This window comes from Rhinolophus ferrumequinum, chromosome 2 (genome assembly GCF_004115265.2).
Source record: "Rhinolophus ferrumequinum isolate MPI-CBG mRhiFer1 chromosome 2, mRhiFer1_v1.p, whole genome shotgun sequence".
Taxonomy (NCBI): domain Eukaryota; kingdom Metazoa; phylum Chordata; class Mammalia; order Chiroptera; family Rhinolophidae; genus Rhinolophus; species Rhinolophus ferrumequinum.
The window spans coordinates 47,566,527-47,710,296 of NC_046285.1; the positions used below are offsets into that span (position 1 = coordinate 47,566,527).

The 143,770-nt window shown below is 49.3% G+C and overlaps 1 protein-coding gene across 2 annotated transcripts; it reads right to left on the reverse strand.

The window, feature by feature from the left end:
• Window positions 1-5,103: 5,103 nt before the first annotated feature.
• On the reverse strand, window positions 5,104-120,967 carry SEMA5B (semaphorin 5B). Of its 2 annotated transcripts, none has more exons than XM_033121407.1 (22): window positions 120,706-120,967; window positions 43,701-43,903; window positions 38,569-38,668; window positions 33,826-33,871; window positions 23,474-23,536; window positions 23,006-23,104; window positions 22,264-22,477; window positions 21,280-21,565; window positions 18,850-18,985; window positions 17,477-17,684; window positions 17,160-17,367; window positions 11,004-11,121; window positions 10,682-10,863; window positions 9,390-9,533; window positions 9,051-9,198; window positions 8,682-8,907; window positions 8,306-8,524; window positions 7,678-7,848; window positions 7,426-7,575; window positions 7,047-7,091; window positions 6,436-6,641; window positions 5,104-6,206 (listed from the first exon to the last, which is right to left on the reverse strand). In XM_033121407.1, the coding sequence occupies exons 2-22, from the start codon at window positions 43,852-43,854 to the stop codon at window positions 6,048-6,050; spliced, it is 3,282 nt and encodes a 1,093-aa protein (XP_032977298.1). In that variant the 5' UTR covers window positions 43,855-43,903; window positions 120,706-120,967; the 3' UTR covers window positions 5,104-6,047. The 2 variants fall into 2 exon arrangements, with proteins under 2 accessions (XP_032977298.1, XP_032977289.1); XM_033121398.1 differs by lacking the exon at window positions 120,706-120,967 and adding an exon at window positions 120,022-120,103.
• Between the last annotated feature and the right edge of the window lie 22,803 nt (window positions 120,968-143,770).

Genomic DNA, 143,770 nt, shown 5'->3' on the forward strand with positions numbered 1-143,770 from the left:
CAAGCACATGGACTGCCTGAGTGAAAATTCTGGTTCCCTCATTCACGACTTGTGTGACTTTGGGCAATAAAATTTATTAAACCTCAGTTTCATCATCTGTAAACTGGGCATAATAATAGCCCCTTCTTCTTAGGATTGTAGTAAGAACTGAGTAAAGGATCAATTCACCGCGCCTGGCACAGTGCTTCCAGGGGATAGCACTTCTCAGTGTTAGTTGTTAGGATCAGTAATAATAAAATGAGAACACAGTACTGGTGGGATGTATTCCCAACAGCAAGAGACCTGGCCATAGATATTAAGAGGCTTGACTTCTGGGAATTTATCCTAAGGACATCGTCAGAGATATGGATACAAATGTCCCTAATAGCATTCTTTGGTAAAGAAAATTTTGAAACAAATGACAGTGTTTTAAATGAAGATAAATGTATGTAATAGAATGATACATTTATATAATAGAGTACAATCAATTTACGTTAATAGAATACATAAATCTGTGTAATAGAAATAGGATTTATATAATAGAATGTTTTAGGTCAGGATTTTTCAACCATTATGCAAACGTTTTCAGAGTAAATCTTCCTCCGTGGTGTAAGCAAATTAAATATATAAAAACTGAACTTTCTCTTGTTCACGTGGTAGGGATGGGCCATGTCGTTACCTGTGGAGTTCTACAAACAGGGCCAAGTCTCCCCTCCCCGACCCCCTCCTAGAACAGACACTGCAAGGGGTCCTGAGTCTCACAGAATTTTTAAGAATGTGGGGGAAATACTGATATAATGCTATGTGTCAAAAATCAGAATAAAAATCGTATACGTAGCATGTCTTAATTTTATAAAACACTCCCACACCCACACACAACCCTAGAACAATGCCTGGAAGAGAACATACTAAAATAATGATGATTGTCTCCTGGTTGAGCTTTAAGGCAGTTATAGTTTCTTTTTATAAGCTTTTTGTTTTAATTTTTCAAAATTTCTTACTGAACATGTACCATGGTTATAATCGGGAAAAAAATTATTTAAAAGAAGTTTTTATTCATTTCTTTCCCAATATTCACCCCAACATTCAGTTAGTACCAGAAATTCAAAGGTTTGTCCCTCCATAATAACAAATTGTAATATATCTGTATTACAAATTATGCTTAAGTCCACGTAGTGTTTTACTTATTACGATTACATAAATATGGTTGCCCAAAGTGGTAAACAATGATTACATTTCTTTTCCTGTATATTCTTTTGTTTCTCCTGGTGTTAATAATTATCTAATTTTTGGAGAAAGAGGGGATGGTGACAGAGATGAAACAGAACTTTTGTCAAAGTTTTATTTCTTGACCTGGGTGGTCATTACAAAAGTGTTTGCCCTATCTCTACTAAGCTACACTTTTGTGTTTTTTTTCTGTACCTGTGTTTTATTTAAAAGTTAAAAAAAAAAAAATCATGCAACAAGAACCCCCTGAAATACCTTTTCTTTTTTTGCTTAGTTTTCTTTGAACCCAAATTTAAGTCTTTCCACACACCTAACAGTTTTATAAATCTTCATACAATTTTCCATACAAACCTGCTAGATAATCTGCCAGTCCAGTTTTTCCTGGGTCCCTCTGGGTACCTGCTAGCCTCCGACACTAATCTGTATCATTGCTCTCTAGGTGTTTTCTGTCAGCCTGATATCTCTCCTCACCATCTTCCTCTGTTAGATCCCCCTTCTTTTGAATCCACATTTTCTATGTTTACTCTTGTTTTAGTGAAACAAGAAGAGCACATGTGAAATACATTTTTTGAGACTGCGTGTCTGAAAGTATCTTTATTCTACTATCATATCACTCATAGTTTGGCTGGGTATACAATTCATAACCAAACATTTTTACTTCAGAATTTTGAGGATAATTTCCACTGTATTCTAACTTTAAATCTTGTTAGGAAGAGTTTTATCCCATTCACACGCCTAATCTTTGTTGTCTGATGTTAGAATCTTCTCTTCAGGCTTGAAGTTTTCAAATGTCAGGTTTATGTGCCTCAGAGTAAATCTTGCTCATCGTGGTGCTAGGTACCACGGGTGGGCCCTTTGATTTGGAGACCTCTTGCTTTGGTTCTGGCAAGATTTCCCATATTCCTTCTCTGATAATTTCCTCCTCTGAGTTTTTTAATGTGCTGTTAGACTTCCTGGATTGATCCTCTAAATTTCTTATCTTTTCTCTCCTATTTTCCATCACTTTGACTTTTTGTTTGACTTTCTGGGAAATTTCCATTATCTTTAAACGCTTACACTAATTTTTTTCTGCTGTCGTATTTTTTAATTTCTAAGATCTTTGTCCTTTTTTTCTTTTTTTTAAGATTTTATAGGGGAAGGGGAACAGGATTTTATTGGGGAACAGTGTGTACTTCCAGGATTTTTTTCCAAGTCAAGTTGTCCTTTCAATCTTAGTGTGGAGGGTGCAGTTCAGCTTCAAGTTGTTGTCCTTTCAGTCTTAGTTGCAGGGGGCACAGCCCACCATTCCTTGCGGGACTCGAGGAGTTGAACTGGCAACCTTGTGGTTGAGAGCCCACTGGCCCATGTGGGAATTGAACCGGCAGCCTTCGGAGTTAGGAGCATGGAGCTCTAACCGCCTGAGCCACCGGGCCCCGATCTTTGTCTTTTTTATTGCATCCTGGGTTACTTCATGAATGCAGTATCTTCATTTACTCTGAAGAATTATGGTGACTTTGGAAGGTTCTTCTCTATATATGTACTGTCTCTATTTTCATTGAGTTCCTCTTTATCTATGTACTTGTTTTGGTCTTTCTTTCATGTTGGTGCTTTTTCTGATGTCCGTGCCCCTTCCTATTTAAGAGTGAAGCACTAAAAACTGACTACAAGCTCTGCTTATTAATGAGTGTACTTAGTTGTAGGATGATTAGCTGGCTTATTCTCTCACAATCCGTAGGCTTCATTTTTTCCCCTCAAATAATTGTCTTTCAATCTCCTGCCTAGAGTGGGAGAGGGAGAAAGCTGGGTGCCAGAGTCTTGGAGTTAGCTGGAAAAGGCAACTGCTAAATCCCCATCAATAATCATATAGTCCATTGAAAATCACAGTCCCCAGGTGTCCAAACAGGCTATCGCCACACACTCACCTCTGTGCCTGTTAGCCTCATGTCCAGGGCTCTCTGATTCAGTGTCTCAAGGGAACACACATATTGCTCCCTGTGCTGACAGAGAAATGGTGACCTAACTGTAAGAGTTGGAAGTGAAGACAACTTGAGCTGAACTTTACAGAGATTTCAACCAACCCCTCTTTTCACACTCCCACCTTCGCTGATACCTGGTTCCTCTAATCACTGATTCTTTCTGACATTGCTTGGGTGCTTTGGCTCGACCCACATCCACTCAATGAATGCAGTTCTTCCATCTGCTTTTTGTCTTCATGTATTATGACTTCAGATTACAGATACATCCTAGTTTTATTGAAAACAGTGACAGAGCTTTTGTTTCCTTTGCTTTTGGAGTGTTGTTGAGAGGAGGAAGAAATGTCTTCACACCACCTTTAAATTCCTAAGTCTCTGCCTTGCTTTTTAATATAACTGTGATTATATATATTTGGTTTCTCATGTTCTCTAAATTTTCTGCCATGAACATGTGTTACTTTAATAATAACAGACACACACACACACACACACACACACACACACACACACACACAGAGTTATTTAAAGATAAGAGGGCCCAAGAAGGCTTAGGACACCGAATCCTGCATCTTTTCCCCCCTCTTGCTTAGCCAGTTGGGCCCAGGAAGCCCCCTTATCTTTCACACCTCAGCTTCCTGACACCCCACAGCCATCTACGTGGCCTAAAGTACCAGCCAGAGAGCACCACACCCTCCCTGCCAAGGAGTACATCCCTGGCTTCCTCATCGCTTGGCCAGGGCTGCTTATGGAGTAGCCTTCGCCAACCATGCCAGCTAATTTGCATGCCGTGTGCCTCCCTTCATGCATTCTGAATGGTCATGCCTCCAAAACCACAAGTTTTTATAGAAAGAAAAGTGTGTGTGTGTGGTGTGTTTTGTCCTGGCACCTATGGTTTTCTTCCCACTGCTGCTATTCCAGTCAACAGGGGTGGGCATTACCTGGGAATTTCCCATGACTACTTCCTCACAGACCTGCCTAGTCCCTCCACTTGGACATATATGAGCGGCCCTTGTGAAGTAGGCACACTAGGCCCCCAAACACTCTTGAATGTCACTGGCTCCACCACGTCCAAGGGAATCCAAGACCCCAAGATCTAACACACCCCACAGACCCTCACAAGCTCTGGACTCACGGGGCTAACAGGAACCTAGTGAGAAATCCCAAAGCTGCAGAAATATTCCTATGAACCCTGAGCGCTCTCTGATTGGGCTCCACTCCACCTTGGCCCGAGGACATTGCCATTTCAATTGTCCCAGTAAGCCCAGGATTCCAGGACACAAGGTCCAGGAATACTCTTTTCTTCCTCCTCTACCACTAGGATCACAGGCTATAAAGCCTGACCTCCAAGTGGGTTTTGCTGGGAATCTTATGGGAATTGATCCAGCCAATTAAGTCAGGAGATTGCTCTCTAAATTTAACAAGTCCGCCATTCTCATCCAAAATCGTAGCATTCATTAGTGGGTCGAGGTTTTGAGGTTATTTTTATTGAATCCAACAACTGCATTGGACTTTTCCCACCTCACAGGTTTAACTCATTTTTCAGTCAATTTTGGTGTTATTTACTCAGCATTGTAAAAACACCTCATAAAATAACCCTTATCAACACTCCCCTGCTGGACTCACATATGTCCACTCTGGAGCTGTGGCCTGGAAGAGCAGCTGAGGGAACGGGCAAAAATCTCTCCTGTTGTGTTGCCTTTGGTGTATCTTGTGTTTCTACTTGTGGATTTTCTTGTCTCTAATCTCTTTTCCAAAAATAAAGGGGGGGATTTAGGGCAATGTGTGTGTATGAACATAGAATCACAAATGGAAAGAGATCCTCTATTAAGTCAGACTCTACTCGGGTCGTCGCCTCCACCCTGAGAGGACCATCTGTCACCCCAGGGCATTGCTCTGATGCCAAGACGAGCCCACGCGCATCTGCACAAAGACAAAGTTACATTCGGAGACTGGATATCATCTTTAATTAACAATGCCACAGACCAACATCCTTTTTGTTGCTATCGTAGGTTGTGATTCTGTGTGTGTGTCTGTGTGTGTGGGTGTTTGGGTGTGTGTTCCTGAACAGATGAGGTGCCAGCACAGGCTCCCAGGCAGGTGTCAGCCAACAGCTCTTTTGAGTAGCAACTGGAAGACAGTCTCCAGAGTGGCACGGACGCTGGGCTCCTGCCTTCCTTTCTCCTGGGCCACCTTTCGTGTATTCTGAGGGCAAGGCTGAGGCCTGTGCCCACTCAGATTAAAGGGCTTCTCAGCAAAGATAAGAGTTCAGGCCCCCAGCCCTCACTGTCTGACTAGAGGGATGCCCGTGGCAAGGGACACACTGCTAGGCACAGGTGGACAACCTGGGCCAGCCTCAGTCCTTCTGTCACACGGGGACAGCACCACAATGGCCCAGCCCTGGGCAGAGAATCCAGAGCTTCTGGGGCCATTTGATTAGTTCCTTGCACAGATAATCAGGATGTAGCCCAGACCCTTCCTGGGGCCAGCCAGAGAGGGGCAGTCTTGGCCCATGACCGCCACACAGCTGTCATTTCCAAACCAAACCTAAGAGCCTGCCCTCCTGCCATCTCCACTCTCCAATTCCTCACGTGCCCAGTAGGTCCAAAGCCCAGACATGGAAGGGGAGGCTTGCACGATGCTGAGTCAAAAGGAGACCATGAGAGACCTGGGCTGAGCTGGAGCTGCAGCCACGTGCCAGCCTGAAGCCAGCCCTCTCCCGCATGGACACCTCCAGCCAGAGCTCTCGGAAGCCAGATGGGACCCCACAAGGCGAGGCAGCAAGTTCTGGGCCTAGTACAGAAGGAGAAAACCCAACTGGCTCCACGGTCCCATCTCCACCTGCTCTGTGCCTTAGGGAGGCAAGGAGCCCAAGTCCCCAGGACAGTGGTATCAGCTGTTGGGGAAGCACCGTTGTCCAGGTGAGGCCTCGGGCCGGAAACTGTGTTTGTTCAGTGGGCTGGGGTAGTAGGTGGTTGTGTACACGTTGGTCTGCTGCAATGGGTAGAAGCTGGCTTTGTCATCGGGGATCAGGTTATTCTTGTTCAGAGTCTGTGGGAGAAGGAAAGAACCATAGAAGAAGTGGTGAAGGGAGAGAAGGGGAGAGGGGACAGACCAGGGCAAGATCAGGAGCCGGTCAATGAAAGAACATTCTAACTGCTGATACAGTGCTCTGTTCACGACCCCACTGCTCCCTCCCAAGTGCCCAGCCCAGGATGCTCGGCTCAGGGCAGAACCACTGCCCCCATCACCGTGCCCCATGCACCCATCATACTCCCACCTTGAACTCCATGGGTGTGTACTTCTCATTCTTGGGGGTGCCTCCACCCTTGTACTGCAGGTGGTTGGGGGTGGCAGGATGGACGAGTGTGGACTCCTGGGACTGGCGCTGGCAGTGCTGACAGGACAGGTACACTGCCAAGGTCAGCAGCCCCGAGCCCAGGAAGCAGGAGATGCCCGTGGCTACTAGGTGGATGAGACTGAACCCTGGGCGAGGGAGAGGCCAGTAGTAAGGAAAGGGTCACTGGGCAGAGGACAGCCACCCGACTGCCTCCCAAGGTGCTTTGAGACCACAGACAATGGAAGCAGGGAGGCTGGGCAGCCCGTCATCCGGGGCCTTTCTCACAGGACCAACTGTGGCTTAGATCAGAGGACATGAAGTTGAGTGGCTCTTCTTGAATACAGATTTGATGACGGCCTCCTGGTTGGAGGGCGTGGAGGGAACTGCCTAGACACCCCTCCATATGGTCTAAAGGATAGAGGATGTCGACAAGTTTTGTCTGTCTGGAGCAGGAGGTGGACAGACTCCCGATTTTAGAGCAGGGTGGGTCTCCTCCTTGAGGAGGAGGGGTAGAAGGACAGTGTCATGAAGGGAGGGCAGGTTCCTTTTACCTCCACAGCTGGTGGCCTCCTCTACACTGGAGGCAGGCAGGATCACTGCAGGGAGACAAGCAGAGCCGGTGTTGGCACAGGGAAGAGAGGAGATGGGTCCCTCTCGGGCTAGGTATGTCTCTGAGAGGACCCCTGGGTCAGCACTGAACTATGAGATGGGCCTGGGGACCGTCACTCCCCTCTGTCTCCACCCAGACTCCAACTCTAAGGAGGGTTGGCACACTTCTTAGATGAATCCTGGCAGAGGCCCAAAATGTGTGTGCCCCCCCCCCACCCTGGCGTTTCATCCTGCGTCCCACAGCTGCATGCTTCAGAAAGGCAAGGAACTGGGGGGGTCAGTGGGAAGGGCTGGTAAGAAGGTGCTGGCTTGAGGACCTACCCGGAATCTCGCTGTAGGGGCAGGGGCGGCTCTGGCTGCTATTTCCAACACAGGTGTTGGGCCCTGGGGCCAGTTCCTCACAGCGCCGGCTGCGTGTTTGGACTCCATCTTCGGTGCATGTACTCCACTCGGACCACGGTGACCAGCCTTCTATGGGTTGTGGGTTGGGACAAGGTTAACCACCCCGGGATCCTCCGGTGGAGCTAGGAGGGCTCCATGGTGCTCCCAGCCCCAGCCAGAGGTACTTAGTACCTGGGCAGGCCTGCGTGGCACACAGTGCCTCCTCCGTGTGCAGCCCCAGACAGATGTCCTCGCCTGGGGAGGGCGCGGGACTGGTGCAGGACCGAGTGCGTTGATAATGGCCACCACCGCAGGAGGCTGAGCATGGGGACCACGAGGTCCAGCAGGACCAGGCACCCCGTACTGCAAAGGGATGGAGTGCGTGAGGGACGCAGGGGCAGGCAGGACCCTACAGTCTTCTACTATGTCCCAGGCAAGGCCACTGTCCTGGGCCACATTGACCTCAACACCCTCCCACCCCACAGCTCACTGTGAGGGAGTGGCCCTTCCCACTCGGGGTGACAGTGGGAAATGCAGGCTGCAGAGGAGTCATCAAAAACCAGCTCAAAACAAGCTCCTTATCTGACTAACCACTAGAGGAGAGAAAACAGGGAGGGTGAGGAAAGGTTCTGCTCTATGGGAGTAGCTGCTGTGTGCATGTTCGGGGTAAGAAATTGCTTTGGGGCCCCTGGTACAGACTTGGCAGGGAGAAGAGGTCCCCTGAGCATGAGATGTAGCCAGGTTAGGCCTGGGAGTCTCTTAGATGGAGGTTTCCCTAGGCGGGGTTCCCCTGGGCCCAGACTCCTTGGCGCAGGGTTACCTGGACACGCCTGGGGATTGCAGTCCTGGTACTCGGCGGCGTTGCCCACGCAAGGTAGGCCCCCGTCGCGGGGCTCCGGGTTCGTGCACGTCCTCTTGCGGACTCGGAAGCCCAGCTCACAGTCCCGAGAGCAGGACGACCATGGGCCCCAGGGGGCCCAGCCCCCGCTCACCGTGTGTGGGGCGGTGCCCCCGCTGCGCAGGAGGTCCTCCACCAGGGCTGGGTGTGGGGACACGGGCCTCAGCGACAAGGGCTTCTTCCAAACCCGACCTCCCACTCGCAGCCACTCCCGCCCCTGCTCCATCTCTCTGAACCGGGGAGGGACGGTGGCGGGTGAGGTGAGGTGAAGGGGTGTGGGGAGGGCGCGGGGCTGTACCGTCGGTGTCGCAGGTTCCCGAGCCATCCGCGGGGCAGGTTCGGGTCTCAGTCCTCCTCCTGCCAAACTGCAGGCCGTGGGGGTCTGGCAGGGGCGCACGGCAAGTGAAACGGAACCGCTGCTCCTGTCGCGCCCCTCCCTGAGTCACGTTCACCGGCAGCCACGGCGTCCACGGTGTGTTGCGCCGCACCTCCGGGCAGCCCTCGGGGTTGCACGTCTTGAACTCCTTTGGGATGGGAGCGGAGCTGTTTCAGAGCCTCACAGCCTCCAGGCTTGCTCTGCGCTCCCTCCTCAGCCTACCCTCCCCTTGGCTACAGGTCCCAAGACCCGTGTCCCGATCCCGCAGGCCAGTCCGACCCTCGCCCTCACCACGCTGCAGCCCGGGCAGGAGTTGCCGTTCTCGCAGGTCCGATGCCGTGATTGCACGCCGCCCCCACAGTTGCTGCTGCACTTATTCCAGGAGCCCCAAGATGCCCAGAAAATGGGCACTGGGCAAGGCTTGTTTTCATTACAGAACCTGAGGGGTATGAAGGGAGGGGGCCATCACTCTAGGGAGAAGATACCCCCCTTCCTTAACAAGAGGTCACTGTGAGTGCAAACGGGGAAGTCCACTAGGTCACCCAGAAAATCCCGATCACTTTTTAGGGGCCCCAGAAAGTCAGGGCTAGCTTCTCTGTCTCAGAAACCCCCAATCACAGCCTAGCTCACCGCTCCTCCCGACTCTTGCCCACGCAGATGCGGCCCCCATGGCGGGGAGCGGGGTTGCTGCAACTTCGCTGGCGGACCTGGAATCCGATCCCACAGGTTGTGCTGCACAGAGCCCACGATGACCACGCAGTCCACGCCCCATTCCTGGCGGGGTCGGAGGGACAGACAGATGACCTCTGAGCCCTAGCTTCTCAGATCTAGTCTACATCTGGGCAGATGGAGTGTGTTGTTGTCAGGAAGTGCCAGTGACACAGAAAATATCAGCTCCTAACCAGGCCATCTCAGGCAGACATCTCACTCATTCATTCCTTCATTCATTTCTCAAACATATATTGAGAGCCTTCTTGCATATATCAGGCTGTGCCCAGGGCTAAAAGTACAGACATGGGGCATGGCCTCTACTCACGGGGTCCAAAGGACACATTCTCTAGAGAAAGCCCCAGTTGCCTTTCCAATCTGCAACCTTCCTTTCAACCTTCTTGATTGGCCGAATCTTGCACTCAGATCCTCCCCTGTTCTACCACTGCACATGCTTTGCTCCAACCTTAGACACCACTCACTCTTGTCTACTTTGACTCCAATGTTCAAATTCTGGCTCTATCACTGACTGGCTGTATAAGCCCAGGCAAGGCACTGAAATCTTCTGTTCCCCATCCTACTATTATCTTTAAAGTAAGGATAATGATTGTATTCCTACCCCCATGAGGCTGTTGTGACAGTTAAATGAATAAATGTATATAGAATTAAGTTATTTTAAGAGTGTCCTGAGTTGTGGGTTAGTTGTTATAACCACTTTATGGAGTCCCTAGGTACTAGGCAGTGTGCAGGCACTTTATATATAAATTATCTCAGGTAATCCTCTCAACAGTCCGCAAGAAAAACTCAGAGTTTCACTTAGAGAAACTCAGAGTGGTTAGGTTGCGTAGCCAAGGTCATACCTCCAGATAGTAGCCATCCAGGATTGGTACCAGGTCTGCCTGCCTTACCACCATCCCATGTTGCCCCTCATGTTTGGGACAGCAAGATTTATTGAGGCTAAAGTCTGTCTAGAGGCGACTCCCGTGCCTGTTCATCCTTCATCTTTGTATCAAGAGCCTCCACAAGACAGAACTTCTCTCACACTAAAGTAGAAACTCCCTCAGGGCTCATGTGTTCTCCCTCAGACCTTAGCTACCTATCCAGTCCCCTGCATAGCCCTGACGTAGTTTCTACCCCTTGGTGCAAACACCTGGCTGGGGATGCCCCACTCCAGTCCAAGGCAGCTGCTGTGTAAGGCCCATATCCTCACACACCTGGAGCAGTTGGCGATGTGGATGGCTGGCCCCAGGCAGTCACGGCCCCCACAGCGGGGTTGGGGCGAGTTGCAGGCTCGGGACCGACACAAGCAAGAGCCTGAGTTGTCCCCATCTAAGTGCTCACATGGTTGCCATGGTGACCACGGTCCAAAGCCTCCATCCCTAGTCATATTCCGCACCTGCAGACACACATCGGGCACAGGGCCCAGTCACACAAGGCCGGGATAAGGGAAGGCACGAGGTCCCGGGGGACGTAGGGATAGTGTGGGGAGTCACAGCCTGAATTGGCCGGAGACTTGGGGGTACAAAGGGGTCTCACAGGACACGCTGTGATGTTCTGGGTCCAGAGGCTCATGTTGGAGCTGTCCTCGAGTGTGCTGCAGCGTTGTTGCTTCCCGTCCCAGCCGCAGTACGGGTCCCGCGCGCCCAGGCATGCCCTGCCAGACAGAGGTCCTGAGATTCAAGCCCCCTGGCTTCCTGGCCACACTGGCATTCCCAAGAACACACCTGACCACTCCCCGCTGGGCCCCCTTGTCCATCCAATCGCTCTCCACAGTAAGGAGTTCATCACATACTTACTGCGTGCCCGGCATCATTTTAAGTGCTTCAGAAGCGTGAATACAACCCAATGAGGAAGGCACTGCTATTGTCCCCATGTGACATGGAGGAGACCCAGATCGCTGACCAAGGACTCCAACCCCTGCCCTCCAGAGCCCACACACAGAACCTTGCCTCCCCCAGACTGGGTGCCCCACACGCCTTATCTGGGGCTGCAGGAGAAGAAGTGGCAACCAGAAATCACCGTGATGACAGTCAGAAAACATTACGATGGAAAGGATCTTGGAGATGATTTGGCCCAGCAGTTCTCAACCGAGCTGCATATCAGAATCGTTGAGGAGCTTTTAAAAAATATGGATACCCAGGCCCCCCCCAGACAAGAATCTCTGGCTGGTGAGGTTTTAAAAGCTCCTGGGTGGTCCTAATGGGAGCCAGGTTGAGTATCACCAGGATTCACAATAGGACCACAGAAAAGGGAAGAGGAGTTTCCCCAAATCCCACAAACTGTACATGGCAGCACTGGCACTAGAACCCAGACTTCCTAACCATGCTTTTTCCCTCACACTCCTGCCTCCTGGCAGGAGGATGTGTCTGCCTTCACACACCGAGGAAACATGGGCCTAGACCTCAACACACAGGCGCAGGCTCAGGGGACACCTAAACATTGTCCTGGGTCACCTGGGGTATCCACGTGCTCGTGCTGGTGGCAGGAACCAGAGTCCAGAGTGTTAGCATCAGGATAATGAGCCCAGGCTGCCAGGAGAGGGCCCACATCTCAGGTCCCCCTTCCCTGGCCCTCCAGGCTGCTCTACCTGCCATGAACTAGGAAAGGTAATGCTTCCACACTGAAGCACGCCCCAGACGCTGCCCCTTCTCGGATTCTAGGGCTGCTCTCTTCCCTTCCTCCTCTGACTCATTCATTGGATCCTTTACAATTTGTAACAACAACAAGAAACAACTGAATCTCTACTAGTAAGATTTCAAGGAGGAGAAAAAGAGTATGGGAATTACGGAATTAGGATTGGCTGTCCATCGCTAAGTAAACAGAACATCAGATGCAGGAGCCTGAAGGAAGTGCCTCCAACAGCCAGAGAGCTCAGACAACCTCAGGGGATATAAACCCTGGGTCCCTTCTGCCTCCTTTTCCCACTTCCCTCCCCTGTGTAGGCCGGCTGCTCCACAGCAGTGGGCCTGCTGGAGAGGGTCTAGCGAGCATTGACAACCAGGGCAAACACTGGGGGTTAGAAAGCAGAAGAGGCTTTGGATAAAGGCGGTGCTGGACTGCGAAGATGGTGGGGGCCACATGCCATGCCATGACCCTGCAGAGGGATTTTCCACTGGCCAAAGGGGCCAAGGATGCTGAGGGCTGAAGGGATCCACAAAAGAACCAAAGGGTTGCCCCTTTTGGTGTCTCCGGGATAGAATCTTTCTTTTCTCTAGAAGCTTTAGGGAGAGTCACCTGTCAGGTGAATTCTTTATGGTCGGTGAGTTCAATAGACCATGTCTCCCGACCAGCCTCCAGAGAGAAAAGGGGTTTTATGAGAGACCTTATGGAGAAATGGGTGGGGCTTCCTCTTCTCACCAGCGGAAGTCAAAGAAGACAATGCTGTCCCTTGTTCGGGCAACCCATGACCTTGTATGAGGGGGCCAATGCTTGGGGCTTCAGTGGGTGAGGGCCTCGCTGGGGCCCAGTAAGCCCACCTGGGAATCCAGAACATTCATCTGTTGCTCAAGAATCTGTTTCTACTTTATTCACTCAAGGACAATTTGCGTAAATCGTACAGCATAAGTATTCTTCCTATTTTCTTCTGGGATCAATGGTTTGATTTGGGGGTGTTTCACCAGCAGAAATCATCAAACTAGACATCATAGGATTGAATACAATACATGTGCAACCATAGTCCAAGCAACATGAGGTTTTGAGATTCTGCTCACCGGCTGACATTTGGACCAAACTGGCTGCTAGCAAATTCAACCAATCAGAACGCAGTAAAGGCCACTCCTGAGTGTATTTCCCTCAGCTCTCAGAAAGGAGTGCTAACCTCTAGAAGCCCACTGATATTGTCCTTTATAAGCAACATAAATTAAAAAAGAACTAGCCACAACTAGTGATTAATAATAATAATAAGATCCTATCTATCAAAAACAAATGTCTGTCAGTATAGAAAATGCATATGAGCAGAAAATTTGAATCAGCTTACACAAGATAAAAAGCAGACGATTTTGGAAGAATGAAATTTGCCTCGTGCTACTTCTTTCATCCAGGGCTGAGCCAGTTCTAGAAGTATTGTTCCCAGTCTTGACTGCAAATTAGAATCTCCTGGGAATCTTTTAAAAAGCTTAAGCCAACAAAACAAAAACCCCTGTCTTTATCTGGGCCTTTGGACTGGAGTAGCCCAGACACTGGAATCTTTTAAGCACTCCCCAGGTGATTCTAATGAATAGCATGTTTGAGAACTGCTGTTTCAGGGTCACTTTTGTCAGGGTTCCCAGGGAAAGAGATGAAGTGCCTTGCCTCTCCAACCCATGACAGAGTAAGAAAAGAGGGAAGAAAAACTGCAGAGTACATGCGGACTCCAGGCCCCCACCCTCAGTCAGCCTCCCTCACCCTCTCAGCCTCTCCTATTTCAAGGACATGCCTGCCCTGGCCTGGCCCTGGCCACCTGAGGGGGCCTTCTATACTTCCCTGGGGCCAGTGCCTGAGCTCTCGTCCACATTTGCTGCTTTTACCAAAGGTGACCCCAAAGGTTACAGAGCAGAGAACATTCTTAAGAAAATTAAAGCGCCAAGCAAGGAAGAGTTAAAGTGTGTCTCGACTGTAGAATTGGGTGGCAGTTTAGTTTCTTTTATAAAAGCAGCCATCGGACCAATCACATATCACCAAGTCTTTTTTACTGCAATGTCCTGAGCAGCTATTATAGAAGGGAACAGGTTCATTCTATGGGCTCAGAGGCAGGACAGAGATGGATGGTGGAAGTTGCAAGCAAGCAGTTTCCAGCACCATGTAGCAAATCTCTAAATGGGAGCTGTCCAGGGTAGAAATGGTGTCCCAGGAGCTTGGGAGAAAGTGGCCATTAAGTACAATGTCAGCAAAGAGGGGCTAAGGCCCCCTGGCAGGGAGGGAGGTTGAGAGGAGATATGCTTGAGCCTTCCTCCCGAGTGAGCTGGTGTAGAGGGCGCCCCACTGCAGTGCGGCCTGAAAGGCATGCTGGAAGGAAGAAGGGGCCGTTCGTGCATAAAACACCAGCTTTACAGAGCCAGTGAGCATTCATTCCCTCTGTTCCTCCTCCTGTCTGTGCGCCTTGGTCTCTCTGGCCAGGCCAGGTCCTGGTCGTACCCCAAGGGGCTGAGACTCGCCTGAGTGAAAGGAGAGGGCTGGAGATGAGCCCCTGGGTTTTGAGCAGAGGAGGGGACCCAAAGGGGCTCTGCTTACCCACCCTCATCCTCCTGCCAGCTTTGGAAGGAATGAGGAACAAAGCATGAAATGCCTCTCCTAGGACACAATAAAACTCTGTGACACCCATCCCCACACACAATAGCACAAATTCTGATATAGTATGACAGGCAAGTTGGCTGCAAGGCTCTGGAGTGCATGGCTTGGTGGCTGCACGGATATACTCTGGTAATTTTATTAACTTTGCAGCAATGAGACCTCATATTTTACATTTTTACATCCACCTATTGCTTTATGGCACAGTCCTGGAGAGCAGGGGGTTTTCACTGTACACATCAAGGGCTCTTATCCCAAACTCAGGACGCCAAATGGGATGAAAGTTTCAGACGCCAACTGACCTCTTTCTACCTTACTGTTCCACCTCACCAAGCTATGCAACCTCCCTGCCCTCTCTCTGCAGCACCATGTGAGTGGGGACATGTCCTGGCGTCTTGCTTCCCCTCCTACCACTGCAGACCCCACACTTCATACCTGGCTAGAGCCACACTAGCTCATGCTGGTCGACCAGCTGCCCACCACTGTCGGCTTGATCTTCATAAAACACCTATTCATGCTGCCTGTCACTCCATTCCCCTCCCTGCTCAAAGGTCACTTCCGTGCCCACAGCCCAGGATTCAAATAAAAATCGTCCCTTGTCATTCTTCGCGGGCCTCAATCCACTTTCCAGTCCCATTCCTCACTCCTCTCCTAAACCAACCTCCTCTCAGGCCAAATCATCAATTAACTGAAGAAGGATCCATCATGAGTGGAAAGCCACTTTGTGCCTAGGGCTGCGTGTGGCCCCCTGGCGGAACATAACAAATACTGGGACACGGGGTTGTAAATCCCTTCAAGGATTTCACAAGGCACATGTGAAAAGGTTAATAATACAAGAGTTAAAGAACACAAGGTATGGGGGGAAAGCCGCCAGCAGATAAGCTGTGATTCATTGCCAAGCAGAGCTGTCTGTATTCAAGGCTGCGGAGTCTAGGCTCCAGACAGCCCAGAGGCTGAAGGGCCCCTAAATGCATTTGTGGAGATAAAAAAGGAATAAGGACTAGCTGCCACTTATGACTCACTGGACTAGGCACTTTATGAATGTTATTCCCAATTTTTACAACTCAGCCAAAATTAAATTTCATTTGCTGCATCACAATTTCCTCCTATTTTCCCAATGAGAAGCTGAAGCTCAAAAGGTTAAGTAACTTGCTCAAGATCATATACCTAGTAGATGATGGAGCTGAGATGAATCCCCAGGTGTGCCTAGTTCTAGCATGTGAGCCTCTCCCACTCCCCTCCCCCACCCCCGCCGCCCCCTGTCTCTCCCCACACATCAGATATAGGCCAGGGTTTCTCTCCCTGACCACATATCCAGACCTCTGAGGGAAATGACAGTGTTTTAGGCCATTTCACCTCGACTCCCTCGTCTCACACCGACAGCCCTGTACGCTCTGAGCACGCATCGACAGCGCTCTGAGCACGGTAGAGCTGAGTACATGTTTGGTATTTCATTGACGGAGCCATGTGTTGGGGCTGAGGGGAGCTTGAGTGTCTGCCCACCGTCCTCTCCACCCTCTCCAGCTGCCACATCAGGACTGGTCCCCCTCTTTCCCTGCCCTCCAGGCCTCTGCCCAGGTCCCAGCACACCTTACTGGGGCTGGAGAACAACCTTTGGCAGCAGGGGCATGACTTGTTTCCCAAATCTCGAGGATAGATGGGCACAGCCGGGAGGTCTCTGTGTTGCAAAGGCCCTAGGAGCCGTGTGGCTGTTGCTATGCCAGCTACAGGCAGCTTTCAATTAGCTCAAAAATAAGGAGGTGTAGCTCAGAGGAGGCTCACGTGGTCAGAGTCTGAGCTCCATTTCCATTTGGCTTTGGAATAAGCTTTCGCTTCACCCTTAAATGTTGTGAATCCACTTGAAGCTAAGGTATGGAGAGCTGATCTCGGAAGCAGCTGGGAAAGGAATGCATGTCCCCACATGGTTCCTCACCGCCACCCCACCCAAGCCAGGCCTCTCTGTGTCTTCTAAGGAAGAGAAACCAACGTGGGTGGCTGACTCAAAGCACTGTTTCCCTTCTGCACCCACGGCTGGAGCCACAAGTGCTGTGGTTCCAAAGAAAAGACCACGCTCTGAACAGAAGGCACAGAAGAAATTAAGTGGGCTAGAAGGGCCAGCTAACTATGGGGCTGACAACAGGGATCACAGCCACCATCATCTGCTAAAGGCATACTTCCCCCAGGCAGTGATAAGTGGTTTATGGAGATTATCCCAATCAACCTTCACAAAAACTTTGCAGAGATTTTCTGAGGAGGAAACCACGGTTCAGAGAGGTTAAATGACTTGGCCCAAGGCACACAGCTGGAGACTGGACCAGGATGCCACCCCAGGTCTACCTGACTCCAAAGTGCCCCCTCTTAAGCTCCACCTCCCGAGTGCGATTGGTGGGGATAAGCCTGGGAGGACCCGCCCTTGACACCACTTACCCCTGGCTGCGGTAGGCAGCGCACCTCTCCAGCGGGACACGCAGCACGCTGTCGCTCAACCCCACGAAGAGTGCGCGGGCACTGTGCAGGATCCGCAGGCTGCGCAGGGGCTCGCGGCGCCCGGGGGGCAGCACGTGCAGCTCCTCCAGGTAGCAGCCGCGGAGGCTGCGGCTCGCTGTGGATAGTGCCTTCAGGATGGTCCCAGACTCTGGAGGGACCAGGTGGGGGTAGTCTTGAAAGCCCTGGAACCTCACTGCCCAGTCCGCCGCCCCTTCACTTCCTCCCACTCCGAGCCCAGATGAGGTGGGGGACCTCACCTGTGCCAATGTAGAGCACGTGATAGAGCGTGTCTTTGGCCTGCACAAGGTCCACGACGAGATGGGAGAAGCGCACGCTGTCCTGAGTGACACAGGGCTCGGGTGTCACTGGCTGCACGGCCTCACTCATCAGGAACAGGCGCTGTGCATCCTGCAGGCTGCGCTCCGTCAGGTTCTCATTGGGGCCCATCTCGGACAGGGTGCCACACTGTGTGGGAAGACGGGTCACACGTGCCCAGCCACCCCAGCTGCCGTGATGCTCTATCCCCCACCTTCCTCACTGTTACCCTGATTCTCCAGTCCGCCTACCCCCAAGATTGGCTGGGTCCCCTGCACCATCTTCCAGGAAGAAATGCCTTTTCTTTGGGAACTAAGGAAACTGAGGCTGGGAAGATGGGGGAGGAGGGTCCAGCCAGGGCTGGGGAACAGAAGGGGGAGATGCAAAGGGGCCTGGATTATCTAAAAATGGACTATTTGAGTGTGGCTAACAAGTGTTCTGTGATCTAATGCTGTTGCTATGGGTGCCTTCTCCCTCATGTTAGGCCAAGCCCTGCTTTCTCCCTCCTGTGTCCCTACCAGCTCAAGTTCTAATGCCTTCCAAACCCAAACTGGAAAGCAACTACCATTTATGAAGTATCTACTATATTCCCGGATCCATATCAAGTGGTATCAACCCTCACACATATCTAGAGGTCAATGGAATTATTCCCACATGCCAGATAAAGAAAAAGAGATTTGAGAAGGTTGGGTGACTTGCCCAAGATCACACAGAGGGCGGGCTAGATCAGGGTCAGGATTGTTGGACCGCAAATCCTGAGGTCCTACCCTGCTCCAAACTGGCCTTGGGCCCAAAGTCAGATGGATATGAAAGTCTAACATCAGTAGCTTTCTTTGCCCTGTCTCTCTTTCCCCTTCTCCATCACAGCACTGGGGGTGCTCACATCACCCAGGGCACCCAGTGCCCTTACCACTCCTGATGCTCAGACACCCTCCAGGCATTAGTACCCATGCTGGGTAGACTGCAAACAAACTCCAGCTAAAGTCCCCACATTCTGGCCAGGCAGCTCGTGCGTGCTGCCCTGGTCCCCTCCATTGAATAGAGCTGAGATCCGCCCCCGCCCCCGGAGGTGGGGTCACATTTAGAGATGGCTCAGAGCATACTCCCTTGCTCCATGTCCCACCTACTCTCCCCTTCTTGTTCCACAGTCTTAGACATTACCACACTCGTAGGGGATCATTGCAGACCCCTCAGATGGTCATAGACCAGCAGAGACAAGTTTGGTGTTTGCACTAAGCAGTCGGGAATCAGCTTGTGGCTGGTAGTCTGGAGGAAGGCAGTGTGTGTGGAGAGGGCAACGAAGGAGAAGCTATACCTGGAAATTGGGGATGGGATTGGCGATGGGGAGCCACGCCGCCCTGGGGTTCTCCTGGTAGCGAAACGGGCCATTGAAAGCCTGGGAGATGGCACTGAGGTTGAAGGCGCAGACAGCAGAAGCGGCAATGCTGTTTCTGAAAGGCAAGAGATGGCAGATGCTGCCCCCTCCCCCACAGGCCTCAGCACCCTCCTGAAACCCCACAGCCAGCTGTCAAGGCACAGCCTGGCACAGCTCCAAGGCTGATTAAGCACCTTTGATGAGCCTGGTGCCTGGTGATAGAGGGGGTCACAGAAGGAGAAGATGCTCTGGAAACCCTCTGGGAAAGAAAGACCCACTGATAAGAAGCACCGTGGGTTCCTCTACACTACTTCCGCATTCCCTTCCCTTCTCCCTTGGGAGGATCAAATAAGGTCATTATTTTCAAACGTTTTATCCACGGCCACTGTAAGAAATATATGTAATATTACAACTCAGATTAACACATATATGCATACACCCACACACATCTGCAATGAATTTTCATGAAACAATACTTACTTTTACTAAATACATTATACTCTGATATTTTTATTCCAGTCTATTCTCTTTTATTTATTTTAGAAAGAGCCAGTTGCCAAACCACTGATATATGCCACAACCCCCGACACCCTGAGCCAGATGACCTCTAAGACTCCTTTCGGTCACAGAGTCTGACATTTCTATGAGTCTGATGTGAACAGTTCAGACACAATACCACTACACCACATGTTTCCGGTTCTGTTCTCTGCATTTAGTCCCTCTCCCAAACGTGTCCATTTCTCTCCCCCTCTGCCCGGTCTCAGCCCCCATCGCCTTCCCTGGCTGCTGCACTGTCCTACTGGCTGGTGTCCCCACAGCCTGCCTCGTCTCCTCTAATCTATTCTCCACACAGTAGCCAGAGCCAGCGTTTCAAAATGCACATCTGAGCTAGTTTCTGGCCTGCTTCAAGCCCTTCAATAACTTCTTGCTCTTAGGATAAAGATCAAAACACGTAAAGCAAGGCTTTCGGGATATAATGCTCCCAGTCCTCACTCTTCAGCCTCCTCTCCTGCCTGTCTTTCTCCTCCTCACTCCCCAGGCTGCTGCCACACTGGTCTGGTTCAGTTCCTCAAACATTTCTTCTGACCCTAAAGCTTTGCAAGCTCCCTCAGGCTGGACCAGTCCTTTCCCCTAGTTAATTCCTATTCATCCTGTAGGGGTGTCACTTCCTACAGGAAGCTCTCCCTGATCACCTCCCTTCCATACTGTTAGAGGTTTCCCTGCCCACTTCCTTTTCCCTTTATAGCATTAATCACAATGAAAATTGGGTGTGTAATAACCATCCTCCCTAAAATGTAAGCTCGACGGCAGAGCCAGGTCTGCTCTTGCTCTCTGGTACCCAGCCCCCACAACCCACCCACCACGCACCTGCTGTGGAGAAGGCACACAATGCAAAAACTATTTAACATCTATACTAATGTTGTCATTTCCCCTTAATGCCTCTCCAGTGGCTCCTGTCCTTTACTGACCTTCTGGTGCTGACTGCCAGGCTGGTCACTAAGCCCTAGCTGTCAGCTCCTGGCGTGTGTGGGCTGTGTTGATGTCTGTACCCCTGGCTTGGATGGCCTCTCTGCTCCTGCTTCCCAGATTTACTCTTACCCCTGTCCAGACTCTCAGACTATCCTCCCTATAGCTAGCCTGGCCCTCCAATGCCTGCTACCTGGGGCCCAAGCTAAGCAATCTCTATGACTCATGTGTTTCTGATGTTCTTACAAAGAACCCTGCACAGCTTCCTGAACAACAAATGCTTTCCTTGGTCTCTGCCGCCCATTCAGCATTCTCTATGTGAAAATCACTTGATTGGATCAGCCTTAATACAGAAGGAGGAAGGGGAGGAGGACTCATGGTCTCTGTGTGGGCTACCCTTCCTTACACCTAGGAAATAATAGGGCTCTAATTCCCAGTCCGTGCTTTCCACTGCACTCAGGATTGCCAGAAGACTGCTGGTGAGGTTTAGCAGGTTCGTGGAGTCCTGAGATTGGAAGGGACCGTAAGGAACCCCCTCAGAACCTTCCCAACAGGCTGCTGCCAGACCCTCCCAGGGCTGCCACCCCCTCATCCCAGGCAGGCGATTTCACTTTCATCACCAGCAACTTCTTCCTCATGGAGCTGCAATCCAGTGCCTCTTATTTCTTCCTATCTGGCCTAGGCCTGCCCTTCCAGCAACCCAGAATAAATGCTGATCACTGCGGAGACAGCAAGTCACAAAATCCTCAGACGACCCGGTGCAGAAGACACGACAAGCCCCATTAAACAGAAAGAGACACAAGGGCTCAGAGAGGGACTTGCCTGAGCCCACCAGGCTGCAAGGCCAGATCAGATCGCGTCCTTGGTATCACAGGGAAGGGGCGGCGGAGGGCAGGGACTCACACGTTGGTGGTGAAGACCCCATAGATGAGGTCCTGCTCAGGCAGGTGGAAGGCACTCTGCAGCTCGTTGTAGTAGAAGGGGACCTCGCCGGGGCGGGAGCAGTTCAGCCGGGCCTTCATGAATGTGGTCCACGTGTCCTCCAGCAGAAAGCGGCCTCCCACGTCGTTCTTGCACACGCGGGCCACGCGAGAGTACACCGTGCGCCCGCAGTCGTGCTCCACCGCGTTCTCCCGCAGGAAGAAGTATGCAAACAGCCCAATGTCGTAGGCTGCCACGAAGTTGGGCTCTGGGCAGCGGGTGGGGCGGGAGCGGGGCAGAAAAGGAACAAGGAGTTGGTCAGGCCAGCAGGGAGGAAGGGGGCAGGCATAGGAGTACTCGACTGCTTCCGTTTTTCCACATGGGCATCATGACACCCCTCCACCAGCGTGGTGACCTGGGGACCCTAACTAACCATGTTCCCACCTCCAATGCAAAGTGCAGTTATAACAACAATTAACGTGCATTACTGAGCACTTGCTGTGTACCAGACACTATTATGAGTACTTTAGATGGATCAGCCATTGGATCTTGTTAACCTATGAGGTAAGCACCCATATTACAGATGAGAACATCGTGGCACAGAAAGGTCAATAGTTGCCCAAGGCCACACAGGGATTCAGTGGAGAAGCAGGGATTCAACTCCAAGGGGCAGGAAACTCATACCACCCTGCCCCAATCTCTTCTTTCCTATAGCCCTTCATCCAAGTCCATTCCTAACTATCTCTCCTCACAGCCTGATCTCCATCTGTTCTGGGTACTCAGGACATCCGTGACTTCATCCAGAGTCCATCTCTGACTTGCTATGTCCTTGGGCAAACACATGCCTCATTCTGGGCCTCTTGATGAAGCGTGAGCCCTCTCAGAGGTTGGGCAGGAAGGAGGGGGTCTGCTATGCCAGTGGGTCAGAACCAGGAGAATGCCACCCTTGGGGCTGCGCCTCCGTACCATTGAGCCACTTGGAGTTGTACTGGGCAGTGCGAAGGGGTGGCCCGCTGCCTAGGCTTCGGTAGATGGCAGGGTCCCGACCTGAGAAGTCGATGACGGTGGCTGCATAGAGCTCCCCCTGGGAGGAGATGACGGCTGTGGAGTTGTGGCGAGGGTCGTAGGGGCAGCGGGCCACGCCATTGATCTTCTCCATAGTCCGGCTGAGGTTCCCCACCTGGGGGTGATGGGGAGATGGGGGCGCTTCCCTGAGACCCAGGGGCTGCCTGTTCGCCTCCCCGCCCAGAGTTTGTTTCCTCCTGGGCCCCTGGTCTCTGTGGGCCTCTCCCTCTCTCCAGCCTCCTCCTCACTGGCCACCCCGCCCAGTCCCTCTGAGACAGCAGCCATCATGGAGGGAAAGGTTGTGCCAGGAGTTCCACCTGCCTCTAGCCCCTGCCCCCCAGTCAGGACCCTCCAGAGTAAGGCTGATCAATAAAATACAGGAGGCCTAGTTAAGTCTGAATTTCAATGAACAATGGATAATTTTTCAGCATAAGTATGTCCCTCCCAAACTTGGCATGGGACATGCTTATGTTAAAATATCATTTGTTATTTATCTGAAATTAAATCTAACTGGGCATCCTTTCTTGTTTGGGGGTTTTTGTGGTTTGTTACATTTGGCAACGCCACTCCAAGACTGTGCCTGAGTGAGAGAACCTCTTGGTGTGTGTCCCTTCCGGCCGCCCCAGCCCACGCGTTCCCCCACCTGTCTGCTGGAACACACTGGGGAAAAGGCGTTGGTCCCACACATGAACACTTTCCGGCCAGCGACAATCAGGACCCGCACATAGTTCTGACACTCCTCCTGAAGCGAGAAGGGGAAGTAATAGAGGACAAGCTCTCGCGGCCGTGCTGGGTGTCTTTCCCTCATAGCACTGTACCACAGATATTGGAAAGCACTCCCGTGTCCCAGCTCCACCTGGCTCCCAAGTTCAGGTTGTATCCATGGACACCCCCTGCCCCCGCACCTCCCACCCAGGCTGTCTCACGGTGGCATCACTGCCCACTCAGACGCTCAGGGCTGATCCTCACCTGCACAGGAGCCCCTGGCTCATCCAGGCCGGCCAGGCCTCCGTGCAGGCAGCCTCAGGCCCACACCCAGCCCTCCCATCCCCGAAACCAGAAACCTCCTCCCCGCTCCGGGCCAGGTGCCCAGACCACTTAGGCCACGTACCTCAGTCTTTCCTTTGCTTTGGCAGGAGCGGCGTGTATCCTCGTTGGAGGCCCACTCTGTGGCCTGTGGGATGAGCACACAGACATCACACGGCTGTGCCACTCACTGCCAGGGCAGGCAGCTGCTGGGGTCTGGAGTGGACAGGAAGCTGGGAAAGGGTCAGGGACAGCTTGCAGGGTAAGTGCTCCTCTCACTACATCCAGGTGGACCCAGAGGACCGCCAGATCTCCTTACCCAGAGACCTTTAAGGAGTGGATATCCCCTCACCCAACACCCTCCCCACCGGCTTGGGTCAGGGAGGCAGGAATAACAGCTTCCTCATGCTTCATTCCCATGCAGCTCTGTCCTAGGCCCTCCCCAGCCCTTCCTTCCCTGGGTCAGCCAGGGAGCTAGAAGTGGCCAAGCAGAACCTTTAGGACCACCCCAGGCCTGAGTGGGGACAGGAAATGTGCCTCCACTATGCACCGGATGTCCCCCAAATGAGTGGAAGTCAGGGAGATAAGAAATGCTATATTTCGCAAACCTTAGGGATAGGAGATCTAGTTGATTTTCCCACTATAACCCTGCAAACGTGGTTTTTCGTGTTTTTTTTTCTTAGATAAACTCGGGTTCTGTGTTACTTGCCGCAAGTACATGGTAGAGCAGGGATTGGAACCCACATTCGTGATTCAAGGGCTCTGTGTGGTTTTCTTTCTCTGTCCAACCATCTCAAGGACCCAGGACTTCCACTTTCCTAATTGCTGCAGGGGAGGGCCCCCCAGCTCTGTGCTGTCTGCTTACTTTCTTGTTTCCCTTATAGCATCACTCATGTTCTGTCATGGGGTAATATGTTTAGGGACACAGCTTACACTCAGGGACCCGGAGGATATTACCATGTTCCCAAGTGCCCATGGCACCAGGAGAGGGCTGTTTCCCACCCAGGATCCTCCATTCTCCTTTACCTATTCTGTCTCCACTTTCTGACGGTCCCTCCCAACCTTTGAAAGAGCAGCTGGAGGGAGATGTGATATCCTTCAGGTCCAGGCAATGTCAATAGACCTGATGTGTGGCTCATTAGATATTTCTGGGTCACATGTATAAATATGAACTGTCTACCTGTCCTGGGAGAGGGAGCCCTGAGCAAGCAACTCTCCCGTCTGAATGGGGAAAATAAAAAACCTCACCTGCTTATAATTTCTAACAAAGCTCCTTCTAGCTGTGAAGTCATTGTCTGCAGAGTTCCAGGGTATGGGAGGGCAAGAAGGGTGCCAGGGAGGGAGGGCAGGGCTGCTGTCTGCTTTCCAGACTCAGTCCATCTATAGACCCAAGATGGTTGCTTTGTGGGGCAGAGAGGGAACTGACTTCTGCAGACTCTGTATTCAGGAGCTGGGTGACAAATTTGGTCGTGTCTCTGTCACACCTATGAGTATGCTGGGCTCATCCTGCCATGCCAGGCTTGGGGTTCAGGCCTCTGCTCCCAGACCCTGGAGAAGGGCAAATGACCTCTGATATCTAGCCCCATTGCTGTGGGGTTCATTTGGATAGAAACAATGGAGCCCCCTCAGCTCCCAAGCTAGCCTGATGTGAGAGGAAAAGAGGGACATAAACAAGAAACCTCAGGGCCTTTGGGGGCAGAAAAGAGCAATGCCCACAAACGCTGCAGATGTCCAGGCCTAAAGCTCCGGACAGTGGGTGGCTGGGGGGTGCTGTGTGGGCAAAGGGCCTCGCTGCAGCCTAGGGGTGGGGGGCAAAAGGCGTTAGATACAGTTATGCTGAGCTGAACCCCGGGACAAGTACTATGCATGGACTTCTCACACCTCTCTTTGATCCTCACCACAGCCAGTGAAACATGTAGCCTTTTGCTCATTTTACAGGTGAGGAAAATGAAGCTCAGAGAGGTTGAGCAATAGCCTCAAGGTTGAGAGGTTGAGGCAAGGTCACAAAGCTAGTAAGCAACAAACCCAAGACACAAACTCAAGATGCAAACCCAGACCACCTACACCAGAGCTCAGCTCTCCCTGCCATATCCTGCAGCCTCTCACAGCCAATAGATTTCTCAAACCAAAAGCTAGAACATATGGCCTGAAAAGAATATGTATAATGATAACAGCACAGAATGGGCTTGAGTCATTTTACTTAAAAAATTATTTTTATCAAAGTGATGCACAGAGTTGAAAAAGTTAAATAGTATGAAAAACTTATTTTAAATAAAACCCCAGCGACATACTCCTCCCAGCCTGTAACCCCCTTTTCTAAGGACAACTACTTTCAACATTTTTAGCTATTTCTCTGTGTCTGTGCTTTTTTATCGAATTTCTCAGAATTATGTATCACTCTCAGACTTCATCTTCTGACTTTCGGTTATGGAGGTGAAAATTTTTGCCACGTACCCACCTCCATTCTCCTCTACATTAAAACACACATACATTCCCCCTCTCCCCAGCTTCCCATTATAATTATGTAATACTAATTATTTAGTCTTTTAATATAATTAAAATTATAATAAAATTATAATTAAAAAGTTTTAAATTAGCTTAGTTTAAACTAATATTTTAAAGTAAAATCAATATTGTTATTTACATTATCACTATGTAAAAATTGTTCACTACTACCAACCAGTATCCCAAATTTCACTGAATGTAAGACACCATCGTTGTAATATGAACCACTAAAAATATATACATATATATATATATGCTGTGAAATTTTTATTACTTAAATTTTTAATGTAAACTTATTGAAAGTGTTATTTAGACATATTTTTTGTCATATATCAACCTTGTGCATATAAATAAGGAAAATGTAAGCAAAATTAAGTATCCTTAAACCTTCTTTGAATTCATAGTTCATCTTTTCTGAATCACTTTCCTATTCAGTTTTCGGTGCTCATTTTTTTGTTATTGTTGTTCTTTGTTTGCTTATTTTAGAGTGTCATTTTTTTAACCACCCCGGGTATCAGTAGTACAGCAATTCTTAAAGAGTATTCCACTCTGGTCTCCAGAATTTTCTCTTGCAAGTTTGAATGCTGGCACTTTGTCGATCTTACCAGAAGGTATCCACAGAAGGTTTTTTAAAAAATCAGTACTCCTATTCCCTCTTCATAGGATCCTTAAATTGTTTGTGGACTGACATGTTCATTGGTTGTTGTAGAATCAGAACACCAGGACAAATGACCAAGTTCAAGCAAAGGCACTGAGAACTCCATCAGGACTTCAGTCTGGCAGACAGAGACTGCACGATGCCTTCAACAGCCTGACTTCAGACTTATTAAAAATATGAAAACACGTGCATCTGAGAATCAAGGAAATATGCCTATTCTGAGGAGGTTTCCTTTCTTGACCAACATTTTGTTTTTCCTGAACTAATAAGTGTCTTGATTTTCTTCATTTGCTTATTTTGCAATTCAAATTACTAATTTTTCCCAAATGCCCAAAAGGTGTGTTACAAATCCCTCTCAATATCATTTGCTAACTGTACACACAGATGGTTCAGATAATCTATGAGTTCCCATCCTTTTCTTTCTTCCCCAGTAAGGACTGGTCGCCCTTGAGGCATTCTGGTTGGCAGTTAACCTGGGACTTACCTTCTCTCCTCTCCTGTTCGCTGAATCCCATGATTCCCTCTTTCTTGATCTACTTGCTTATTTTGGTGGAACACATCTTCAGTATCTTCCTAAGAAAAGGAACATGGTAGATCAATTTTTTTTTTTAAATTCTTGCATGTCTGATTCATTCTATCTTCATACTTGATTGACAGTTTTGATATAGAATTCTAGGCTGAAAATAATTTTCACTCAGAATTTTAAAGGCCTTTATTCAACTCCATTGTCTTCTAGATTCCAGTGTTGCTATTCAGAAGTCTGATGTAATTCTTTTCCCCATCTTTGGTAGTGACCATTTTCTTTCTTTTCTTTAGGCTCTAGAAGCTTTTAGGATCTTCTCTTTAGTAACAGTATTCTGAATTCACACTGATGTGCCTTAGTGCAGGTCTCTTTTGGAAACTCAGTCAGCTCTTTCAGTGTGAAGACTCATCCTCTGTATTGGCAAATTCTCTTATGTTATTTTGTCCTTAATTTCTTCCTCACCTTTTCCTCCGTTCTCTCTCTCTCTCTCTCTTTTTTTTTTTTTGTAACTCTTATTAATCCAGTCCACTCCTTGGCCCTTGTACATTGATCCTCTAGTTTTCTGTTATTTCTCTCCTGGTTTTCATTTCTTGTGTTTTGTTGTTCTAATTTTGGGGAGATTTTCTTCAACTTTATCTTCTAAATTCAAAATTTATTTCCCCAATCACATTTTTAATTTCCATATTTTCAATTTATTGTTTTATAAACAAAATGTATTTTATATGTCAGAAGAGTCTATTTTTTTCTAATTAACTTTTTAAGTGTTTTCATTTCTTCCACTGTCCCTGTTTCTCACAGCTTCCTTTATTCTTTTTGTTTTGATCTTTATCTTCCACTATAGAGGCTTTCCTCAAATGTCTGGTGATTTGTGGTTATTTATATTTGAAAACAAATCGCTAACCATTTCCCACTGAAAGAGCCCAAGACTTCTCAGAGAAATGGCTGATTCCAGGTCTGGGGTTAGGAAATGTACAAAGTGAGCCTGAAATATTTCCTTACATCAAATAGCAAGGATGCAATAAAAAAATGACTGAAATCATCATGTCAAAGGACTCAGGAGCCAACTTGAAGAGGCCCCTACTTGCAAAAGATGGGATAGTCATGAAAGATAACTGCAGTGGATAGATAACAACAATGTTTAAAGCCAGAAGTCTGCAGTAGTAGTACCGTGTTTCCCCGAAAGTAAGACCTCGCCGGACAATCAGCTCTGATGCATCTTTTGGAGCAAAAATTAATGTAAGACCCGGTGTTATATTACATTATATTATATTATATTATAAGACTCGGTCTTATATGATAGTAAAATAAGACCGGGTCTTATATTAATTTTTGCTCCAAAAGACACATTAGAGCTGATGGTCCGGCTGGGTCTTATTTTCGGGGACACACGGTGGTAATAATAATAATAGTAATAATAATAGAATAAAATTAATTGAGCACCATTGACAGATACTAACAAACCAGCTCAGTATTTGCAAGCTGGTAAATAAAGACAGAGTATCAAACATTTATCTTGCCTTTCCTACATGACGGTATCATTGGGTAACCAAACAGCGGATAAGGAGAAGTTTCTCTTTGCAGAAGTAGTCCAGCTAATACATTATAACACCTAAAGAATGAATGGATCTGGGAAACAGTCATCAATGGCTGCTAACATTAAACACACACACACACACACACACACACACACACACACACACACACACGGAGAAAATCAGATACTATGTACCTCCATAAAAAGTACACAATAACACCTATAAAGTAATCTTGCTGGAATCTAAATTGAATGAAATCTTTAGATCTAATTTACAGATGATACAGGGAATAGAAGAACATGTTAAGTTATACCACTTGGATTGCAATCAGCAAAAGCCAGACCGCGGGAAACTATAAGACAAACAACCAGATTTCTTCAGTCAATAAATTGTACAAAGAAAAAAAGAGGAAAAACATTTCTCTAGCACCATAGCCCATCAGTGTCCTCACCTTCCCTGTAGTCTCCAAATTTGGAGCCTCCCCATTTGGGTCTTTAGAGGAAGGGTCTTAGTCTTCCTTTGTTGGGAGAGGGGGTAAAATGGAGGAAGGGCTTGCTATTTGGGATGGGACAGGAGACCACTGAGAATTTAAATTAAACTGTCAATTTAAAGAACCATAACCATCTCCCCCCTTTAGTCTTGCACCTCATCCTCTATTCTGCAATACCCGACACACCAATTTCTGAGCAACCTGCGGGTCCGCTTGTTTCTCTGTCGTATCCCCCTCTGTAAATCAGTTAGTTATGTTCTGCTCTGACAGATCAGGTACGATGGCTCCACGCACACTCATCTCCCCAGAATGCATTTAATCTCAACTCCACTGACATCTCTTTGTCATAGGCAGTCGTACCTTTTAAAATTTTTCACTGTCCTTTCAGTGGGGCTTTGTGAAGGAGTAGAGATAGACATGTATGATCAATCTGCCACGCATAATGCTTTACACCAGGACTGAAATTCCAGGATGGCACTCTCTAGTCACAGAGTAATCGCATGGTGTTTTACTGTGGAAGAAAGCAGGTGAGACAGCCAAGAACTTGAGAATCTCCTTGCAGACTCATCAACAGCGCTGGACACCAAAGACAACGAATGGCTGAACATTAACACACCTTCTGAGCATTCATTCAGTCCACCACTCAGCAGAGTTTCAATTTCAGACAGCTCTAGAGCTGCTGGACTAGCTTAGAGAATGTGGAGATAACTAAAAGAGAGCTGAGAATCATCCTCACCGTCTGCCCAGGCCCAGACAAAGCCCCGTATGTGTTCTGACGCTATGTGCTCAAGAGTCCTCATTTCTGTACTGCAGGACATCTGATAGCCCAACATCATAAATACACTGCAATTAGGTCTCTAATCAAGCCATCCCCTGGTTGCTCGTCAGCTCCTAATTGCCAAATCCAAGGTGACTCATTATATAGCAGCCCCCTGACACCGTCGACCACTTGCCACCTTTTCTTTCCCAAAACCAGTTTATTAAGTTACACTGATAAATAACCATCACAGGTGAGCTGATTTGATTTCCCCTTCTCCCTCCCCTTCCCTTCTGTGTTCACCCCTCCGCCCGCCACACACACACCATCCCCCTGCTGCTACCTGCATCGCCCCTCCCTTCAGTGCTTGGAGAATTGAGCAGGACGCTGGGTATTTCTATTTTCCTTAAGAAACAGTCCGTAGTCTAAATAAATTGTTTAATGAGGGTTAAGTACTTAGAAATCCTTTTAATGGACACTGGTTTTCATAACTACTTGCGTTTAGATTTTTCTTGAAGGGATGTTAATTATTTAAACGATCAATAAAGCACTGAGTTTTAAGTTTGGTTAAATTGTACCCTGGGGCCACGAGGGAGGATCAGGGTCTGTCACTGAGAGTTACAACCTTGTGTGTCCCCAGGCAGTAGGGAGAGTAAGGGAGGCTGAGCTGGGGGGTGGGGGGAGGGCCTGGCTCTGCCTCCTCCTGAGGCGAAGTGGAGCAGCTCAGTTTCAGCATTTGTTGGTTGGGAGCCACTTGTGACAGCAGATGTTGAGGACTGAAAGGACCCGAAGCCCCAGATAAGGTGATAGAGGGGTGCTTGCTGAAGTCGGGCTTTTATGGTAAAAAGTCAGGACTTTCTCACCAGGCCTGACGACAGACCAGGCGACCAGAGGCTGAGGTCTGCTGCCAGCCTCGTTGAGGGAACACTGGACGGCCTACTCCATCTTCTCTCTCATTCTCTCCCTTCCTAGCCAGATAGTACTCCCTACGGGGTGGGGGTGGGGGGAGAATCCATGACCCCATGAAATGTATTTCTTTCTCTCCTTAATTCTGTCACAAACAATTCTGTCTGAGCTGCAGAGGTCAGGCCCCAAAGAGACACCCTGGGAAAATGGGAAAGTTAATTTCTTGTGCACTTGTGGCTGGTTTGTAGGGCCCCTTGGAGAACCCCCTGACACTGAGCTCCTGATGCAAGCATGAGTTCTGGGGCTTGCAAAAGATGTGCTCCCACGGCTGAGGCTGAGCCGAGGTCATCCTGGGGCTGATTGAACCAAACGCCAAGCTGATGAGCTAACATCTGAAAAGGCATGGACATGAGAGCCAACTGTCAAGGACACTTGGGGAAACCAAACCAGTCATGCAGCATCTATAAAAAAAGGGCTTTCTTGATATCCTACAGCAGCGGTTCCTAAATTTGGTTGCACTTTGGCAGCACCAGGGAGCTTTGAAAAACCCCAGTGCCCTGCTGGGCCCCAGACCAATTAAGTCAGAATCTCTGAGGATGGGACCCAGGCATCAGTGTTTTTTTTTTAAGCTCCCCTGATAATTCCAGCAGGCAGCCACGGGAGAAGCACTCCTAGAGTCAGATTAGCTCCATTTCCATCCTGATCTATGCTACCCAGCTGTGTCAGCCAGAAACCTGGGTAGCATCACTGCAATCCAAGCCTTCCTAAGCCCTCCAGGGCTGCCCCCTTCCCCAACGCCCGGGGTCACCTTCATGCAGAAAACAGTGTGCCTGGCGCTCCCTGGAGCTGTGTGGTGCTGGGGACCTGTGTGATTCTGCCATCCTAAAATCTCTTCCTCTCTTTTCTCTCCATCCCCACTCTGTTGCCTTAGTCCAACTCTCCCCATCACTAACCCAACTATTGCAGTTGTCTCCTAACTGGCTCCTCCACTAATCCATTCTCTGCGCTGGGCCAGGTGATCTATACGCCAAATTTGTTCATGCCACTTCTCTGCTTAAAACACTTGGAGGAGCCCCTACTGCCTTCAAAGTAAAGTATGGACCTCTCTGATCAGCAATGAAGACCCTCTGCGATGTGGTCTCTCTCTCTCCTCAGCTTCATCTCTCACCTTCATCCCACTCATACCCTGTGTTCCCTCCACGCTGGGCCCCTTGCTGCTCCATGCTATTTTAAACACCTGTGTTGCCACCTTAGCTGCCTAGCCAACCCCCGTCCTTTAAGCTCCAGCCCAAGGGCAGCTCTCTGGAAGGCCTTGGTGGATCCCGCTCAGTCCAATGGGCTCCTCGTGCTTCTGGGGCAGGTATGCACCCCTCCGTGGGTGCTTCCCATGGCACTGCCATTATTTCTGTGCATCTGTCTCTCTTTTTCTCCTTTGAAGGTCCCAGAAGACCTTCATTTGCAGACCATGGGAACCTGAGAAAAAGCCAGTTGCCTGAGCTCGGGCAGGAGCCCTGGATCCACTTCCTCCCACCCACTTTGAGTTGCCTCCGCACCGGCTTCTCCCCGACCCTGACCTGCTGGGTTTGGCATCTTGGCTTCATTTTCTGCAGATGCCAATAGAAAACTCTGGACGGGCTGCTTGTAACCGAGCTGGCAAGCCATGGGATGTTACCTCTGGGGACTTGCTCTGCTTTGCTTTAGTCCAGACCCTAGGAGCCCGCCATATGGGTCCCATTCAGGAAAGGGAATCAGTTGTGATCTCTTATATGGTTGCTCCTTGAAGCAAGGGACAGAGCCTGATACCCCTTTGGATCTCAAATGCCTGGTACCGTGCCTAGGACGATCTGGGCTTTAAGTACTCAGTAAGTGCTTATTAGGGGGTGGTTGGATGGATGGACGTATCGATGGATGGATGGGTTGGCTGGTAAGGGGATGGACAGAAGGATAGACAGATTGATAAATGGATGGGTGGCATTTCGTTTCAATTTGTTCTCGTTCCTTCTAACGGGCACACACCTTTTCTGCTTCCTTGAACCTCCCCTCTGGAAACCAGGCCCCTGGGGTGTAGACCCAGGTGAGGCTAGAAGAAACCAGACCAGAATGTCATACCAGCTTCCCCAATGGCCCTTTACAGTGAAACCCTACACCAAATAGCCCAGCACCTGACCAGCTCCTTGTACCACTCGCTAGTTAGTTGTATGTACCACTCATCAGCTCTTCCTGGCTATACTGTGAGCCCTGCAGGATGGACGCTCCGCTTGTCTCACAGCGCCTCCACCCCCAGCTCAGTTCGGGTATACAATAAGCGCTCAATGAACGCTTGATCACTGGGAGCCCAGCAAGCCTCCTAGACACAAGGACCGAGGGTCTTCGCCCATCGAAGAAAAAAAAGATGGCCTTCCTATTTCTAGAATGTTCAGCTTCTGCAGAGATGATTTGGCATCTGTTTCTCAATCTGGGGTAAATGTTCTGGATCAAGGAGTCCCATTAAAATGCCTCTCAGAGCTCTTAGGGAATTACGTTTGGGGAGTCCTTCTTGGCAGCAGATAATAAATCAATCAGAGCTCAGTGAAAATGCTAGGTTAGAAGGGGATTACTCAGGCCAGGTTAAGAAAAAAATCAGGGACACCCTGTCCTTTGAGGCCCAAACTCAGAGACCCTCCTGTGGATGTAGGTGCTGGACTTAGAATGACCAGCTATTCCACTTTGCCCAGTACTGTCCCGGTTTTAGCACTGAAACTTCTGCATCCTGAGTCCCAGGCAAACAGGGACAGTTGGTCCCCCTGACTCTGGCACTCTTCTCCTCCCCTCCTTGGCAGCGACTTTGCACAGTGCAAGAGCCCTGTATGTGCCTCCATGTTTTCGTGGCCACAGACCACTTCCAAATATCTTCCCACCAGTAACCTCGATAGCCAGTGAGAGTCCACAGTCAGTGAAAAGAGCTGGGGCTCCTGTTTTCGACCCTAGGGGCTGAATTCTGAATCTTGCTCCTTGTGCTACCATGGCTGGCTCCCAAACACCAGGGAAATTACAGGGAAGGGAAAGGAAGGGAAGCAAATGTACCTGAAGGAGGGAGACATTGGCAAGGCTGAGTCGGAAGAGGTAGTTCCTGCAAAAACAGAAATGAAAATCACAAGTCAAATTGGTTCTGCAGTCAGGTCCCCAGGAAGCAGTTTCCTGGCTCCTGCCTCACAGGGTACCAGGACTGGGTGCCGATGGTAGAGTCCCTACGGTGGGCTGACTCCGGGGAGAGCTTTACCTCCGTTGGCTCATTTAATCTTCACAGCAACCCCTAGAGAGAGAAAACTCCACTGCAGATGGGGAAACAGGTTGGGTAAATGGCACAAGTCACAGGGATGGTAAGTGACGGGATTAAAACTCAGACTTGTCTACTTCTGAAGCCCACACTGTCTCTGCTTCCCAGCCATCCTGGCAGGCCCGGGAAGGAACCCCCGCCAACCTTCCCAAGACTGGAACCCGTTTCTGTTCAACTTAAAGCCTCCTGGAGCTCTTGCAGACCCAGACAGGCCATCTTGCTCCTTCCCTCAGGTATCTCCCTGAACCACTCGCCTCCTCAAACAGGCCAGCCGTCTCTCCTGGCTCCACACCACGGGCCCCTGCACTCCTGTCTGCTTCCTCATGCCCTGCAGCCCTTCCTGTCATCAGTGACTCTGGAACACTCTCCACCTCCCTGGACCTCCTCTTGTCGCTCTTGCCCAAATTGTCCCCTCTGCTACCTCATGATTCTTCTTCCCCACAGTCTAGCCGGCATAGGGCTGCCAGACTCAAATGCTTCAAACACCATTTTCATCACATCAGCCTGCTGCTCAGAAACCTTAAATAAGGAAACTTATGTCCACTCAAAAACCTGCACATGGACGTCTATAACAGCTTTATGCATGATTGCCACAACTTGGAAGTACCAAATGTCCTTCAGTGGGTGAACAGATAAACTGTGGTACGTACAGATAATGGAATATTAGTCAGTGCTACAAAGAAATGAGCTATCAAGCCATGAAGAGACATAGATGGATCTTAAATGCATATTACTAAGTGAAAGAAGCCCATCTGAAAAGGCCACATACTGTATGATGCCAATTATATGACATTCTGGAAAAGGCACAACGATGGAGACAGTTAAAGGATCAGTGGTGGCCGGGGGTTGGTGGTAGGAGGGGACTGGGTGAGGAGGCAGAGCACAGAGGATTTTTAGGGCGGTGAAATACTCTTTAGGAAACCATACTAATGGGTGCATGTCATCATAAATTTGTCGAAAGCCAAAGAATGTACACCACCAAGCGTGAACCATAACATAAACTATGGACTTTGGGTGGTAATGTGTCCATGTAAGTTCAATTGTAACACATGTATCCCTCTGGTGGGAGACGTGAATGGCAGGGTAGATTGCACGTGCAGGGCAGGGGTATATGGGAATTCTTTGTGCCTCCCCCTCAATTTTGCTGTGAACCTAAAACTGCTCTAAAAAAATAAAATTAAACGAAGTCTCAATTTTATAAAAAACCTTAAATAATAACAATGCCAATGCTACTACCACTACTGCTATTACTATTACTATTACTACTACTATTACTATTACTACTATTACTACTGTTACTACCACCACCACCACCACCGGCCACCTACTGAGCACTCACAGCGTCAGGTACTGCTGAAATTGCTTTGCCTGGACTCTGGAGCCACAAGACCACAAGACCTCGAGTATGGACTCGAGGGTGGCAGAACCACTGGTCAGGGTGCCACATGAAAGTGACTGCAGGTCCACAGAGTGGACTCTGTGGCAGAGAAGGGAGAATTCCAGCTCAGCCATTTGGTAGGGGCCTTCGGAGCTGCACAGTGTCTGCATCTGTACAATGGATGTGCCTGTCTTTCTAATGCCTGGCTTCCTTCTTTCCCAGGACCGTGGAGACAGGGGAATGGTGTGATGCGTGTTAAAATGCTTTATTCATGTCAAAGCAGATGTAAAATTTTGGTTTTCCCTAAGAGTGTTCTTTCCTTCTTACATTTCCTTTGGTCATTCCTCTTTACGTTCCTGAAGGTTTTAAGAATAATTGTTTTAGAAAGTTCTGGCCTACCTTAGCTGTGCTAAGAAGAGAAATGAGGGGAAAGGTTGTGGTGGAGTAGGTCAGAAAAAGAAGGGGCCCTGCTGCATGAATCTAGGACTTGAAGGAGACACCTCAGGCTGGAGACTTCTCTTCTCCAGCTCTGGCTCCAGGCCCAGGCCACACTCAGCTTCCTTGCTCTCCTGGCGGGCCTGGCCTCACTGGATGACCTCGGCTCCAGGCCTCTGATGACTTTCCCCACCCCCACCCTCCTGGCCCAGGGACAGATGGGCTCCGCTTATGACTCTGCCCCAGCTGTCTGCTCAGGTAACACAGGCATCTGCTCATAGCTTTAAGAAATTAGGGGAAACACTGCATCACTTTATTCATTTTCATCCCATCAAAAATCATTCATCACAACATCATAGTCTGCTCTTCTGGGAGATGAGAACAGAGAGAAATCTCTGTAGCCTGACTCGCCCTAAATTTCTTATGAAACAAGGCAGCATATGAATGAGTAAAAATTGTCCCCTGACCTGAATTCTAGAGGCTCAGGGGGGCAGAAAGAAGGGGTAAATCTGGTAGAAGAGAAGGAGGAAGGAAAGTGACCTAGAAAAAGAGGGAGAAGAAAGCTGAGGACTCACTTCATTTGCTCCAAGGGGTGCAAAGGGCCAAGTCCAGGACTGAACTCCCCCCCTGTTCCCTGAGTGTATAGCTAGGTTCAAGGACCCAGGAAAAGGTATGTCTCCACCTATGAGGGGGAAGCCCCCCGACTGGGTCAGGAAGAGCAGTGTGACCACAGGCACGTGACATACCCTTCTGGGCATCAGTTTCCTGGTCCATACAGTGGACTTGGAGAACCCACATCCTGGGGATTATTGTGAAGATTAGATGATTTATTAAATGCTTGATTGACTACATGCTTTACTGCATATACGGCACATGTTATAAAACGGTGCCTGGCGCATGGCAGGTACAGAATGAATGGCAGCTTTCAAGATGCTTCCACAGGTTCAGAGGGAGGCATCAGGATTTTTTAAAGTACATAGGCAAAACGGGTGGAATCTGAACAAGGTAGAAGGACCTTATCAGTCAGCTTCCTGATTGTAGTGTTGGACTATTGTTATGCAAGGTGTTACCATAGGGGGGGAAACTGGGTGGAGGGTATACGGATGGGACCTCTCTGAGTTATTTCTTACAGCTGTGTGTACATCTAAGATTACCTCAAAATAAAAAGTAAAACAATTATTCTTTTAAAGAGCTGGGAAAAATTAAGTCCACACTCTTACATACTTGCATACGTACAGATGACCTCTGGCAGGACACACAAACTCACCACAGGCCGAGCCTCCAAGAAGAGGTCCGGCCTGGAGTATGGAGGGGTGGCCCTGCTTTTCACTGTCTACTCTTTTGTACCTTCTGAACGTTATACCAGAACCTGTATCGCTGATGCAGTAGAATTAGTTAATTTAAAAATAAAAATAAAATGCTTTCAGCCCAGTGTCACCACAAGCCTGTGATACTGGCAGCACAGAGACTGCAACCCAGACTCTACAGATGAGGAAACTGAGGTTCAAAGGTGACGATCACCCAGGACAAGCACGTAGCTCCTCTGGTCCCAGTCCAGGGCTCTGTCCTTGGCTTGCTTCCTTTTCATACCCCACATAAGGGGATGCAGACACTCAGGAAAGCCCAGAGGTCGAGCGTGGTCAGTTACCTCGTGTAGCTTGGAGGTGCCCAACCCCAGACCAGCAAATCATGAGTTAGAGAGAGTCTGAAAAACACCACTGCAGTGGGACGTGCTAACATGGACAGGCAGAACAAACTCTAGCCCTGGGCTTAGGAGACCTGGGTTCTGGGTCCTCATATCAGTTGTCACTTGGCTATATGATCTTAGGAAGGTCACCTTCACCTCTTCAGGCCTCTGCCTCTTCATGTTTAAATCAATGGCAGGTAGATTAGAACTGCGATTCTCAAACCTGAGTGTGCATCCGACTTGCCTGGAGGGGCTGCAGAAACGCAGGTTGCTGGGCCTACCCCCAGAATTTCTGATTCAGCAGGTCTGGGGCGGAGCCCAAGGACTTGCCTGTCTAACAAGTTCCCAGGTGTTACTGCTGCTCGTCCAGGGACCACTCTTTGAGACACACTGGAATCAGCCATCTCTAAGCTCTCTGCCTTACCAGAGTTGATGGTCTATGATTTTGTAAGAATTATCTCCTCCAACTTCACCCCATAAAGTCCCCAGAAGTCCTCACTAGAGCATATTATCCTTTGGATACTGGACCTGGGCAGTGGGGCTAAAGGAGGTCAGGCAACAGGGAAGTGAGGTCCTGCAACGAGGCCTGAGTCCTGCGTCCCAGCTGCAGGTGGCCAACTGGCCAGCAGGGGGCTCCTGGGTACCTTCTCTGCACGGAGCTCCCAGGGACATGCCAGCGAGGCTGGTTCAGGCAGTATGGCAGGGATGGGGGTAGGAGGTGGCCAGCAGGTGTTCCTGCTTTCAGTAACTGCCAGCCACTGAGGTATGTGGCTTGCTGAGATCTGGAGGTCTAAAGGTCACTTGTCCACTCCCAACCCCAAATGTTTCCTTCTGTGGAGGACAGACATACAGACACAGAGAAGGCCTGGCAGAAAGCAACAGGGGTCCAGGACACGGGAATGCCCATAGTAGGCTCATCCCAAATAATATTCCCTCTTCCCAATTCTAAGCACGCGCACTCCTGGCCCCAACCCTCCTGCACCTCATTACCTGGCTCCCACGATGAGCTGGTTCCTAGAGGGATCCAGAGCGAGCTGGGAGAAATCTTGGGCTCCAGGATAGGTGAAGTTAGAGACCCAGGGCTTCAGGTCTGAGGGAGGGAGAGGCAAACATTTGGTTACTGCTGGACCAGGGGCTCCCAGCTGTACCAGCATGGGGCCAGAGAATTTCAGGCAAGGGGTGCCAGGAGACCTATGAGCAACCAGCTGGCAGCTTGTATGTGTGCTGGGGGTTATCACTGTTCCTGCTATGTTCCCTCGCTCAGAGAAGGGCTCTACCTGTCCCTCAGCTGCCTAACGCAAGACCTGTAATCACCCATGACTCCCTCAGACCCTCACCAGCTACATGAAACACACTGGCAAATGCTGTCTGTTCTATCGCCAACTGTCTCTAAAATCCATCCATCTTGCCCTTTGCACTCAACCCCCATCCAAGCCACCAGCATCTCTTACCTGGACTGGTGCCAACAGCCTTCTAACTGGCCTGCCTTCCATTTCCTGGCCACCCAGTCCATTTCCCACAAGGCAACCAGAGTGATCTTTCTAAAATGCAAATCTGGTGGTGTCACTCTCTACCTTAGAGCCCTTTAAAAGCTCCCAGTTACCCCAAGAAAAAGTCCTAACTCCTGAAGGCCTTTGGGCTCTGGCCCCACGGTGCCCCCAAGTCAGATGCCTGGCATGTTGATTATTTAGTGATCCCTGGAAAGAATGATGCTTCATCACTTACACCCCCCCGAGACCCTCCACCTCAGACACACTAAACTAGAACACTGCACTTTTCCAGATCTATTCTACACTCAATTTTCACACTTCTGATCTCTTCAAAGGAACAGTTCCTATTCACCCTCATCCCCACACTGCCTCCTCCAAGAAACCTTCCCTGAGTCCCACAAGCCAGGGTGAGGGGCTCCCATAGACCTCTACTGCCATAAAAGCCCCTATCACATTGGGTGTCTCTACCAGTAGGTTGTCCTAGGGGACAGGGAAGATCTCGCTTCTTGGATCTCCAGGCCCCACCTAGCACCTGGCAGTGTTTGAATGACTCCCTTCTGTACGAAAAAAATCAAATGATCAGACAAGGGCCTTGTCTGGGTGAGTGATCAGTATCCATCCTTGTTTCCCAGGAAGGAGCTTCCCAGCCAAGGCCAAAGCCTTTCATGGGTGTCGGGTGGGCAGAGAGGAGACCTTGCAGCCCTCTGGAGGGACGGGCAGTGGTCTGCGGAGGGTACATCTAGGGAAAAGGACCCACCTGGCTTTCCTTCCTGCTGGAGACCACTTCTCCCACCTTGGAGCATAGCCCCTTGATAGCTCCCCCTTGCCCATCGTTCATGGACAGGAGGGGACTGACCAGTAATGAGAGCGCCTCAGATAGGGGAACGTTTGTGCCAATAGGGATAAAAATGAGGGTGGAATGTGAGGCTCTGGGCTTTCTCCCCACAGTGCATTAGCGGCTGCCTCACAGAAGGCCTAGAAGTGTGAGTGTGTGTGTGTGTGTGTGTGTGTGTGTGTGTGTGTGTCATCCAAAAGAAATAAATCATTGCTCATTATCCCTTGACTACAGAGTAAGAGAAGCCCTTCATATCTGCACGACAGGCAAACGCTTAATCGCTCACCGGAGAACTGGAGGTTTTGCGAGTTGGATATTTTTCAGAAAACTGTGATATGCACAATTTAAAAAAAAGAAGAACTTCTGCAGCAAAATGGAGCAAACCCCCGGGTCTGCCTCTGTCCCCAGCAGGTGTCTATGGGTTGGCAATAATTGTCACGTAGTTGCAATAACATTTGGGTAATAGCGATATAAGGAGTAGATCTGGAGTTGGATAGGCTAGGTTTTTAGCCGAACTCAGGGCCACTCTTTGAAATCCTGGTGGGATATTCTAATACCTTAGTGACTAAGCCAAGGATCCACTTCCTCCAGGAAGCCTTCTTGGATTCTACCTCTCCAAACGATCTTATTTTGTTCCACATTCTCTCTGCCCTTTCTGTTCCATTCACATTGTATGTTATTGTCACTCTCAATGTGCTCAAGTATATTTTCTATGGGGGTGAAGGTGGGGTGTGAGAAGCTTGCCTGTCCCCATCAGACTGGGTGCTCCCCAACAGTAGCAATAGGGTCACACTTTAATTCCCTTCTTCCCTTCTGAGAGAGGTATTCCAGATGTGGGCAGTTGAACAGGGGGAAAAAGGGCATGACTGGTCGGCAGCAAGCCAGGAGAAACTCAATCTGGGAACTTTTCAGGTCTGTCTTTGCTCTGGCCCTTCCTTGGGGAGAAGAGGAGAGGGAGAGGAAACTGGCAGTAGCAGAGATGACAGTAGGGAGGTAGGGGATGGGGAAATGAAGGGTGGAGGCCCCTTTTAGTTTCTGTCTCTCTCCCTTCGCACGGAAGGGACCAACATGGGCAAGGCAGAAAGGGAGAGAAGGAAGAGATGTGTAGCCCAGAGGTCCTGGGGGAACTGTCTTGGGAAGGGAGCCAGCTTCCTCTGATTAAACAGGCAAAGAGGACCAGAGGGGAGTCTGTTCTTTAAAACACCAAGCACGTTCTGAGCTCCATGTGCAGCGAAGGCTTTGGACGGTGTCTTTAAGAGAAAAATGACATTCTGCATGACGCGCCTGTGATTTTAATTATGTATAGTCAATTCAATTACCCGCTTTGTGGATTAACCACTGCCAGTGTTAACTCCATATTGGCTTTTCCCTGCTGCCTAGAAAGGCCATGCTGTGGCAGAAAGAATAACATGCAGGCCAAAGAGAAACACAGGAGGAGCTCCCTTAAAAGAAACCCATAGTAAAAAATCTAACCTAACAAAATAGGAAAATATCTGTCAGATTCTGCCACTGGCTGCTCCTCGGGGGTATTTAGAGGTTATCCACAGATGAGTCAGATGTTGGAGGAGAGGGAAATTCATAGTTACAGGGTTGGAAACTTACAGATCGGTCAGAAATAAGGTGTAACATATGACGGGATCCTGGAAGGTGGGGGTTGGTGCTGGGCTGGAACACAGAACATAGTCACTCAGCATGAATCGAGTCCATCCTGTGTGCTCACTGGTGCTAAAGAATGTGGGGAAACCAGAAGGCTAGCCTGGTCCAAGACCAGCTGTGCTGGGGGGCCAAAGGGGGTGACTGTTAAGAAACAACACAAGATGCCTGACTACTCAGAAGACACTCTTGCTCACTCTGAGGCCCCACAGTGTGGAGCTCTGTGCCTGGTATGAAGCAGGGCCCAATCAAAATGTAATGAATAAACAGGGAAATCCAAAGCTGTCAGAATGGGGAAGTAGGTAAGTTGGTGGAGGCCAGGAGGGCGGGGGAGGAAAAGCAGAGGTGACGCTACTCTCCAGGGCTGTCAGTCTAGGATGACAGACCTCCACTTGCTCAGGTCTACAGGGATTTCTTGGAGGCTCTGTGACAATCACCTATGTCAATCGGAGTCTCCTTCCTTCATTCTGAAAGAGGGTGGAGTGGCAAGTCAGTTTCATTTAAGTGATTTACACAGGAAGATAAAAAATTATGTCCAGGAAGCCGGGCACCAAAACAACACATCTCCCACCTCTCCATCCTTTCCCAGTTTGCTCCAGTACAGACCAGCCTAGCAGGGGATACTCCTGCTCTGCTTCCATTGTCCCTGTCCCCAGAAGCAGCCAGGCCAATAGCGCCCACTGTGAAGTCTCTGAGAGGACGTGTTTCATTAGGAGCTGCCAGAGTGGCCCCCAGTATGAGGAAGACAGCTCTCAGCCTTCAGAATCCAGCTCCCTCTGTCCTCCACGTGGTCTTTCCCTTCAGTGACAGCTCCCCTCAGAGCTTCAGGAGCCGTCAGAAGTCTGAGAGTGTGTACATGTTTTGTACGCTTAAAGATATTGCTAATTTACTTTAATCCACTTAAGCCTTCAAAGCCTCAATCCCTGCTCAAACGAGGCAGCACAGAGAAAATCACTGGAAACCCTCCTCCCCGAGACGGGAGACAGGAGCCAGCCCCCAGCTGGGATTTCCGCACTTCTAAACGCCCCAAGTCTCCCCCTTCACAGCCCCCAGCTCCAATTCATCCGCTCCCCCCACCCCACACCTCCCATATGCCATGCTCGCCTCAGACTCATGGGTTTATTTTTCCAATCTGGTTTCCACCTTGCCCGTCTTGACTAGCTGTGTAGAATCCCAGATGACAGGTTGTACGTCCTCCTGCCAGGGACACCTGAGGGTGGAGCCCCTGATCACTCTGCCATGCTGAGTGGGTCAGAAGGCTCTGGCAAGCCTCTCCAACCTTCTACACCTCAGCCCCGCTCTCATCTGTAAAAGGACGTGATCGCCTCGTCCTGCCTCCCTGCCAGAGTTATTGTGAAGGGGAAATAGGGAAGGTGTTTATCAGACTTAAGAGCCTGGGGACCCCTGAGACTACATCTGCAGGACCCAGTGGCAGCTGCCACAGAGGCAACGGATCCTGACGTGTCAGTGTGATCATAACACCACCAGCGACCCCCACTCTGGCTAACAGGTCATGGGAGAGCATCCAGGAAGCTCCAGTATTTGTGTCTTGTTTGTAGATTATCATCCAATGTATCTACTACTTTTAGAAAGTCTTATTGATAACTTATAAACCCCTCAGGATATGTCCAGCGATTCACAAATCCCAGCGATTCACAAATTCCTAGGACCCCAAAGATAGGCAGGCCTGCAGCAACTTAGAGCAGAAGGAAGCTTTCCAGAGATCACGAGGCAGTCTAGTGATCTCTTCATTCTAGGTAGTCCTCTCCATTCTTCCCCCAAGGGAAGCCAACAAATAGAGCTCATGCTTCCAGAAGAGCTAGAGCTGAGACGACCATCCAACCCTTGGCCAGCCTGCCCAGGGCATCCGTACCTTGGTCTCTAGCAAAGGAATCCCAGAGAAAGACTCTTCCTCCCCAGGTAAAAATAGAGGGAGGGCCTGAATACATTGTCTGGAAACTAAAATCAGCCCCTCCAGCCCATGGCTGCTGTCCTTACCTCTATCCCAGAGGAAGAGTCTCCAGACCGCACAGGAAATGACCATCCCAGGACTTCCAATGGCCAGAGCGACCCTGCTGAGCTCAGACCTAAGCCCTTCAGGACACCGTCACTGCACAAAGGGCTGAGCGGGACATGGCTCTCACCTGCAAAGGCCACGGTGGGGTGTTCCCTCAGGGCACACAGCTGCTGCTCACCGCTGGCTTCACGGGTGACATCCTGGGAGCTAGAGAGGTGGAACAGCAGCAGCGTGAGGCTGGGCGGCAGCAGGGCGGCAGCCAGGGTCCCCAGGATCACCATGGTGAGTCGCTCTGCAGTCCTAGCTCCTGGCGGCGGGCTGCGAGACGACCTGCAATGCAAGTACTCAGTCTCACTATGTGCTCCCGTGGCAACGCCAGCTTCTTCCAAGTTCCTCTTGGTGGTCAGCAGCCCCACGGGTGGTTTGTTTGTTTAAATAAATTTATATTTTATTTATGTTACTTAAGAGTTTATTATGCTCTAGTAATGCAAAGTTATAGATCATATCTTGAAAGCTAATTTCCCTTGGAATGGCTTTCTACACAAAACTGACAAATTATAGAGTTTTTTCTATTATGACCCCAAATGACTTAAAATTAGTTTTAATGATAAAGGTCATATCTTAAGGATTTTAATAAACAGAGCTAGGACAAGTACATAGCCATTTATAAAAAGATAAATTTGGATCCATAACTCACACCTTATACTAGGAAAAATTCCAACTGGATAAAAATTAAATGCTAAGAATAAAACCATCAAAATACTAGAAGAAAATGTGGGCAGAATTCTTTATAACCTTGGGGTGGAGAACCATGACTCAAAATCCAGAAGCAATTAAAGCAAAGATTGACAAATTTAACTACATAAAAATCACAAAATCCTGCATGCCTCCCTTTCCTCCTGCCCGCCCCCCACCCCGAAATCAAACATCAAACAAAACTAAAAAGCAAATGACAATGGGGGGGGGCAGAAAGAAACATTTGCAATTCGTATCACAGACAAAGGGCTAATATTCCTCATATGTAAGGAACTCCTGGGAATCAAGAAGAAAAAGATCAACAATCCAGTAGAAAAATGGGCAAGGAATATAAATGCAAACAGGCTTAAAAATATGAATGACACTTATTCTAACTCATAATAAGAGCAATGCAAATTAAAACTCAGACTGAGATACTGCTGATCACCTATCAGTTTAGCGAAAATCCAAGTTAGACACTCTTGGTGAGACCGTGGGACACGGGGGCACACTCATATACTGCTAATGGGTATGCGAAAATGGTACAACCCATGGAGAGGAATCTGATAATATCTGGCAAAACGACAGAGGCATTTACCCTTTGACCTAATTTCTGGGAGTCTAGACCAGTGCTATTCAAAGTATGGTCCATGGACTAGTGTGTGATCCACAAACTGATGACTTTGGGGCAAGATAAATGCAGAAACTCGAGAGTGAGTGTTTAAAAACAAATTATACTCATTTGACAGAGTAATTTTTATGTCTGTTGGATCTAATAACAAAATATGTGGGTTTGTATTTTGCATAGTTTTTTTTTTCAATTTGCTTCTCTAGTGAATCACTTTTATTAAATTTTACATAAGCATCCACCTGCGACAGACTATAAATTGAAAAGTAAAACCTGCTCCTTCACCAAGGATAATTGAGAAACAAAAATAGACGACAGAGGCACCTGCACATGTACAAAGTGATTTATGCACAAGATTATCCCGTGGCATCCTTTGAAATAACAGAAAATAGGAAACAAGCAAATATCTAGCAACCAGAGACTGCTTAAATAAGCTGTAGTATATATTTGGAATGGGATAGATACTATGGTGCTCTAGAAAAGAATGAGGGTTTTCTCGAGATTTCTATGTGGAGAACTCTCCAGGGATATTAAGTAAAAAAAGCAAGGTACAAAACAGAGTAATAGCATGCTACCTTCTGTGAAAAAAAGAGAGTAAAAATAAGTGTGTTTGTATTTGTTCATCTTAGCATTAACATACACTGGAAAAATAAACCAAACTAATAAAAAAAGAAAAGTTTACCTGTAAGTAGCAAAATGGTGATTCAGGCTTTTCAATATACACATTTTTATATTATTATTGTTTTTGAATATTAAATATATTTCATATGACCTAGTCCATAAAAAATGTTTAAATCTTTTTAAAAAAACTCGTTTTGGTTCTCTAAAACTTCTCATGTGGAACAGCCCCAAAGGTCCCCTGGAGGCCTGACGCACAGCTCGGGAATCAGCTCCTGCCCCTCTCCTTCCAAGGCCCACCCACTGTGTCACCAAGCCCTGTTGACCCCACTTCCCTCACAGGTCCCTAACCCACTGCATAACCTCCTCATTGTCACTTTCCTCATCTGTGAAGTGAAAGGAACTAGCTCAGGGATTCCCGGCTGGGGGAGGGGATGAATCAGAGTCACTTCTACTGGGGGAGGAGGCCTGGGGCCAGCAGAGTCATCCCCAAGGGGGTTCTGCCAAACTCCCAGAGGGTTAGAGGCCCCTGGGGTTCCATCCCCCTCTAAGACCCTTGGCTCCCAAACCCTCCTGTCTTCCCTTCCTACTGCACTGTCTTACCTCAGGTCTGGAAAATTGTAGTAGGATGCTTTTCTTCCTGCCTAAGTTCCCACTTATGAAAATGGGACAAATCCCATATGGTTCCCAAATCCCTCCCCACCGTTTTGTAAATAGTTTCTTTATTAAACTGCCCTCCCATTTCCCAATTTGAGTGTGCCATGTTTCCTTGGGGGGACCCTGGCTGATATAACACCTACTTGGTGATATTCAATACATATGCAAATATCTTTTTAGACCTTAGCTGGGCTTTTCCTCTACCAACTCAGGACATCTAAGTTGTAGGAAACTGCCCTCCCCTCATTATTCCCAATTCTCCCCCTCCCCCCACTCCCTTCCCAGCCTCCCTGCCTCCCCACCCCACACCCCTAGGCCTGACCCCTGTGTGGCCAGAGCCTGAACTCTGGGACCGGAACAAGGAGCACATCCTAGGCCTCCTCCTCTCCCCCAGACCTCAGGCCTTACAGCCCGTAATTTCCAAAGGAGTTCCACTCAATTATGGTTTTAATATAAATATGTCTTCCAAGTCCCTCCTGAGTCAGTAATTGCTAGATTAATATCACTCCCTCCACCTAGCTCCAACACAGCGTGTCTGCCGTTTGAGGAGAAAGGAAGGTAACACAGAGCATGAATGGGAGCCGGACATGACTGAGGGCAGGGCCTGGATTCCAGTTCTCCTCTATTCAGCTGAGGGAGGAGAAAAAGAAGACGAGAGCCAGAGCAGCAGATGGGTGAATGAGCCTACGGCACACCGACCACACCGACCGGAGAGCCCCCCAGACAGGGACGCTACTCAGGGAGGAGACAGGAGAAGCCTTTTTTCAGATGAGCATCCAATCCTTAGGAGTGCAAGGGCGGGTCGAGGGGCTGACTTCGGAATCCCACCGGGTCTCACACACAGGCCTGTTTTGCCATCACCTTCAAGGACCTCCTCTGTCCTTGGCAAGGAAGCCAGTAGACCCTAAGAGGGGGGCAAAGGAGGGACAGAAGGAGCAGGGCAGCGAGGAAAATGAGGTTGAAGTGTGGGGTGTTGATGGTCAGGGCAGGGCTCAGTGAGCCAGGGCTGACAGCTCTGCCAGTGCCAGCAGACAGGACGTGCCACACTGAAAAACAACGAGCAGTCAATTCCTACCACACCAAGGGGGTGACAGGGTCTGGCTTTTGGAGCAGACTTCTAGACACTTGGCAGGGGGTGGGGGAGTGACTTCCCAACTCCCAAGAATTCCTCATCTTTGGAAATTATCTCCCCTCCACCCAAGGGTCAAAGGGGGAGGCCCCTAGCAGCCTTATACACACACCTTATCCCCACTCCATCATATGTCGCTGCTTGTACCAAGGACAGTCATGTGGTCAAAACAGACCAATCAGATGATCTCTCATGGCAATTTAGGTTAATAACATCTCTCACTCCCAGGGCCACGTTAGTCTGTGTAGATGGACCTGGAACATGTAATGTGGGCCCCGTGGGATGGCCATCTCCCACCTGTCATGTGGGCTGAGGAGAGGAGCAGAGATAATCTGAAGACAGAGACCAGTGACAGGAGACACACAGCAGAAACTTTCTGGGATGCTCACAGCTCCAGCCCTTTCCCAAGGTCTGACTACATTCTACTTCCATGAGCCACCCCTCCTGGGTCCTTGTAATTAAATGTCCCCTGTTGTTGCTGAAGCCAGTCAGAGTTGTGTCAGACCAGGAGTTGCCTATGAAGTGTCGCCTCCTCACGTCCATTCCTCCCTCCTAAAGGAGCCTCTGCATCGGTGTGCTCAAAGCGTTCCTGGTCTTCTGTGCAGGGGTTGCCAGGGAAAGGCATGAGGAAGTCGTCGGCGGGGCTTGTGGGGACGTGCTCTAAGAAGGCTTTCCTTCATCCCTCCTGGCCTTCAGATGGGACAGGTGGTGCTACATTAGCCTGTGCTGCTTTAAGGGACCTTGAGCGAAGTGATAAGGATTGTGGTGCAGAACGACAGGTGGGACCTGGGATGCTGAGGACAGAACAGCTCTGGTCTGCCCACTTCCAGGCTGCTTTCCCATGTTTGACCATCACACTTCTAGGCCTGTTTCCCTGTCTGTGAAATGGGGAGAATAATAACCCCTACTTCAAAGACTTGTGGCAAAGGTTAGAGGAGATATTTTTGTCAGACAGGCTTAGACCAGCACCTGCCACAAAGGAAGGCATCGTATAAGGGTTGGTTATTATTATTGTTGTTGTTGAATAATTCACTGCTAATTTGTTTAAGGTCTTGTTTTCAGCTCTCAGTTATCCCAAGCACCATCCCTATCCCATAGAGTTTGGTTTCTTATACTTATCACCAATATACCTGAGACAAACCGGAATTTCTAATATGTTTATCTGATCTGATGATTAAATACTCCCAGAATTTCTCCAGTGGGTAGAAGAGGCCGTGAGATCTTCCGGTGTTGTAGAGTACCACAGAAAGTCCTGAGCTTGGGAGGCTGCCAGACCTGGGTGCAAATATTAGTTTCATCACCTATAAAATGAGGCTAATAGTCCCTTGCCCTAGGGAGAATACTTGTAATGCCGCCAGAACTAAGTCTGGCACAGAGTAGGCCCTTATGAAATCCATGTGTATAAATGTATTCATATACATAGAACATTTGACTAGTTACCCAAGTGTCTGTGCCAGATTCACCATTCACTCACTTATACAAAACTTCACTGAGCATTTACTGAATATCTACTGTGTGCTGGACCCCGTACAGATAGGGGAACTGAGATGCCCACCTGATAAAAGCATGGTCCCTGCCTTCCAGGAGCTTACAGTTAGTAGAGGATAAGAGACATTTCCCCAAGGAACAATATATCACAAGGCAGAGACAGTGACCCACTGGGACCTGGGGTCTGGAAGGGTAGGGGGCACAGAGACCCTGTGCTTTGCCCTGTCTCAGGACTGCTTCTCATGGGCACTATGGTTGCATGCTTGTTCCAGGAGCGGGGGGAAGGGAGGCACAGCACCAGGGGACTCCTGCTATTTTGGGAAACCCCCAGTGATAAGGAAAGCATTTTCCCAAATCATCGGCCAGAGCTTCTGTTGCCTTCTCTCCCACTGCTGCCCCAATTCCCCAAAGTCTTCGATATGGGGTCACTCTAATGGTGCCCGGAGGCGTGTGAATGCATGTGCGTGTGTATGCAAGAGAATGCACACCCACGCAGGCACCCCCTCGGGGATGCCTCGCCTTCTATGGGACTTCTCCAGGGCTCACTTTCCCAGCACAGATAGTGGAGAAGGATTAGCTGAAACTGTGGGAGGGGATAAAATTGCCGAGTGAGAGAGAAGGGCAGAGGGCCAGGCCAGAGCTGTTGGAAGGCCCACAGTGATAGAGGGACTTTTGCTCTTCTCTCTGGGGCAAAGGATGGGGTGGAGAGAGAGAGAGAGAGAGAGAGAGACAGAGAGACAGAGAGAGACAGAGAGAGACAGAGAGACAGAGAGAGAGTGTGTGTGAGAGAGAGAGAGCTGAATCACCCACAAAGCCCAAACTGGCTTCCTAACAGGCTCTCCCCGCACAACCATGCTCTTCCCTGCTTGCCAGAGAGCCGATGGCCCAGGCCTTCCTACAGTGGGGAGAGGCTGAACGCCACACTGAGGACCATCAAAATCCTTCATCATTCCCTTCAGTATGAGGATGAATACGGGGGTCCCAGCCCTCCTGCCAGTTCCAGTCCTACAAAAGAGATGGAAGCATGGGTAGATGAGCAGGAAGCAGATTGGGAGGGGTTCTGAAGAGAGGTGCAAGATGCCCTGGGGAAGGGAAGAGACAGGAATGCCAGTGGGAGGGAGGCCTAAGGCGCCTCACCTAGAAGACAGGGCTCAAATAGGGCCTGAAGGAAAGAAGAATGGAACTTCCCCAGCCACTGGGGCAAAACCACTCCAGACTGAGGGCAAACGGCACAGGCAAACATTGGCCCTGGACCATCCTCACATAATCCAGTGAGATTGGAGAAACGGGCAGAGGGAGATGGAGAGAGAGATGCATCTGGAAAGGACGACTGAGGTCAAATTGTGAGAGACTTTAGTGCAAACCTAAAGCATCAGGAGGTTTTCTTCTGCAGAAAAGGAGGACCTTTCAATGGTTTGGAACAGTGGAAGGATGTGATGGGACATGTGCCGAGAGAAGGTAGGTGGCAGCAGGCAGTGGGAGGGATAGGTTAGAGCGGGCCATCCATCTGCAGGGCAACTCTAAGACCCGGAATTGGGTGTCCCTTCCTCCAAAAGAACCCTGCCCCACAGCCGGAACAAGGCTGAATTTCAGCCCTCACTTGCAGCTCCTGGAGAACAGAGCAGCTCAGCTGCAGGAGGTGGCCGTGGCTAGAAGCAGGGAGAGAATGGAGGGTCAGGTAGGAGAGCTGAACCAAGGCAGTAGTAGAAACCCCTCAAATTACTGCTGCCAGGGGTCCCTTCCAAAACAACCGGGGACCTCTTTTTTTCTGATCGATAAAAAGGGTGTAATCGGAAAGGAAAAGACCACCTATGACCCTAAAAGATGTGGGCTTGAATAAACACAGCTGCTGTGTATTGAAAATGTGCCAGGCCCTGTGTTAAGCTTTCTCTGCAAGACCTCATGGCGATTTGGCAAGAAAGCGAAGAAATGCCTTTGTGATCGCCATTCTCAGTTGATAGCAAGAAATGAGGTTAGCGGGGCTAAGGAACATGCCCAAGATCCCAGCGCTCCTTGATACCAGGGTTGAGATTTGAACCTGAGACTGTCTGCTGCAGAAGCCCATACATCTTCCTTCCCAGAGGAGACAGACCCCAGCCTTCCTGGCACCTTCTGCAGTCCTGGCTCTGTGCACGCTCCAAGCAGCCTTAGAAGCTTAATTTGGTTTCCTGAGTTGGCTTTCTGACCAGGGAGAGCGCTTTATGGCTATAAATTATTAAACTGACTTCCTGCTGCAAATCAGTCTCCTGTGAGTTTGGCCTGTGGGAGCCAGTTTTTCCAGGACATGAGCGGCTCTGGATAAAGAAATTCCAGTGGCTGCTGATGGACAGGGAAGAGTCCAGGGGCCTGGAGCCAGCACACAGACAGCTGCCTGCGAGCCTCCCGCAGCCCAGGCCTGACAACCAGGGGCCAGGCTGGGTGGAGAGAACCAGTCGCTTCCTTTTGTCCCTACCTCAAGCTTGGCCCTCGAGCCCTTGAGGACCTTGGGGAAGGGGGCTCAGCCGTCCTCCTTCCCGGGCCCCCTCCCTCCTTGACTCCATTCAAAGTCTCCACTTGGCTGCCTGCCTGGGAAAGGGGGAGAAAAAGAGAAGGAAAAGAAAAGAAGAGGAAATAGGAGGGAAACTAAGAGCAGGAAAGAATGTATTCTGTCCGAGGTTTGGTGGGGAGGGGAAGGCGTGAGGGGTGCCCCTCACTCCCCACCCCCACTCAGAGACGCGAATGCCATCTTCCCACCCAGCCATCGCTCACTACTTGGGGGGCAAAGCTTAGCCAAGCTCAGCACAAAGATAAAATTGAGATGCAGATTCCTTCCCATTGCTCTGAATAGAGCAGATTGGATACGGATTTTCCTCTTTTCTTCCCATTTAGACCATCTGGGCGACTGGGGCCCGAGGGAAGGTTGGGACCAGGTGGGGGAAGGGACAGAGGCTCAGCAACACTACCCAGCCCTTTTCAGCACTGGAACCTGGGGGTGAAGATGTGGATGCCCCCCCATCCTCACCCTCTTTCCCAGGGGTAAGTTCACTCCCTGCCTTTGCACTCTGTTCACCGGCTGGGCCGGCCAGGCCTGGTTGGGTTCTCCTCTCCTCTGTCTATTCCTAGCAGAGTCCAGGTCGCGTGCATTTGTGCCATCAGCGTTCGGCAGTCCTTCCTGCAGTGCCCCCCAACTGCAATTAAAAGGAAACATGTGATCACAGAAAGTTTAACAAGACAAGCTCTCAAAGACCATTAGGTTCAACCCTGTGTTTTACAGATGAGGAAACTGAGGCCTGGGGGAGAGTGTCTGGTTCAAGATTGGGCAGGGCGCTAGTGGGAGAATCAAGACCAAACTAACAACAAGTATCATGTTATTATGGATCAAGCAGTGTTCTATGCTCGTTATATTATGCCACTTAATCTTCACGATAACCTTGTGAGACAGGTATTATCCGATTCCCCATTTCATGGATGGGGAAACTGAGGTACAGACCCGTTCAGTAACTTGCATAATGTCAAACAGGTAGAAGCCAGATCCAAACCCAGGCAGTGGGGCTACAGAACCTGCCCCCTGCACCATTTCAGTGCACCCGACAGGAAAATGGCATCATTTGACATAGACCTGTGAGCGGAGCCCTGGCCTGGTGGGCTCCTGGCCAGGGCTAGCAGGCTGCTCCGGGCAAGCATTTGCAGATGGTGAAACCTCTAAAGCACAGTCCACAATCATTCTATATTTATAATTGTGGACTCTGGACTTGCTCCTCTGAACAGAGTGTGTCAATACAAGGTCAGAACTGAAAACAAGACTAGAAAGAGAATGTTTCTATCACTTGGGAAAATGAGCAAGCGTGAACCTTGTGAGGGAAACTTTGTAGGAGATACCACGCATGTGGAGGAAGATGACCAAACAGATGAGGAGAGAACGTCAGAGGGAGAAGCCATGGGTTGGAACCAGCACGCTGCCTCATAGCTGTAATGCAGCTGTGATGACATAAGGTGCATAGCACGTCGGGTTCATGCCTTGCACAGATAAGTATTATGAATAGTGCTGGTGGCACGAAGGTGGTTTGACAGTGAGTAAAGATTTTTTTTCTGTTTTCCAAACATTCTGCAACATTTGATTGTTTTGCAATGAAAAAGAAAACAACGGAGACTCGCCGACTTTAATTGCTGGAATTAAATGCTAAGGATGTTGCCAAACACAAATCAAGCTTATCGAGGCATTATTAGAGCAACCTCCTTTTTCTCCTTCCATGGGTGAGCTCTCCCTGTGGAAACATTTTGCTATCAGATATGCAGTTGCTATGTGAAATGAAAACTGCATTTGAAAACATGCCTACCGCTCAAAAACAGACGGCAAATCCAGCGAAAGGCCGGGCTTTCTTGGGGTTTCAGTGCCAGATTCACTTGCTCAACATCAACCTTTGTGGGAGCTCCCTTTTCCCTGCACTCTCTTGAGGATGGTTCCTCAACACCAGGAAAGCTGGTTCTGTGATTCAAAGAGCCGCTAGAGAGATGGACGGTGTTCATGGCTACACCACAGTGGGAATGTCCTTAATGCCACTGACCTGTCCGTTTAAAAATGGTTAAAATGGGTTGGTGGGAATGTGAAATGGTGCAGCCGCTGTGAAAAACATATGGTGGTTCCTGAAAAAATTAAAAATAGAATTACTAAATGATCCAGCAATTTCACTTCTGGGTATACAGTATGTCCAAAAGAACTGAAAGCAGGGACTCAAAAAGATATTTGTACACCCTTGTTCACAGCAGCTTTATTCACGAGAGCCAAAAGGAGGAAGCAACCCAAGTATCCATCCACGGATGAATGGATAAACATAGTGTGGTCTATACACACAGTGGAATATTATTCAGCCTTAAACAGGAATGAAAGTCTGACACCTGCTACAACATGAATGAACCTTAAAGACATTATGCTGAGTAAATAAAGCCAGACACGAAAGGACAAGTATTGTATAATTCCACTTACATGAGGTACCAAAAATAGTCAAATCATAGAGAGAGGAAGTAGAATGATGGTCGTTGGGGGCTGGTGAAGGGGAGCATGGAGAGTCGTTATTTAATGGGTACCGAGGTTCAGTGTCTAAGAGGGAAAGAGTTCAGGAGATGGGTGGTGATGAAGGTTGTACGACAATGTGAATATACTCAATACTCCTGAGCTATACATTTAAAAATGGTGAAGATCGTAAATTTTATGTGATATGTATCTTGCTACAATTAAAGAAAAAGAGCCCCTAAAATCCAGCGGCCTGAGGAGGACCAGAAGGTGTGCCACTCTCACCCCAGAAGATGGGGTCTTCTCCCACGTTTCCTGCAGAGTGGGGCCCACTGCCAGCCCCGCACCCTCCTCCAGGGCATGCTTACCCCCCGACCAGTGAGTGAAGTGAGTCCAGCCCTGGATTCATTTCCTGTTGCTGCTGTAACCAATTTCCATAGACCTCGTGGCTTCAAACAACACATTCATTCCCTTACAGCTCTGTAGGTCAGCAATCCAACACGGACCTCAATGGGCTAAAATCAAGGTGTCGGCAGCACTGCGTGCCTTTCTGGAAGCTCTAGGGGAGAATCCATTTCCTCGCCTTTTCCAGCTTCCAGAGGCTGCCCACATTCCAACTTCTGGGCCAGCAACACCGCTTCGCTCTAACCATTCTTCCATAGTCACACCCCCCTCTATCGCAACTGGGAAAGGTTCTCTGCTTTCAAGAACCCATGTAAGTACATTGGACTCACCCAGATAATCCAGGATGATCTCCCCATGTCAAGGTCCTTGTGAATCACATCTGCAAAGTCCCTTTTGCTACATGAGGTAACAGAGTCATGGTTCCAGGGATGAGGACATGCACATCTTCGGTGGGCCATTATTCTGCTTACCACACGCATCACACACTCCCACCCAGTCAGACACACGTGGCAAATATTTCTGGCATCGAGACTCATCCGCGCCTGAATTTCTGAAGAAGGAAGAGCAGTCGCTGGCAGGTCACAGCCACACAGTCTCAGGGAGGAAAAAGAGGCCACTGCTGAGGGGACAGTCAGGGAGCATGATGTGTGTGCCCGAGGAGGTGTGGAGAGAGGACCCCAGATGGGAAGATGACGAGCACAGGGAAGGGGACAGCATGTCCCACGGGAAAGGAGACGCTCACAATATGCAAAGGGGAGCCCGTGGGAAAGACCTTACAGGTGAACTGCACGCCAAACAAAGAAATTCAGGAACACTGGCACCAAAGTTGTACCAAATGGGGATTGTTATTCACTTTCCAAAAGCATTTTCCTAAACATTCTTTAAGTAAGGAGTTCTACTGGGTTCTTAAAATAGGATTTACACCCAATTTTTCAGCAACACATAAAGGATGCTTGTAAATCTATTGAAATGACGTGAGACCAGTAACATCTGCCACCTTCTGTGCTGGGGGTGTCGGAGGGAGTGGGAAGGTAGCACTGGTGGGGGTGACAGGCTCAGACTCAAGTCTGGGCCCCATGAAAGCGATCCAGTTAAGCCTCCCAGTGACCTTTTCTCATCTCCCACAGGCACAAACCAAGCGTAGAGAGGTGAGGGAAAGGAGAATAACAGGTCAGGAGCTAGCCCTGGGCTCTTTGACCCCAAGGCTCTGTTCCTTCTGCTTTCCTTAGAGAGGGTGGCACGGAGTTGTGTGTCTGTGTCAGTAACAGAGGCTGTACCCCTCCAGTGTTCATGTCTGGAATGATACTGAAACTTTCAATTAGGGGCAAAGGCGATCATTCTAAAGTTATTAAAGAATCCCGATGGCCTGAAACAGGTGAAATCACCATGATGTAAATAAATGGTTGATTTCATGTCTCTTTGGGGAGTTAGCAAACACAGGGGGCCAAAAGGAACCAGGGCTTCAGCCCCATTTCCCTCCCTCTCTTGGCCACAGAGCCTGCTGAAAATACTCCTTGAGCTTCAAAGCAGAAAACATAGAGGAAGATATCATAAAAATCTTGGGCAGCACACCGATTTCTCTGCCATTCCACTGTCCAGGCTCCTTCCAACTTCTCAGTTGACCCTCAGCTTCATTTTTGGTTCTTTCTCCAAATATGTGGTTCTCCACGGTTCTCTTCCCAGTCGTCTCTTCTCTCACTCTGACTGCTCGTAGGGCGGCCTCAGCATCCGCCCACTCCCTCTTCTGCAGGGCTTCTACGTCCACCCTGGCTCCCTCAGCTCCCCAGGTCTCCAGCCCTCTCTTCTGGACTCCAGCCCACAGAGCCATCTCCAGCTCACGGTCACCCAGACATCCCTACTGCAGGCTGCGCCACGTACACGTGGCATCTTTCTCCCTTCACATGTTCCTCTCACATCCCCCACTTCTGTCAATGGGACTATAATCCCCTGGGTGTTCTAACTCGTATCTCAGCATTCCCAGACTCCCTTCTCCTTCATCTCCCACATCCAATCCCCTGTTGAGTCCTGGCGCTTGTACCTCTGCAGTGGATCCCCACCCAGATGTCCTCGGGGCTGGCAGGTGACATGTGAGCTACGCGAACAGGGAGGGCCAGGAGAAGATAGGAGGGCAGGTACCCCATTTGGACATGACAGCTGTGATTCAGCTCTCCTCTTTTCCAGCTGGCTGTTGTCTTCTCAGGACGCGGGCCCAGATCTGTCCATTTAAAAAGAAAGTCTAGAGTCTAATTCATGTGACATTCTCTTATTTTTAAATACTGGCGATTACTTGCATTTTTTGAAATCCCTGTTTACACCAAACAAAACATGTCTGTTTGAGACCTCAGGGCTTCAGCCCCTCTCCCACTGTTCCTTCTCTCTGTTCCCAATGCCAATATGTCAATATATCCATGATCCCTCCTGGACAATAAACCACTGTCTCAGAGCCACTCTCTCTATCTTCCCCCTGCTGGTCTCAGGCCCCACTGAACTAACGTTGGACTATTCAGCTTTAGCTTCGGGTGCTCCCGGCAGGGAGAGATCAGTGAGGGGGAGGGAGACAGAGACGAGAAGGCTGATGGCACTCAGGTTGACAGAGCCATTATTTAACAGAGTAAAACATCTGGTGTTTAATTAACAGTCTCTCTGCTCTTTCATCCTCCCTCCGTTTGCCCTTCCCGAGAGGGCTCTGCGGTGGGTGCAAGAGGAGCAGAAAGCTGGAGGGCAGACGTGGGCCGTGGGATGGAGCTTCTGGCTGGAGGCAGGGCAGGGGAGCGGAAGGGCGGTGAGGTGCCCAGGTGTGAAGAGAAGAGGACAGGTTAGGAAGAAGCAGGATTGTGTTTCAGTCAGAGAGACTCAGACTGGTCCAGAAGTTCCTTGGGGAGGAGCTGGGGGCAGAAGCTCAGTGCCTAGGATTGAACAAGGAAGTCCACAGCTCTCCTGTGGCAACACTCCTGGTTGCCTCCTTGATATTCATTCCTCCGAAGTCGTCCTCGATAACAACGCCACGTTGCACAGAGTGGCAGTGTTCCTAGCCCCGGGTGACATGCCTTCCCAATGGGTCACACAGGGAGGGGTGGTCATGTGCATCGTTCTGGCCAATAAGAAATAAGCAGAAGTCAGCTACAGAGTCTGGGAAAGGGCTGCTTTCCGTATAAGAGAACAGATTCATATGGCACCAGCCCCTTTCCTCCTGTCACCTTCCTGCCTTGCAGAGGAATGCAATGTCTTGAACTATAGCAGTCATTTTGAAACTATGAGACAAGAGGCATGAGAGGCCAAGAGGGTCACAGAATATCCCGATGGTGTTGAACCAGTGTGCAAAGACCAGCAGCTGCTGCCACCTCTAAACCCCTTGTAAGTGATTAAATAAATCCCTGGGTTTCAAGTTATTGTAGGTGGTGTTTTCTGTTCCTTGCAGCCAGAAGAATTCCTTAGTGAGACACTCTCTCCTCTCAACCCTCTACTCTCCGGGGAGATAACAAACCGACCACTTGTTTAATTAGATTTGAGTGAAGTCAAAAGCAGACCCTGTTGCTCAGAGCATCTCGCAGCCTGGAGAGCCCAGGACCTGGGACCAGGGACTGGGAGTGAACAGCGGTGGGGTCACGGCTGCATTAAACGGTGTGCTCCGAGGCCTGCCCTCTCGTCACCGCATCCCCAGCACCCAGCACAGAGCCTGTCGTGTAGTGGGAGCTCCTCTGACACGTATTGTGTGAATGAATACATGAGTGGATGAATGTGCCACTGCTTGGCACAGGTGTCCCAGTGACAACCAGCTGGCAGGAAGGGACTCCCTAGTAGCTAGCTTGAATCTAGCTGATTCAAGACGCACTCTTCTGCGAAGGCCAGCCTGGAATACCTCTTCCCTTCAGAAGTCCCCCACCCCAGTTCCTATGATGCCCCTGCTACCCTCTTATCTGGAATTTGGTCAAACTTCCCTGTTTGCTGTGCATCTGGCTTCCTGTTTAGACTGAAAACCCCTTAGGTAGATGCCACCATCCTTTTTAAGCCCCCAGATCCCGCCAGTGTCTTGAACACTGAAGATAGTTGATAAATGCTTTCATTTGACGTTGGTGTCTCGGAGGGATGCTAAGGGGTTTCTGATAGAAAGAGTTGCTCAGAAAAGAGATCCCCTGAAAAGAATAGTCCCCAGATGTCTGTAGTACTACCTGAAATTTTACTATTAGCCATGGGCTACTTTGATTAGCTAGGTCATCTTCAGTAAAACACTTAATCACTCTGAGCACATTTTATATAATGGGGATAATAATAAAACCTGTGCCATAGTGCCACTGTGAGAATCAAATCAGGATGAAAGTACGTTGTAAGGATGTTTGTTAAAATCAGCCTTTAAATGTGATTAGTCTGGGAAGTGTTATCCCAGCAATTATTCACTTTTGAATGTAATCTTGCAGTTCTTCGGATGGAGAAGAACCTCAGGCCTCCCCCTGCCCACCACCTCACAAATGACATCTATACTGTCTTCAGAAGTATGTGAGGAACTTCTTGAGTTTAGTGAATGTGGCAATTCATGGGAAAGAAAGAGGGAAGGTGGTGTGGCGGGGAAACAGCTCTGCGCAGGGACTGTTGGCGCCCTGCCCAGAGCCCTCTCCCATCCCCAGTAACCTGCTCAAGAGGCCGCCCTTAGCCTATGGCAGTCTCCCCACCGATATGCCTGGGAGACCACAACCCTTACCCCCACTCCAGGGCCACGGGCAATCACTGACAGATGCAGGAGTACGAGTCTAAAGCCCCCGTCTCTGTGTAACAACTTCTGCAACGCAATTCCTGCTCCAGAGATTCCCGCTGGATCAGGCAGGCTTCCCCAGACAGCACATCTTCAACCTGCCCTGTCCTCTGTCCTGCTTCCCTCGCGCCCTGCCAGGGGATTTGTGTGGCACTCCTAGTCAACCACTTGCAGAAGAATCCCAGCCCAGGCTCTGCTTCTAAGACAAGCCCTTAGGAGGCCTTTGCAGAGGAAGGCTGAAGAGGAGCTGGTGTCAGGACCACACTGCAGAGCTCCCGGCTGGCCCAGGGCTCTGCCCCCTCACTCTGTATGCAAGACCACGCGTGGGGCAGGTCCAGCCCTCATCTCCTCCAGGGCTGGCGCCTTGACCAGAGATGGTGTCTGCACCTCCATCCTCTCCTGATCTCCTCAACACCCTCTTTCCTCTGCTTGGAAATGTGTGAATCCTCTCCAAGCCCCCACATTTTCTTGGAAAGCTGTAAATCCAAAAATCAATTGGTCTCTACGTCACAAGATTATCAACATGGGCCCCCAGGCACATTTTGGATCAGTATCAGTGGAGAAAGGGCCTTGGGAGACAGTGTAACTCCTTCTTTACAGTTTAATTTGGATTATACTTCTGCATCCATGCTCTTCCCTCTCGTTACAATTGTGATAATTATGGTCTGCTTTATTCTCCTCTAAACTGTTTACACAGCTGGACAGAGTCGGAAATGCATGGATGCTAACCCCCACCCCTATTTTCAGGACTGGTCTCCCCAGAAGCAACGAACCTGAGTCAGAAGGGTGGTGGTCCTGGGGGTGATGGAGCAATGGGGTGTGGAGGTGGTTGAAAAGGGCCTGAGGGGTCTAGTCCCCAGGTACTATGCCTCCTGGATTGGAAAGGAAAGGCAGTATTTGCACTACTGTGTACCCCATCCCTCCATACCAACACAATTGGAAATATTTCTTTATAAGAAAAAATGGGGAAACAGGTTCATTTGGATCTTCCTGAGGTTAGACATCATCCTATCCATTCACCCAGGCTCCAGGCAGGCTGGCTCCTCCCCACTCCAGGGCAGCTGGATTTGGGTCAGGGAGGGGTCACTTCATGTCAACCACACTTCTTAGTGACATCATCACTGTCAGGACATTCTTGCTTCTTTTCTGCTCTATGAACCAACATTTACCAAGGCCCCTAATATAATAAATGCCATGGGCCTCAAGTACTGGGGAGGACACTGTCTCCCTCTTTAGGGAGCCTCTCTTTTGAGAATTCCATGGTCTTCTGCTCATATATTAATGCTCACCTCTGACCCCAACTTGCAAAATCCCAGATACCAATGAAAATACATGGTCTTTCTGCTTTCTAATAATTATATCTAAGCTTTATTGTGTTCTTCACTGTATGACAGACAGTGTGTTCATCGTTTTACAAATGTCTCATTTTAGCCTTACCCTATGCCTATAAAATGGGCTTTATTGCTTTTTGACAGGTGAGAAAACTGAGAGGTGGGTCACTTGCCCAGAGTCACATAGGAGTGGCCACGCCAGGATCTGACCTCAGGTCCATTCGGTGCCAAAGCGCAGGCGCTTAGCCAGCCTGCTTCCCACCTCCATATAGTGCTGCTGTAGAGAGGGTTTCCCTCAAGAAGAAAGGGGGTGGGGGCTGGGTGCTCTTTCCATCTGTGGGGGTGCAGAGCAGGAAGCTTCCCAGGTCTCCTCCTCGCCCCCGTACCTGAGGCTGAGTTCAGCTTAGCTCCCCTCCCACCGTCCTGAGCTCCCTCCCTACAACCCATTGCAGGACAGGTTCTGAATCCCTTTTCTTCATCTTTCCTGGCCGGGAATGCTGCTGCTCTCGGGGCCGTCGACCATATGGTCTGTTCCAGCCTCTGCAATGAGAGCTCCCAGCTCCGCTCCCAGCTCCGCTTCCAGCCTGCTCCACCCTCAAGCCGTCCCAGCCCCTGGGTCCTCCTGGCCTTCCTGGCGCCCACCTGTGATGGTCTCTAGGGTAAGACAGGCAGTCCTCTATGCTCCCTGCTGTGCTCCCCGCTGCAGGAGCTGAAGCCACTGGCTCCTGCAACTCCACGTTAGCCATCCCTTTCCAGTCACTGCTCATCAGCTGGGCTAATGGCGGGGGTGGCAGAGAGCAGCGAGGCAGATAATCCAAGGTAGTGGGAATATAAAACTCATCTCTATGTGGCTGTGGAAGGTATTTTTGGACCTACAGTTGAATGTGGGTGTGTGTGATGTGCTGGGGATTCACAACACTTCAAACCAAATCCTGAAAAGAAACCAGCAGGGCCCGACTGCTGGTTTTAGGAATTAGAAAACCATCTGCCCTGTTCCTCTCTCCTGCTGGGTGGGGCAGCTCAGTGTCTCACACTGACTGAGCTGCTCACTCTCTAGAAATCAGACTCTGACCTACAGCCCTGGCTGCAAACACAGAGGCTGACAGGGGCTGGGCAGCAAAGTGAGGCCAGGTGGTGTTAGGCAGAGGGAATGGCAAAGTGAAGAGTGTCACTCCTTCAGGGGGCATAGCCACTCCTCAGGGGCAGGCAGCTGCTACTCGGCTCCAGCTGATGACAAGCCAAATAAAACACATCTGTGAAAGGGTTTGGCCCACTGACAACCGGTTTGCAATCTCTAGCCCACTGGCATGCATCAGAATCTGGAGGGCTTGTTAAAGTAGATGGCTGGGACCTATCCCTCGAGTTTCTGATTCAGTTGTTCCCAGAGAGAGACCAAGAATTTGCGTTTCTTACAAGTTCCCAGGTGATGCTAGCCCAGGGCCATACTTCCGGGGAACACTGCTCTAGCCCAGGGGCTCTACAATTGGGGAACCTGATACTTCCTTACATTTTAATATTTGCTAGTCTTTTTCCAGTAAGTGTCAACGCAAGAGGTAACCATGTCCTTAAGAAGTAGAAAGTAAGATGGACACTGAACACAAGATGGGCACTCCTTTATTACATGTCAACTATGCGTAAGAAGCTTTCATGAACAATACCGCATTTAATCATTGCAGTATCCCTGCAAGGGGGGTATTCCTGTCCCCACTTTACTGCTGGGGATCTAAGGCACAGAGGTATTCCTCACTTGGTTTAAGTCACACAGCTAGTTAAGTGTCGGTTCTGGGACTGGACTCCACATCAGTCTAACTCCAGGGCCCCTTTTCCCAAGCCATCACACTCTACAGCGTCCTCTTCAAAATATGCCCTTTTCAGGGGTTGAGCAGAGTGGCCTCCTCTTTAGGGGCCCTTTCAGTCTGTCCATCAAGGCAACTCTCACAGGAAGGGCTGGATCAAGGGCCAGGAGACCTGGAGAGTTATAGGTAGCCTTTGCCTCCTTCCAAAGGGAAGAGTCAACGAAGACCTGGTCCTTGGGAACTGCCCAGTGGCCTATAATTCCCAGAAGACAGGATGGGCCAAGTCTGGGGCAGCACAGGGCCCTAGAAAGGCCGTGCCAGAGGAAGCTACTCCTGAACAAAGCACCTTCGGCCTTTGGAGTACATCAGAGCAGCGTGGGGACACGGTCTGATTAATGTTTGTAAACTCCTAAGGGCAGGAACTGTGTCTGTTTTGCTCAGGCTGTGTCCCTAGCTGCTAATACAACACCTGACATGTAGTAGACACCGAATTATGTGTTGAATGAGAGAATGACTGAATGGTGGAACAAAGAAAGGATAGGGGATCTTTGCTCTTAGCCAAGGGGACTTTGGATAATGTGCCCACGCATGGTTGAAAGTTTAGACCCTCATAAAGCAGCCCGCCTTGGAGAAGGAAGTTGTGGGCAGGTGATAATTCTGCTCAAGGTAATTGATCGGAAATGTTTTCCAGATCCAGTGTGGGCTGAGAAGCAAAGGAATTAACAGGTCGGCTGAGAGCTGACAAAAACTTATTCACCTATGGATCCCCAGCCATATGTCTGTTGAATGAATGAATGAGTCTCCCATCCTGAATGTCCAACTGCTGCGTGGGTGGTGGCGTGCCTGCAGAGGAAGCCAAGGAGGGGGAGGTGGGGCCTGGGGAGGAGAATGTGGGCTTTGAGTGGAAAGCCCTGGCTCTCTCCCTGAACTAGTCAATAGATACAAGCCCAGTGGAAGCAGTGCCAGGCGCTGGTGCTCTTCATCACTGGGCCTGCCGCCTCCCTTCTCCTTAAAAGAGGGACAATGACAACAGCAATAGCAACAACAATGGCTTCACAGATTCCTTGTGAAGATGAAATGCTTGTGAAAGTGGTGACACCGTGAGTAGAATAAGCACTCGACGAACGCCTGTGGACCGAATGAATTCACTGAGACTCACCGTGTCTGGGTCACTTCTCCAACCTGGAGAGGTTTGAAAAGAGTTTCTTACCTCTCCAGGCAGGAAAATCTCCGATTGTCTAACTTGCCTTCCTCCTAAGGCAACTCAACCGTTGCTCCCCTGTCCATGGTGACACAGAAGGATGGCAGTTGGTGGGACCTTTTTACGATACTGGTTCTCCAGTATTTCCAGGAAACCAGTGGTAACAGACTCTGAAGTCACGCACTAATGTGGAGAGCGTGCCTTGACTTGATGTATGATAGACCCTATCAATGCAAATCCAAACCACATCGTGACACTCTGCTGCCCCGGATGAAACATGCCGGCCCTTTCCTCCGCCATCCAGTACACTCTGGCTCTCCTTTCATCCAACTGTGTGTATGCACGCAAAACTCAGCCTGGACCAGTCATCCCAGAACTTGAGTCAAATAACAGTCTTCCTTGGATGACATACTGGTTAGCATTACCTGTGCTATAGCTTCACTTTATTCAGCTTTGTTTAATTCACTAGCTCCAGCTGACGCTCATAGGCAAATAGGCCAGCTGGGGAGAGAGGCCCCCATGAGTTGGTGAGAGTGGTTAGGATGTTGGGAAATGACTCAGCAGAAAGGTTAGTGTCAGGGATCACGCATAACCCCCTTCCCTTTCATGGGCTCTGCTGCTCTTCACAAGGACCCACTCAGATCCCATATGAGGTCTGCATTCCATTTAACAGGGGAGAAGTCAGAGGCCCTGAGAGCCGCCACAGACCCAAACACTCAGGGTGGGACGTTAACCCAACCTGCCCTTCCCGGCTGCGGCTCTTACACATTCCCTGTCTCCACAAGTCAAGTCTGGATGGTTCACACTGAATATGGTTCCCAAACACTTCGGGCTGGGAACCTGAAACCGAGAAAGCCCTACTGATGGATGACAGGTCATTCAAAGTGCCTACATACCTTGCTTCAAAAATCTGGGAGCTAGAAATTACTAAATCCCAAAGTCCCCAGAAAAATCATTCTTAATACCCTCCTGGGGAGTGAGCACTATTGAGACTGGGACGAAAGAGAAATGATGGCTTCTCCTCCCAGTCTGGGTCCCTGGCCCCGCTGACTGGGAGGAACAGCCTATATTCAGGTCACATTTCTGTCCTCTCTTCCCACCCCCAGCTTCCCAGGCAGGGGTGCCATGTGGGCCTGTGTCCCCAGACCCCTGAGGGGAGCCAGCTGATGAGCTCTCAAGCCCAGGATACATAATCGGGTTCAGCTCAGCTTCTGAGAGGCAGCCAGCAGAGGCCGGCACCCCAAACCCTTGTGCTGCAGGTGAGTCTCCTTCCGCCCTCAAGGTGAGTGAGGCAGAGCCTGGCAGGTTGTGGAAGGTGCTGGAGTCTGCCCCTTTCCTCCCATAGAGAGGGAAACAAAACAGGGGTGGGCAGAGGAGAAAGGAGGGGTTTGCTATGGACAGGGACCCAGGAAACAAAGACAAAACAGTTCATCCATTAAGGGTGTGAAATAGGGCGTTTTTTCACTTTTGGGTTGTTACTGCTGTTCTGATGGTGTTCATGTAATAAACAAAACAGGGAAGGGATGAGAGCTGGAGTCTGCTGGAGTGGTGTGGTGCTGCACAGTGTGGGCTGCAGATTCCCAGGGAAGGCACAGTGTGTGGGGGGGAGCGGGGGAGGGAGCGTATTCCCGGATTCCTCAAATCTTTCAGGGTTTCCACCTGGAGGCTTAGAGTTTTCTGCACTAGGCTCAGTTCCTGGGGATCTGGGTCCTGCCAGCACAGATTGTAGAACATCCACGACATAATTGTGTCCCAACTCATGGGGCAAGGCCGTGGGCCAGGTGGGATTGGCTGCCGTTCCCCAAGCATGCCGCGTCAGCACCCAGACCCATCTGGCAGCAAATGGTTGGCTGAGGGAAGCCAGGAGAAAGAGCCAGGCACACCATTCCCCCATCTGCTCCCCACACACGCCACACGCTGTGGTCCGGGAGGGAGCAGGTTCACAGGTGGTTGTCTGCTGGGGAGGGAAGGCTGGGACAGAGCACAGGGCACAGAAGCCCCGCTATCCAGCTCCAGCAAGAAGACTTCCCTGGAAACTGCCTCCAGCCCCTTCCCTTCCAGATAAGCCCCATCTCTCCTGCACAGAGAGGTGAAAAATGGGTTTGAATGAAGGTCAGGCCTGGGACAACCCCATCACCACTGCTCCAAACACACCCCCGCAACATGCAAATGTGCACATGGGTACACACTCATCTGTGCTCACGCTCACACGCTCTGGTGCCTGAGATCCAAACTCATTCTTACAAGTCTTCTCCTGCAGGTGCAATAATGTAGCCTCAGTGCTACCCTAGCCGTTGGCACCTACGAGGCAGGTGACTGGTCCTTTTAGTTTGGGGGTGGGAGGCAGAACGGGGCACGTGCGGAAGGACCTCTCAGGGGACAGTGTCTAGTTGGTAAGCAGGCCTTGGGACCGGGTGGGGGGCAGAACAGAGTTTCAACCCTGGGCCAGGAGATGGGAGGAGAGAGGGAATCTTTAAAAGAAGTACAGTGAGCTCTTTCTGACTCGGTATAAATGCAGCCCTTCTTAGAGACAGAAAGATGGTCAAGATCTGACAAAGCCCTTCCAGTGCTTAATGAATGTCTCTCTTTAAACCTGGTCATTGGTGCCAAAGCCCCTTAAGCTCTGCATTCATGGAGCCCAGTTATAGTAGAAATAACAGCTCACAGGCTTTCTATTTCCAGGCATTTTTCTATAAGGACTTTCTCTGCTACTTTCCCTGCAGGTCCTACCCGACCTTCCATCTCCTTTTCCATAATGGAACTGCTTGAGTATAGCGTGGCCATGGTAGGGCCTGATGGAGGAACGTCCAAAGTGCAAGGATTCTGGGGAGGTGCCTGGAAGTGTCCTCTGCTCAGGCCCATAGAAAAGGTCGGGAAGCAATGTTATTTTTCTCCTAGAAGCTTTAGTCAAGTGCCTGCAGGTGTGTACTGCAGGCAGCTGCGGGGAGTGCTGGACCCGGCGTTAGGGTGGACGGAGGCACAGCTGAGCCCCTGCCTGCCAGGAAAGCAGCCGCTGCCCACTGGTGGGGAAGGAAAGTGGTGGATGCTCCGCTGTCCAGCTGCGCCTCTCCTGGCTCAGGCCTGAGACTTGGCAGGGAAGGACAGTGAGGCCGGGGCCAGGGAACACTGATGACGGCCTGCAGAGGAGAAGACCAAGGCAGGGACCTGCAGGCCTCTTCCCCAGCCCCCCCCCACCCTCCCTGAGCACTCACCAAATGCGTGGCCCTGGGTTCAAATCTCAGACTTGGCATCCCTTAACCTCTCTGAGTCAGTTTCCTCATCTGTAAGACCACGCAAGGCAGTGCTGAAGATTAAAAAGATAATGTCTGCAAGAGCACTGGCTGGCACCTAGAAAGCATTGGATAAATGTCAGCCATTACTTGATCATCCTTATTAGTGTTGTGATTGTGTGAACCGTCCACATCACTCACTCCAGACGCTCAATCCATTCTCTCTGAGCTGCCAGAACAACAGTCTACAGCAATGGTGATGATTTGGTCACATGATTCTGCTGCTAATAAACCTCCACCAGCTCCCCACTGCCTACGAGGACATGATCAAATCCAAACACTCTTTCCATCTGGCAAAAACCACCCTTCCTGCCTCCTCTCTGACATTCCCTCTCCATCCCCACCTCCTCAGCTCCTCCCAAATCATGCACTTGCCCACCTCTGAGTTCTTGTTGCTACTATTCCCTCCTGGCAGAATGCTATCTCCTCCCAGGAAACCTCCCCGTCCTTCAAGGCTCACATAAACGCCTGCTCTTACGCAGGGCCTCTTCTGGCCCTCGCACAGCTCCTGGCTTCCTCTGCTGACGGAGGCAGCGTATGGCTTATACTGCTCTTAGCCTCAGTCCACCCCGGGTTTGGCCGTGTCTGTGAGGGCAGTACTTCTCAAAGTGTGGTCCCTGGACCAGCAGCATCTGCATCCCCTGGAAACTTGTCAGACAGGCGAATTCTCAGGCCTTCCCCCAAACCTCCTAGATGAGAAAGTCTGGGCATGAGGCCCAGTAATCTGTTTGAACCAGCCCTCCAGAGTCTGATGCACTCTCGGCTGAGAAACCACAGATGTAGGGGACCTGTACCCTAAAAAGATGCTGAAACGATACTGTTGCCTGGGCCTCACCTGCAGAGATTCTGATTTAATTGGTCTGGGGTAGGACCTGTGCATCTACGTGTTTTTCCTCCCAACCTTTTATGAATATTTTCAAACATACAAAGCTGTTAAAAGATTATATGGTGAACACCTGTATACCCACCACCTAGATACTATCATCAACACTTCGCTGTTTGCTTTAACACATATCTGTCCATCATCCCTCTACCCATGCATTCATTTATTTTATTTTTTGATGCATTTCAAAGCTGCAGACATCATACACATCACCCAAATACATGTCAGTGATTTAAAAACCCTCCAGGTAGTTCCGCCGTGCAGCCAGGGCTGCTCTGATCTCAGTTGGGAACTTCTGACAGACTCCTAGCTCAGTTCCCACTGGGAAATGAGGATGAGGATGAGGATGAGGATGCCTGCTCTGCCTTCCCACAGTCGTGAGGATGGAATGAAATCACACCTGAGAAAGCCTTTGGTAAAGGGCTTCACAATTAATAGGAAGCAATCACTGACTCCGGGCTGGAAAGAAAAGTGTCCAGTGCTGTCACAGGGCTGCCAGATAAAATACAGGATGCCTCGTGAAATTTGAATTGCAGATAAACAACAAATAATTTTTTAGTACAAGTATGTCCGAAATATTGCAGGAGGCATACTTATACTAAAATATGTTTCATTGCTTATCTGAAATTCAAATTTCAAATTTCACTAGGCATCCTGTATTTTTATTTGCTAAGTCCGGCCACAAGAGCGAAACCCTGTCTTGTGGAGGGCAGCAGGGTCGGGACCCTCCACCTAGAGAAGAATCAGGGCTGGGCAACAGCAACTACTGCTCTGCGCAGTCAGCCCCCAGTTCCTTTGATATCGTGGACCATGTGCCTGCAGGGCCAGAGCTGGTGGGCAGGGCCATGGCTCTGCTCTAAGTTGACATCTGTCCAGATGTGGCTATGATGGCCAGAGCCTTGCACATAAGAAGTACAGTGAGCTCTTAGCAAGCCAGTGTGTTAGTCAGGGCTTCTGTTGACAAACAAAACCAATAACATGGGGGTGGGGTGTGTGTGGATAAATTGATAGATATTTATAGAGGCTGGCAAGTCCAAAATCTGTTGGGTGGGCTGGTAGGGAGAGCAGACCTTGCAGTTCCAGTCTAAAGGCTATCTGCTGGCAGAATTCCCTTTTGTTGGGCGGGAGGTCAGTCTTTTTCTAGTCAGACCTTCAATGGATCGAATGAGGCCCACCCACATTATAGAAGGCTATCTACTTTAGTCACAGTCCAGCAATTTAAATGATAATCTCATCCAAAAATATCCACACAGTAACCTCCGAAATAATGTTTGGCCAAATATCTGGGCACCGAGGCCCAACCACGTTGACACAAAATTAACCATCACAGCCAGCAAGTCTCAAACATGACGGCACAAAAGTATCACTTGGGGGAACCAATTAAAATGCAGATCCCTAGGCTCCACCCAGAGATTCTGATGCATTAAGTCTGGCATGATGCCCAGGAGCCAGCATTTTAACCATCATTCCAGATGGTTCCAATCCAAAAACTCCATGGGCCCACTTTGGGAAGCACGGCAGTTGGAGCTCAGTAAATATTTGCCGACTAAAAGAATGCTAAAAGCAACAGTGTGGGCAAGAAGGTGCCCAAGCCAGGGCCAGGCCAGCCCTGCAAGACTGAGTCTGGGGGCTCTGTGCGGGCACAGCGATGGCAGAAGGGGAGGGGAGCCTGCCAGCAAGTCCCACCCCAGGCGGGGATCCACAGCAGTGTGTGCAGACAGACACAGGAGACGGAGGGCAAGACATGCACCTACACTAACCCTGGCATTAACCTGAAGGACAAAGCCCTGACCCCACCCGGACCCTAGTGTGCCCCTCGATCTTGCGTGGAAGTTGGTGGACGTGCTTGAGCTCATGAGAGGCCGATGAGATCATAGCTTAGGAATCTGTGTGCAGTCGGTTGCCCCTGAAAAGAACCACTCACTCAGCTGGGGAAGCGAGCAGCGCAGCTGAATGGTGACAGGGGCGGCAGGGGGGTGAGGGGCTGAGGGGCCCTCCAGCATCTCAATCACCCGCCAGCCGGCATTCTTCCTTTCCTGCAGAAAGGAGAAAAATCGATCGGGGACAGTAGAAGCCCATTATGACACAGCTTGTTTTTTAATGGACTCCCATAGACCATGGGTCAAAGTTACGTCCCTGAGAACCTAACAGCTAAATAGGTAACAGCCTGGGGGGTGGTAGGTTAGGCCTGTCTCCCAGCACCGGCCTTGCAGTGTAACACCGCATTAAGGGGATGCTGGCCTGGGCCCAGGAGGCCCAGAGTGAAGCTCTGCTTCTGAGACAGGAAGGACGCACTTTGTGCTGGAAGCATCCCTCATCCTCAGCACGCTGCCCTGCCTGGTGAGGACAGAGGTGCTCCATAAATGCATGTTCAGATCAACTGAGTACAGGGTGATAAAGCCCAGGGCAGGAGAGGACGCGGATCGCTATTCCTTCTTCCAGGCCCTTTGGGTACCTGTGATGGGTCCTGCAGGTCTGGGCTGCTCTGTTCCCACCCCTTTTGTGTGACCTCAAAGCCGCCATGTTTGCTTCACCCACAGTCATCCTGCCCAGGTCCTGGTGACCTACTTCAGCCAGCCGTGTGATTGTGTGGCAGCTGGGAAAGGGGTTCAGAGAGGGAGATGTGAGGTGCAAAGAACACTTTGAAAGGATGAAAGACTGGGATGCTCCAACCTGGGCAAGGGACACAAATATCAGTGGATGGGAGGTAAGGAGGAAACCAAAACCCTCCGGTCTCTGAATGTACCACCTAGACGGGATGACCAGAGATGCCCATTGCTCCAAGGACAAAGCAAGGGAGACAGAGCATGAGGAAATCAGAACTGAATCCTGGAGGCAGACCTGGCCCTCCGGCGTCCTGGGAGGAAAGGCAACACCACCTGATGACACGGACCACCAGCCGGCCAGCAGCCCCGCAGCCCCCGACCACCCAATTATGGCTGTCATCGTGACCATTTCCACACTCTCCCTGAGTTTATTCCTATATTTAGCTTAAGCCACCTCTGGGGGTTACAAGTTCCATGTAAGTTTACTACCTGCTGTGTAAATAACACTTACTTTCATTTGTGCTAAAGCTGCCTTTTACCAGCTTCAAGAGCTGCCCTCCCCCTCGTGCTGATTTCAGGAACTTGAAGATCAAGTCCATATGTCACTTCAGCCACAGCCTTAATAGGGAGAGGGGATTCATAACTAGGACGGCCCCACCTCACTTTTTCCTTCCTGCACTGGAGTCCTGGTAGATTTTTAGTCTCACCTCAGACAGTCCAAGAATGGAAACAGGCCATATGTGTCTGGTTTTGTCAAGGTCAGAACCAAATGCCACGTTGTTTCCAACTCCCTCACTATAATGCGTGGTCTTTGTGGCCAAACGAGCACACGAAGCCAAAACCTTTAGGGGGACATTCCCAACAGCAACCTAGATTTGCTGGGCTGTGTCAGATCACTGGTAACTCCCAACTTGTGGACATGGTTTTACTTATTTTTCCCTAAATGTGTGGCCTTACATATCTGGGGTAAAGTGAAGCTGACACTGTTCGGGGCCATACACACCAGCTGACCTGATCGTCCATCACTTGGAAGCTTTTGATGGCATCACATTTTCTTTTGGACTCTGCTGCGGCCTTCCCTCATGCAAAAGAAGTATCACTTCCCTTCTGTTTCATTCCTAAGCCCATCTCTGATTCATGACACAAAACCCTTCATGTCCCAGGGTAGCTAATTGTGGTGTGGACCTAAGGAAGGGACCCAAGGAAGGTCTCCCTGTCTTCGGGGGTGTGGCATGCTGGGCAGGGCGGGGGTAAACGCAATCCCCCTTTCCCTGGAAAGCTTCAAGGCAAGGCCGGTCATTCTGGTTAGCAGAGCTCTTCCTGAGACAGACAATGGACTAAATTATTATAATTTTTTATTGTGGCAAAATACATATAACATAAAAGTTACCATTTGAACTATTTTTTAAATATACAGTGGCATTAAATACATTCACAGTGCTACCGTCACCACCATCCAGCCCCAGAACTTTTTCTCCTTCCCCAACCGAAGCTCTATCTCCGTTAAACACTGACTCCTCCTTTCCCTTTCCCCCAGCCCATGGTAGCCGCCGTTCCACTTTTTGTCTCTGTGACTGTGACTATTCTAGATGCCTCATACACATGGAATCATACAGTATTTGTCCTTTTGTGACTGGCTTATTTCACTCAATATAATGTCCTATAAGTTCATCCATGCTGTATGTAGCATGTGTCACCAAATTATCTTTAAGGCACGTCATCAGCCGGCACTCTGAAACAGGAATGGGAGCAGTTACTGGAGTGGCACACATAGATGTGGACGTGTGCACACACTCGGTCCGTGAGTTGATAGGCGCATGTGCTTGCACACGTCCCTCCACACAGCCTCCATGAATCCCAGAGGGCAGCCCTCACACCCTGCAGGAGCAGTTCTCAGACCGCCCTGCGCGTTAGAAACGCCTGAAGAGCTGGGCAGGCAGATCCCAGGCTCCGAGGAGATTCCTTTTGGGCAGGGTGCAGCAGGTGATGCAGAAGCAGGGGGCTGGGAGCCACACTTTGGGAGACATGCAGTCACGGGGGCTGCTCCATGTGCAACAAGGGGAGGACTTGACCCCAGCCTGGGCTCATGTGCAGCCAGTGTGCACTGGAAGGCTTCTCTGGAAAAACTAACAGGTGAGGAATCTGTCAGGAAATCGAGTCATGACATCCCGCAGGGCACGCCTGGCCTATGACAGTCAGCTCTACTTCCTATACCCTTTCCAGGGCAGGTTCCCATTTTTGTCTATTCAACCTACCCCTGGACTGTGCACAGCAAGGTCAAGGCAGTGTCCAAGGTCAAGGTCAAGGTCAAAGCAAGATGTTCCCAGGTGTCTGGGTAGAACGAGACAAGAACATCAAGGCTGTCACACAGGTAGAGCATGACATGAGCCATGAGAGAAGTACATCAGCTACTGGTTTTCTGAGTAGAGAAAGAGAGAGAGTACTTTTGGAGCAGGGATGGCTCCTCAGAGAAGGTGGCACTTGATATTGACAGAATCCTGAGAGTACATACAGAAGGGGCAGGAAAGTGAGGTGTGGCTTTGGGAGTCAGCCAGGACCCAATGTGACATGGATGGATGGAGAGACTCTTGAGTCAGAATTCTGGGTACAATTCCAAGTGCTTTCATTTAGCCGTGTGACTGTGGCCAGTCACCAGACCCTGTAGGCCGTTGTTCCTCATGTCACAAGCATGGCTGGAGCGATGGGAGAGGAGGCTGGGACCGTGCTATGCAGGGCCTTGAACGCACCTAATTCAGCGAGAAGCTGAAAGCCACTCGGTGTTTTAGAGCAGACTCATATTCTTTTAGCTGCAGACTTAAGGGGGGTGGCGGCGGAGGGGGAGCTTTTGACCTGTTCCCATCCCATGAGGTTGGACGGGTTAGCCTGACCCCTCCAATCTCTTCTTCGTATCCCACGTCGGGGATTCCCTCCTATGAGTGCATACTTCCTGGAGGAGGGTTTCCTTTGGCTCCTGGGAGGACTTATAGCCTTTCCCCGCACCACTCACAAAATAAGGAAATGTGAACTCTAAATAATTTAGAAACATGTTAAATAAGACTGGGTCTAGCCTTGATCCCTGGGGAACTTGCTGTTAATACTTTCCTCATTTAACATCAGCCAGAGCCAGACATCATTAGGAAGGGAAATCTCCTTTGCTCGCTTTTAAAAACCATGTAGCTTAAACGGTTTGGGATTATTTGCTGCTTTGAATCATTCCTGTCACTGCTCTCTCCCATTACAGGGATAATTAAGAATTGACTATGGTTGGCAAAAAGCATTGGACAGCCAACTTTGTATTTGGTGTTTCAAGTGTTCCAGTCCTCCCTGCCCACCCCCACCCCCCCGTTTTCTTTTCTTGTCCCTGGCCTTGCAGCCCAGGTCCCCCAGTGTCCCCCCCCACCCCCCCCACCATCCAAGTCGGCTGCCTTTAAACGTGCTTGGGGCCCCATGGAAACCACACACTGAATGGGAGGAAAGCAGGAGACCATTCACTTTCCTCTTATTGCACTGCCCCACTTCCTTGCCTGGTGTCCCTTAGGCCCAGGGCCAGAGTGTGTTTGTTCGGCTGCCCTGGTCACCCCGGAATGGGGTGGGCTTGGATCCCAGGCCTGTCCCCCAGCTGGTCATTCTTTCTTTCAAGAGTCACTCTCTCTGAGGAGCTAAGGCAGGATTAGAGGCTTCAGGAGGAAGGACTTGCCTCAGATCATAAAAGCAGGGGTTGCCGACTGGGCAGACCTCCAAGGCTGCCAGCCAGGGCCCTGTGGGATGAGCTGCCACCTGTCCCCATCCCTCCACCCCCACCCAAAGAGGCTCCTCAGACTCCTGCTGATCAGAAAAAAAACGAGGGGCTTCTAGTCTAAATCTTTGAGCGCAGCCCCAAGACTGGGGTGGTCGCCTTTATTTCCCTGCCCCCAACCAGAACCATATATAAGTCACCACAAGGATATTTTTTCCTTTCTGTCTCCATGTCACTGATTTCTAGTATTCTCAAATCAAAATATTCTTTGTACAGTCTAACTGAAATCTTTCCTGCTGCAGGTTTGATGCACTGTAGGTTGCTCTGGGCTCAGGAAGTTGAAGCCCACTTCCTTTGTATAACAAACCATCAAAAAAACCAAAAACAAACTAATGACACATAAGGAAGTCAAGCTACCTTTGAAGGGAGATCGAGATTAGAATGAAGAGAAGGTTCTAGGACGAATGAACTGCCCAAGTTCTCTTTCTCCACCACAATTGTGGTGTAAGGAGCTAACCTTAATAGACACCTGTTACTAAAACATCTATTTTGTAGTTTTCTATATTTGTTTTATAATATCACAATTTAAAATGAAAAGGAAAGACTTAAGCGGGGGGAAAAACAAAGCAACAGTGATTCTGTCAATGCCGGTCAGTGTGTCATCACTCAGGTCCCCTTTGCTATGAGCTTTGCTTTGGGATGAAGAGCTCCAACTCCTTTAGCATCTCCTCCAAGGTTCAGGACCCCTGCACCAGATGGTCAGCCAAATCCTGTGACAAGTGTCTCAAGGGAAACTTTCAAGCCAGGTGCTGCTGGATCACTTAAAAAGACAGAGAGCTGGGACCTCCTCGAGCTTCCAGAACAGGTTGTAGAACTGTTGTAATAGCAGTTATACTTACTAATAAATATCTCTATATAAGAGAACTTGGCCTGAGACTGCCTTTCATGGTAACCTGGAAGTGAGTGGGGTGGAGGAGGCCCATAGCCTCACCTCCTCCTAAAGGTCGGAGGGTACTGAACCTAAGAACCTAAGAATCAGGCAGGACCTTGTTGGCCAGTGTCAGTTCATCTTAGCCTGGCACCTAGTAACTGCTCAATAAATGTTAGCGTTGTGATTCTCCCATTACCACTGCTGTGAAGGGGAGGAAGAGGGTTGGCAGGGAACAGGTAAGTGAAGGGAAAAGAGGAAGGAGAGAGAAGCAAGGGAAGGTCCCCCTCAGGGTTTGGCCTTCAGTAAGACATTAATTCATCAGCCTCATAATTGGTTCTGCTGTGAAGAGGGGTAAATAAATAAACAGCTAGCAAGCCTGCTTGAGGCCACCTTCACCATCCTACAGTGATTCGCTGCAGAGGGTTTGCCCATAATTCTCTAGCTAACATTCCCCCTTCTCTTCTCATTGGCTGCCTCCCCCAAGTGGCCTCCTTAGATATTTTGATTTATAAGATATATATATATATATATATATATGGTCATCTGAAAGACTGAAATATATGTTTCTCATAGATATATTTGTGTTCGTCTACAGTTTCTGGCTCACAGCTCCCCAAACCTTTGGAATTTTCTAAGTGATGACAGCATAACGGTGTCCTTGGTTATTTAATGAGGTGACTTTTGAAAAACACCTAAACATGGAAGCTGGCTGCCAGGGGAGCCAACCTTGTGATTAGAGAGGGTTGGAACTTTCAGTCCCTCCCCCACCCCCTAGCTCACCACCTGTAGGTTGAATCAATCACCAACTGCCAATGACTTAATCAGTCATGACTCGGTAACAGAGCCTCCATAAAAAGCCAAGAGGATAGGGTTCCGAGAGCTTCCAGGATGATGAACACAGGAAGGTTTGGGGAAAGTGGCATGTCTGGAGAGGCCATGGAAGCTGTGCCCTTCCCCCCACACCTTATCCTATGTATCTCTTCCATTGGGCTGTTCCTGAGTTATATTCTTTTATAGTAAAATGGTTATCTAGTAAGTAACATGTTTCTCCAAGTTCTGTGAGCTGCTCTAGCAAGTTAATCGAACCCAAGGAGAGGGTCATGGGTACCTCTGATTTATAGCCAGTCGGTCAGAAGTACATGGAAAAGCCTGGACTTGAGATTGGCATTCTGTATTGGAAGAGGTCATTAGAACCTGTAGCCAGTTGGTCAAAAGCACAGGTAACAACCTGGGCTTGTGACTGGCATCTGAAGTGGAGGGTGGGAGAGGAGACTTGTAAAACTGAACACTTAACTTGGGGAATCTGATGCTATCTCCATGTGGATAGTGTCAGAATTGAGCTGAATACTTGGACCCTCTGCTGGTGTCCAAGAATTCCTTGCTGGTGTCGAGGAGCCTCCACACACGCTGGAATTGTGTCTGGGAACCCTCTTCACCCCCATAGACTCATTCACAAAGGGCCATCCCCCAGGTACTGTAAGCTGCAGGCATTGGTCTAAAGGCCCAGAGGGGGCCCTCCCTTCGGGTCTGCCTACCCAGCCTCCCCCGTCACAGCTAATGAAGATGCCCTAACAACTCCCGTTATGGCCACAGGGACGGACTCATTGTCAGGAGGGTGTCTGGGTTTAACCCTAAAGTCTTCTTTCTTTGTCCCTTGTCAGTTGGGGGCTGTCAATCTGTCCATGTTTCTGTGTCCATCTGTGGTCTTCGATTTGGGCCCATGCCTTTATCTTTTAGCTTTTCCCCTCTCTGATACTCTTGGGCTTCCTGCTCCAACCAAAAGCCATGGTGGAATTCTGGGCACATCATAAATGTTTTTCTTTAAGAATAATGGCAAAGGAAGCTACAGAGGAAGATTTTAATTCTAAATGTGTTCAACACAGGAGATCCCCCAGGGACAAGACTGAAAATGTGAAGGCCCAAGGAAAAAACACGTTAGGGAAAAAAATAATTTCTCCCTCTGCTTGGTCCCAAGGACTTCCTTGAAATAAATTATTTCAAATACACTTCTGTATTCTGAAATGTTTTACAACTAATAAAGTGTTTAGAATGGGGTGTTTTCACATTCCCAAACCGTTTCTAAAAATTATGCAATAGGATTTTATGTTAAACAAGCTGCATCAATCTTTTTGTCTGCATATAATGATGCACCTTGTTTGACATTCCTTTCTAAATGACCTACAGAAAAATCAATTGTTCCTGGGAATCCAAGTGCATTTCCTCTTATAAGTACAGAGGGAAGTAAAATAAATTACTTTAATGTCAAGTACGGGAAAATTTTGACCTCAGCAACTTAAGTTGTTCAAGTACTGGATCTAGGATTCAGAGGCAGATCCGCAGAGAGGTGAGAGGAGACTGGCCACAGCATTTAGTCTACTAAAACAAACGCAAAACATAGGGCAGCTGCTCGATGCTGCAGGCAGTGGACATCTTTGGAGTTTGGGTCTAGAGAAAGCTGGGGGCGGGGGCAGGGGGGAGTCTCCCAAGCAAATCCCCGTCCAACATGGTGGCCACACTATTGTCTGGCTCCAATCTGCCCCAAGTCTTCTGCATGTGAAAGACATGGAGCCATATTTAGAAAAACATGGTGTAAATCAAGAGATAAATTAACATGTGAAAAAGCGGGGACGCTCCTCCCAATCTGGCAAATCTTCAGTTTTCGGGACTCTGGGAAAATGATAAAAACGAAGTGTTAGAAGAATCAAAAATGACTCAGGTGATGGCTCAGAGAATGAGGCTGATTAGACAAAGTTCTGTAGGGCAAATTGTGTTCAATGAGCTTTAAAGTTTCCTCCTTTCTTTCCATGACTCCTTTTCTGAAAAGAAGTGCTTTTTTGTTTCTCGCCAACACCAAGTCCAGAAAACATAATACTGTCTCTTGTCTTACTCTAAGTATATTGTAGATGGATTCTGCCATTCAAGGTTTTGCCTACTTCTTAAAAACTGTCAGAAGAGAAGGGATGCTAGACTTCTGAAAGGGCAGGCGCTTCTATAACGGGAAACGTGGAATTATTAGCAAAACAAGCTGTAACATACAATTTGATATATACAACAAGCTAATTTTATTTTTAAAAAATCAATTATATACAACCACACCAAATCTTGTCCCTTTCACCCTATTTTTAGAGCAAATCACACACACAAAAAAAGTTTTATACATATGTCTGTTTTCTTTCTAATACTTGTAAAAACAGTCTCTTTTTCCTGTGCTTCCCCAATTTCTGAGAATGTTTACATTCAAGATAAGACACTCTTGGTGCTCCCCAAAAGGCAGAAGGAGAGGCAGAATGGGGTGCTGGGAGGTGAGGCAGACTTCAGACACATGTGTGCATGTGTGGGTCCCTTTGTGTGTCTGTGTGTGTTGTCCCTCCTCTCCTCCCTGTAGCAGCTGAGGTTAACCCCATAACCCTACATTCGCTCCACCCCTCTTCAAAAGCGATTTGAAATTCTTTCCCAAACTTTGCTGCACTTTCCATGAGAATGGGGACGTTCCTGCATAAAACATGAGTTTGGGAGGGCAGGGGGCAAGCAGGACAGGGGTGGGGGGCCTGCAGGCTTGGGGGAGCCTTGGGGAATTGGGGGAGTGGGCAAGGAGAACAGAGAGTTGGGGGAGGGGAGGGAGGCTGTTTTTTCAGGCTGCAATTCTTGCAAGCTCCTTGGAGACCGGAGACCAGAGAAAAGAAGGGAAAGGTCTCAGCTGGGGCCCGGCCACTCACTGAACCAGTGGAAAGCGGGATGCTGAGCCTGACCCAACAGGAGTTTGAGGACCTATAGGAAACCTATGCCAGCAGTGTGCACCGAGGAAAGAGGGGGCGGGGGGGGGGGGGAGGTTTGTGTGAGGGGAGCAAAGGCAGGAGGTAGGAAGCCCATATTGGACACTGAGGACCCTTACACTGTCCCCTCCTAGAGGGCCAGTTCACACTGGAGGGCAGGGACAAAGGTTCTATTTCTTTTGGTGTCATCATGGAATCCAGTCCAGGGCCAGGCCTTTTATATTCTGTTTTGTGAATGACTGCAGGTGGCCAGACGGGATTCTTAGCCGGTTATCAGCACCCCAGCAAGTAGGATTTAGGGGTCTGCAAGAGGTCTTCACACCAGCAAACTGGTTATTAGTATTGCTTGAATTAGCTCAGGGATGGGCTAAATGCCAGCAGCAGGAGAAAGATGTTAGGGCATTCTGCTCCTCTGGGGAGAGGCAATGCTCTGCCCAGAGGCTCTGAAAGAGCAGGTCTGTTTACACTGCCGCTGCTGCTACGGGGAGTGTGTGGGCAGGATCAGAGCAGAGGATCAGAGCGGGGCATCCTGTGAGGAGAGGCGGGTTCTCAGGTCCATGCTGTGCAGCAAGATGCCCTGTGTTCCCTAGATTGCAGGCCCGTCTCTGCAGGCTCCTCCCTCAAGGATCTGGGATGGAAACCACCTGAAGTCCTTTCTGGGAAAAGCCAGGGTATGAGGAGGGAGCTTTGTTTTGCTTTGTTTGGAATTTTGAGAATTTAATGACGACCTCGAGATAACTGACCATGCTCCAGAATGTGGCTACTGGATTTTTGCAAGTCACTAGTGACTGCAAGGTGGGAATTGATGAGGGCTGCAGTTGGAAGGACCCCCCACCCCCGCCCCCCCGAAGTTTTCTAGGGCCATGGTCCTCAGCATCATGCTAAACACAGGTCGCTGGGCCGCCACCCCAGAGTATCGGATTCTGTGGTCTGGAGGGAGCCCTGAGCGTCTGCGTTCCACACAAGTTCTCAGGTGATGCTGATGCTGCTGGTCCAAGGACCCCGCTGTGAGCACCCCAGTTCTAGGACACCCCTTCATGTTATATATGAGGAACAGGTACTGGGGCTTTCATAATAGAGTCAGGTACTAAGCCCCTTTCCCTCCCTCACTGGCACAGGAGAATGTGGAGGTGAGTCCAAACAGAGAGGAAAAACACCACAGTTAAAATCAAACACACTCCCTTTCTCTTCCCTATGTGTTCAGGTAGGGTCTAGAGAAACACCAGTCACCTGGGTCCCCCTGAAGGGTCCGAATGGACAACTGGGTCCCAAAGTCAGAAAGGCAGTGTGGGGACAGAGCCCCAAAAAGCAGTTTCCAGGCTCTCGGCCTCACATAGAAAGGTGCTGGCTCAGGTAGTAAATGGCCATCGACTGTGATCAAATGGCCATCAGCTGTGGCTGGTTGGCCGTCAGCTGTAACCAGTGAGCCATTGGGCACGAATATAACTGCTGTGGCTACGCTAGCAGCAAAAGGGGAGCTAGCAAGAAGATGGTGGCTGAGCCTGCAAGCGGCACAGTGAGGGTTGAGAATTGTGTGGCTCCTGTTTCCTGTGTCTCCAACCCAGCCGCCAGCGAGAGTATAGAGATATGACTCCCCTACCTATGGCTCTGTGGGTGTCCTTTTTGGCCTCACCATGTCCTGCGTTCTTGTGTGGGGAGCGGGAGCAGAGACCCCTCATGAGACCCCACCTGACACCCCGCACGACAGGCAGACAGCAGGAGGAGGAGAGGGAGCGAGGGAGCAAACAGATTGTGGAAAGCAATTGACCCAGAGATGTTGACTCCAGGGGCACTGGGGAGCCTCCTGCCAGCCCTGGGGGGCAGAGTTTAACAAGCTCCTCTAGGGCTTGGCAGTTTGGGAGCAGCCCCACTACTTCCAGCTGTGACTCGACCTCCACAGCTCAGTTATCTGCCGAAAGTCTTAAGATGGGGCCTGGAAAGCTCTGCTGGGAGAATAGCCAGAAAACCCATTAGTCTGGACCTCCACTGGGCTCCCACAGCTGTGCGAGGGCCACCACATCTCAGTCAGCCTTGATCTTCCCCGAGACTGTGAGCTTCCCGAAGCCAGAGACGGCGTCATCTCGCACAGGGCAGATATGCAATCAATAAGGGAATGGATAAAGGAACGAGTGCAGCCCTCCTGCTCTGCCTCCAATATAATTCCTCCAGAGGAATCACATCTGCTTAAGTGTTTAGTGTAAAGCTCCCGGGCGGCGGTGGTGAGCGGGGCTCCAGTTACTAACTGGCACGTAACGTACCCGGGCAGAAGTCCCCTTCTCCAAAATGTCCTCTCCACAGCTCTCTTCTTGCTCCACTAGGGGGAAAAAAATCCTTTCTGACCAGCACACATTCTAACAGAGTCAACACCCCTATGTAGGGTCTGGGCTGGGAACCCCTGAACCTATGAGAAGGTTTCCATGCCCACCCAGCCAGTTCCCAGGCTCACAGCCCCGTTTCCCAGCAGTTACACAGACGCCGCTGGTGGGCAAGAGGGGGCTGAGTTTGGGTCGCTGCCTGATGTTGCTCAAGCTCAGGTGGTGGGAGGAAGGTCCCTCCTGCAAAGCTGCACCAGGGCTTCTCCCCGTAATCTGACCTTGAACTGGCCCACCAAGGCCCTGGATGGGTTTCCTGGTCTGTGCCTGGGCTCATATACACATGCTTGTGCCCGCTGTGGGAGAACAGGAAGGCCTCAGGTTCTGTAAGTGACCTCTCTGTCCCTGTTCTATACTGGGTGAGTCTCACGTCAGTCCTAGAAGTTACGTGCACCCAGGCCTGGCCCTGTGCCGCTATATGACCAGCCAGCCCAGAACAGAATAGACACATGGTAGGTGGGCACCCAGCTCCATCCTGGGACCACGAAACTGCAGACCGCAGCGCATTCCCACGCTATGGGAACAAAAACTGCAATTCACAGAAATGTTTACTGCCCCAAAGCTGGCCATATAATGAAAACGTTCTCCACTTTTCCAATGCCCATCCAGCTTGTCAGACAAAACCGGCCCATTGAAGGAGATTGGGCCAGGAAAAGAGGGGAAGGTCAAAGGCTCCCAAATAGTTGCTGTGGAAAACAGATTCTGTGTAGTTAGGCAGAGACCATAGTAGTTAGTGTAGGAGACTCAGGGCCTACAGGCAATATGCTGCGGCTTATCTGGGGTGACTCTAGATCCCAGGCAGTACTGTGCAGCCACTCCTCCCATCCCTGCTCTTGAGATGCTGTTTGTTTGGGGATTGTAAACTTAGCCACCAGAATCAAGCATTATTAGGAGATAAAAATCTGCTGCAAATGGATCACACAAGGCATTGCAAAGCCCAGCAGGCAGATTAAGAGATGATTTGCTGGTTTGTGCCACCTGAAGCACCTCTCTGCTCTATTCCACAAATCAGTATTTGGCAATAATTTCTCTGTAACACGAGGCTTCCTGTAAGTCCCTCTTCTGTGCTGGGGGACGGGAGAGCCTGCATACTAGTCTGAAGACAAATTTCAGTTAGCGTAGATGGGAGGCAGGAAAAAATGGGCTGGCACCTGCCTACTCAAGGAGGAAGGAAGGGCACTTCTTAGCCAACTTCTCTACCTGCCCCCCAAACTGTCAGGAAAAGATGTCTGAGGGCTTCACACACACACGCACACACGCACATGCACACATGCAGGCATGCACTCACACACACACACACACACACACACGGTGCTGCCTCCCACACACATTATAGGTTGTAAAACATCTCCTTCATGAAGCCCTCTTGGATTGATGAAGAGTAAGACCACGATGACCCCACAGAGATTCTGCTAAACAAGAGACTCAAGAGGCTCCTTCTCCCCGTTTGCTCTCCCTCAGAAGTCTTTTACCTAGAAGGATGAGACGTAACCCAAGCAAGGCACAGAATCCTCTCAGTTGGGTGGTTTCTTTCTTTATTGGTGCATAATAGAATGTCTGTCTCACTCTGCGAGCTCCCCAAGGCAGGCTTGCCTCCATTCATTCGGCACAGGACCCAGAAAGCTATAAGCAAATGCTTGTGCATATACGCACACATGTGCGCACGCTCGCGTCTGTCCTGAGTGCCGAACCCACCCTGGCTTCCATGCCACTTTTGGCTTTCGAGCAAATGTCAGGAGGGAATGGTGGTACCTGCAGTGGATTTTCCTTCCCGGACCTCATCCCCTACAGATGGGGGCCTTACCCGGGCTCCCTGAGCCTCACCACCACATTTCCTCCTGGAAGACCGGGACGTTGATGTAGGCTGGGGAGGACTAGAAGTGATTCTCTGCCTACATTGGATGGGAACGTGAGCAAAATCACAGGAGCCCAGAGCCCAGGTGTCTGTACTCCTAGGCCAGAAATGGCTATACTTTATTGGCTATGTGGAGACCCAGGCCCACGAGGCCAAAGGTCACCTGAGATCCAAAAGAAAGAGTAGCAGCAGCAGCAGTGTTAACAGGAACCAGGTTCTCGACCTGAGTAATGTTGCCCTCAGGGGGACATTTGGTAATGTCTGGAGACATTTTTGATTGTCACCAATGAGGGTGCTAGTAATGGGGAGGCCAGGGTTGCTGCTAAACATGGCACAAGGCACAGGAACGTCCTCCACTACCAAGAGCTACGCGGCCCCAAATGTCAGTGGCGCCGCTGTTGGAAAGCCCTGCCCTAAACACTGCTGTTCCCCACCCGGCATCGTGACATGATTTCAGAATCACAGCTCAGAATTCTCCAATGAGTCTAAATCACTGTCCTCCATCTCTGCCTTGGATTTCAGACAGGCCCCAAAGGGTCAGATATACCGAGGGAGTGGGATGCAGAGTTGTCCCCACACAAACCCCTGGAAAGTTGGAGATACTCTCCTCAAGGTTGTCAGAAGTCATCACATCCAAACATCCTTATTGTATGAAACTTATACCATGTTTCCCCGAAAATAAGACCTAGCCGGGACCATCGGCTCTAATGTATCTTTTGGAGCCAAAATTAATATAAGACCCGGACTTATTTTACTATAAGACTGGGTCTTTAATATAATATAATACAATATAACATAATGTAATATAATGTAATACCGGGTCTTATATAAATTTTTGCTCCAAAAGACGCATTAGAGCCGATTGTCCAGCTAGGTCTTATTTTCGGGGATACACGGTAGAGACATAAGCAAAGACTACAATCACAAGGGAGCAGAAAACACCATCACAGACATGTTTGCAATGCGAGACAGATGGGTGTCCCGTGGAGTGACATGAGAGTTGAGAGCCCCTATAAGAAGCATGACTTCATTCAGCAGGTAGGACCTCCCCGACTTCCTTACTCCCAGAGGCCGTCCAGGCTAAAAACATAACCAGAACCACAAGGATGATGGTTTAGATGGGTAAGCAGGGTCCCGGAGTCCCACAGGTTGTATCTCCCCCAGCCTCATGGTGTCTCATTTTGCACACTGCAGGTGGGGGCGTGCCGCTGCTCCAGTGCCCTTTCCTGGTAGTGCTGGCAGCAACCTGGCCCTCAGGGGCCCAGCAGCCTAAGGTCTGAGGAAGCAAATAGAAGGACTGAAGGGCCCTTAGTGGCCTCAGGATGATGTCAGGCTGGGAGGAAAAGAACAGGGCAACTCACTGTGTCTTCAGCCCTTCAACCAACAGGGGTTTGGCAGCAAGGATGCAACTTAGCCCCGAATGCTGAAACACCTGTAAGTAGTGGGCATTTCGGGGCTGCCTACCTCCACACACACTCAGGCACACTTGTACCTAAGCAGGGGAGGGAAGCGTGAGAGAAGCTTCTCCTTCCACGTTCCCCTTGCTCCTGAGAAAAAACACCTGCAGCACCAGTTCCCTGAGGCCCCACTTATTCACCCCAAGTTGGCCCTGCTCCCTATACCTTCCACCCCACCCACCTAGCAGGAGGGGAGGCAAACTAATGCCTAGTCTCTGAAAATAAAGCTGTAGAGCTAGTCCGCTGTGACTCACATGGGCACAACCAGCAAACATGGAAAGGGGTGTCTGTCCAGTACTCACCACTAGCAGCTCAGCCGCGGGGTGGGATAATCAGACAGCGGCAGGCAAGAGAAGCAATCCCGGGGAGGCGGGCGCCGTCGGCCCAACCTTGCAACAGTCTGTCACAGCCATCAGAGCCAGGGAAGCAGTAGGGCTCTCCCACTCCTCACCACTCCCGCACCAGCGCTCAGAACCCCAGCCCCCGCCTGGGAGCAGACCCAGGGCTGCAAGCACCCAGGTCTCTGCAAGGGGCCGGGCGCTTCCTCGGGCTGATGAGGGCTCGAGTCTCTGATCTTGTTTTTCAGTCCAGGGAACCAGGACTGCTGCTACTGCTTTCAGAAAGAAAACACTTCCCTGTACGATCAACCCAGGCTGCTGCGCTAAGGTTAGCAAGAAAATATCCTGTCTGGTGGCTCCAGGTGACTGAGTCTGGCTGCAAAGAAAGCAGGATACACGCAGCAGCCCGCCCGGAATGGCTCCAATTGTCCCTCACGTTGCGGAACCTGCTCCCAGCACCAGACAGAAGCGCTGGAAACAGCTCACAGCCCCAGTGACACACCAATCAGACTGTCCTCCGGCCGCCGAGCCCCAGCCACCCCACCAAGGCTGGCTTCTTCTCCTGAGTTTCCTCAAAGGTGCCTGAGGGTAGCCGAGGATGATATATGCTCATGGAGTGGCTTGCTCATCCCAGAAATAACTCCAACTTTGGCTGGACCAGAGAGCAGTGGCATAATGCCCTGGCTTAGGGAGACGGGGAGAGATCTGCCAGAGTTTGTGTGTGTGAGCAGGAGAGGAGCATGAAAGACAGGCTGTGTGTATCTCCCTGGGGTGTCTGGCCCTCTCTGATCTCCATCCAATCGCTCTCTCTTCTGGATTTTGAGGGGGTGGGGGAATGGATGATGAGAGATTCACAGATTCCAGAGCAGGCAGGAGACACCATCCCTTATGCCTGAAGGGTGATAATGCCACCCCTCTAGCTCCTGCCACCTCCACAGCTGCTGCTGTCAGCCGTCGACTTCCTCTGCTGAACACGCTCTGGTAACAACTTTGGAAGAAGCAGCGTTTCCCAAAAGCGCCTGAGGGACAGTTCATCTGTTTTCCAGCCTGGGTCCTTTCCTGTCCCCATTTGGGTCACTGCCCTCCCCGCCCTCCCGTCCCAATGCCCATTCTCCGGAAGACAGAGAGCCCAGAAGCCTACCCCCACCTGCTCCCATCTGAGAGCCACGTCTGTCTCCACTCCATTCCTGGGGTCCTGCACTGGGGGGAGGAGAAGCCGGCCACCAAGGGGCTTCCCATCAGCGGGGCTCCAGTGAGCCACAGACTTCCCTCACTTTCCTGTACTACTGCCTCCCACCAGGATGTGTCACAGTCACAAGGGTGGGCGGTCACCACAGGTTGTCGGCACATTGGGTCCTGATAGAAAACAGGACTGGAGAGAGTGGCGGCGAGGGGTTCAGGATATTCCATGGCCCCTGTCCCCCCTCTTCTATGAGCCGAACCACCAATAGGTCTGAACATCTCTCTCTTTCATGTCCTGGCTACCACAGAGCAGGACTCTCTCTGTGGCTTTGACATCAGCACCAGGCCGTGCCACCCCAGGCCTCTGAGGAGCCCCATTAGCTTGACCACGCAAGGTGACCACCTCAGCGGCTGGGTACTGTGGGTAACTGCCTAGGCTCGAGGGTCAGGCAGATCCAGGACTTTACAACTTAGTAGCTGTGTGATCTTGAGCAAATTGCTAAATCTCTGAGGTTCAGTCCATCTATAAAAATTGGGAAAGTTAATATCTACCTCCTAGGATTGTTGTGAGGATCAAATGAGATAAAAAATGTAAGGTGTTACCCACACGCCTGGCTCCTATCAGGCCCTCAGGGGACGTTGGGTCCTGGCTGTTTTCTTTGACGGAATCCAGAGATGGATGTGATTGCCCCTGCAACGGGCAGCTGCCATGGATAGGTTGCTTCAGGGAGAAGAAGAGCCCAGCTCTGAAAAACTAAGAGAAGCACTGAGAAGGAGCACAACCAGGGTGTGAGTCCAAGGAGGAACGGCTGGGGGGTGACGTGTTGGAAAAGGGAGTCCAGCAGAGGAGGCAGGACATAAAACAGGGCAAGCCACGCTGGGCAACAGGACTCCTGCAAGGGCTGGAGGAATCATTGGAGGAACAGGGCAGCGTGTTGGGGGTGGAGAAAGCCCCTCCCCCAGGAGAAATGGCCGTCTGGGGTGTTCTGGAACAGAATCCAGGGACCATGGCAGACAGTGGCTGGATCAGTACCTACAATCAAAAGCCACAAGGGACAACCTGAGGCCTAAATAGAAGAGAGCCAAGTTTCTCCATAAAGCAAGAGGGACGTAAAGCAAATGGCCCATGCTCTACCAGAAAACCCTTAACAACCACCAATGCCCATAGGGATGATGGGTAGACCACGACTCAAGGCCCTGGAATGGGAGACAGCCCCTGGGCAGAAGAGGCTGCAATCATGGGTTGACCATGGAGGGCTCTCTCGTTTCATACCTAAAACAGGCTTGCCTGGGCCACACATGGTTTACACCCTAAAGCTCCCTCTGGCAGAGGAAAGTTAAGAAAGCATGGCACCCAAGCTTGTGAGATAGGCCTTGCTCTTTTGGGTAGTGAGTGGGAGGGGGAAGGGAGTCCTGCTGGGGTAGGGGAGAGGTGTGGGCCACGAACGCACATGCTAGCACCTCAAAAGAGGCAGCCCACTATCATGGAGAGATGGGCGAGCCAGGAGGTTTGGGTTCTAATCCCCATTCTGCCAACAAGGGCTGGGCTACGGGCCTTCTCTGGCCCTCTGTATCTTCCTCCTTGAAATGACACTAGATTTGTGGTCTTCAAATTTTTATTTCAGCAGCGGGACCCATTCTTCAAACGAAATCTTATCTAGAACATCTATATCTAGATCAGATGGAAGCAGAGGTACACTGGTGGGTAGGGGGCTGGACCCTGGACGCTCAGCCTCTCTCGGCAGTTCTGAAGGTAGCTCAGAGGAACCCCAGAGAGCCCCGGAACACAACATGAAACTACAATACTAGCTGTCTCTGAAGGCTTTTCACATCTCTGATGCCATGGCTTTTTATCCCCAGGGAAAGCTAAGTATACACCGGTTTGGATGGGCACCAGCTGGAGGGCCCAGCATGAGAGAGTCCCAAGGGAGGGAAGAGACTCCCCCCCACCCCGCCCCCAGACACAGCACCTGTCGAAACTGCAGGCCCTGCAGCAGAGGCTGCTGAAGGTGGGAGCTGTGGCTACAGATGGCAGAAGGGAGACCAGCCGGGTCCCAGGCTCCACGGTGACAAATGTACTACACAGAGGCCAGATGGACGGCCCTGCCTTTGGCATTGAGGTTTCTCAAGGAAACACTGGGCTGCTTTTCATGCCCTGGATCGTTGCAGGCTCCCTCTCTCCCCAGCCCAGCCAAAGGATAAATCTCGCCTGCCAGGGGAGCTGGCTGCCCTGACCCCAGCCCTGTGCTTACCCCCCCACACACCCCCCATCCCCGTTGGCTTCGCCTCATGCCAAGATGGGGGTCAGGCCTGAGCAGCAGGAGGGCTACGTGTGGAGCTGGGCCCTCATGGACTCCGGGTCCTGTCTTGGTTTGGCTTTTCAGGATGTTCTTCGTCTAGATCATCCTCGTTTTGCCTTTTGAATCCTTCCCTCCTCCTGTCCAGGATTCTACCATGGGCCTTTGCCGTGTCCCCATCACACCAGAGGTATTAGTCTGACAGAAGCTGGCAAGTTCCAGGACACCTCGAAGCCCAAGACTGCCTTCTCCCTGCCGCGGGCCTCTGGAAAGGAGCAGCCTTCTGCCTGCTGCAGCCCTTCCCACTGTTCTCACTCATCCAGGCAAAGGCTCCTCAGCTGGACACGCAGACACAGCAGGCCATCAGCGCCCCCACCTCCAGATTCTCTGTCTCCCAGGGAGGATTTTATTTCTTCTTTGGTCCATCTTTGGTTATTTCTTTCCCACTCCCACCCTGTCTCCTCTAGCCACTTCCCCAGGAAAGGAAAAGTTCAGAAAAAGGTCTCCTCTGGTTCCCCACCCCCAGCCTTCTCAGCCTCTCTTCTCAGTGCTTTTCTGTGAATCCAGCACATTACTTCATGTGGCACTTTATGGTTTGTAACCTGCTGTTTACCCTTCACGACAGTGGGGTGGGGATCCCCAGCTCCATGGTTTAGGTGTGGGAGCCAAGCTCAGAGGGTCCGGCTTGTTGGTGGCAGGGTGTTTCTCACTTTATCGTGGCTTTCTTCTCCTCACCTCTCTTCAGCTTCCCTCACTTTCCCCTCCTCTCCTCTATCTCTCTCCTCCTCTCTCTTCCCCTTTCTTTCGGGTACCTCTTCTCCATCCTTCCCTTGCTTCCCCAAAAGATCTCCAGATCTGAGATCAGAGCAGGTGGGACCCTCAGGACCAACTCATCCTATTCCCTGGTTTGCAGGTGAGGAGACTGAAGCCACCTTAGCTGGCTGGGTCCCCAGGCCCTTCCCCTGTGTCCACCAGGGCACGCGGGGGGCGATGGGGGGGTCAGGAGGGGTAATGGATTTCTTAAGTCATCTGATTTTATTACTTGAAGTATTTCTAGGGCAGGACTCAAGACAAATGCTCACTGGCGTGTTCCCTCCCTCCTTCTGCTGCAGAGATCCTTCCTCTCTGCCCTGTTTCCCTTGGAAGGGAAAGGTCAAGGTCGTGTTGCTGCAGGCAAAGTCACCAGCAGGGGGAGTCTTTGAGAAGTTTATCAGCTCTCTGCCTCCTCGCTAAGTGGTGCTGTCCTTATTGGCTCTTCCTCAGACAGACTCCCACCGCCTCTATGGGTCACCCTTTCTCATCCTCACACCTCACATTAGGACACTCCCCTCTTAGATGCGGGAGCATACACTATCTAAGCATACCATGCTGGCCATGGTTTTCAAGAAGGCTCCTCTCAGGAGCCTCCGTGGGGGCCCACTGACTACAGACTGGACACCCCCACACCTCACACCAGCCTGACTTTCCCATTCCCAGGGCTGGTCCCTCACAGCCATGTCCCAGAGTGGTTTTGCAAACCCTCTTGGAGTGCTCTGCATAAGCAGGGAGGCCTGCTTCAGCCTAGTTGGGGTCAGCTGCTCAGGGCAGCCAGCATATGTGGCCAGCAGGTGGGAGGAGCTGGCTGGCTAGAGCAGAACCGACATGGGCTTTGGAATCAAGAAGCTTGGCCTGGATTCTGATGTAGCACTTATGAGCTCCTTGACCTTCAGAGAGTCACTCCTAAGCCTCCACTTCTCATCCGTTAAATGAGTGGAATAAAAGTTCCAAGCTTATCTATTTCACCAGGTGTAAGAGAATTACAAGGACGATGCAGGTGACCATGTTCTGGAAATGGATGTAAGGTAAGAGGAATGCTATTCCCCAGGTCTGCAGAGCTGCCAATATTCAACTCCATCTGCATGGCTCCAAGACTACCCTGCAAGGCGACTCGATTTGTTTTAGGTCAGTGCCTAGCTTCCCCTCTGTGTGGCTTTGTTCCTAACTCCTGGCCACCTTGAGTCCCCAGGTAGGAGCCTGTGACTCTATGCTGCCTCATCCCAAGGGTTCCATTTGGTGAAGACACAGTCTAAATCGCATCTGCTTAAGTCATTACAAGTGAAGAGATTTACTTCTGAGGCCTTCATTATCACCTAATTGTGTTCTCACTAAAAATTCATTAATTAGCCATTCTAAAGCTGTCAGCACATTTAAATAGACTCATAGACTTACAGCCTTTTAGAGTTGGAAGAGAACTTCAGCAAGTTTAACCTGTTCAACCTCCTCATGTTAGAAATCAGGTGAGGCCCAGAGAGGTTAAGTGACTCAATCAAGGTCACACAGCAGGCTAGTAATTGAAGTCAGGGCTAGAAACCCAAGCCATTGAGTTCCAGCTCAGAGACCCTCCTTCCTAAAGAAAAGCAATGTCACCCCTCATTTTCTATCATCTATCCTTTTCCCAAAGGATATGACCCTAGCTAAGAAAATATAAATGTGGAGTTTCAAATAGATTAAAAAACAAAGAAAACACTAAGAATGATGATATATTAGCTGAGCCAGATGATGATCAGCTGTAACATGCAAATGGGCCTTGTGCCTCCTGGGGATGAGGGCAGCAACAACCCTCCCCTTCCTGGGGGAAGAGCAGACATACAGATGGGACCTACCGGAGCCAGACGCTGACTCTGTGGAGACCACCCGCAGCAGATTAAATGCAGATTCTTAGCCTCTGCCTGGACATCCTGATACAGTGGAACCCAAGAATCTGCATTTCAGAGTAGCATAGGCTAAGAGTTTCTAAACAAAACAAAAAACAACAACAACAGCAAACATACACAACAACTACAGAGGCAGAGAGGAAAAAAGAATGAGCCGTGGAGGTGGACGGCTCAAAGGAGCAGAGGAGCAGCCCTCCAGAATGCTCTAATGGAAAGAAGGCGGGAGGGAACAGTTGGCCCGAAAGCAGGGTCCAGGCAGCACAGGTACAGAGGGGGGCTCAGGTCCAGGACCCTGGGCAAGTGCCCAAACCTGGCGCCAAGGTTCTCAGTCATGGTGGCCATGGGCCCAGCTGTTTATGAGGCAAGTGTCTGCCAGGACAACACTTTCAACACGAGGCCAAGGGGCTGGCCCTGGAGGCCCAGGCCAGAATCACGAATGCCTCTATGGCACTCAGTGTGCAACAGGTACTGTCCCAAATCTCTGTGTATGAATAAATCAAATCCTATTTAAACTCTGTGAAGTGGGGGCAGTGTTATCATCCCACACTCCGAGGAGGACACAGGCTAGGAAACTAGCCACAAGGTCAGTAAGTGGCAGAGCAGGGACTTAGACCTTGTCTGACTGCTCCACTCCTCCTGCCTCCGGAGAAGATCAGAAGCTGGTCATCTGGCCTGGGGTGCACAGTATTTCTGGAAGGGGGAGCCTATGGCCTGTGTTGAGGGTTGCACCTTCCTTGTGCTCTGCAGGGGTTCGTGTCCCTGGCCTCTGCCACCAAATGATAATGAGATTCCCAAGTTACCGTGACAACCAAAAACAGCCCCCCACACACCTGTGAGTGTGGTGGTGGGTCCAACCCCGGAGCAGCACTGGAGGTAAAAAGCAAGAATGGAGTGGGAAGGGGGCGGCCAGTTAGCTCAGTTGGTTAGAGCACAGTGCTCTTAACAACAAGGTTGCCAGTTCGATCCCCACATGGGCCACTGTGAGCTGCGCCCTCCACAACTAGATTGAAACAACTACGTGACTTGGAGCTGATGGGTCCTAGAAAACCCCACTTAAAATAAATAAAATCTAAAAAAAAAGAAAAGAATGGAGTGGGAAGATGCACTGAACCCCAGAGGCTTGGCCTCTGCAAGGGACTGCATTGGAAAGGGAGCCAGCCGAACCACAGGAGGAGTCCCTGGGAGTAGCACGGTAGATTTTGTATCCAACAACCCCTCAAAGCTCAGGGTACTGTGCTGCTGCAGGAAGAGTGAGGAAGGGTGATGCTGGAGCAAAAAGCAAAGGCGTGGGAACCCATAAACTCAGACACCTGAGGCTTGAAAGGGAAACCTCAGGTGAGTCTGAGTGTGGGATTCACCAACACTGCCTTCAGTTGACCTCAGCATCTCCATTTTCTCTCACATGGTGGCAAAGACTGGCCACAGCTCGCAGAATCTCAGAGGGTGAGATTTTTTTCTACAGAGGCCTGGGTAGCAGTAGGAGTATCGTGGAGAATAAAGGGAAGAAGTTGAGAACGCAAGCCATAGACTTCAGACAGGAAACTTATCTCCTCCACCCCACCATTTTTTTTTTTTAACCTTGGTGGGTGGCAGCAAAAAATTCATAAAGAGCTGCTGCAGTCCTCAATGGGCTGGGAGAGCCCTCTGTGCGTTTTTATAGGGAACCCCATGCATCTCCTCATCAGATGTGGCATCAGGGCAGGGTAGGGAACCTTCAAACTTTCCTCTTGTAGTATCCAATACACCAAACTGCATCCAACTCTTCTTTTCCCACCTTTCTCCCCTTTAAAATTTCCAGGGACCCAAAGCCCAGAATGTATTTGCAATGTGCTGAAGAATACATTTAGACAATATAAGCTAAGTTCCACCCACTCATTCCTTTAAAAGTCCAGGCCTGAAGACTTCCCATTCATTAGAGGCAGAAGGAGTGAGCACAGATAATCCATAAAGCAGATCACTAAGACGCGATGACATTCCTTGGGTATTTATTGGGTAACTGTCCTTTGAAAACTCCGAAATTCTACACTAAAAGGTAAATGCTAGATGTTGTACATCATGCAAGAGCAATGCAAAACATAATCCTTGCCCTCCAGGAAACAAGATATAAACACTATGTCATTTTCTGAACAATGTCAGAATAAGTGTTTTACACAATTTCTATTGATGTTTGGAAGTGGAGAGATCAGCTCAACGGGCTGTGCATCCCAGCGTGTCAAGCCTCATTAGAGAGGTCCTGGTGGGAGAAATCCAAGTTCAGGAAAACAAAAATGGGTTAGGTCCACGGGGCAATAGGGAGGGAGAAGGGGAGGGGCGACTTAAAAGCATCATTCTTGGGGCTCCGTCCTGGGTCCAGGCAGATAGGCATCATGGATGGGGAATGCGGGAGAGCTCCCTTTTACACTATTCAGTAAATCAAGTGTGTGGTATACTGAAGGAGCCCTTCACGTTTTTGATATATACAGGGGAAGGCATTCCTTCAGAAGCAGACCTACTTCAGTCCTCCCAAACACGCCTTTGTGTGGATAACCATTGTGAGACATGTCTGTAGCAAGAAACATTCAAGTTTCACCGTTCATTTTTAGCTGCAAAACTTGCAAGAGCAGACGAACAGAAGCAAACTCCCGCTTCTCTTCCACTGGAGAGAGCAACCCAATGTGGAGAATAAGCACCAACTAGCTACATGCAGAGCTCAAGCTGTGAATCCTGAAGAGCTTTAACCTAATGGCAAATTGCAATTCTTCTTCGGCAGTGGGAGGCAGGGGCAACCCCAGCCTGAGCCTGTTATGTATGTCTCTTAGCGACCATCGGAGCACCTGCTTCCGAGAAGTCTTATAAGACTGCTTTTTGAGCACAGGGTTATTTATTGCAAAAGAAAGTGCTTTGCGGAGTACAGCATTAGGAATAGAGACAGTGGAAATGTAATGGCTGTGTGCGATGTCAGAGGGGTAGTGGATGGGGGAGGGGGGTTGACACTGTGTGAGGGACGTAAATGATAAATGTCTAACTATTACATTGTTTTGTGCACCTGGAACCAATAAAAAATGTTTAAAAAAATAAAAAAGGATAGAAAGTGCTTTGGGTGCCATTTCAAAATTAAATTTGTTAAGAAATAATTATGAAATTAAGCTTCAGGTAAATCCACTGACCTTTGGTTTTCTTACCTGTAAAATGATGATGACCCCAGCGCTACCTATTTCTGAGATAAGGATAAGGTAGCACTTTGTAAGCTGGAAAGCACTGCAAAAGAAAATGACTAAAGTCGAGGGTCTGTGGTATGCTTTTAACATCCTAATAAACCAGATAGGTAAAGAGAAACAAGTACATATAATTGCCAACAGGAAGAAGAAAGCACCCTGCCGATCCAGGCAGAATGCTGAGTTTATCTCAGTTTAAGAATTTTTTGAATGTCCGGGAAGTACAAGGTACTCTGCAAAGTACAGGGGGTACAAAGGCGAATGAGAAGCAGTCACTACCCACCTGGAAAAATCTCAGGCAGAAATAAGCCCCCACCCGTATCAAAATGAAAAGCAAACTTCTGGGAAACCAAACCAACGTAACAAAGCACACGTACTAAAACCTTCAGGCTTCAGCCAGAACCCACTCACTATTATTTCATGTATTTCATATGTATCTACTGGTATCCTTTTAGATAAAAGTCATCAGAACCCAACTCAATTCAAAGGAGCTAAACCGAAGAAAATCTAATCACTCACACGAGAGGAGGTTTAGAGGTTCAAAAAGGAAACAAAACAAAAAACATCCAGTCCCTTCCACCTCTCCACTCTGCCAGCCTCTGTAATTCCATATCCCACTCTGCCATCCCTAGAAGGCTTTTGCCCAAAGAAAGTTCTGGAAGTTATAATTTGGCTGCCAAGAGCAATCAGGGCTGTGTGTCTGCTCATGTACATTTACTGGGGAATGATTTCCTGTGGGTCTACTGCTAATGAGAAAGAGCTTTCCCAGAAATCAGCTGAGAACCTCTCTTCAAATCCCATTAGTCAAAATTGTGTCACATGTCCACCTATGACCCAAACACGGACAAAGGAAAAGAGTGTCCCCTTCTACTAATCAGGAGTACTTAGGCTGAGGTCAATCCCAAATTTCATTGCTGCTACTCAGAGAGGGGGTGTGGAATGGATGAGGGGAAATTAACCATGAGATGCCCTACCCAGTTATAAGGACTGAGGTTATCCATTTGCCAAGCCCATATAATAAACGCAAATTAAAAGTAAAGAGACACTTGCTTTAGGCAGGTATATTGTGTGTAGCAAGAAAGGGACATCAGTCAGCGAACACCGCTGGAAAAACTAAAACGCAGGCCCAACAACTCGAAACCTCAGGGGGCCATTTGGTATAAGCAAATCGTCCCATAAGCCCCACTGAATTATAGCCCAGTACATTAATTAAAGTTCCTAACATACCCTTGGGACATCAAGAAAAGGTTACATTTATGCTTGCGTGACTCTATTTAAAAAGGCAGGGACGCATGTAATACATTTTATAGAAAATCACAAACATAATTTTTAAGTGTTGTTGCTTAAAGGGACAAATCTTAACGCAAGTTTAAAAACTTTGAAATTTGGAATGACACCCCCCCCCCCCCGCCGCTCCAGTTTCTCTGGAGAGCTGGGATTTAATGTGCAGACTGCAAATATGTGCAGTAAGATGTCATGGCAGGCCTTCTCCCAGGCTCCTTCACTGATGAAAATTGATTGTCCCTCATTTCCCAACTGGGTGGCTGATTACCAATGCCAAACAAATAGTAGGTATTTGCGTTGTGATGTTGCTCTTCTAGAACAAATAATCAGACTCCCAGCCCCATCTAGACCTATCAAGTCAGAATCTCACAGGTGTGGACCATACTCTGTCTTTCCCTAAAGTTCCCCTAGTAAATCTGATGATGAGCCAGACCAAACGTCATAATACCTGTCTAAGAATCCAGAGTGCTCTGTAGGAAAAGCCCTCTGAATAAGACAGCAGGGCCTCATGCAGCTTTACAAGGTCATCTCTTTTGTACTCCTTCTTGCCTCCTGGAAGACCAGCATGAAACATCAGAAACAGGAAGCTCTGAGCACTCACCCCTTCTGGGGACAAGCAGAATTCCACTTCTCCAGCAACAGGTCCCAGCAGTTCCTGACATACACCACCCACCAAGTAATTCTCTTGCTCAAGGACCACAGCCAATCTGCCTCTCAGATCCAACTGCTCCCCCTCCTCAACCTGTTCCTGCCCAGAGCCTTCCCCCAACTCCAGACTGCACCCCAATAGCATCAGGGTCCTGGAGGGGGGCAATGTCATCCTGACAACATGGTCCCTCCCCAGCAAGGAGAGACTTTCTTGGTCACCTGTTAAATGATACCACGGCCAGTTTCTACTTCATATGCCTTTGTAATTGACTTGCCACCCCATCCTGTCTCAAAGACATCCTTCATGTTAGGTTTAGTCCCTCTCCTGCAACTGGCTGAGGGCTGGGGGAAAGGAAGTAGAATGGGGACTCAGGACTCCTGGGTCACTAGAATGTGACTCTCAGGGACCAGTAGTTGGTTGGCCTGAGGGAGTGATATATACTCTTCACCTTTTTCCAGGCAACAGAGAGAGCAATGTCCCAACGGCTGAAACACTCCAGCCAGTGAGACCAGGTCCCAGGAGCCTGCCCTGTGCCACGTGGGTCACCACATCCTACAAGTCAGCCCTCAGCCTCTTGGACACTCCACCTTCCCAACTCCTGTGACCTTTCGTTACCAGCCTCTGTGTGACCAGAGATTACGGGCTTGACCATTACCCAAAAGGCTCTTCCAGTCCTGGTTCCACTGAGCACCTCCTGTCTGACCTTGAAGATGCCCTGCAATCTCTCTGAGCCTAGCCTTCTCTTCTGGGATGGGTAAGGATTGTCTTGGATCCTGTGCCCAGTTCTCATGAGGCTTAAAACACACAACAAACGTGAGCATGCTCCATCAACCAGACAGCACTGTTCACTCATGAAGGATCACTGTCCCCCAGGCTCTCAGCATCTCCAGCCAGGAAAACTGTTTCATTCATCTTGTGTCTCCAGTGATGGTGTTGGCAAATGTCTCCTGAGAAATGGCTGCGGGGTGGTACATGAACGGAATGAGGAGAGGGCATCGGAGGAGAACGGGAGTGCCTGACATGTCAGGACAGTGAAAATGAAGAGTCAGAAAAATGCCCCCTTTCCTACCACCTCAAGTCTCCAGGCACTAACAATGCCCCCTACCTGATTAGACCGCTAACTTTTTTTTCCCTTGGCAATATGTATTTCTTAGTAATTCCTTAAAGATGGCTCGATAGCAATAAGCACATCCAGTACCCAGATTGCGTGGTCTTTAAACACCAGCGTTCCTTGGAGTAGTGAATGATTCCATATCTGGGGTGGAGAATATACAAGATGACCTTGCAATATTTAGTTGTAATAGAAAGCAAGAAAACTACTAAAGATAAAGGGATTCTGTTAAAGGGACACAGGAGGGAACACAGAGGGAATCTCTTGGCCAAATTTGAGACAATTTGCACATGAAAAAGAATAATGAATGCAATTGATTTTAACAGATTGATATACAAAAATTCCTGTGTTCATAATGTTACTTAAGGTGGCAGGGAAGACAAAATAGAAAACAAATCCACAAAGAACACAATTGGAAGCAACTAGGGTATCAACCTCTTAATCAGAAAATTGACGAAAGAAAAGATTTAAGTATTTATCCTGTCTTTCCTTCATAAATTTTACATATACAAATGTGTGTGTGTGTGTGTGTGTGTGTGTGTGTGTATGGGCTTCATGATTGGCCCTCGAACCTCTAGAGCTCTCCTTATTTTTTATAAAGATTTTTATTAAAAATATAGCTAACGTACAATATTATATTAATTTCAGGGGTACCCCATAGTTATTCAACATTTACATACCTAAAGAAGTGATCACCATGATAAGTCCAGCAGCCATCTGACACTGCACCACGCTATCACAATATTATTGACTATATTCCCTGTGCTACATTACATCCCCATGACTTATTTGTTTTATACCTGGGAATTTGGGCCTCTTATTCCCCTTCTTCTTTCCCCTCTCTTTTTAAATTTATCAATTACAGTTGACATTCAGTATTATTTTATATTAATTTCAGGTGTACAGCATAGTGGTTAGACATTTATATAATTTAAGAAGTGAGCCCCCTGACTAGTCTTGTACCGACCAGGCACTATACATAGTTATTACTATATTATTGACTATATTCCCTATGCCTTACTTTGCATCCCCATGACTGTTTTGTCACTACCAATTTGTACTTTTTAATCCTTTCAGCTTTTTCATCCTGCCCTCAACCCCCTCCCATCTATCACCCCGATAAATCTAGTACCCATCTGACACCATACATAGTTATTACAATATTATTGACTACATTCCTTATGCTGTACCCTCCATCCCCATAACTACTTTTTAACAACCAATTTGTACTTCTTAATCCCTTCCCCTTTTTTCACCCACACCCCCAACCCTCCTCCCCTCTGGCAACCATCAAAATGTTTTCTGCAAGTTTGTTTGTTTTGTTAATTTTACTCTTAGATTCCACATAAAAGCAAATCACATTGCATGTGTCTTTCTCTGTCTGACATACTCCACTCAACACAATACCCTAAAGATCCATCCATGCCGCCACCGATGGCAAGAACACATTCCCATCCATGGCCGAGGAATATTCCACTGTATGTGTGCACCACCCCATTTTTATCCATTCTTCCATTGACAGATACCCAAGCTGCCCCTACATCTTGGCCATTGTAAAGAGTGCTGCAATGAACACATGGATGGACATGTGTTTTGGGTTCTTCAAATAAATACCCTGAAGTGGAATTACTAGGTCCTTGTTTGTCTGTTGTTATAGCCTTTGTTTTAAAGTTTATTTTGTCTGGTATAAGTATTGCTACCCCAGCTTTTTTTGTTTGCATTCTCATGAAGTATCTTTTTCCATCCCTTCACTTTCCATCTGTGTGTGTTTTTTAATCTGAAGTGATTCTCTTGTAGGCAGCATATGTAAGAGCTTTGTTTTTTTTATCCATTCAGCCCTCCTCTCTTCTGAGTGGAGCATTTAATCCATTTACATGAAAGTAACTGTTTATAGATATGTAACTATTGCCATTTTATTATTCATAATTTTGATCTTTTTTTTCCCATCTGAAAGGAATCCCTCTAACATTTCTTGTAATACTGGTTTGGTGGAGATTGGAGCAGTGGAGCTCACCAGGCCAATAAGATTCAGATGTGGCCTGTGGGGGGCGGGCTAAACACAAGCAAGATGGCGCCCGCTTGCCGGCTGCAGGGACGGAGCACCCTTTACTGGGAAAATGCTGACTGTCCTCCGGTCCTCCCTCCAAGCCACACACCTCAGTGTGCCACTCCAAATGTCTCTGAGGCCCTCCGAGTCACTGTCCCTCCGCTGGAACCCAAGGTGAGTGCCTGCGAGTGAGTGAGTCTGTGCACGAGCCATTTAAGAGGATGTCTGGGTTTCCCATATCCTTCCGTCCCACCCGAACAGTCGGAATCCCCACCGTGTTTCACAGTCAGATGTTGTGGGGGCTCCTCTTCCCGACATCAGTACTCTGGGGAAGCTGTTGTGGGGGGCTGGGGTCCCTCGCTCTTCTGAGGGGAACTCTCCACAGCCTAGATATCCCTCCTGATGTTCAACCACCACTCGGAGGTTTGGGGCCTGTTCCGCATCTCTGCCCCTCCTACCTGTCTCCTAGTGGCTTCTTTATATTTTTAGTTATAGGACTTCTGTTTGGCTAGACTTCAGATGGTTCTCCAGGTTGATTGTTCTATAATTTAGTTGTAATTTTAATGTGTTCAGGGAAGGACACAGGAAGTGTTTATGTACTCTGCAATCTTCTATAGACAGGTAACTTTTAAAAGTTACTCTAACTCCAAATAGAAAAGGATGTTATTAAAGCTTTCCCAGGCTGGCCCTGTGGCTGAGGTGGTTGGAGCGCCGTGCACCTAATGCGGAGGTCGCCGGTTCGATTCCCACATGGGCCAGCGAGCTGCACCCTCTACAGCTAAGATTGTGAACAACAGCTCTCCCTGGAGCTGGGCTGCTGTGAGTAGCCGGAAGTTGGTGTGAGCTGCTGTGGGCTGCTGAGTGCTGCTGTGGTTCGTAGCCCTCTAAGGTGCTTGCCTGACACAGCTGATGCTGCACTGAACACTGAGATTGGGAACTGGGGGGTTTGGAAGCTTGAGGTGGGACCTTGGAGGGCAAAGCCTTCCCCTAACTCCTCACTGCTTTGATTTCCTGGAGGAACAGGCACTCAGGACGCTGAGAGAGCCCTGGCAATTGGGTATTTGAAGGGAGGATATGCTGAGCCACCCCAGTCCTGGGAACCCACAGGACAATCCTGACCCCCCTTCATGAGCTCTGCGACACGAAATACCCTACCAGCACCACCCCCATTCTCAGAACAGAAACAGCCTCTTAGAGATGAAAGGGTAGCTGCTTTTCACCACACAAGAGTCTGAGCTGCATTTTCATATATTCCCACCCCCACCCCTTTGCATCCCCAGGCCTAAACTGTAATGGGATAATTGGGATAAGATATAAAGGAGAACTCCCCACCCAGAAAAGCATGCAGAATAAGAGGGTGATAATTTTTAGATATAAAAGAACTCTCCCTCAATGTTACCCCTGCTCTCTGAGCACGGGAGCAAAATGGCAAGCCAGCATACAGTCTTGGGCACATCCCCACCACACACACACTCACACACACACACACACTTGCTTTTGCCCTCCACTTCCTTCTCACTCAATATTAGTGCTGGGTAGGGCCTTGCTCCCAGGAGCAGAGGATGGCCAAGGGCTCTCTAAATAGCCCCCAAGCCACAGACTCTGCACCACCCTCACTCTCCAGGCTAGAGCACAGGGAGGCCACAGCACAGGGAGGCCAGAGCCAGGGGGACCTGCTGTGGCCATCTCCACCCTCACTCCAGAGCTTATGACATCTGCGAAGCACTCCTCAACTTGAAACCTTGATTCTTCCCCTTGTAGATACCAAGGCAAGTATGAATCCAAGTCCACAAACATCTAATCAGTGCCAGGCAGTGGAATGAACTAAGGGAAAGGTATAGAAAATGCATAGGCCACTGTCAAAGTGTAATTTTCAAAATGCTCTCATAATTATTTCACTCATAGTGAGGGATGGTAAAGCTAGCTCAAAAGAGAATTTGAAGAACAAGGGTTATATATACATTTAATTTCATAAAGTCCAGCCCCTAATCAATAGCAAATTGAAAGTCAAGCAAAAGTACATTCCCAGAGAGAATGAAATAATCTTCGGTCGAACCTGGTAGGTGAGAGTGTGAGGTTGCCAGGACATGCAGTCATCCTTTTGCCAGGTTTCCAAGCTTTCGGTGCCTTTTCTTAACACCACAGTCCTTGCCCTTCAGGGGGCTTTCCAACACATCGTGAGCCAAGACTGTCACACACAGTACGGTTCAACAGTCCCAGAAGAATTATTGTTCATTCTGTTAGGCATGACAATGGCACACTGGTTTATGTACAATGTAAATAAATCCCTAACAGTTGAGATCCACACTGAAGTATCCATAGATAAAACGTGATGCTGTCTGGGTTGTGTTTACAAATATCCTAGGGTACACAAAGATTGGGGGAGAATAGATGAAACTAGATGGGCAAAATATCACTGTTGAAGCACAATGAGGGGTACGTGGGAATCCATACACGGTTCTCTCTACTTTCGGGTATATGCAAATTGTTTTCATGCTAATGGTTAAAACAAGACAACATCCTGTCACATGCTTATCATCTTCTCACCTGCTGTATGAGTGACTGTGTTCACTGCTGTTTCTCGGACCCCTGCTTAGAATATACACTCCCGGGGGCGGGGCTCCTTGTCATTTCTTGCCCTGCCAAGCACTAGAAGAGCATCCAGCACCTATAGGCACAGGATGGGTAATTTGTTAAAGAATTATTTGGAGCGACTCCACCAAGGTGGGAACTGGGGGAGGAAGTCAGATGCTGCAGGTAGAGTCCACACATTTGAAAACCTGGCAGTGGAGAGAAAAGGCAGAGACAACCCAGGAAGCAGCCAAGCTGGGTGCGGGTTTTTGCGGGAAGGGCCACATTGGGCCTGTTTGAAGCCAGGAGGAGAGAGGCACGGCCATCCAAGAGGCAGATGGGATACAGACCAACAGGGCAGGGGTCTCCGTGGGCCCCGAGGTCAGGAGCCAGAGTAGGGGCTGAGCCTCCAGCTGGAGTGGGGGTCCTGCCGCTGCCCAGGCCTGGGTGTCACTGGATGGCCTGTGGGGCAGCACTCTGCCCCGCTGCAGGTGCGCTTTGATGTGGCTCAGGCTGCTGTGCAGAGGAAAGCCAAGCTTCCCAGGGCTGCGCGCTGCATCAATGCCACCCAGTTTTCAATGAGGCCGTAGAAGATGGGGGCCTGTGGGCCCACGAAGGGGCAAATGCTCTGCAGACAGAGTAGCTGGCAGGAAATCAAGGCACAGCATTTCATCCAGAGATGAAAGGGAGTTTTTACCCTGACTCCTCTCAATGCACCCACACTCCATCTCCACTCCCGGGAGGTGTTCTCAGTGTGACAAGTACAGGCTTAGAGACTTCTATTTTTTTTCCCCAGTTCCTCACCTCCTCCAGGGGAAGAATGCACGGTGGGGGTACGTGTAAGGAGACGGACTGTGGGCTCAGAGAAGGGTCTGTGTTATCTCTGCGGGTTTCAATTATCCAAACTTCCCCTTTGCAACCAGACGAGAGAAGGACCTGTGAACACACCATGTATAAACAGAGAGCGCAAAATGTGTTCCCTCACCCCTGGCATATCGTGCCCTGCCCAACCCCACCCCTGTATTTAGAGATTTCCTGCCTCCATTCACATGTGTATTCCTGTGTGTGTGACACAGACAGAGACTGAGAGACAACTGAGAGAATGCAGTTCCATGGCTGCCCCACAAAGGACCCTGCACACGTCCCCTGCTCTATTTCTAGCCACTGAGACTCACCAATGACCTTGAAATCCTGCAGGGATTCAGGACCCTACTCCTCAGGCCACACAGGAGATATAAAATCAGGACCCTTTTTATGAGAACATGCCCCAACTATGCTTTGAGACATGGGGTGGGGGAACCAGGATGTCTTCCCACATTAGCTGTCTCATTAAAAACTCCACACACATTTGCTAAGGTTTTGATGCCAGGCATTGGGCTGGGCAAAGGGACACAAAGATGCACGCAGCTCTGTACCCTGGGAGATGGAGTTCAAGCAGAGAGACCATTGCATCACTGCAGCTGTACAGGTGGCACCAGGCACTGAGGGCAAAGCAGAGAGAGGTGCCAGGCGTTCTCTTTCTGGATGTCCCTGAGATTCACCTGGGAGCCCTAAAATAAATACCAATGCCCAAGTCCCACCTGGACAGATGGAATCCCTCTTTGATGGTGAGACCTGGGCTTCAATAGTTTTAAAAGCCACCTCCAACCCCACCCCCACTCGCCCATACACACCCAGGTGATTCTAATGGGCTGCCAGGGAGGAGCACTGTTAAATTATATGTCCTCTTCCAAAATGGGCACAACAAAGGAATATGGGAGACGGCCCAAGGGAAGTGCTACAGCTTAAATTTGTGCCTCCCCACCAAAGCATGGCACAGCAGGTATGTGGGGCAGTGACATCCCTCCTCCGGCCAATGCCAGCGCAACCCAGAATTAGACGGGAGTCTCTTGGGCTCCTTTCCCCACAACCTAGACCTCTAGACAGCAGAGGACCAAGAGGTTGTGCTGTCCCGGAGCCTGGAAACACCCTGTCCCTCTCTTCCTGACATTTCTTCTGAGCTCTATTCTTGCCTTTTTTAAAAACACCCCAGTGTGCCAGAGGGATAAGAAGGGACGCACCCCCACAGAGTGCCGTAGGTACCCAGGGAAGGGAAAGGCTGCTGCTGCTAATGGGGAGCCCTCTAGCTGGGGGGCTTCAAGGCCAACCGCCCAGGTCTGAGAAGAGAGGCAGGGCTTACCCTGGAGGAATGGGGAAGAACCCAAGGTGGCTAGTTCTGCTGGGGGTGGGGCAGGGAGCCCTCGGCAAGCCCGGATCCCCAGGGCTCAGGGCCAGGGCATCGGAGAGTCCCAGGCTCCTCACACTGACACAGAGGCTATGTACTGAGGGGCAGAGCATGGAGTCTGCGGTTGGAAACCAGGGTTTGAAACTGCCTCTTAGTAGATGTGCGGCCTTGGGCACATTCTTTCCAGAGAATTCCTTCATCTCCAAAATGGGTATAACAGTGCCAGACTCAGAATTGCTTATTATTGGTGTCAGAATTCAATGAGATCATGTACAAGAAAGCAATTAGAATGGTGTCTGGCAGAGGATTCAGTAAACGGAAGTTGCAGCCTCTGGGAGAAGAAAATAAAGATGTAAATACTCTTCTACAACAGTAAAGCACGCCATTAAAAATGGGTTGTATCAATATCATCATCATCATTTAGCCCAGAGCAAGTGAAGCTGCATTACCTGGGACTATAAAGTGTGGGCAAGCAGCCGAGCCTGTTCCTGTAGACATGGCAGACCCTGTAGACATGGCAGGCAGAGGTGTGGGCAAGGCTCAGCAGACTGCACTGGGACTGACTGGCGTCCTGCCCCTCCCAGGAACCGTTAGCTCTTAGAAGGCAAGAGCTACGCGTTCTTCCCCCCCATCTCTCGAGCAGCCAGCACAATCCTGGCCCATGGTGAGGGCTCAAGTCTACACTTGTGATTATTGGTCCTGCAGTCAGTCCGAGGTAGAACTGGAGAGGCGGACAGGCAGGTCAAGGAATTGAGTCTGTGAACTCGAAGAAGGTTCCGTCTGTTACACTACGGTGAGAGCTGTTAGAGCCCGAGGACTGAGCAGGTACCACCACCGGCGGCCTGATCCTGGGCACCAACGCCAGCCCCTACCTTCTCTTTCCCACCCCAGCTCTTCCCTGCTGAACGTGGGCCCACATGTGGCTGCAGGAATCCTGTCACAGAGATACTGCCACGATTCTCCACAAAATCACTGCAAAGATTTTCACCCACAGTGTAAACATTTCGCAAGGTTTTAACTAAGAACCAGGCAGAATTTTGGCACAGCCCCCGCAGAGCAAGCCCAAACAGGAGAAACACTGGTTTGTTTGGTGCCTCGAAGGAAGGAGCACCCTTGCACACAGGCCACCCAGCAGCTCGAAGCCCAGCCTCCCACACTGACCTCCACACTCTCATAAAAGGCACCAGGTTGTATCAGACCCATGAAATGGGACTCCTTACCACAGATAAAAATAACCGGAGACCTGCAGTGAGTAGCATTAGCTTTCTCTCTGTGCTTTTGAGACATGAGCTTCTGCAAATCCTTTCACCAGCCTCATCACCCCACATCTCTGACACAAATATAGGGTAGGATTCAGGCTGTACATCTAGGCTGCGCAGCCACGGATCTCTGTCACTGAGGCCAGGTTATTCCCTCGAAGATGGGAGCAGGGACACCAGTCACGTGGACAACCTGTCCTGGGAGCCTATCCTCAAGTGGGCAAGCCCAGAGGTCAGTGTTAAATGCACAGAAGGGCATGGGTGGTTAGTGAGCCCCTCTCCTGAAACTGCTGGGCCCTGTCCACTGCCAGCCCTCACCTGCCAGGGCTGCAAGGGAACGGAGAGAGCCAGCGAGATAGAGAGTATGACCTGGAGCCAGTTACTTAACTTCCAGAGCCTCAGTTTCCCCATACATAAGATGAAGGAACAACTCTTGGGATGGTCCCCTGGGGATGAGGGAGCACGTGTTTAGAGAGCAGAATGTCAGGCCTATTGAGCATCCAAGACATGATCACCCCAATCTAGCCCCCTAGTCACACATTAGCATGCTCAGGGTTGAGCAGGCCCAACACAGGGGACTGTGGGACATCCAGGGTTCGGCCCGGCCACTGATTTACCCAGATGTCCTGTGCATATAAGAACAGAGGAGGTGGAGTCTGGACTTTTCCCCAAGAACAGCGAGTCTGAATTTAGACCGGGGTAGGGCGAGGCCTTCACAGGGTGGCAGACTCTGCTTCAGGCCTCTGTGAAATGAACCTCCCACAACCACCCTCCCCAACATACTCAGGCACACACAGCCTGTGGCTCACGGTGAACACGTCCATCCTGGGCCTCGAAAAGTGCCCAGGACGCAGGCTCCTGACAGAGGTGCAGGCCTTGGAACAGTCCCTAGGGCTCAGGATGGCTCTGGAGGCTGTGGCCCCAGGGAGGTCACAGAAGAGGGACCACCTAGGAACCAGCACAGGGCTGGGCAGGAGGATGGGGGTGACCAAGGCTGTGCCATGGAAGGGTAGGATGGCTTTCCAGAAAAGCTTCCCATCACCTCCTCAGGACACAGAAGGACCCAGAGAAACCCAGAACCCTGGGCCTCCGACAACGACAGCACTTCTGAACCACATTCCATCAGAAAAACACTACACACCCAAAATACTTGGAACCCCTAGTTTTCAACCGCCTTTCCATCATCAAATGCATTTCCTTGGTCCTGTCTGGCACTCCTGATCTATAGGAGCCTGCAGGCTAGCTACTGGGAGAGGCCCACTGTCCTGTGGAAAGAGCCTTTGCTTTGGGTTCACTGTGCCCTGTGTTCAAATCCTGCCTCCACCTCTACCTCTATGTGGTTGTACAATGTCACGGAAGTTTCTTAACCTCTCTGAAGTCTTTTTCTAATGTGCAATTGGGGAAAATCTCTCCCTATAGGCCTCCCTGAGAACTAAAATGAGAACTGGTGCATAGTAGGTCCTCACACGTGGTAGCTGTCATTGAGACTACAAAGCAGATCCCTCCGAATGTATCCCGGGGGCGGGAGCACTCATCCGCCTCTGGGCTAACTGCGCCTTCTGCCCCTCCCCACCCCCATCCCACCCAGGCTGAGCCGGTATGGAGCCCTCTTCCCTGGTCCTACCCTCTCAAGGAGAGGAGTTTCTGAAGTGGAAACTACTTCAGACATTTAACCCAGTGTGACAGTCTCGGAGCACTCCTCTCTCCCAGCAGGACCAGGCTGTGGAGTGTAATTAAAGCCACGGGTTAATTAGGAGTGGCAGCCATCTTGCCAGGAGCAGCCCCTCGCGCTGCTCATCCTGCATCCAGAGCGTCAGTCTCAGACGTCCAGGATGCAGGAGGCACAGCACCGCCTGAGTCCTTGGAGTCCTTGTGTTCTCCACCCCTGCACCCCCCACCCATCTCCAGCTAAGCCACGCCAGAGTTGCCGTCATCAGCTGTGATAATTTCCCTGGCAGTTCATACTCAGGGAGATTTTCCTGCAGTCTAATTTAAATTCTTCTGTCTACAGGTTGACGGAGGGAGGGGGGAGAAGTGACATGAATGTGAGTTTGGGCTTCAAGGAAGGGGCCCTGAGAAGTGTCCCTGAGAAGGGCAGAGCCTTGAGCCCTCCCGCTCCAACCATAAGGAGAGATGGTGGGAGCATCCTGCAGGATGGAGCCAGGGGTGATGGAGGCAACGTGATGGATGAAGGGAAAGGGGGAATGGAGAAGAGAACTGAGAGGTAGCTGGCCCACCAGGCTTGGAAGCCTGAGATTAGCTTACTAGTTACCTAATATCTCTGTGTCTCAGTCAGCCCATCTGTAAAATGGGGGTAAAAAGTCACACCTATTCTTAGGGCTTTCATGAATTAAAACACACAACAGCTTTTTAAATGGCTTGATACAACATAAGTTCTCAGTAAACTCCAGGAAATCTTCATAACATTCCAGCCTCTTTTGGAAATTGCTCAGACTCCTAGGACTGCTTCCTTCCCCGTTTCTCTCAGACGCACGCCTTCTTCTCCATTCCAATGGCCTCACTGCAGTCCTGGCCCTCATCCCCACATGCTGGGCCCAGTTTGTGACCTCACCTCCCCACCCTCCCCCTGGGGCTCCCTCTCCCCCACTACATCACGCTCCAGCTCACCAGTCCACTCTGCAGAGGACCGGTTTGTTTGGCAACAAAAGTACCTCAGGCCCTTAGGTGCTTTTCCAGGTGACCTGCTTTACTAAAAGGAACTCATTTAATTCAGTTCCCACGACCACCCTCTGAAATAGGTACTGCGGCCACTTTACAGATGAGGAAACTGTGCTTCAGACAGGAGAAATAATTTGCCCAAAGTCACCCTACGAGCAAAGGGTAGAATTCAAATGGAGGTCTGTGTGGCTCCAGGCTGCCTTCCAACCAGACTCCTCAGCAAAGCATCTGAAGCCTTCAGCACCGAGCACCTCTCCCTGCCCCCGATCTAGCCCGATGCTTGTGCCCGCCCACAGCCAGTCCAGACCGATGCACGCTCCTCACCTTCATATATGCAATCGCCGTCGTGGAGTCAAAGAGCAAGAATAGAGAGGAGAGAAGGAGAGCCTTTAGGAATGAGAGGAGTTTGGGAAAGAGAGGAGCTGGAAGGGAAAAGCATGCTGAGAGGGCACTAACGTGGTGTCCACACATTTGGGGGACTTCTCTGGCGGGCCCTACGGCTCTGTCTCCAGCTTGGCGTGGGATTCCACAGGAAAGGAAAGAGTGAGAGGAGGCCCAAGCCAGAGGCTGGTGAAAGGACTGCTAAAGCTCCAGCTGCTCTGACTGAGTTCAAGCCACTTGGCCCGGTGCACATCGCAGGGACCCGGAACATGCAAATGAGGCTGAGAACAGCTGTGGGGAACTCGCAGGAATCCTGACAGGATCCTGGCAAGCGCTGGAGGGGCCGGGAGGCCACACAGTCCTCCCTTCCAGAAGGGGTCTGAGGTGGTTTTTGCAAACCACAGAGAGGGACCACTCGAGGTGCCGCCTGAGGAAAATTTCTTGAAGAGACTACAAATGAAGGGTGGTGGGCACTGGTGAAAGGAGGCTGAGATCACAGGCAGACAGTGTGTGTTCAGTAATAAAGTCCTGTCAGGCAAAGCTCATCTCCTCTGTTGACAGGGTCACCAGACCGGCAGACAAGGGAAATGGGGTTCACCCGAAGAACTGATCTTGAAAACATCTGAAAAGCTCTTCCTGAAACTGTTGCGTACAAGCGAGAGAAAGGAAGCTAGAAGGTGGTAGAATTAATGGGTGTAGCTGGTCGCACAACAGTACCCAGGGGGTACTTACCAGAGGATCAAGTCCCCTTGGCAGGAAACGTCCAGGTGCGCCTGGTAAGGTGCTGACCTATCCCACTACATGCAACATCTTATCAAACCCTTAGACCAAAACACGGGAAGGATTCGCCGCTGGGGGCATCAACAGATATGCTGGAGGTCAGACACAACATCCAAAATATCTCAATCAGCTAGAGAGATAGACTGAACTTAGACAGGATAAAGTGAATTAGGGAAAAATGCAGAGTCCCAAACATGAGAACAAAAACGCTACCACACTGTTATGGGTTGAACTGTGTTCCCCAAACTCCTACATTCAAGTGTTAACTCCCAGTACCTCAAAATGTGACCTTACTTGGGAATAGGGTTGCTGCAGTTGTCATTAGTTAAGATGAGGTCGTACTGGAGGAGGATGGGCCCCTGATCCAATATGCCCGGTTTCCTCGTCAAAAGGGCAAATTCGGACACAGACAGGCACACAGGGAGATTGCCATGCACAGAGGAACACAGAGATCAGAGTGGTGCTTCTACAAACCAAGGAATGCCAAAGATTGCCAGTAAACCATCAGAAACTAGGGGATGGGCATGGAACAGATTCTCCCTCATATTCCTCGGAAGGAACCAACCCTGCCGACACCTTGATTTCAGACTTCCAGCCTCCAGGACAGTGAGACACTACATTCCCGTTGTTTAAGCCACGCAGTTTGTGGCACTTTGTTATGGCAGCCCTAGCAAACTAGTACAACCACAAGGTCAAAATTGGAAGATAGGGCTGAGTCACAGATTACGTTAAAGAGACCTGGGGGTATTGGTTGGCTGTAAGATCAGTAAAAGTCAGCAGGGCCACGTAGTTGCCAAAAATAGCCAGGGCAGAATGGAGGCTGCATTAATAGCGGCTGTGGTACCTGTGTTGGTGAGGGCGTGCTGGCCAGGCATCCCCTGAAGGACAGGGTTTTGTCCTGGTGTCCTCAATTTAAGGACAGTGGGAGGGCGTTCAGAGTCCTGTGCCTAGAGAGGATGAAAAGTCAGAGGAGGACTAATGGAAGTAAGGAAGAGGTGGAAGGCAACTGGTCTCCAATGTTTGAAAAGCTGTGGCATGGACATGACTGGGTTTGCCTGAAACGGAGGAAGAGATGAAGCCCATAGGGAGAGACACAGACTTCAGAGAAATATAAGAACTTTCTATTAGACATTGTTGACTAAAAATCGAATGGCCCAGCTGTGGGCAGATGAGATTTCTGTCTCTGAGGAATTCAAGACCCCACCAGCTGACCCCTCTGTAGGGACTTGTACGGGTGACTCCAGTGTCTTGCAGTACCAAGAAAGGGCCACTGCCATTCCCCACCTGGCTTGACAGCAGCAACTCAGGCTTCTTTCCCATTTAAACTTAGAGGCTAGCACAAGACGTTTTGGCCCCAAGGCCTTTCACTGATGGCTTTAGCAAATAAAATTGCACGCTAAGGGCAATGAGTCTAGACTCGGTTTGGTAGGAGTCAAGTCCACTGGAGGGATAAACCTGCTCATGCTCACAAGGACAGGGGTCCCAGGAGGATGAGGGGTGGGAAGGAAAGTGACCCTGGCTCTCCACTGTCCAGGGATGGAGGGAACTGGCAGCCCAAGAGTTAACCGATTCCTCACTTGAGGGAGCACCACACTGGTGGGTGCCATGAGGGATACAAAGGAGCCATGAGGGATACAAAGGAGCCCACAGCCAGGCCTGTCTCCAAGGGGTTGGGAAGACAAGCTTCTGGAGGAGAGGCAACTCGAAGCTAATAAGATGGTTCTTCCTAGGATGACCTGAAGCACAAGCAGTGAGCATCTATATTAGCTCTGCGACTTCACTTAATCCTCCCTCAAACTCATCGTCCCTCATTTTACAGTACGAAAAGGAGACACAGAGAGGGAAAGAAACTTACACAAAACCTACAACCAAAAACCAGTCCAGCTGGGTTTGAACCCAAGTCTGTCTCATCCCTAAGCCCACGCTCCTTCCAGGTTTCTACACAGCTTCCCCAGGAAAGGACTGCAGGTTGTAGAAGTGCCACGAGCACCCAGCAACAGACCCTCCCAGTGAGGTCTAAAGCAGTGTCTCAAACTTCGACATGCATCGGAGTGGCCTGGAGGACTGGTTAAGGCCCAGGTTGCTTGACCCCACCCCAGGAGCTGCTGAGTTAGTAGTTCTGGGGTTGAGCCCGAGAATTGTTGCATTCCTAACAGGTTCTGGCAGCGCTGCCGCTACTGGTCAGGGACCTTACTTTGAGAACCACTGTTCTATAGCAATCAGGAAAGGAAGCCGTATCCTCCAGCCTCAGAGCCAGACAGAGGCAGAGGTGTGCTGCTGGGCTGATCATCTGTCTCCGGGCAGGAGGGCCCCAACAGCGTCTCAGGCAGCAGGACTGCCAGCCAGCACTGCTTCACTAGAATCCGTCTGGATGGGGAGATGCTCATTCTAAAAAATCCAGCTTGCTGGATTTTCCACTCTGGAGTCTCCTAGTTCTCCCAGGCTGATGTGTTCTCTTCTACAGGAAGTTCTGCTGCTTCTGCAGTCAGCCCTCATGACCCCCCAGGGTTTTCTCCCTCCTTCAACAGTCTGTTTTCACGAGACCTTTTGCACCTGGGTTTTCCAACTCCCTCTTCATGTGGGACGCCTTCCACTGAACACACCTGAGTTGGTGAGGGTCCCTCTAACATCCACGTCCAGAAATGAGGAATAATGACCAGGGAGAACCCAATCTGGACATTGCACTTCTCTCAGTGCCATGTAAGCCTATGAAGCCTGCGCACGATTAAACCCCTCGGATCTTTTACTCAGGATCTGCAGCCAAACCAAGGCGGCCCCACCCCCTTGTGAACTTGAGTAATTAATTTCTGCAATCTAAATGCAACTTTCCATCTGCCCCTGTTCAATTTCATCTTGTTGGTTTAAACCCAGCATTCCAGTCTGTTGAGATCATTTTGAATATTCTGTCTTTTATAGGCGCTGCCCGTCACAGCCTTGTCACCAACAAATTTGATAAACTCGCTTACTCTAGTTTCATCCAAGTCCCGGATAAAAATGTGCAACTTCATTTTTCAGAATCTCACCTGCCACAAACCATCTTCCCCCTTGGAATCCCTAACCATACGATCATAATACCCAAAATCAGACTTCCTGCAGTCTAGGGAAGGTCTCTGGGCATGTCATTTCTTCCCTTGGCTGTTATTAACACGAGGCTGCCATGGTGGCTTTCATCTGAGAACTGTCGCCTCACCACCTAGTTTTTGGTCATGGTCAGAATCAAATCACAAGGACCATTCGGTTGCTATTTCTTTACCTTCTGGGCAATGACAATGTTACAGAGGCAAGAAGGCAAAAATGTATCCGATTCTCCACTTTAAACAGTATTTGACATCCAGCAGAAGTCAGGCTGCCTATCCCCCATCATTACTATAGCATGCCTCCCTGACAGCTTTATAATCCAGACTGGGAAAGTAGCATCCAAATTCTTCCGACTGGGTGGAGAAGCTGTCATAGGGATATGTCATAACTTGGACCTGCTCAGTTGCAAGGCATGCTGGGATCTTGGCAGCTGGTCAGTGAGGAGGCAAGAAATGTTTTCTGGCATGGGGTCCCTGGAGAAAGGGGTGAGGACAGATTCAAAGAAGTGAAAAGGAAAAGGGGGCCTTGATGAATAGCATCCCCATTCTTCCGCCATTCATATGTGAGAACTGCCCTTCTTCTGCTGGAGAAAGTCACAGTACACGTCCACGGGGTGCTGATGGAGTATTTGTGAACAACTCGTTAATACCATGAGGCCAGGATGGAGAAAGGTATATGTAGTGGTTAAATGTGTAGGCTCTGAAGCCAAATAGTCTGGATTTACATCCCAGCTCTACCACTTACTAGCTCTGTGACCTTGGGCAAATTGTTTTTATCTCTCAAGGTTTCAGTTTCCTCATGTGGAAAGTAGAGACAAAAATAATACGTGCATATAAGGCACATGAGGATCAAAAGAGATAATGCATGTACAAAATTTGGCAGGCTGTCTGGTACATAGTAACAGCTCAATAAATAATAGCTGTTATTATGGAACAATAGCTTGAAGGCACTGGGTGCTGCTCGTTCCAGGGCTGGAGGCGTGAAGAGAAAAAGGCTAAGAAGGAGAAGGAAGGAATTAAGACGCTGGGGGTTAGGGGCAGCAGAGTAGTGGAGCTCACCTGAGGGGCACGGCGATGTGTGGAACTGACCTGAAGGTGGAGCTTAGGCACAAGGTCAAAGATTCAGGCCTTCAGGTCAGGGAGGGAGAAGCAGCCCCTTTGAAGACGCAGAAGAGGTCAGTGAAAATAGTTTGTTTTTCAGCTCTGAATACAAAATTTTTTTATTGATATAGGAAGTCAGTCAAAAATTATCTAAATGGTCCATGTTATAAAGAAGCATAAATACTCCACTTCTGGCAACCTATTTTGAGGGGAAAAAAATCATCAACAGGCACAAAGATTTACATACAAGGATGTCTGCTGCAGCATTATTTATCGTAGTACAAAAATGACTCACAAAGGACATATCCAACCCACAGGGGATTCATTAAATAAATTACAGAACATCCGCATGATGGACAACCAGGCAGCCATTAAAAAGCCCATCTTAGAAAAATACTTGGGACTTGGGAAATTATCACAATATGTTATTAAATGAAAAGGGGTGGTTGCAAAAGAGCACAGACGGTACAATCAATGTTTGTCGTATACATATCTAGAAGGAAATATGCCAAAATGTTGAATGAATGTGTATTATTAGGTTGGTGCAAAAGTAATTGCGGTTTTTGTCTTTTTTTTTTTAACCCTTTAAACTGCAATTACTTTTGCACCAACCTAGCACTTTCAGAAATGCTTTTTAAGAAAAATGACCACAAAGAAGTGACACTAGAAAGGAACTCCCATACTCCACTTATAACAGAAAGTGGTTAAATGCAAATCACAGGACCATAAACAGTAGCTACGATCTGAACGTCAGGAATGACTGGCTGTTGGTGGAGAGACGGCATGGCCCCTGGGGTGAGGCCCGGTGGAGCCCAGGAAAGATTTAGGACAGTGGCTCCCAACCCTGGCTGCACGTTAGAAGCTGCAAAAATACCAATGCCCAGGTCCACCCTCAGGGATTCTGACTTCATTACAGTCTAGGAGGGGACTGGTCATATCTGTTTTTTTCAAAGCTCTTCCAGTGCTTCTAATGGGAGCCAGTGACTTAGGGTTGAGCTGGACCAAGTTCCTGTTACCTGCATACAGAGGACCTTGCTCTCTAGATGAAACCCAGCGTGCGAAGGGAGACTCACTCTGGAAGCTAGAGAGAAGCTGAATGGGAGCAAGTGGCCCCAAGGCCCTTGCTCTATGCAGGAAAATGACCCTTAGCCTTGGGGACATTCACAGAAGTGCTCCTTAGAGCTGACCTGTTTGGGAGCTTTTGCCACAAGGACACGGCTCTCCACTTAGACTCCTGATGGGGCCAGCTGACGCCACAAACTGCAAGTACAGGTGGCTCAACAAAAAGGAGAAGGGAAGGAAACCAGGATCTTGGGAAATCTACAGGGACCGACTCTGCAGAAGCCTGAGCTAGTGGTATTTTCCTCTTCTCTCCTGCTTTTGGGCAGAAACACACTGGCCAACAGAGCCATGTGTCATCCTTATAGGCAATCCGCTTTGGGTGGATAAGGCCTCTCAGAGGTCTCCTAGTTTCCCCCAGGCGCCTGGCGGGAAGAGGAGCAGAGAGAACGTGCTGCTGGAAACAAAAGTTTGTATTAAATGATAAGATCTCCCCCAGACTTTCACTGCAGGTATAGAGTTACTCAAGGCACCAAAAGAAGGGAAAGAAGAGGCCTGGGCCGGGTGCTTTACACACTGGATGCATCCATTCCTGAATAATTAAGAGCCAACTGCAGCTCTTTTGTAGTTCTTAAAGTGGGTCTCCTGAGTGGCCTTCAGGACAATGACCAGGGCAGTATGGAGGGAGTTTTGACTCAGGAGGACCGGTGGGCTTGGCGAATATAGATGGATCTAAATTGCTACTCCACCGGTCATTTCCCTGAAGTTTTCTCCCCGGGGGCATCTCCTCACATCAACTCTGGCAGAAGAACAGAGCTACAGATAATCCAAAATACGGGATGCTCAAAGCATAACACAGCTTTGCAATGCATTGCATCTATGTTTATACATGGATGCATGTCAGTATATTTACACACACACACACACACACACACACACACACTCACGTATAAAGCAATATACAGCAGATGTACCTTCCAAATGATGTTTGGCTCAGGTGAAGGCTAAAAGGAAAAAGCACTCTCTGAAGATGATGTGACTGGCAACCAGGTGGGTTACCAATAGGAGGGATAGATGGTAACTTGAAACTAGCCTGAGACTAAACACCCCCCATAAAGAATCCACAAAAAAAGGGAATGAGCCAGTCTTGGAAAATCTCCATTCAAAACCACTGGCCTTGAGGGCCAGAAGGGGCCTTCGGGTTCATCCGACACGTCATTTTCATGGGTGGGAGTATGAATTTGGCAGAAGCGCTCCAATGGGGAAGGCTCCCTGGGTTCTAACCCAGCCTCCTCCGTGGGGAATTTAAACCTATCTCCTCTAATCTGATCCTCAGAAGACTGGCAGAACAGATGGTCACCAGTCCTACTCCAGTACCAGCTCTTCCTATCACAGAAGAGACCAGCCAAAGATATTCTTGGTTCAAATGCAAAGATACTCTGATAAAACTGACAGGACTTCAAATTCAAAGGAGTTCCAGGCGCACGTCTGAGTAAGTCATCCGCAATAAACGCAGATCAATGAGGGCAGTGTCACGGCGGAACTCGGCACACGGCACTGACGGTTAAGCTTTCATTTGCTCAGGGAAAAGCCCCATGGAACCCTTGTCCTGCAGTTGTAAGTCAGAGAGCGGAGGAGGATGAGCAGCCCAACTGCTGGGAAATGTCCTCAAGGTCAAACTTTCCCAAACCCAGGCTCTGTCCCAGGGGTCCCTCCTCCAGCTTCCCCCACCACCGTGCCCAGCAGCAAATTGGATAGGAAACCATCTTTTTTCCTTTCTGTCCCACTCCAAAGCTACCAAGTGTAGCAATTTCTTATTGGTAATCCCCTGACTAATGTCAGAATTAAAGAGTGCATCCTGCAAGGTTTATTTTTCACCTCTTATACTCACTAAAGCAAAATACTAAAGAAGGGAGGGAAAGTGACATGGCAGAGCCACAAAACATTGAGCACCACCTCCCCACCCCCCCTTCCCTTTCGGAACTCTGCTCCCAGCTGGAACTTTTCCCTGCCACTCTCTGGCATTCAAGCCTGTTTGTTATACGGGAGATTTCTTCAGAAAGAAAGTCTTAGAGATTCCTCCATGGGAGACAGAGAACGGCATACACAGAGATCCCTTTCCAGCTTACCCATCAGGGAGCCATCTCCTCAGCTGAAGCAGATTGTCATTAAACCAAAAGTCGGAGAGAGGGAGGTTCACAAAAGTATAGCACTATGCTAGTGAAATTCTGGGGTTGCCCACACACACTGTAAAAGAAAGGCTCATTCAGTCAATTCAGTGCAACTCCATGAGTCAGGACGCTTGCTTTGGCCTCTTGTCATACATTACAGACCAAGTTAGTTAAGCTTTGTCATAAATTTGAGACCTGCTTAGTGATGGGTAAACTCAAATATAAAGATCTGAATGTGAAGAAAGCCCATTCACGCGCTGTAGCTATTTGCGATACACACTCACACGGACACAGTCACCCGTTGATGGAGATACAGGCTAGTAATCAAGTGAGGCAAAGGATGGTTGCAGGACCCACTGGGGTTCAGACCCTGAAGTATAAATAACCAACACTCCCTCCCAACAGTTCTCACCCCCAGATCTTCGGGTGCCTGGCTTTGCCTCTGTCCACACCACAGAGACAAGGCAGGTGTCTAACCCCACTTGATAAGGGAGGAATCTGATGCATGAAGAGGGGACTTGGAATTAGGGGAACAACTAGCCCTCTCAGCCCTGCCCCCAAACCCTAGACCCCAAGTCCTTTAGGCAACTCCTCATTAACTGTCAGGTCACCTAGACAAACCCACAGGGGAAAGCAAATAAACAAAAAAGACAGTCAATTCCATTACAGAAGTTGAGGCAATGCTAGTGATTGTGTTCTCCTGGTCATGCTGATTCACCTACCTCCAGGGAGATCAGAGACATGTCTTGTCTGCTGTTGTTTCCATTGCTTTTAGCGCAGTGCCTGGCACACAGTAGGTGCTCAGTAGATGAGAACATGTGAGTTTACTGCCAGTGTTGGTCTCATTTACCTTGTACTCAGGCAATGACAAAGCTAACACTTTAGGACCATTGAGGAACATCTGACTGCTGGGGATGTGGGTGGTGGAGCATCCGCGCTCAGCCCTGGGTCTTTTAAAGCAATAAGACATGGCGACAAGCATTTCTAATCAAGGATCTTGTCGTTGGCCTTCTGTGTCCATTCTATCACCTCAGTCCTCAATGGAAGTAGTGAACTGGTCAGAGTTACTATCTTGACTTTCCCTGTGGGATATAGGAGGGCGACCACGCCTAAGCAAGAACAGGAGTGTCATGGTCAGTGTGGACGATTACTGGACCCGACAGCATCTCCTTCCCAAGCGCACATACACTCCATCCACCAACCAGCCTTGCCAGGCTGCTCCTCCATAAATGTCTGCTATCCCTCTGCCCCCCTGCCGGGGGCTCCCCTTCCCTTTCAGACCCACACTGGCTCAGGACTTTATATTCCTCGGGATCCTCAAACATTCTACATGAGCTTCTAGTCTTTTCTCCTCCAATCCCTGCATAAAGCTTTACTATATTAGGGGAAGCAAAAAGTCATGGTTGGATTTATTTTTCTTTTTTTTTTTGTAAAGAATAAAATTGGCTTATAACCACTGGGTTCCAGGAGTGGAAGTGGTGGGAGGAGGGGCAGGAAACCTGAGTGCCAGTCCTTGCTCTGCATCTGGAACCTGTATCAATTGATGTGAGATGCTAGATTTCTATAAGACAAGATGGCTCAGCGACCTCAAGGAACTCATCATCTCATAGGAGAATCCTAGTGGGTCCTGAGAGTAAGGGTGAGCTGGGGGGTCCACCAGGTCAGAGGTAGAACCAGCCTGTGGAGTGTTCCAATCAATCCCCAAGGAGACCTGATAGTAATGTACACACACAGAGATGAGATCACGTCTTAGAATTGTAATTTCTTGATTGGTAGGTATAGGAGTTCAGAATGCTCAAGGGCTACACACTGGTTTTGTCAGGACCACTTAATTGACCAGTTTGCCTTTGAACACCAACTTGTCCCCAGGCCAGCCACTCTAACAATCAGCACACTGTTATCTGCCTGCCCTCTGTAGGGCAGGTGACTCCCCTGACATGACAATCTCCAAGCCCTCTTCCAGCTTTGAACCTCCATAAGAAGTGACTAACAGAGGGGCTTTCGAACAATCCAGGAAGGGTACCCCAAGACACAAAAGCTTCTGTGATTCCTCCAATCCAGCTAGGAGGTGGCAATCCACAGAACCAGGCTGGAACTTTTGGCTTCTCTGCCTTTGTGGTCTGGCTCTAGAAGTGGGAAGGGAGTCCCTCACTGTCCTTCCCTCCTGTCCCACCCTCCCTATGGAGACAGCTGGTAGGGAACGGGGCAGAGTCAACAAGTGCAGCTCTCAATCCCACCTGAGGCATCATCAAGCTTTCTTCACCGGGTCTTCTCCTAAGCCCTAGGTCACCATTTGGCACTGAAGCCCTTGCTGCCTTGTACTGCCTGTGCATTTTTCTCTTCATGTTCTCCCTCCCCAAACACACACAAGCTGGGGAATTTAGCAGCCTCTCTGTGCTTGGGCCTCAGCACTGTATCTACCAGCACCTAGCACAGCACGTTGCACACACTAGGTGCTTAAGAAGTGTTTGACGTCCACAGTGATGAAAATGCTGCCTGTTGTCAGGTCTGGAGGAGGAAGGCTCTGGCATGACTCCCTGGAAAGAGAACAGAGATGGAAGATCTGCCACCCCCTCCCAAACTGGTGGTGGTAGCTATTGATTTGCAGAAAGGAGTTGCCCACCCCCACACATACACACACCTTTCCCAACCTGGCACAGCCAGAAGCAGCCCTTCTTCCTGTGCAGTCTCCCAAAACAGTTCTTCCTGCCCTATGGGTGACTCACTCTCTCTCTCTGATATTTTATCCCCCTTCCTCCTCCGTTGGGAATCTAGATTTGGGGCAGGGTACTGGAGGTTTTTTCCAAGCTGCTTCTAGATTAATCTGTCCCCCTTTTCCTAGTGAGGTCCATTTCTCAGCCTCAAGTTCCCCTCTGCCCCTTCCTCAAGGTCATCTATCCCGGTTCAGATAAGGTGAGAGGCCACTTTTGACTGTCAAGAAGAAATGGGGGGAGGGGGTGAGAAAGAGTGGAAAAGAAGAGCCTAAAAGATGAGGGAAAGTGGGGGTGGGGAGGACTGGGAGGCGGACACGGAGGGCTCTGAAGAGAGGCGCCTCTGCCTAAGCAGAAGAATGAGGCCCAAGTGTGGGGGGTGCCTGAGAAATGTGGAAGAAGATTGGATTCTCTCAGGGCTGAGGGGAAATATGGCGGGTGGGGCCAAAGCAGGCAGGGTCGTGTTGGGGTCTAGATACAGGCAAGCTTTCAACCCCCCCGCTCCGCCAATCCCAGTTGCGCTGGCTCCTGCAGAGCCAGGAAAGAGCGCGTCCCGAGGGTGGGCAGCCCTCCCGGCTCCTGCCTCTGTCGTTCCCACCGCGTAAAGCCTGGAGGGGATCGCAGGGTGGGGCACGGTCCGGCGATTACCTCTCCGCATCCAAACTGGGGGCTCACTGCAGCGGGGGGGGAGCGGGCCCAAAGACGAGGACTGGGCACCGGGGATGGGGAGGAGGCAGGAACCGCGCTTCAGGTGGCTCCTCCTTGTAGTTTAAAGTTTGCAGCAGCCTAAGGAGCCGACTCTGTCCTCCCTCCGACACTGGCCCGCAGCTCCGCTCGGCCGGGTTGCTTCAGCCTCGCCCTCTTCCTCCGCGGGTCCAGCGCCCACTTCCCTCTGGGTTCCCGCCCCTCTCCGGTCCTAGATCCCCTCTCCAGTCTCCATCCCTCCCTGTGCCCGAGCGCCCCCCGCTCCCTCCCTCCGAGCTGGATCTCCAGCACGACGTGAGCGGAAAGTAAATGGGCAGCCCCAACCACAAAGACAAATTGCCATGAAAAAAATAAATCAAGAAATCACCGTTCGCGTCCCGGTTCCCGCCGCCGCACCCCTCTCCACTGGCCCAGGCGGGAACGCCCGGCACCCGGGCCGCTGCGTCTGGGGCCTGGCAGGGCAGAGTTTGGACTCCGCAGGGCCCTGCCACCGGAGGGGGAAGGGGAAGAATCCCGGCCGGGGCCCCGCAGGCAGCGGCGGAGCAGGGATGTCCCGGAGCGCGAGATTTCACACGCGCGCAGGCCATGCGTTCCCACGCGCCTCGCCGCCCACACTCTCCCTCCACCCGGTTTACTCGCGGGCACTCTCTCAGCCTCCATCTCCGCGCCAGTATCAGCGCCTCCTCCCTGCTCTCTCCCAGCCTTTCATTCAACCGTCCCCTCCTCCAGGCCCGGGCCCGGGTCCCCATCGCGGCTGTAGCCCAGACGTGCCGACCGCGGCCAGGCGAGGGCCCTGTGCAGCCCGACCCAGAGCGAGCGGGCGGCGGGAAAGCAGAGCGCCGAGGGCGCCCAGGCCGAGGTGGCAGAGGGCGGCGCGGAAGCCCGGGGACCCCTCTTTCCCCCCGCCCGCAGCCTCTGTCACCTAATTCCAACTTGCCAGCCCCCCTGGGCCCCCACTCCCTTCCCACGCCTCTCCCCACTGAGTTGCTGAAGTTTGCAACTTACAGCCCCAGCCCGCGCAGGGGGAGCTCCCCGGGCTCCCGAGACTCACCTCCGGGCTGCGGGCGCAGGTGCCCGGTTCCCGGTGGCTCCCGGCTCCAGGAGCGATGGAGGCGAACCAGGAGGACGGGCCGCGGGTCTGGAAATGGGGCGGCCGCGCAGGGTCGGCCCCCCGGCCCTCGGCTCGGCGCTCGGGTGCAGTCCCGACCTGGGTCCGCGCCCACTACTCTTGGGTATCTCCAGCAGCCGCTGGATGCGCGGCTGACCCGCCCGGCTCCGCGGAGCTGGGCTCTTGCAGCAGTCCTCGCGCTCCAACTAGCTCCCCACAGGGTGCGCGGGTGAGAACCGGTAGGCGGAGACCTAGGCATCTGGAGGGAGGGAGAGAGAGGCGGTGGGGGAGGAGTTGGGAGTCAGAGGAGAGAAGGAGGGGAGGGGGAGCGAAAAGGAGGAGGGGGATGGAGGAGACCTGCCGCGGCGGGCGCTTCACCCGCCAGCCCCCAGGCGCGCGCAAGAGCGCAAGAGGGCGCCCTGCATCTCCAAGTCTTCCGCTCGGCAGGATGCTGGGCCCTCGCCTGCCAAGTGTATCTTATCCCGAAGATGGACAGAAGTCCCGCTCTTCAGTCGGCAGTGGAGTTCGAGACCCTGGTCTCCGAGCACTTGCTACCCTTTGCCACATCCTGCCTTACGGTCCTCGATAGCCCCCGTCTCTAATATGACTTCCTCCCGGGGTCAGCCTACCCGAACCCTAGCCACCCAACCTTTGGGGCCTCAAGATAGTCTCCCTTCCCCACCCCAACCCGGGCCCCCCGGTTCCCAAATTCCCCAGCCCGGTTAGCTAGGGACTATCTTCCTGCCTGTGTATTTGAAGGAGGAAAGAACCGCTTACAACACAGGGGAAATACGGTATAAACTGCAGTCGAAGGGAGTGGGGCGAGGCTGCTGGGCTGGACTGGAAAGCCAGAACCGGCCGGTTTAGGGTTAACTTTACAAACTGCACGACCTTGACTGAACCTCTCCAAGCCTCAGTTTCCTCCGCTGTAAACTAGGGTTGGTAATAACTAACGTACAGAACGATTTGAAAACCGAGTAGGGGCTACCTTGAGTAAAATAACACCAGGAACACTGGAGGGGGGGGGGGCATCCAAGAGATTAGCGATCCTGGGAGGCGGTAACTGCTCTGAGCTGAGGAGGGAAGCTCCGCGCAATCACATCGAGCAAGCCTGCATTGTTGACTAGTTTAATATCGAGTGTTTCTGATGGCAGGAAAGCGGAGGGAAAGAGAGGGGGCAAGCTTCAAATCCTGCCAGAGCTGAGAAAGAGGCATAAAGGGAGCCCTCTGCTGAACAAAAAAGGTATTAAAATAAAAAAGGTGACCTAAGAAAATAAAAGAATGAAGGAGAAAGACAAAGGACCTGAAAAATTAAAGCCCGAAGAGGTGTGATTTTAAGAGATAACCAAGAAGAACTGTGAAATAAAAACAGATAGCTTGGAAGAAGGAAAACACGAAAAGACTCTCAACAGTATGCCAGAAAATGAAGAATTAGTGAAGCATTTTACATAACAAAATTCTGGGTAAAGGAAATTCCAGATAAAGTAGAGGAATTGAGACAGTAACAGCCTCAGAGAAACACCCCCCAACACACACACACACACACACACACACCCTCTGAACCAAGGTGAGAAGCAGTTTGACCAGGATGAGAGAGAGAGAGAGAGAGAGAGAGAGAGAGAGAGAGAGAGAGAGAACATCTAAGCAGGGAGTTTATGAGATACTCTAAAAAGGAAAACAGTGCACAATCTCAAAAATAAAGAGTTTCTAGGGCAACAGAAATGCTGAAACTCATAATGTGCAGAATGGAGATGAACTTGCAAAGGTAAGGCACACTCTGGACCAGAGGAGAGAGATGTAAAGAAGAAAAAACAAAAGGAAATAGGTGCGTCAGGGCATACCAGCCGGTAGCAGATCCACTTAATTAGGGGTGGAAATCAAGTTGGAAGAGGTAATGCAGGGCATCCAGTCCAGACCTGTCGTTTTACAGACAAGAGCAATGAGATCTAGAAAGGGGAAGCAACTCTCCCAGAGTCCCAGGCTGGGGTGGGGGCAAGTCTCCTAATCCCCAATCTGGGACCCTTCCACAGCTGTGAGTGCTGCCTCCCCCATCCCCATTCCTATGGAATCATGGGGACTGCTTTTGTCATTGCAAAAATATAAATCTGGGAGCACCCGTTGGCTCAGTTGGTTAGAGCCCAGTGCTCATAACACCAAGATCACTGGTTCGATTCCCACATGGGCCAGTGAGCTGTGCTCTCCACAACTAGATTGAAACTAGATTGAAAACAAAGACTTGACTTGGAGCTGATGGGTCCTGGAAAAACACACTGTTCCCCAATATTCCCCAATAAAAATTTTTAAATATATATATATAAATCTGTGCCATACCTGTGAGTAGACACCTTTTAATTAATACAAAAACAGGAATGGAGAGTTTCCCATTTCTCTGGTTGGGAACATACAAAATGCCTTCTGAGTGGTTCTGTCAGCAACTCTCTTGAAAGGCAGTAAAAATCTTCTCCATCCTTCACCATATTCTCTCACCCTCCCTCTCTTTTCCCACCATGTTTTGATGGTTTTATCTTTCTTCCCTTCCACCATCATTTCATGCCCTTCTTGGCTCTCCCTCTCCACATTATGAATGGGGGCAAGTGGGGGGGGGAAGGACTTGGCATAGGAAGAAAAGAGAGGAGACCCCACTCTGGGCACACAGGCCAGCAACCCTTCTTTTTCCAGAGAAACAGGAGCCGAGAAGGGGAGACACAGACACAGGAGCAGAGCTGCTTGGGATGCTGGGCTAACTAATCCTAATTGCACCCTACAGCATTGTATTGATTAATAGTGACGACTTAAGAGCTCTCCATGCAAGAGAGCTTCAGAATCCAAACCTCAGGAAGGGACATTTGCTTTACTAGCCTGGCTTACCACCTGCTTCAGGCACCCCCAGAGTTTGGCAAGCCCAGTTTCATTAGAATCTCTGAATCATTTACTTGAAACAAAACCTGGAGCGTTTACCCCATTGCGACAGACTCACCACCACCTCCTGTCACCTTCCTTAAACCTTTGCGATAACCTATAAATGATTACTTCTATTAGGAACAATTCTCTACCTACTGCAACAGTGTTAGTTAAGCAGAATGTAAATACAGTAATTAATACAGAATTATCCAAAACAAACGTGCTAAAGAGCAGCAAACACAGGGGGTGGGAAGTTCTTAGAATTCACTCTTGACCTAGAAATTTCAAATTTACCTTGAACTAAGGTGCCAAGAGGTTAAGAAGTGAGTCCAAATTCTCATCTCCCGGGTGACAAAACTGGCAGTCTCCTGTCTCCCACCTGAGGGCATTTTCTGGGAGAACTAGCTACTTCTGAAAAGCAAGAGTGTAGCCTCTTCCAGGAGTGTGTGTGTGTGTGTGTGCGTGTGTGTGTGTGTGTGTGTGTACACACCTGTGCATAGCCCATGCACAAACACAAGCCTGGCCTTGCAGCAGAAGGCACCCAAACACCATTCACTGCACGTGGATAGAAGAGAGAATCGAAAACAAGGCAACAATCACTTCTAATGTCCTAAGGGTTTCCTGATCCCAGAACCACCTGCCCCTTGTGCCTAGGAATGGAAAAGAAAAAAGAAATCCCCGCCTCAGGAGTCGTTGTCAGTCTGTGAACCAAAAGCACACTTAGGTCAGCGGAACTGAAGTGTCTCTAAACGGCAGCTTTGCCATTGTCCTGAGCTGATGTGAGAGAAGAGAACTTCCTTCCTACCTTCCTCCCCAAACATTTAAGTGCCCCTCGCTATGCGAGGTAGAGAGGCCCCAGGAAGAGGAGGAAGCCAGAGCCTCGCAGGCAGGGGGAAGAGGCAGACATAACCCCAGCAAAGTGGAGGGTTGATGAACAGCTTGACCATACAGGGCAAGGAAGACTTCACAGCACAAAGCCCTTCTAGCTGGAAATGGAAACAGGGCAGGCGTTGGCCAGACAGAGAAGCGGGAGGATGCAGAGTATTGCAGGCAGAAGAAATAGCATGTATGAAAGCACAACGTGATATAATTAGATTTCTGTTTGGGAAGAATTGCTTGGCCCTGGTTAACAGATTCAGAGAGAGCTGAAGCAGTAAATGTGAGCAGGTGCATTGTGTGGTGGAAAGAGCACCGCACCAGCAGGCAGGGCTTCTCAGTTCTGGGACCAGCGTGGCCACTCACCAGCTGGGTGTCCCTGCACAAACCTCTTACTTCTCTGACCTCAGTTCCTCGTGGATAAAATGAGAGGGCTCCATCAACTGGTTTCTGAGGTCCTCCTTGTACACGCATTCTAGCACTCTAACTCTTCCAGCAAGTACTTCTTCAAAGTTATGTTTTCTACCATATTTATGCATTTCATCCTTTCCATGTGTGTAGCACTTTACAGTTCACAAAAGTATTTCCCATACAATGACTTGTGATCCTCACACCCCTGTGATGGAGGCGGCAGGACTTCTGCTCTATGGGAGCTCTCCCCGCCCTGTGACTGGAAACGCCATCGCTATGCTGACGATGTCCAAGTTCTGTCGTCCTGACCTCTCTCTTAAAACCCAGATGCACAGAACTAACTGCCTGCTGGCCCCCTCCACATGGACATCGGATAGGTGTCTCAAACTCACGCTTAACTCCTGATTTTCTTTCCCCATACCAGTTTTCCTTCCAACTTCTCCATCCTAGTCAATAAAAACTCCATTCTTCAAATTCCTCAAGAAAAAAATCTTGACGTCATTCCACGCTGCCAACCTAACCCATCAATAAATGCCATTGTTTCTATTTGTGAATTGTTTTCAGAATCTGACTACTTCTCACCAGCTCCTCCACTAGCACTTCAATTCTCCTCTTTCACTGAGATATCTGCTCTGCCTGCTTCCACCTTTACACATACAGTCTGTTGTCCACACAGAAGCCATCCTAAGTCAGAGCCTACCCCTTCTATGCTCAAGAACCTTCTATGGCTCTCCAGCTCAGTACAGGAAAAGCCACATTCTCATCAAGTCTATCAGGTCCTTTCCTATGTCACCTTAACCATTCTCCCTTCTTTCACTTCTTTTCAGCATCACTAGACTCTCCACTGTTTCCCAAACACCTGAGACCACCTCAGGGCCTTTGTACTTGATGTTCTCTCTGCCTGAAAAGCTCTTCTGTCAGATGTCCACACAGGTCATTCACTTCTTTCAGTCTCTGCTCAAATATCAGTTCATTCGAGAGGCACTACAATCCTTTTAAAAATGACAAACCCCAGTCACTCTCAATCATCACCTGACATTGTACTTAGTTATTTAATGTCTGCCTCCCCTGACCAAAGTACACATTCCATGAAAGTGGAGACATTGCTGCTTTGTTCATCTTTATAATCCCAGCCCACAGAATGGTGCTGGGTAAAAAGCACACAATAATGATTTAAGGAGTGATTTATTATTATTATCCCCATTTTACAGATAAGGAAACCGAGACACAATGACACAATTGGTCATTTTCGGAGCTGAGATTTGAACTTAAATTTTTCTATATCAAATTGTTCTCTCCAATTAATTATTCGTTACATCTATACTTTCATTTAAAAATTGTTTTCATAAAACACATAGTTGTTTTCCACTCAGTTAAACATATGGGTCTACTGACCCACACAGCAGCTCTCAAAGTCACAACTGAGTGAAAAGTTGGTCCTGAAAAACAAACCTCTAAAGTGGTCACCATATACACATTCATCCTGGCATCATTTTTGTTTCTTGTGGTATAGTTCTAGTTTTTCTCTCAGTTCCTAAAAAAAATAAATCCCCTTCCAGGCCTTCATATAGTTACCCTCACATATTATCTCTGGCAACATGTATAAATAAGTGTACACACACACACACACACACACACAATTTTTGTGTTTCCTAAACCAGGGGCGCGATGAGAGAGAAGGAAGGTTGACTTTGTAGCTTGCCCTTGGAATGACACCCAGGAGTAATCACATCTCTCTCCCCAGGCACTCAGCACGCCTCCTCTTTCCTCTTTCCTGTTGTCCTGGCAAATAATGTCAGATTTGGGCTGAGGATGAGTCAGGAGGAAGTGAGCTATGGGAGGGGTGTGAAGATCAAAAGGAAGGACAGAGAGAGGCACAGCTATGACACCAGCCTTCCTGGTACATGAGCTAGATAAAGGACCGAGTGAAATGCTCACTTCCAGTCCAGGCGAGAGGAGAGGGGTCTCTCTAAGGATGTTTGGACCCAAGGGAGAACACAAGGTCTGGTCCCCACACTTGAAGACATTTGAAAACAAGAGATCTATGTCTGTGATTCTCTCCCAGGACCAGGGTGAAGCCACAAAGGTCCTGGATGGAGCAGGACAGGGTAGGTGTTGGCCAAGGAAGCCTAAGGCAGGGAGCCCTCCTTAATCCTGTTAAGAAGAGGATCCCCCCCGCCACGCCCCACCCACACACACGCACAAAAGAGGATCCCAGGTTGTAACCAATAAGGGGCCCAGGCCCGGCACTTAGAGGGCTCAGCAGGGCCAGATCTTAGGATAGGAGATAAGAAGGAGCCTGAAGGAGACGCTGCTGCCTCATTTGGAGTAGAAAACCACTAACATGGTTGAAAAAGACTCCCTTGCCCTTCCCAAAATGTCTCTCCTTAAGAGATGTTCCATATTCCATGGCCCCTGAAATCCTCATGGTGGGGGAACAACAGGTTGGCATGATGCCTTCTCTAGGCAAGGCAATCATCCATACGCCAACAGCACCTTAGCAGGGGTGGGGGATCAACAGTCGTTCCCTCCGAATTACTGCTGAGCACACCACTGTACTGGGACCATACAACACCCCCAGAGCCCTAGCCCATGGCGTGGGATCATTCGCTCCATCGTTACTGATTGAATGCCTGGAGGGATACCGTAGGGATGACACTGGACCGTGAGAAGGCCTTGAATGCCATGGAAGGGGGTTGGATTTACTCCTACAGGGCAGGCAAGGAGAGCCAGCCCCGGTTTGGAGCAGGAGGCTGACAGTGAGATGGGTGGCAGTGGAAGGACTTGCGGCAAGGATGCCGATAAGGAGACTGGTACAACAGTCCCTGCACCTTGCTGAGTCCTTGATTAGTGCAGAGATGACAAAAATAATGCAAACCCATTATCCACCTGAGCTGCATAGGGTAGCAACCTAAGGGATTGGAATATAGAATAGGGAACTCAGATGGAGAGGAGTGAAAAACTAAGAGCAGGAATATGGGTACCCAGAAAAGTTCAGGGTGTGAGCCAAGTGAATAGTAAGGGAAGGTTTGATGAAAAGCACTTTACCTCCTATCAGTATGGCTTAGCACTGGCTCTGCCCCAAGTCTGGGAAATGGAGGGGCATGGGATGAGCCCTTAATACAGCCTGGTGACGCTGCAGGCAGCTCGGGTCTCAGACATTAGCTGGGAAGCACAGAGTCTCAGGGAGAGGCAGCAGGCCGCTTCATTTCAACTACATAAGAAATTTTCCACCTCTGTTATTTGCTCAGTTCTGCACTGAGGCTACAGAGGACACAGATAGCGGATGAGCAATGCTTAAGGGACCATTATTTTATTGGGAACATGCGGTGTATGCAAAAAGTAAATAGCAGATAAATGCCAGACTGGCAAGTCCAGGCAATAAACACCAGACAAGTCCAACAGAGAGGGAGCCACGGAGCTGTGACCGGGAAGGCTTTTCGAAGGAGGTGGGAATTTCCCCGGACCACACAGAAAATGTGGGAGTGAACAGGCACAGGGAGCGAAGTCACACGTGGTGGAGTTCTTTGAGAAGGTGAAAAAGGAGATATGAGGGAGAAACAACTATAATCTACTTAGACTTTCTAAACTCCGGCGAAGTTCTCCAAGAAAGTCTATTTTCAAGGATTAAGTCACCATGGGGTTAAAAAGGGAATGTTGTCTCTTTCAGCATGATTAGCAAATGGCTTAGATACAGAAAACAAAAAGTACGAGCAAGCTTTGGCTTCTCTAGATGGCACACGGTGAAAACTCCCTCCTTCAGAATCTATGCAATGCATGGATGAACAAAATGTGATATAGACAGACAGTGGAATGCCATTCAGCTTTAGAAATGAAGGAAATTCTGACACATGCTCTAATATGGATGAACCTTGAAGATATTATGCGGAGTGAAATAAAACCAGACACAAAAGGGCAGATATTGTATAATTCCATTTATATGAGGTACCTAGAATAATCACACAGAGAAAGACAGTAGACTGGTGATTTCCGGGGACTAGGGTGATAGGAAAATGGGGAGTTAGTGTTTAAGGAGTATAGAGTTTCAGTTTGGGATGATGAAAAAGTTCCGGAGCTGGATGGTGGTGGTGGTTGCACAACAACGTGAATGTCCTCCATGCCATTGAACTACTGTACACTTAAAAAATCTTGAAGATGGTAAACTTTATGTTATGTGTATTTCACCACAATTAGAAAGGAAAAAGAACAATATATGTAGAACGATCTGGTTTATATATTAAAAAGTAAATATTTAAAAAAAGTTAACAGGCTGAATGTTATGTATACATCGCCACAACCATTACCACCACAATCACAAAAGAATCTATGCCAAGAGTGATCAGATCTGACATCTTTATAAATGTTCTGGAAGGGAAAGTCACGTGACAGACCTCCTCTTGCAGATGACTAAATGCGTTCTTCTGGGTACAGCAGAAATACATTGATGGGCTAGGACAGTAGGAGGCAGCAGAGCAGTGACCCTCAGTCCTGGATGGACAATAGTATTGCCTGCGGGAGTTTTTACAGATATCTGTATCTGGACCCCAACCCCCAGAGAGTCTCATTTAGCTGCCCTGGGGTGGAGCCTGGGGGACTGGTGTTTTTCCAAAGTTCCCAGGTGATTCTCATGTTAACTGCCAGGGTTAACTGCATGGAGCATTAAGGCTGAAAATCTGAGCCTCCCTAGGCTTGAGCTAGGCTCTGCCGCTTGCCAGCTGTGTGATGGTCAAGCTGTTTCTTAATATTCTTGTCTTCAAAATTGAGTAATAATAATCCCTACCTCAGAGGGTTTCAGAGAGGAATAAGAAAAATACTGCACATTGAGCATAGTGCCTCACCCTATGCTAAAATGAATGTTAGTTATTTTTGTTATCAACTGATTCTGTATAAATTAGCAGAAAGGGGGCAAATGAATTTAATATGGCGTGTGTAAATATGTTTAAAAATAAACAAATCCAAACTTTGTGACTAACATCTCTGTCAAAAGCCAGGAAAAGGCCCATGTCTTTGGAAGCATTTTCCCTTCCAGTTCATGAGTTTGAAGAACTGCTTTGCTCCAAAGGCCACGAAAACACACATCAGGCATCAGCAAGGGGTTGGGGGAGACTGAAAATAACTGAGCCCACGCCCTTGCATTTTTCTCTAAACACGATACATCCTCCTCCCCCCGTTGATCTGTGGTGAGTTCTAGTCACTGAACCTCTGGAGGAATATTCTGACACTGGAGGAAGAATAAAGATAGAACAATTGAATGCTACTCAAGGAAGACAGGCCGTAAAGGCGGGAATTCTCCAGACTGAAAAAGGCCATGGTGGCAATCAGCAAACTCATCAATAACCAGGAGAAGGTGAACAAGGGCTTATCCAACCCAAACACTTGCTGGAGGGGAAGATGAGTGAGTGAGAAACAGAACACAGAAAAGAAATGGGGAATAAATTCGTGAAACACATTGCTCCACAATGTAGTACATGACGGAAATATAAATGAAGTCACAAGGGTCTGGGCAAATGACTGTCAGAGATATAAATGGATCTCCAGGGGCGCTGACATATGCCCAACTTGACGGTCGCTATCAGGGAAAGCCGTGGCCATGTCCTTCCCAACAACGGGCTGGAGAGACTGTGGTCTGACCAGGGCGTGCATTCCAATTTTCTTAGTGTCCCCATGGAGGGATTTGGCAAAGGGTCAGGAATGAATATGACGTGCTATGTTCAGGGACAGTGAGAAAACTGGTTTGGCTGGAGTAAAGAGGCTGTGATGGAAAGCAAGGCGGGGTTTGTCTGTATATGAAAGACTGGGTTAGATTACCAAGGGTACCCAGAACTGGGGCTGAGGGACTGCAACTTGTACAAACATCACAGAATGCTGTAGTTCTTCTCGCCCATTGCCTTCCTTTCAAGGACGGAAAACTCAAGCTCAAGGAGATAAATTCACTTGTGCAGGTCCTATAACATGTTAATAGCATAGCAGAGACGAGAACCCTGAGACTTTTCCACTACACCGCATGATAAACTAGGTGTGCGCAGGACTTTGGAGAAAGACCGTTACTAAATCAGTAACCGTGAGCAAGTTTCCTAGCTCTTCTGAGCCTCTGTGAAATGACATAACCCTCCCCGGGCCACAGCAGCCTGGGGGTAAAGGAGAGACTTGGCAGAAGTCACAGAACTGTATTTCTCAGGCTCCACACCCATCAGGACTGTGGGAATTGTAGCTTTCCTCTAATTTTTCCCAGTTAATCCTTGCAAGCCTCTCCATAGGTCTCAGCCAAGTTCTGGGCCCAGTTCTATCACAGCTTCCCTGGCTTTATCCCTCCTCCTCACTTTGGTTGTGCGGTAACGTCCCCAGCCTCTGCTGACGTCCCCTTCGAGTGCTCTCCTGGTGTCCCACAATATCGCTGAGTCGCATCTTGATGTTGATGCAGGGGGCCTGGTCTCCCAGGGTGCAGAAACCACTGGCAGAAACCACTGGGTTTCTCTCACTGTCCTTTTTTATTGTTTCTTGAGAAAGGAACCAAAGCAACTTTCAGTATTTGTTTGTTGTGTTGTGCAACTGTCACGCCTTAGGACTGGAGTCTGGGCTACAAGACAGTCAGAGTGGCATACACTTTGTTACACTCAGAATTCATTCTCCTCGAAAATGGGTTTATTGCCTTTGAATTTCTCACAATGATTTCCCCAGTGCCCAGCACAATATTGGGTACATTGTAGGTGTTCAACAAATATTTGTTGAATGAATTAGTGGGCAAATGTCTCTCTTCCAGTGGATTCTCTCTTCAAGCGTAGACAATTTTTTCCCCAGGAGGCTCAAACCAGTCCCTTCATCCTCGTCTGTCTCATCTGTCCTGCAGCTGCCAGATAGGCTTGTCTGAATATGGCGTACGCTCCGGCTAGGACCCGATAAATCTAGGGTGCGTGCAATGAGATAATATCGATAAACGTGTTCAGCATAGAGCCTGAGACATCATAGATAACTCAATACTGTAATTCCTTTTCTTTCTTTGGCCTATTAGGATCACTGACTCAGAAGGGGGGAAACATCAAAGGCTTCACATGAAGAAATTGATTCAAAATGAAAGCAATTTGGCGTCAGGAAAATTATGGTGCATACACATCTGTCATAATGTGGTTAGTTCTACTCGTTGAACCTTAAAAGGGCTGCAAGGATTTTATTTATTACAATTTTACGTTAGACCTCATCTATTTCCAAAGAGAATTGAAGGCAGGTAAAAATGTTAGAACAAAACACTTGTGTGAAGAAAAGAAGGGAAAGAAAAATAAACATATCAATGGTGGGTCCGGTTTATGTGATTCAAGAATTTAGAGAATGAAAAGTGAGGCTAGGAACAGAGTGGCAGGTCCCAGCTGCAGGGCCCAATGGCCGTGGAGGGCAGAGAAGGTTGTCAGTGGAGGACCATGTTACATACAGGTCCTGTGTTTGGGATGGAAACCAAAGAGGTCCATCTGTGGGAGTTCCAGGGGCGGGGGAAGTACTTGGTGTTTCTTTGATCAATCTAAGAAGTACAAAGCTGGTTAAATGGCAACAAAAGAGATATAGTAGTAGATTTTAATTTGGAAATGAAAAATAGTACTGTTCTGCAGGAGGCAATTTGTACTGATATGACAGAATATTTAAGATGTTAATCGCTGTGTTTTTTTCTTCTCCTCCTTTTCCTTTTCTCATCTCATGTTGGCCTCAAGGCAAGGGAAGCCCCCTGGATTTTCTAGAACATCTAATTTCTATGAGTGGGGAAAGGGGGAGTGAGAGAGAGAGAGAGAGAGAATATAAATGAACCTGCCAGAGCAAGCTGGAGCCTCAGAGTGGTGTCTCAGGATGAGGGACATGCTCCAAAAGGATGTGGTCTGGACCGCCTCCACAGCGAGTCTGATGGACATCTGACCACCCCTCAGGGACCCCCACCACCAGGACAGTGCAGTCTCCATTCAAGGGAGGACTAAACGTTACTCCAGCCACGGCCAACTATGAGGCCTGTGGAAACTGCAGCCAGACACCACCATCCACCTGTAACACTACTCGGGGAGGATTTGCAGAATACCACACCCAAGGAGAAAGGGAAAATCATCTTGAATTGACTATATTTTACATAAAAAAATGGTTCAGAAGTACGGAATTTTATTAAGTTGACGTGAAAGTGATTAGAATGCATTTCTTGCCTCAAGCAGAAAAGGGGCTCAAGGTTAGACATTAACTTGAGGTATAAGAAAATGAATTACATGTTTGCACACCATAGTCTGAGGATTTGAAATTTGTCCTGCTAGTCTATGTTTCAGTGTCCCTGTTGCCATAGTAACACCTCAATTAACCAGAGCTTTAAGCTTCAGGAATAGCCCCCAAATGGAGATGAAAGCTATTTCTAATGGCAAATAGTCCCTGGACATGGAGCGGCCTCGAAGGCAGTAAAAGTAGAAAAAGTCGGAAGCGCTCACGTGAGACGGATTGATGTATATGCCAGAAGCCGTTAGATTCCCTTCTGTCTTCCACCACTTCTAGGTGGCGTGACTGTGGACAAGTCACGTAACCTCTCTGAGGCCAAGAGCTGAGGTGGGAGAATTGTGAACATGCTCGGGAAACCACAATGAGCTGTACGTTGCAATGCACAATTCCCCGATCCGCTGACTACTTCAGGTCACGCTGGGCTGTAGTCTTCTCTCAGCCCCTTATGCCATGTTTGCATGTGCTAAATGTTCCTTAGTGTGTGTTGGACTGAACTGAAGAGGTTGACAACAGCTAGAAAGATCACAATGCTCCCTGGGAAAATGAAGAATACCAGAAGAGGAATACGGAGAGGAAGGAGAAGAAACAGGGCGGGAAGAAGGGCAGAAGGAACAGAACAGGAAATGGTGGGAAAGTCAGGGAGGAGCACTCCAGAACCAGCCCCACTAACAGTGTGACCTTGGGCAACTTAATTCATCATCCTGGGCCTCATCTGCCAAATGGGAATAATAATAGTACTCACTTCATAGGACTCCTGCGAGGACTAAGTGAGTTAGCATAAGTAAAGTAACACAGTAAAAGCTCTGCATTCATCATTTCTATTACCCTGTTTCCCCGAAAATAAGACCCAGCCGGACAATCAGCTTGAATGTATCTTTTGGAGCAAAAATTAACATAAGACTCGGTCTTATATAATATATATTATAGTAAAATAAGACAGGGTTTTGTATTAATTTTTGCTCCAAAAGGCACATTAGAGCTGATGGTCCGGCTGGGTCTTATTTTCGGGAAAACAGGGTATTAGACAATCCACAGGGCATATGAAATACAGGTACTCTCATTAATAATTAAAGAATGCAAATGAAAACAAAATGCCATTGTCACCTTTTAGCAAAGATTATTTTTAAAAATTATTTACAATTCTTGAACCTTTCACATTCTATAAAGGTATAAATGAAATTGAGGGGATAGTGATTGGGGAGGAAAGGATTCTTTAAGAGGGTTTCTTTTCTTTGCGAGAGGTGTGCTGAGAGTTGTGTGTGCGCGCAGGCATGTGCACACAGACACACACACACACACACACACACACACACACACACAACATCACGGGTGGGATGCCAGTGCCTGTTCCTCAACTGAAGCCTGGTGCAGGGGATTCAACAGCACTGCCCGGGGTTGCTTAGGCGGCTGAGAGCGAGAGAGTTGCCCTGAAAGAGACACAGCAGGGAAGTCTAAGAAAAATGCATGAAAGTGCCCAGAAGAGAAAGAGCCAGCTTTAAATATTTGCTGTGCTAAGGAGACCACAAGGCCATTTTATGACAGTACCAGTTAAATGAAAATTTTCTTTTCCTCCATCCCACTCCTTCTTCCCCTGCTGTGACCACAGAGGGATGAGAAGCAACAGGTAGTAAGAAGAAGGAAAACTAGGCTGTCCGTTCTCATTGCCAAAGGCCGACAGGTTGCCTGAAGCCGATCACAGTTGAGAAAAGGAGAGGAAAAGTTTTATCTTTGAATGAAGATTAAAGTGCTAATAGAACTAACCTTCTATTACTGAATTTAAGATTGTGTCTGCGTCTTAAAGGGATCATAGGCTGTGTGTTTCTTTTAAATTTAGAAGTGGGTCCAGTTTATACATTCAGGGATAGGGAGTAGATTTCCTTCACTAAGCAGGTTTGAAGAGACAAGCGAAGCGAAACAAAGCTGTTTTATTATTTCTTCCTGTGAGTCCCGTTTACTGGTTGGGCATTGTTTCAGGCAGTGCTCAGTTATTGCTGGGGTTGGTTGCATTTGTCTGCTGAGCATCCAGCCCCTTCTGGTAGCAGCACCCTGATTTCTCTGTGGGGAATGACTGCCTCCCACCCACCATGCTGAAGTTTTGGTAGGCACAGTAATCCTGGCACCCATTCCCTCTGGCTAAGAAAAGCACGTGTACCCAAGCTAAGCCAACTGGACTTTCTCTCTAGACTTTGGGACCTTGAGGACAGGACTGGCGTGCTGGAGTTAATTCATCCCAGCAACTGTGATTGGTTCTTCTAGCAGCTCTCTGGAACTTCCCTGGATTCTAGGCTTCCCATGGCCTTCAAATAAACTCCTTTTCCACATAAAACAGCCATTGCCGGTTTCTGCTGTTTGCAATGGGAAGATCCTAAGTGTCAAACTGGAGGGAAACCATAGGTACCAGGACAGAGCTGGTGATGTGACAAGTGTCATCACAGCAGAGGAATGACAAAGTTCAGCTAATGAAAATGTCACAGAGCACATCTCAGCTTTCGTGGAATATGGACAGTTATAAATCGTGGCAGGTACATAGGTAATCAATTGCCAGGCATATAGGTAGATATGGATGCAATTTTTATTTGTTATGTCACATAGTCATCCTCTCTCTGGCCCAGTGCCAATTGAAATGGCAAATGGATTTGAACGAGCAAGTGTGGTAGATGGAGTCACGTCTTTTCTGAAGGCTGCCTTTCAACATGAGATGCAGAATTAGAAGATTATACCAAGTTAGTGCAAAGTAACCACTTTGTCGTAAAGCTATGGACCGATTTTGTGGCTTTTTCAAGGAACTCCTTTCTGAATCCTGTCTCTCCTGAGCAGTTTTATAGTCTTTCTGAAACCTGTTTGTTGTTATGTGAGGCTTAATGATCTCTATCCCAGTAGGTGAATCAAATGTCCTGGGGTTTAAGCAGAATGAAGTAGACTGAAACTAAGAAATGTGTGTTGAGCCCTGTAGCAGACATCGTTGGTGCCCAGCCAAATGGCCATCTCCTCCACTACTTCTTTGCTCATAGGTATGTGCACTGTTCAGATATCAGGCAGTCGTATTTCAGGGATCGGTCACCCGAGCCCCATTCCAACAGACAGTCTTAGTCATTCAGAATAATTCTATTTGTTTTGCTAGTGATTGGCTTTGAAAAGGACTTGTAACTGAAATCTGTCCAATGGAATATTAGTATCCATTAGTTGGGCAGGATGTTCCAAGAGAGGTTTCTTAGCCTTAAACAGAGGCCCAAGAAAGAGATGGCTCCTTTTCTGCCTCTGAATGGTGGTGTGTGAGGATATAATGCCCGGAGATAGTACAGCTCTCTTGTGCTTCTGGGAAAGCTAGCTAGTGGACTTGGGATGGCGAAAAGGAAAGATCGACAGAATTTGGATCCTTAATAATGTTAAGCCAATTAATTGACCAACCCTGATACCGCCTTACCTCTGTCCTTCTTGTCATGTGAATTAACGGTAAACCCCTTTGTTGTTTCAGTGATTTTGAGTTGTTTTCTGTTATCCGAAAGCCTTTTCCTGTGGGGAGTTTGCAATCGCTTTTCATAATTTTACGAAATGAATTTTCAAATATATGGCATCATTTGCTTTCAGAAAAAGATATTTTTCCAAGCTGGTGCTAACATCCTTTTGAACCTTATATGAAAGATTACTTGAGAACCACAGAAGTCTCTAGGTAAGCAAAGCTATCCTATTACTAGATAATTATAAAATGTTCCCTGAGGTTATGGTCTGATAGTGTTTTTACCGGCTTCCTGCCCTCCCCCGTCACCCTCTCCCCTCCATGTTACATCTCTGATCTGACCTATGGACCAGGGGGACATTCTGAATATGAAGTATTATTACAAAACAAATGTCATGAGCAAGCTGCTCTATCATGTTGATACTATAGAGGATTTCTTCAACCTTAAGACAATATTAAAGATACAGCTTTCATATTGCTTGGGACTGAGAGTCTGTAAGAGGTCAAACATTAAAAAGAACTTGAGGAAATCATGACCAGTGGCATATTTGGAAAAAAGTGTCACCTGATGAGGAAGACGATGATAATATCAATGATGTTTTGAATAAATTGATGTCAAAACACTCCTGTACAACTTCTTGATGATGGCAAAAGATAATTTTCCTTCACATGCAAACACAAACCTCCTACATGGAAGGCACAGTGGATCCCAGTCTAGTTTACGGTGGTAGAGATTGGGAAATAACTGATCAGGTTTCCATAGCAGCTGAAGGGTTAAAAGATATGGATGGCCACAGTGAAGCAGAAAAAGCTATTCTGGAGGACCCAGAAATCACGGGGGGGCGGGGGTGGGGGGTGTTGGGAGGGGAAGGTAGCTCTGACATTTGATTCGCTAATTAATTTTCAGTATGTTGGCCCCAAGAGCAGACAAAATACGACCTTCACCTAGCTTTATGAGAGAGAAGCAAATACGTAACCAAAAAGCAAGCTGACCTTGGGGCTTATCCAAGACAGCAATTTGCAGAGCATTCCCTGGGGTCGGTGATCCTTCAGCCCTGTGAGCCATCCTGTCTGCCACAGTTACTGCAGTGCAAAGTGATGGCTGAGGAGCTGACCGGAGACTGTGTGGCTTGGAGGGACACCCCAGGCTTTGAGGCCACCTATCTCCTACCACTCCTGCCGCCTGTCTCCACCGAGCCCTAGTTGTGTGACCTTGGGCAAATTCCTTATCCTTTGTCAATCTTAGTTTTTCCACTTGTAAAGCACAGATAATAGGACCACCTGCCTTAGAACATTATTTTAAAGATGAAAGGGGTTCATGTGAATGTCATGGATGCTTATTGTTTTGTGGATCCATATCCCTTTATCTGGGGATCCCCCTCACTCCACCTTCAAGGTTTCCGGGGTGGTCATGCTATTTGTACCATGACCTCTGTCCCTTGGCCACAGTTGATTGGTCAGAGACACACAACACCAATCAAACTGGGCCAACTGGAGTCCTATCCAGGGAAGTTTAGAAACTGTAACAAGTGAGAAAGAAGGACTAGTCTCATACTGTAACTGAGGACAAATAAACTGGAGATAAGAAGAGGACCCTATCTGCAAAGCAGTGAGATGGTCAGCAGTGAGAAAAAATAAGGAAAAGGAGGAGCCCAAATACCAGCAAGGAAGAGAGGAAGGAACTTTCCCTGGGTCGCCCCACCCCCAGGGCTCCAGCCTCATCCCGGTGCTTGGACTCCCGTAGGCATCCCATAAACCCCTCTGCTACATCTCCATGTTTGCCCAGCTTAGCAAGCATCCTTTTCTGAAATTAACGACCAACAGAGTCCTTCATCATGCAGCATCTTATCCAACAGAGGGCTCTCACTCAGTCGTTCAACAAATATGTCTTAAGTGCGTGCTCGGTGCCAGGCGTGTCCTAGAGGCTCGGATATACAGTGCCCATCCTCATGGAATTTACATTCCCGTGGGGGAGGGCAGGCATTTCACAGATAATCACCCTGATAAATACATGACGTAATTCTTGGTTCCTTTCCCTTGTGTTATTAGAAAAAGGCTAAATTATGTCCTAGGTAGACACACTCTGGAAGCTAGAGAGCATCTTAATGGAGCTAAAAATCAAGTCCTGGCCCTTCAACAGTTAAACTTCCATCGTGTGGAAAATGTATGCATCCCAACAGTTTATTCCCTCCTGTCAGATGAGTGAGGCATAGCTGTGTATCCCTGGGCCTTACGTTTCCCATCATCACCTTTATTGCTCTCTTTAAATCCTGGGGTTTCAATTTCTCTTCCCATCAGAATGATTCCGCTCATAACAACCCCAGACCTTGCTCCCTGTTATTCTGTAGCCCCAGGCTGGTACATCCACATCATGTAAGAAAGCCATCTGTCCTGAGCGGAGGGCTGCACAGACTCCAAGGAGCTGTGTTGTCACTGATTTATGACTCCTGGTCCTCTGCCGGTTGAGAAAAATCACTTTATCAAGACGAGAAGTCAGTGGTGGGGGTGGAGCAGGGTTTCCTGTTTGGCTCCACACACGGCTGCATATTCCAGAGGCACTTATGTTTACAAGTCATCAGGACTGCATGTGAGGGATGTGGAGAGAAATGGCCAAATATTGAACAGAGGTGTGTGATTTGCCTTACATTTATTCAGTTATGTTTTTCAGGATTGGAATGTGGGAGGACAGGGGGAGTGACTCTGATTATAGAAATAAGGAGCGGAGGCAGCCTACCTGCGGTCGTTTTAGGGGAGATACTTAGCTGCCTCTTAGTAACTCATTCAATGAATCTGAATGCACTTGGGGTTCACTAGTTTCATCTTCATCATCACCAATATCACGGCTGTCACATTTCAGAACTGGAAGGTTCTTGAGCCTCCTCCTGGTGGAATCCATTGTTTCACAGATGAGGAAACTAAGGTTCAGAACGGAGGAATGATTTATACGAGGTCATAGTGTAGAATTGGGGCAGGGGCTAAAAACCAGATCTCCTGACTTTGGATTCGTTATTATCAGGCCTTTTGTGCTGGATGAAGTGCTGGACGAAGCCTGAAGGGCTGAGTGTTGTCCAGTGGCCTCAGCATGGTATGTGGTCCCTAACATAGGGTACTCTCAGTCTGAGACAGACACGTAAAAAAAAACACTCCGTATAAGTAGTAATGTAATCATGTTATAAAACTCTGGGAAGTAGGAAAAAGAAAAAATTAGCCCCGTCATCCAAATACAATCTCTGTTGGCATTTTGTTCTTTTCCTTTCTAATTTTTTGTGTTTCATTTAGTTTTCTCTGCATGCAGTTGTGACTGTAGTGTATTCGCACAATCTTGTATCCTGTATTTTCATTTAGCTTTACGACACAAGCATTTTCCATGTTTTTGCTTTGTCTCCATAACCATAATTTTAATGACTACTTAATTTTCTACTAAATAGATGTACCACAGTTTGCTTGCCCATTCCTGTATCATTGGACATTTAGGTCTCTGCAGTGTTCCATTAATGTAAATAATGCTGCAATGAACATCTTACATATATAGCTTTCCCCCCATATTTATGTAATTTCTCTAGGATAGCTTCCAACAGTGGAATAACTAAGCCAATGATTCTGAACAGTTTTATGGCTCTTGATACATATTGCCAGATTGCCTGCTAAAAGCTTCTTACCAATTTACATGAACAGTTTTGTATAAGAGTCCAAAAGGTGACTAAATGAGAAGTTAACAAGGAATTAAATAAGAACTGCTTCATGTATGCACCACGTATGCATTCTGGATTGTATGCTCTCAGAGGGTGGACATCAGAAGAAGAAGAACGTAAAGGCTCTTAGGCTTTATTATCTCCAGAATTCTGGGCTATAGTTCTTGTGGCTGCACAACAGAATCACCTGAAATACTTGGCAAACTGCTGATGTCCTGGGCTGGTCCCCAGAGATTCTGGTTTAATTGGCCTGGGATGCGATCCAGCTCTGAGACTGTAGAAGTTCCCTGGGTGATTCTAATGGGCCAGCCAGCTACGCTGTATGATCCCAGAGGCAGGCGGGGAGGATGAAGAGGTCAACAGAGGCAAAGACCGTGAGTGATGTTCCCAGACCTACTTCCTTCTCCGCTTCCTGTGCCCCAGGGAGCCCTCAACCCATGGGTGCCGACAAGTCTCCCGCTGCTCCTCCCATCCTGAGGCCGGATGTGCCTGTCTTCGTCCAGCTCCCACAAACCCTGACTTTGAAGACCCAGGGTTTCCTGTGAGGAGGAAATGCTGACAAGCACAATGCCAGAAGAGTCTCCAAACTGCCAGCCTGAGGTACCTTCAAATGTCCAAATTTGAGGGACATTCATAATATGTTCATAACGTGGAGTGTCATGCAGCCATTGAAGAGTTTGTGCTAAAATGAAAAGCTCTTCAAATACTGAATGAAAAAAGCCAGGTGCAGGAGAGATATATAGAATGTTCCGATTCGAAGGTGACAGAACCTGTTGCATGCATATTCACTTGCATAGGCATGAAAGGTGTCTGAAGAGGTACATAAGGAATGAATAGAAGTGGTGGTCTTAGGAGGATGGCATTGGAGGCATAGGAGTGGGGGAATGAAGGGAAGTTGAACTGTTTACCTCAGGCCCTTCCCTTGTATTGTGTCTCTCAAGCGTGCATTACTTTTAATTTTACTTTGAAAGAATATTATAAGGTTATCTAATAGCAGAGATGCAGAGTAGAGAGACAACAGTAAGAATAATCTTCTACATTCCTCATAGTACATCTGAATAGTTTCTAAAAGTGTTACCATTATTTCTTTTGAGATGAGTTGAGTCAGTATTTTTCCTATTTTATAGACAAAGAAACTGAAGCTCAAAGAAGTAAAGAAATAGCAAGGGCTACAGGACCGGTGAGAAGTGGACTGGAGTCCAAGACTCTGGCTTCCCGTCTCTGAACCCAGCATCCTTTTTACAATCCATCCCTCAGAAATAAACCCCAGAGGAGCAGCATTCTGATGTTCCAGAAAACACTGATGTCCATTTGCCATGGCTTTCCCTGCCCCACCCCATACACATGGGAGCCCTGGAAGGGTGCTAGAGGACCTGGCTCCTTGAGGATACAGCAGGCAAACAGCTAGGTAGCTCACCTTCCAGGAGGTCAATGGTAGAGATGAGGCCTAAGAGGAAAACAGGACAGTCCCCTGAACATTCTATTGTTATGGCTCCTCTGCTTCCCAGGGTGTGGGTTGAACAGAGGAGAGAGGCAGTCCGAGGGTGAACCAGCTGCAAGTGTGTATAGGGAGAGAAGGAAATACAATCATTGATAACTGAAAATGCAGCGTGTGGGATGAAGCTTACCGGTAGCACTTCAGGCAGCCCAGACCCATCATATTCTGGCAGCAAAGGGTTAACCACCAATCACCAGGCAGGAGATGAGAGAGAGAGAGAGAGAGAGAGAGAGAGAGAGAGAGAGATTCAAACTCTATCAGAGCCCCATAAAACACCACACCTGCAGAGAGAATATTTTAAAGGTCATTTGTGTACCTCGCTTCCGTGCTTCACATTCTTCACCTCTCCTCACTAAATCTGGAGTGCTTGGGGGCTTGGGGAGAGACGGGACTGCCTTACCTCTGTGTCCTGTTCAGACCTTGCTGCTGGTGGCATAAAACTCCTCCATAAACCTATACCAAAGTAAATGAAGCAGGCACCATCAAAGATGGTGATGGCCAATGTCTATTCCATTTCTCTAATTTATTTATAATTTTATACACTTTATAAATTACATATTATAGTATATAAATATATAATAATATGCCATTGTATTGTATCAAGCTTATAAATGTATATAAATTATTAATTAATTAATGTATAAGTAATTTATTATTAAACTTATGGGAAAAAAGCTAACCGTGACTGTCTCTGTTGTACAGATGGAGTCCTACAGAGGTCAGGGAACTTGCCTGAGGACACAGCGACTGTAAGGGGATGCCAGGCTGGGTGGGTGGACCCAGAGTCTGCTGGCTCTGCCACTGCCCGTACCGCTCTACAAAGGCAGTGAGTTTGTAAGAGAGAAAGTGTTAAACCATATTGGTAAGCAGTAGGAGTTTTACCACAGAAGGACGGACGGGATAGTTAGAGTGGTGGTTTCCGAGGTGGGTTTGATAGGGGAGAATTTGGGGTTATGTAAAGAATGAATCTGCGAGGTGTGTTCATCTGATGGAAAATCTACCAAGCCACACTTAGGATTTGTGCACTTTCTTGTATGTAGGTTATGCTTCAATAACAATTAAATTAAAACGAATGAGCTAGCAAACACTCCCTGGGGCTCCTGGGGCTCTCGTATATGGTAGGATGACCGGTTAATTCTTTTCTTTCCCCATCGAGTGGGAGATGGCAGGCATTGGCTCCCCTGAAATCTCTCCCTGCTCCACAGTCTCCTCCACTGCCACTGAGCTGTCATCCTCCAATAAAGATCCAAGCAGTTCCTCCTCTACCTATACTTCCTCACTGGCTTCTTGTTACCTCCAGAATAAATTCCAGATTCCTGGGTAAAGCCAGCCACAGTCTCTGCATAACCAGCTTTCCCATCTAATCTTTCATAGACGAGGTAGCCTATGACCCTGGGTTCTACCACCTGCTGGCCGTGACCTTGGGCAGGTCAATGAACATCATTTGTAAAACAGGAGCGATGGTGATATTCCGTGGCCGTGGTGAAGGTAGCAGAGATTATGCACGTGGAAGGCAGGAAAGAGCATTGGGCACCCAGTTTGCCCTCAGTGAGTGCTTGCTGTCACTTCTCATTCTTCACTTGACTGCGCCGACACCATAGCTGATTTCCTCACCATTCTCTGACCCCTTCTTCCCCCCTCACCCCTACATCTTCTTTACTCATCCAAATTCTGTGTTCTCTCTAGGAGTAACTCAACTGTCACTCCTCCAGTGAAGCTCTTTCTGGTCCCTCTTCCCCCTACTGTAGAATTTTTCAGTCCTCTGTCACACTCTCGTACTTGTTTGTCTGCACTTCCACAGGAGCACCTATTCTGGGACACCTGCTCTGCTGTCTGTACTTTCGCGGGGGACATTCTCCCCTGCTATAGTATAAAAATCTGCTGGCTCCTCTCCAGGAACCTCCCGGTGAGTGACTGGCATTCTGCAGACTGGGGTGGACA

Bases quoted from the DNA above. Each gene is read 5' to 3' on its own strand.
- SEMA5B (XM_033121407.1), bottom strand. From the start codon at position 43,854: ATGGTGATCCTGGGGACCCTGGCTGCCGCCCTGCTGCCGCCCAGCCTC. The intron at 23,537-33,825 runs GTACATTTGCTT...CTCATCCCACAG, and splicing joins CCAATGTCTCCCTCCTTCAG to GCCACAGAGTGGGCCTCCAA. The intron at 7,576-7,677 runs GTACTAAGTACC...CACAACCCATAG, and splicing joins TGCCACGCAGGCCTGCCCAG to AAGGCTGGTCACCGTGGTCC.